Here is a 144179-nt window from a genome sequence, read left to right on the forward strand (position 1 = left end):
TGTTACACATCGCTTCTCCTAAAAAAAATTAATGCACAAAATCCCAGCTTTCTTTTCAGATGGTAGGGAAGGCTAAAAAAGCCGGAGGTCTGGATTTTGGAAAAAAAACCTTATCAAAATAGTATTCAATTGCTTCATTAAGTCCTAAAATTTATGTTAGCGTAGGACTTCTTGTGAGCCAAGCCTACATCCACAAATCCATTCATGTGGGTATGATGTCTAAATGCTAATTTATGTAAAGAACCAAACCGGTGTGGCAGCGCTGGGTAAACAATTATTTTAATGCTGGTAAAACCAGAAAATGTTCTTCTTTCAACATAAGTCATGTTATCTGTCAAAGGCACACAGATATTTTAACACTTTTTCTCAGCAAGGAGTTGGTTCAAGTCCCATGAAGGATTCCACAATATGAAGTAATTTTGCAAGAATATATTGACAAAAAGTCCTTCCCTAAAGTAAGAACTGTCTGGGACTTTGTCATGGAGAGTTGCAATCTGTTGCTGGTACCAACCATTGCTATTAATCTCCATTGTTAGGTATAAGAACTTTTGATGCCATGAGAGCTATGTTGGTTGACAGTGAAGAGCACCTTACTTTTTATAAGAGCTGGAATTTTATGAAAAAAGGAAAGAAAGAAAGAAAGGAAAAAAAAAAACCAAACTAGTTAGGCTGCTTCTGTCTCTCCTTTTTCAGAGCAATAAGTTGCTCTTTTTAATCTGAAAATTACTTCTTTCCCAGTAGTCTTAAATCCTCAGCTTCAAAGAAAACCATTGCCGTGGGAGCAAGTCAGCCGTGCCCATGTGAAGGTTTTGTGTGATCTCTTTACAAGCCTACAGTGAAACAGAGCTCTTAAAATTCCTTCCACATCTCAGCATGTGGGAAGCACAGACTTACTTTTTGCTGTGGTTGTTGATGCCACAGAGCAGGCCAGCCAGGCTCCCAAGGCACAAACTGCTGCTGTTCTGGCTGTGCAAGGAAGACTCCATTCCCTCCCAAGGACATCCTACAGAATGTATGTGTGCACACCTGTCCGTGCATTTGCCTGTCTGAAATTAGCCCATAGCAAATTGGATGTACTGGTTAAAATAATTTCTGTATTGCACTGGACTTTTCCTTTCAAGGGATACTGCCAATACAATTAGCTTCTGACTAAAGCAAGTGCTAGCTAAGACCTCTGGAGAGAATTAAGGGAAGTAAATTTTCTAGCTTATTTACCTGATGGATGTGTCAGCACTTTGTGTATTGACAAATTCCCCTTTCACTTGTATGAATATTTCTCTCCACTTGTTAGCAAAATTAATTATTTTAAAATAATAGGATGTGCCTGTACAAGTGTTGCTGAGACAGATGGGAGGAGCTGCAGCACCAGAGCTATCCACATAACTAATGAGATACAAAATGAAATTAAAGGAAAGGTGCTGGGTACTCTTAGTTGCTTCAACTGCACAAAGCTTATTTATACGTGTGTATAGTCATTTTGAGTCAGTGGCTGAGTGAAAACAGGCAAGCCAGAGGTAAGATATTTATGGTAAATTTGATGTGCATTTGTACATGCAGTCTTAAAATTCCAGATGCTTTAGCAGGACCCTGCAGAAGCAAAGGACGTGCCATGCTAGTCCTACAGAGAAGTGATGGATGCAAGAGATCCTGATCCTTTCTCACATTTGGTGTATCTCTGCACTTGCTGAAAGATCAGCTGAAAGCACAAGTCCATTGGAGTTAAGTAATTGTTATTTTTTAACACAGTTGTTGGTATTGTAAATTGTTCTGTGCAAGTAATAACGGTACATATTATACAAAATATCTACTTTTGAAGGTAGCTTATTGGGTTTTTATTTCCTTTGTAGAAAAAAAGTTCATCTAAGCTTTTTTTTTTTTTTTTACATTCAGGATATGCCATTAGATAAATTATTCTTCCCTAGTTGGCTTTAAAAAAGTAATCCAAAGTATATTTAACAGAGAAGAAATAAATCTTTTTGTTCTGATGTAAAGAAGTTATAAAGCATTTCTGAATATTTCATGTTAACTGAAGTGGTCTTCCTGTGGTATTCCAGTCCTCATTCTGCAATGGGATTTTTATGAGGTAACCTAGATTTCATTGTCTGTTATCATGGATAAAATATTCTGTTAATGGTATGCTTTTTCCTGCACAACAAATGCTGGTCAGATTCCTGAAATCTGTCATATTGTGCTTTTGTTGCCAAGTGTTAAAGCCCTTTTTATTTCCTGCTGTTGGAGAATTAGCAGCAATAAATGTCAATTGTAGTGATACAGAGCTACTTAAGCAGGAATTGACTTGTGTCATCCAGAAACTTAGAGGCAAATTTAGAGGCAAAGCTTGGTAAAGCTTAAATATATATTCTGTATTTTATTACATGATAAATTTACAAGTCTAGTCACCTTTCCCCTAAAATTTATGAAAAAAGAGATATATTTAAGAAGTATAAGATACAGTGTATAATGTACAGAATTTTTAATAAGTGCCAATATCAATGTGCCATAAGCATCCTGAGGGGGTGACAGTGCAGGAAACCTCTGTGGGACTGTGCAATTGGGTATGAGGCCTTTGACACTGAGACACATTTTTTACAGTAGGAATTTAATTCATAAGAAGTCTGGTGTGCCTTACTTGAGTGCATAAAGAGAAAATGAAAGCACCTTTTTAATGCTCTTAGGCCCTAATTCTTCCTGGACATGCTGGGAAGTTGGTACGAATAGCAGTGTGTTCACTGAAGGCACTGAGGTTACTCAGTGTTAAGCAAATACCAATTTTACAGAATGAGCGGGTGGTATTTCATATAGTATAGGATCTTTGTGTTTGTTTTTAATTTCCTGTACCTTTAGTATTTCTTTCTGGTATGTTTTGAGGACCTCTGCATTTTTAATAGTTGGACCTTTTCAAAACTAAATATGATGCCTTTACCCGGTGCTGATCTATTTTCTGTTTGGTCTTAGAAATCAAACTCCTTACATGAGTTGAAGGATTTCAGTGCATAGACATGCAGACATGCATTACAAAGAACTGTATGTGTATATATATATATTTTTTTTTATTGTCAGTTGGACAAATTCTGTTGTTTTTCTATGTTTTCATGAGCCTTGTATGAGGTCAACTCCAGCTTCACCAAGTTTAATTGGAGTCAGAATATGAGGATTTGAATATTTAGGAGAGCTTTTTTCTTTCGTGGTACCAGGAAGCAAAGCATGGACTATGTGTTACATATCTTTAAAATCAATTATGTGTGAATCATTTGAAAAAAATTAGCATTCATATCCATCTTTTCTTTTTGTTTGTTTGTACATTTCAGTCATTGTTTCTGTATTGTATGCTGCTGAGTATTCAAAGTGTAGATAATACGATTATGATAAAATTTAAACTACAGATTTGTATTTCTTTGAAGTGCTCTACCAGAATGAAAAGTCTTGAATTTTTATGAATGTAAAATTGCTTGTATTTAAGAATATGGTGCTTTTCCCCCCACTTTACAACAGAATTGTTACCAGTGACATTTTTAGATACCTTAGTTCCAGATTTTAATGGAAATTGCATTGCTCCTCATTTACTGTAAAACAGACTTTGTGGGATAACAATAGTGCATATGTTCCATATTTTTAAATAAAGTTGAATATCACTTGTATGTCCTTCATACAGCAGCCTTAACTTTAACCACTACTATAATTTTAGTTAACACTAAAATAATATAGTAACTTAACATCATGAGTATGCCAGATATCTAATGCCATGACATTGCACAAATCATAGTACATTTAAAGAAATAACATGATAACATTGTATGCACTGCATAGAGGGAACAGAGAATAACAGCCTTTGATTTGGGCATTTTGTGTTACCCTGCCAAACCAGAGGTGATGTTAGGTTTGATTTCCAGAGGGGGTGAGTGGCCCTCAGCTTCATGCTCAACTTTCTGAAGCACCAAGCCTTGTCCTGGTATTCACCCAACCACAGAGCTGGATGAATAAATTCATTGTTGTTTCCTTGTTCCCTATTTGTCAAAAAAACCCAAAACAAATCAACTAACCACAACACTAACAACAACCCCACCCAAATCCCAATCCTAAAAAAACCCCTCCAAAACCCGAAAAGACCCCACACAAACCAATCCCAAAACCTTCCTCAATTTTAATAGTACTGTGAGTATAGCAAGAGAATAAAAGCATGTATCTAGGCAATGGATGACAATAGTCTGGACACAGAACCCTACAGACAGAGCAAGATTATCATCTGGCATTGTTTTCAAGGACATTTGAGTAGTGATCTTTGTTCACAGACTTAAAAGTGGCTATGACAGTATTTTTTCTGAGGTATATTCTTTATAAGGAATTATATAATAGTATTCAAATTATTAATAATCACCCTACTGTACATACAGATGTACTAAGACTGGTCTTGAAAATCTTGGTCCCATGAAGCAGTGGAATAGGGCCACTGATTTAAAGGACGGCAAGTCATCTGCAAGCATCTCATCACATTTAAAACATTACCTGAAAAATGTATTTAATCTATCAGCTTACTTATGTGGAAGACTGGGGTCCTCACATAAAGGTTTACATTAGTTTTTCTGATGGCTATAAGTGAAAATTCATGCATACCCTTTGTAAAGTAGGACATGTAAAATCCATAACTTTCTTCATTGTACACATTTTCATAGGAAAAAAGAATATGCCAGTTTAAATATGTCTTAATGCAGTCTGAGTGTTATTTCCATGTGCTATTACCATATTTTCCACAATACACTAATACTTGCAGCTCAGACACCATAAGATCATTGACCTACCCTGTGTGTGAAAGCAAAAGGGAAATTTCACTTAGGAAGGCAAATAAGGATTGCAACCAGTAGTTTTGCAGATGACAGGGAAAAAAACCCCCACTTGTTATTCTAATTGTTTCAAGGGGGAAACACTGTAGCAACAAATTTTTTTTTCTGAATTTGTTACAGGTAATGGATGACATGTTTATGATAACAGAATGAAAAAGCGATCATGAAATTTCATCAACCTACTCCACTCCTGGGCCCTACTGGTTTCCTTATACTAACCAGGCGCCCCAGGGTGAAGTCTCAGAGCAGGGTTCGGCAAGCAAGTCTCCAAACTCTGCATGTGTTTCTGTTTATGAGGGTGGGGGAACATTATGCATGGACCTTCTAACTTTTTTTTGTGTGGATACAGATGAAGTAAACCTTTAAGTAATCTGTAAATGCTCTGATATCTGCTGTAGCCCTGGAGCTGTGGTCAGGGACACAATTTATATTTATTTTTATTCATCTTGGACTGTGGTTGTGTCTACTACGGGGTCTGCCTTTGATCTCTGACAGTCATTATTTCCCCCCACCCCGTTCAAGTCCAACCTTGCCTTGCATCTACCTTTGTGGCCCCTCCAGTCATATTTTCCCTCCCTTCCTTTCCCAAGGAAACCCTCAAATTCCAAGGAATGGCTTTTTACAGCTCATTGTGAGCAGAACCACACACACGGCAGACATCAAGTTTACCATTTTCATCCCTTCGCTGACAGCATAGAGAGACCTGCGCCTTCCCAATGTGCTTCACCTGTGGCCAGAGAGAGACCGCCTCTCTTTTCCACAGTGAGGTAACTTTCGGTGTGGCAGGCTGGTACAAGTGCAACAGTCTGACGTAAAAATATGTTTTTGCTGTCTCAGGCCTGCACCGTTCAGTGCCCTAGTGCAGCCCCGGGTCACCTGCGGTACCGCCCGTGCTCCGCTCTGCCCAGCCGGCTGTGGGTCCCAGGGCAGCCGCAAACAGCCGGACCTGTGCAGAGCCTCGTAGGGCGACGGGCAGCTGGCACCGAGGAGCTGCTTCGAGAACAGCCCTCCCCCGGTGTCCCCGAACGTCCTACGGCTGCAGCCCCGCTCCGCACACCGGCTTCCCAGCGAGGAATGGAGTGTAGCGGTGGGAGCGGCCCGGCCCCGGCCCCTCCCCGCCGAGGCGCCCCGGGGCCGCCCCGCGCCGCGCCCGCCCCGCCGCCGCCGCGCCCGGGCCGCTCCCGCCATGCGGCTCTGGGTGCTCCTCGGCGTGCTGCTGCTGCTGCAGGGAGCGCTGCCACACGGTGAGCCGCCGCCCGACGGGTCCCCCCGCTTTGCGAGGCGCTGCCGGCTTCCCTTTCCCCAGCCGTACCCGCCGGCCCGACCGTCTCGGGGACGGGAGCGGGAGCCATCACGGGAGGGGCGGCGGCGGGGCTCCCGTCCCGCTGGGCAGTAGGCGGAGGGAAGCCGGGTTGCTCGCGTCGTGTGAGGCCAGCAGGTCCCCGAAGCTTCAGGCGAAAATGTGGGTTTGAGAATGGGGAGAGGCGTTGGCAGCAGCCCCGGCTGCTCCTGCCGCCCGCTGTCTTTGGGGTAGAACGTCTCAATCCGCGTCCTGTTCCCTGTGGCGCCTGAGGAGGGGACACAGCTGGACGTGGGACAGCGTTGGGTGTGATGCTTGGATTTAAAAAACAACCAAAAAAAATTTGGCTTCTTGCATCGTTGTTCGATTGAGAGCATCGAACTTCACTCATAACTTGAATATTATGAGAAACGTTCTCATAACTTTTTTCTCACAGCCGCTTCAGGCTGTGAGAAAGTCTTGGTAGGGAAGCGACATCCGTAACTAATTTTTGATTTAGGTAGACTTTAGTTAGCAAAAGGAAGACTCTTTCCCCCTTGCAAAATGTAAATGAACTTATCAATACTTATTCGGAAGAAACAACAAAAAAGTTATTCCATTGTTTTTCAGTGTGGAAGGGTTTGGGGATCAAGGCCTGCATAACGCATGGAAGGGTTTGTAGTGAATAGGAGGCAGGCTCTTAGGTGCGTGGTGAAAGGCAAGTACCACAAGTACTTTAGTAGGTCATAAGGAAAACATTCTTATAAGAACATAAAAAATCCTCCACCCTAAGATAAACATAGAGAGAATTTGTCAGAGAAGGCTGTAGAGTCTCCAGCCTCTGGGAAAGTCAGAGCTCAACTGGGCATCGCTCAGAGCAGCTGAACAGAGATGGGAAGGGAATTCCAGAAGCCTTTTCCAGCCTAGTTTTTCTCATGCCTACATGCAGAGGAATTCCACTGTGGATCAGATTGATGCAGGAGAGGATTTCTGCTGAAAGATCTTGTCTGTGTATACCACATCAAGAAAAGCGGTTTCTGTTTGAGAAGTAGACAATAAAAACAGAATAAATTGTAACTTGGGTTTCAGAAAGATTTCCCAAGCCTCTGTTCTTGTCAGTTTCTTATGTTTATGCTGTAGTGTGACTGGGTGCTCCCCCCTCTGCTATCCAGAAGCTTAGCAATGGAAGAAAGTAACCAAGTATATTTAATAAGAATTTCTTGTCTAAAGCTAAATGTAGAAGTCCTAATGTAGGAATTGCAATTTCAGAATACTCTTCCTAATTTATCTCATATTAATTTATGAACTAATGAAACATGCCCCTCCAGATTGGCACTGTTTGCATGATTAACTTTTTGTTTGAAGTATCACAAATTATATGTGTCCAGCTTGTTCTGTTACATTACTTGTAATCACAAAGACTCTTTCCTCATATAGTAATCCTGCTGGTTAATTATACTTCATGGTAATCTCACACTTAATTTATATTTTAAAATTTACTTTTAAAATATGACCTCACGATTAATTTATTTTCACTTCAAGGAGGAATTAATCAGTGTAAGTGAGAGAGTTCTCAGTCTCTGATGGTGCCAAGATGTGGCATGGGACCTGCCTTGTGGGGTGGCTATGTCTGGTGGACAGTGAAGGTGACTCTCTTGTACTTGTGGGAGACCAGGCTCACACACTGCTCCTCGTTCTCTGGGCTGGCACTTGAAGATCAGGGGCCTTCTTGAGTTATAACCTGTTCATCTGTGAGACTAGTGGAATGTGCGTGTGGATGTAGGAGATGGCTCAAAAAACAAATGCTTTTTAGGATTGTATAACTAACACCCATTTTGATATTGTTGTGTGGGTAACATTTGTGAGAACGAGGGGCAGACATTAAAGAATAGGGTAAGACAAATACTGTCAACCAGGAGCAAAGGTGCTGCATGATACATTTCTTGGTGGCATATGGATGCATAGTCTCCTACTTTGGCATGATCAGTTATTTGGGATCCCAAATGTACTGTTGTAGCTGAAAATTAGTACAGTGCCTCTTTAGAACCAACTTCAGGAGCTGATCAGTGGTAGAAATGAGGCATTTTCTCAATTAATATTTTTTCTAATTCTTAATTTTATTATATTTTATTATATAATAAGGAATGCTGTTGCACTAAAGCAGTGCAACATTAGGCAGTGCAATGTTATTGAAACAGTGAGGGCTCAGTGCATACCTCTGGTGAAAGAGTGAAATATCCCAAACGTGGCATATTCATGTGCTTGCATAAATGGGCTGCTTGACTTTGTTCCCTTTCTTGGGAAAATCTTGCAGATTGCATAAGGAATTGGAGGATTCTTGGTGATGGTTTCTGTGTCCCTGGAGGGATTTTATTGTGTATCCTCTTTACCTTGGGTAATACTGTAGCAGTTAATTTTGTTACCTGGCATAAAAAGACTTAATTCAGGTAAAACAGAAGACCGGATTGTGAGGTGCAAAAGAGGTGCTAGAAGTGGTGCTAGAAGTGGTCAGTAGATATCTGGAAAGACAAGGGAGTGTTGGGGAGGAGCATGGCCGCAGCTTGCTTGGAAACTCACCCCTTTGGGAGGTGCAACAGAGGCAGAACCAGGTTTTCTGTGTAGGAAGGTAAGAGCTCATCTGATGTGTTTCCTGAAATGCCCCTGCTGTCACCTGCAGGGAAGCACAAGGTCAGGCAGACAAGGCTCTCACTGAGCGGCTGGGAGTGTGGTGTAGGAGGAGAGTGTGAACTCGCTGAACTGCAGAAACATGAAACAGAGGGAGCTTGTGTGGAGAGGAAAAACTTAATCTTGGGAAAATCAAAACCAGGCTTCTGGCACTTCAAATTGGAAAGCTTTCATAGGGGAGTCTTTAACAGTTTCTTAAAGGCAGAGTCTCAGGTGTGGCAGAGCACACAGTATGGGATCAAGCATTTCCTAGGGATGAGGTTGCAGGGTCCATGTGCCTTAGAAATAATGTCAGGATCGAGGCTGGCAAAAAGGAGTGGAAATGTCAAAGAGTAGTTTGAACAAATTTCAGTAGGGTTTGATGGGGAGGGGGAAGAAAAAGGATGGCTGAGCCAAAGCTTGTGTGCTGCTACAGAGTCATCTGGAAAGTTCAACAAGGAACTGGAATGGCCGATTTGAAATGGGAATGCTTATGCAAAAGGCTTGTGGGGCCTGTCAGTGGAACCTCCCACTACTAATGCACAGTAGTGGGATGGAATTTCACTAAGATGGAACAGCTTACCCAAGGGAGAAGTGGCAGTATGTGTTGAAGAAAACTTTTGTGTTAAATCTGTTTCCTGGTGGGTTTTGGTGGTAAAAGTCACCGGGGCTGAAATGCCAGCCCTGTGGAGAGGAACCAACCTGGTAACTGACCACGCAATGTGTAGTGACTGCTCTGCTAAGGAAAACCAGAGGGGCAGCAAGGACTGGATAGAAAAGCAAAAGGAAGGATAACTTCGCCTCACATGGGCTGGGTCACACACGTCGAGGTGTGGTGCACAATGCAATTGTTTAGATGGCCACAAATAATGACTTACAGCAGCTATTCAGAGAGCCCCTCAGAAGAGCAGCAATTCTTGACTTGCTCTGGAGCAGTACTCAAGTAATTGGATTCAGATGTTGTTGTGGAAAGGCCTGACTGTAGTTCTAATATTCTTTCAGGAATAATAAAAGACAAAGAAACCACTGATGTGTTTAATTTTGGAAGGGGTAATTACATAAGAGGAGGAGGCTCCTTAACTCACATGTGGGTTAAATATAAAAACCAGAATAAAGCAGACCAAAAGAGCTTGAGAAACAGCTTACAAAAGGATAAAATCAGCCATAAATACTTTTTCTTCTTCTGATGTACCATGATGGGGCAGGGAGACATGGCTGCAGAATTTTTATGACTGGTAGGAATGGGGGATAAGAAAGAGCATCTATAGAAAGTGAAATTTAAAAATTTATCTGTGTACACCCATGTTCCCTATGGAGCTGCTTAGAGAGGTTTTAATGGCAAATGGTGACATGATAAATGTAGAAGAAACTTAGAGTGCAGTATCCTATGAAGCACTGTAAGAGCAGGTTCTGAAATATAATTTTTCTCTATGAGGAGAATCATTAGAGCACATCTCATTAACATGCCAAAAGAATCAGTTATCAGATAGAGAAAATTAGCAACATTAATTAAGTGCCAAGATATTATGATATACACCTGAGTTGTAAAAGAAATTTGAATCTGAAATTGGTGAAGCCTTAGCCCAGATGCTTGTCATTACTTGTCTTTTTCCAGAGAAGGCCAGTGAAGCTGGTGAAGGGTCTAGAGGGTAAGTTCTGTGAGGAGTGGCTGAGGGAGCTGGGGTTGCTTAGCCTGGAGAAAAGGAGGCTCAGTGATGACTTCATAACTCTCTACAGCTACCTGAAAGAAGGTGGTAGCAAGGTGGGGTTTGGCCTGCTCTCCCAGGCAGCAAGTGACAGGATGAGAGTACAGAGCCTCAGGCTGGGCCAAGGGAGGTTGGGTTGGACATTAGGAGGAATTTCTTCACAGTAGGCGTGATTGGACATTGGGATGAGCTGCCAGTGGAGGTGGTGGAATCACTGTCCCTGAAGGTGTTTAAGGGAAGACTGGATGGCCATGGCCTAATTGACATTGTGGATTTTGATCAGAGGTTGGGCTCGATGATCTCAGAGCTCTTTTCCAACTGAATTGATTGTGTTATCACTGCAATCACTATATCACATCAAAGAACTGTAGCTTTCCAGTGAAGTGGAATATCCCAGTATTTTACAATATTTGGAGGAGGTAGAGGCACAAAGCCAGATGTCTGTATTCTGTAAACTGAACTAATGAATTGCTGTTATGTCAGTATGGCTTTGGCATGACTACCTTTTTCTTCTTTTTTTTTTTTGTTTGTTTGGTTTGGTTGTTTGTTTGTTTTTTTTGGTTTTTTTTTTCATTTAGAAGTTTTGTTCTTTGGATCTGCTGAGGTTCTGTAAGGACTTTTTGTAAGAGTGTGGCCATGGATGAGTTGGTTGATGTAGTTGGATTCCCAAAAGCTTTTATTGTAAGCCTGTTGTAAAAGATTCCTTGGGAACCAGTGTGCTGTGAGACAAGGGAAGACTTCTCATGGAATCATAACTAATAGGAAATCAAGATTAGGAATTAGTCTTTTTGCCATATGGATAGAATTGCTTTTATCCAGCTCAATTTAACCGGGATCTTGTCAGGCACATGCTTTTCAGCATGTTTAAGTATCTGTTAAAAGAAAAGAAAACTGTCAGTAAAGAGTTGTAGAATGATCTCTCAGTTTTGAAGAACTGGGCAGGGAAAATAGGACTTCACATTTCATGTTGGTGGATGCTAAATAACGCAAACTGTTCTAACTTCATGTATGCCTTGATGGGTTTCTACTTATGAATTTTTAACCAATATTTCGTACGTAGGAAAGTGGTCTTGGAATTACACTTGATTATTTAAACAAAAAGTCACTTCCTAATATTGCTATCTTGAAAAGTAATGAGCTGTTTAGACAGGAAAGAAGAAACCATTGATATGTACAACTAGATCTGAGCATACCTTGAACCCAGTGTACAGTCTGCTATTGTGTTCTTGCCATTAGCCAAATGTGGTGAAACTGAACTGTTGTAAGATGCATTTTCTTTACAGGAACAATTGGAGTAGGACTTGTCAGTCTGGAAAGAAAATCAGTCAAAAACCCTGAAGTTCTCTAAAAGTATTTGTGTTGGAGAGAATGTTATTGGAGAAACATGAATATTTATTTATTTAATACAAAAACTAGAAGGCATCTGGTATTTATGTGAAATTTTTGTAATTTTCAAAATTGACCAGACAAATCAATAAAGGAAAACAACCAAGGACAATATAATTTAAAAAAATACAAGAAAACCCCCAAACCCAAAACCAGCCAAGCACGATAAAATCATGACAACTGTGGTTCACAGACCCCTTGAGCTGAAGGTTGTTGGAAGCTCAGGAGAGTAGTATCAAAGGAGCAGAGTGGTTGCCCTGTTCCCGGATTGGCATCTGATACTAGGTGGTGCCAGCGCAAATAATATTGACCTGACCCACTGTAGCCTTTCTAATGTAATGCAAAGAAAAAAGGCTACAGTGGGTCAGGCCCTCCCTACAAACTCCTGGCTTTTACATTTGTGCTCACAAGGCACTTTGTTGTTTAAAAGAAATGTGTTGTGCATCAGCCTGGACTTGGAGAAGTCGAAGCTGACTCAGTGCAAGGTGTCCAGCTGGGGTTTGAGGAGTGTCACAGGAGCCATCAGTGGCAGCAATCTGGAAGTCCTGCTGTTCATACTGGCAGCCTGTACCAGTTGTAATTATGCTGAGTATGTGAGTATGCTGAGTTTTTCATTCCAGAGGGAGCCTGTTGGTTGATTTGTACAATGAAATACCTCAGTGTTTCCATGTGGAAAACAAGAATTAGCTGTCAGGTGCAGTTAGTGGTGTTTCTGGTGTCTGGCAAAAGCAGTTTTAGGCTTGTCTCACAGAAGAACTGTGCTTCCTGATGTCAATTAAAGTTAGAATATTTTGTTTGTTTTTATTTTTAAATATTTGAGACACCTCACTTTTTCTTTCTGTTTCCTTTGTTAAGGCAACTGGGCATCCTTGTTGTCTCTAGGAGATAATGAAATCTCTAATTATTTCTCTCTAAATAAGATTCTGTCTTTATCTGGACTGTCAAAATAAATGGCTCTTATGGAGAAGTGACAACTTAAGTAAGTCACCTTCAAGTGACTGAAGTATCACTTGCATTTCAGTAATTACTGTAAACTAGGAAACCTGCATCACTATTAGTATTTTATAAATTGCCATGAAGTTCTACACTTGTGAGTTCTTCGTGTGTCCCTTGTGGAAGTGTGGTGTGTGAAGAGGCCATGCAGAAGTGATGGGCACGTGACACAAACATGGAGAGCTGGTGTAGCATTGAGCACTGCATGGCAACGCCAGGAGGTGGAAATGACAAAAGTGGCTGCAGATAGAAGTGTTGTACTTCTTTCTCTTACCATTTGTAAAGTTTTCATACCTTGCATATTTCTCTGTTTATGTAAGTGTAGATTTTCCACATGTTCTTGAAAGCTCTCTTCTTTTTTTTCCTTTTTCCCCAGGAAAATGGGTCATGGCAGACTTCAAAAACTTAAGGAAATTAACTCTTACTAAGTTCTATGTATCTTTTCTAGGAAGAACAAAACTTCAGTTATTCTCTGGGATAATAAAGAAGATTTTTTTTTCCCAAAGGACTATATAAACTTTTTTCTAATCAGTAACATTGCCTTCTTTTCTTTATTTTACCAGTTATTGGACAGCCTGCGAAGAGTAAGCGTCCCAAAGAACCTGGAGAAAACAAAATTAGGCCTGTTAACAAGAAAGTAAAACCCAAGAATGCCAAAATGAAGGAGAGAGAGTCTGTGGACTCCTCTTTGAAGTCGCAGTCCATACTGACACAGGTGATGGATAAAGGTCATTTCCAGAAACTAGCTGCCACCTTAAGCCTGGCTGCAGGACAAAGCATAGAGCTGCGATGTAAGGGGAGTAATGTCACTTGGAGCTATCCTTCTTATTTAGACACCTTTAAAGACTCCAGACTCAGGTAAGCTATTTTTCATTTTTTGCAGGAAAAATCCAGAACATTTTTTCTCTTACTGTGTTCAGCACCACTGGTGTTTTAGTTTGTTTGTGTGTTCATCTACATTTTTACGGTCGTGATGTTCTATTTTATAGTTTTTAGTGTCCACAAAAAGGATGAGCAATTTTTAGTCATCACCATTTGCACTGTGAGGTAGTCTTACAGCATGTGAATTCTGTTTCCTTCAGATGAATTTAAAATGAAGATGTTGTTCACCATTTGATCCAGCCACAAACAGGGAACCATGTTAGGGTTGGTCCAAAGTAAAACTCTCAAAATGTGTGTGTGGGTGTCAGGTGCTCACTACCAGCTCTGTTGCTCTGCAGAGATCTGCTCGTGTTGGGCTGTACTGGTTGCTAACGTGGCTACCAGGTAAGGTAGTAAGGTTAATTTCCTGAAGAGACTCAAACCCACATCTCTTAACTAGCAAAAAATACACCAGCCTTCATGCTAAGGAGCACGTGAGAGTAGTGGTTCAGTCAGAGTTGCCTTTGCATGCAAGTGAAATTGCAGGGCTTGTGTTGCATCTGAGTTTAATGCTGAGGGTTATTACTTTAAAGTGAGGAAAGCTTTTTCTTTCATCTTGTGACATCATAATGAAAACCACAGAAAGATTTGTTAGAGCAGGAAGAGGAACTGACTGCCCCACCATCTGAGTGTCCTGTTGCTCTGAGTATCTTTTCTGAGACTCTCCATACATTACCTTCCTGGTTTTTTCAGGGTAGTACGCGTAGCTAAATGTAGATTAAATGTAGTCATTTAGTTCTGGTTTAGAAAGAGGAGGGGCATATAAGGAGCTTAAGGATGTCTTGCACAGGCATTTTATTGCTCTGAGAAGTGTTTGTTTTCAGTGGCTGCTTTATGGAGACTGTGAAGCACTGTGAGTGATACCCAAAGAAAGAACAGTTAGGAGCTTTTCTTGGATTATTAGGTGAGAGGGACACAGAGGTATGAATCAAGATGTCAGCTGCTCTTGTCCTGTTGTTCCTAAATGAAGTACAAGTGAGTGTGCTCTCACTAAGTCACTCAGGTTATCTGAATCTCAGTGTTCATTACCAGTACATTATTTACAGGTGTGATGTTACCTTAAAGTCACTCCCAGTTAATTAGTTTTTCAGGTATATACTACTTCTTTCCACTTCTGTTTCCCAAGGGCAGTGTTGATGAATGGCAGTTACCCACTGTGATCTCTAGCACATCCTCCTGTAATTCATGAGCCAGTTCTCTGTGCCATTGTGTGCTTGTCCCTTGCTGGCTGAGGTGCTCAAGGACTGCCCTGGCTGAGTGCAAGGCTTCTGCCACAGTAAGTTACAGCAGCAGGCTGGTTCCTGCTGTGGGCTTATCACAGCAGTATCTGTCCAAAGGCCTCTTTAACCTGCTACTGCTTGTTCTTTTGCAAGGAATACTGTTCTATCCCGGATTCTTTCAGCAGGTGGCGTTTATTAGCTGCAGTACAGGCCTGCCCTCCAGCAAGCAGGGCTGGGTGAGCAAACCAGCAGGGAGTGTGCATGTAGCGGTGGCGGCGTCGTTCTTAATGCTTTGTGCATTTGCACATAGGTTGCTGGCGTGGTTTGGTCCTGTAGACCTCCAGGCTATGCCATCTGTGTGTCAGAATCTGGCATTGAAGAAGGCAGGGTGAGTATTCAGGGTTTCTGGAGAGGAATCTGAATGCTTCCTAATTAGTTATTTGATTGTGTATTCTTCTCATGCAAAATTAAGTGTTCTCTGTGATGCAAGAAATTGAGATAGTTTGGGAAAACAGAAAAAAGATATTTATGTCATGATTGTGTAATTTTCTGGTTTTCAGTTTGAAGTAATTTGGGATCCTTCAGCAATTTACATTTTTGTACTCAGTCAAGTTAACAGTGGTAGTTTAACCATGCAACAAAAGTTAGTTGCACCACATAAAATAAGTGCTGTAAAACATTTTGATAGGGGAGATGTAACTTGCCTAAGTATTTCTTTTCTTTTAGAAGTATGTAAGGCATGTACTTAAGGATCTGTATTGAAATATAATGGTCATTGCTTTTGAAATAAGTTGTTAAAGCAGTGAGGCTGTGTTTGACTAAATAATCACTTTTGAATACAAGCAGAAGATCCTAAAATTAACTAGAAAAATTGAAAGCATAGATTAGAAGCAGATTTCAGAGTCACAGAATAGTAATAATTTATGGAGACAGTGACCACAGAATCCTGTGCAATGTCTCCATTGTTACATTTTGATCACATTTTTAGCATGGCTTTGCTAATTATCTCAAGGTCTTTGCTGTAATAGGTGCCTGTGAAACAAAGTCTGCTCTACAGAATGTGAAATTAGAAATTTATGTTCTGTGGTTTCAGAAAGGTTTGATGGATTTTGACTGGAAGTACCATAAAGGTACCATGTTACTCAGCTCAGCTGGCAGTGTTCGTAAGTGAGCTGGCAATAGAAAAGGTCAGTAAAGCTATGACCTTTCCAGAGGAGCTCAGATCTTCCTCATGGAATATGCACACCATGCACCAAGCATCAACTGCAGTAGGCAATTTAAAAAGTTTTATTAATACATTACCTTCATTATTTTAAAACAAAATCATGAATATAGGGCTGAGGGGGGAGATTCAGAAAACTTATTAGCAATTAATAACCTACAGCAGAAATTGCTTAATGATCTAGGTAGATATATGTCCAGTATCTTCTAACATTTTTGAGTACTTAAAGATCAAGTATAAGATAATCCCCTCATTAGCAGTTAGTGAGGTGTGGGGCAAAACCCAAGCTAATTAACTGGGCTGGGCCTTTTTTACCTCAGATTTCCATGTGGGTCTTGCTGGACTTGGGGCACTGGTGCAAACCAGAATTGATGGCAGCAGCAGGGGGATGTGGTGGGGCCAAAAGGAGGTAATGGAAAATGAAGAAGGAGTGGGTTGGTGTGCCAGAGGAAAAGTGAAAAGGAGGAGAGACACTGGTGATGAGATCCCTGCAGTTGCTGGGGACTGATGACTACAGCTCTTCTGTTCATAGCAACAGATGCTCAGCCCTCCAGTCACTACTTTCCCCTTAAATAATAGAAGGTATGTACAAATTCAACTACTGTGGCATTTTAGCTTGCAACTAGTTAAATTTAGCATCAATGTAATGTATTTTCTATGGGAGGTTGCAAAAAGAAGTAGGGATAAAACTCAGATGTTTTGCCTCCATTCTATGGTTACCACATTTTAAAGTCACCCATATGGTAAGGAGAGTACAGCAATCTGGGGAACAATATGCCTTTTCTAAAAAGGAAGATTTTCATTAGAAAAGCCATTTCTGTAGTATTAGTGGCTATGCTTTCATTGAACTTGTTCTTGTAGGCGTACTCTACAACCTGGTAAATAAAATATTTTACTTACTGTACTAGAGAGTCTCAGGTTTTAATGGGTCTGGAGCTGTTACATGTGCTATAATTATCATATCTGAGGGAGTGAGAGATGCTGAGTGGAAAGGAGGAGGAGGACTCTTTGGCTGCTTCTTGCTGAGATTGAGCAGAAATTCAGCCTTTCCACTGCTCTAACTGGAGTACACAACAGTACACACTGAGACAATTTACTCAGCTTTAGAGACTGTAGTGTGCCATACAGCTCTTGAGAGAAAGCTTGAATCATGCAGACATGGTTCCCAGCTTAAGGACACACATAAGCTTGCTGCAGAACTTCAGCATTATCTGTAATGCTCTCTTGCTTTGTGCAGCACTTAAATACTTTTTGTCTGAAAACTTTGGGTGCTGGCTGAACTGGCCAAAAACATTGGTGGTGTTAACAGTCAGAGGCTGCTCTTGCACCCCTAGCATGGAAAGGCTGGAATGCTGTTTTGTAAGACTGTGAATAACAAATTAATGACTGGAGGCTCACCCAGAAACTGGATCTACAACATAAGAGAGGGATAAAAATAAGGGCAGGCGGATTTTCCCTTTACTAAAGCTTTATAGCAGAAAGCTGCTCTGACTTCACACAGTCTCTGTGCTGCCTGGCTGGAGCCTGGGTCTCCTCTGCTGAAGGCAAGCTGCTTTTGACTTTGTCTGATAAGTAAACTGACACAAAATGGAGCTGCTCTGATGGAAGAAGCTGGAGCAAACAGCTGGATGTGCATCACATGTACATTCCTGTGAGAGGAGATGTCTGGACAGGAGCACTACCACAAATATTGAGGAAACTGGGTGTGGTGGGGGCAGAATTAGACTGAAATTAGACTGCTTTCACTGAATGCATCCCACAGGCTTAGTGGGATGTCACTTGTGCTCATGTGTATAACTGAATTTGATTTTGCTGCTTGTGCTTTGAAGTTTTAAAGCTAAGGATTTTTTTCTTGTGTAAAACAGCAAGGTGTTATGTTCCTGTCCTAGTGAGTGTGTGTTTGAGATAAGCTCTCTTTTGTCGGTATGAATGCAGCTACTTGAGAGTAGTTGGGTAGATGCTCTTTGAGTGATGCTATGTACACTGTCTTTGTAGAGATTTTTACATGAATATATGTTTTAGCTTCTAAATGTGGCACAGTTTTCTCACAAAAAGTCTTCTGAATTTTATTTAAAGTTTGATAAGATGAATGTATGGAATAAGATTTTGGGCTATGTTTCTAGTATCTTTAAACAGTCTGGTAATGTTTGTATATACAACATTTTTGCTTTGTGACATCTGCAATGCAGCAAGGTTTTGGCTTCTGGGTCACATTTCCCAGCATCTAAAATACTAATGAAATACTAATAAAATGATAATTCACCTTGGAAATATTGATTAGCTGCAGAATTTACCATTTATACTTTATTTTATATGGCCTGTTTTGTCTGCTTAGTATGGTCATGTCTCAAGTTTCAACACCTGTACTCTCAGATGCCAGACTTTGTTATTGCATGTTTGAGGATGACTGCCTTGCTAGGTTATTACTGAATAGCTTGTTCACAGTTAAGAAGAACACACTGTACAATAATTAATTAAGTCTGACCTTATTTTGCTATCTGTTGGGATTTCAAGCTATAGCTCAGTGTCTGCATTAATGATTGGAGGCAGAAGAGTTCTGGCATAATGGTTGCCCTGTATTGTAGACATTTATTACTTGATCTTTGGAGAACATTTTATTCTGAGGTTGTCATATAGCCTGTGAAATGTGAACTGTGAAACTAAACAGTAATAATACAGACTAGGACATGTTTTGGGTTTATCTTTTCTTCCTTTTGGGTATGATACACAGCATGTTCTCTTGCAGATAGGAATCTCTCAAAAGTTACCCAAAAACTGAAGATAGTTTATAGTGTGAGGTAGTGCATATATTAAAAATGGAAAGGCTAATGCACCATAGTAACATGATTCTAAAAAACAGAATCAGACATGGTTGGGTAGAGCAAGTGCTTTAGTGGATAGGAATTGTGATTTGTCTGTTTATTGAGGCAGGCCTCAAAACTGCCCTGTGGTGGATCCATGTGTGTCTGTGTTGGTGTGGATCTAATGGTGTCTGAGGGCTTACTGGAAAAGGCAGCTCTCAGTTATCTGTGTTTGAGGTGTGTATTTGGTGTATTTTAATCTCTGAGCTGCTGGCCTGGCTGAAGGCTGAGATTTGGGTTATGTGCACTGCTGCTTGTGATCGCTGCTAATTGTGCAAACTGCTGGCAGAGCACCTGGGGAACCAGAACTCCTGGGAAGCACATGCAGCTGAAGTGGTGGCCTCTGTTTGAACAGTTATTCTGCCTGCAATGGACAGTTAAACAAAACTCTTAAAAAAGAATAACATTTTCTTCAAAGATGCTAATCCTGGAAAGAAATTATTCAGTCAGGTATCTGCCTTACAGAAAAACTACCACAATAGTAAGGATTAGGAGGGCAATAAATATTCAAAAAAACCCACAGTTGAATGAGTATGAGAGCTGTTCAGACTTAATGCAAGGTGTATATTTGTCCAAATCCCTTTTAAAACACTAAAAAGAAGTTCATTATCAAATACCTATATTGGAAAAAATCATTCCTGACTTGATTAGAAAGAAATTACCTTGTAACTCAACGTCTTGCAAAGGAAAGAGGGAACCCTTCATGACCTAGATCCACTACCATGAGAGGCAGCTGGTTGAAAATAATATTTTTAAGGGTTGGAGCAGCAGCAGAGTGCATCAGTACTGCCACGAGGCTGTGCTGACAGCATTCCCTGAGAACTGGTACTTTTGGGCCATTGCTTTTGCAATCCATCTAAAGTCAACCCAGTAGACTGCCAACCACACCACCATCTGTCTGCCAGAAAGAGCCAGGAAGGTAAACTTTAAAATATATTAAAAAATAACAAGGTGAGACTGTAGCTGCTGTATTTCATAACATAGGACCTTTGCCTTTTAGAATAATTGTCAGTATCTATGTAAATGTCTGCATATTTATAAATATTTGCACATTTGCAAATGTCAATCCACTGAGAGATGTGCCTGGAGAAGGAAAAAAAAAAAGCAAATCAAGTCTGAAATAATCACACAGGCTGAATTTTGTGTAGTTACGTGATGGCACTGCCAGTTCACTTCCAGCTGTTCTCAGGGTCATGCTCTAAAATAGCCAAGGGATGTGGAGGAAACTCCAGTGAGGTGGCTTAGACCACAGGAGTAGGTCTTGCAAAATGACTTAATTTGCAGGACAAATCCAGGCTGAGGTAGCAGCTCTTTGCAAGTGGAAACTTGGACTGGTATGTTAAAAATTGGAAAAACATACACACTGAAAGCAGGCAGAAATTATTAAACAAACTGCAAACTGTCAGTAGAGTACCTGCTACTAGCTACTTGTCAGTCATCTTTGTTAGGTTTTATTGAAGCAGTGTTACAGTATTGAAAAAGGACTGAGGTCCATGTGGGTTGATGTGTAGAATGAAGGAACAGGCTATACATGGACAAACTAGGCCAAAACATAGATGGACATATGGCCTAGAACAGTCACAGCCCAGTTTCAAAGTGGAGACTTGAAGGAATCCAAAAATTAACTGTACAAGACTTTTGCAAGTTCTTGTATGTAGTTAAAATCAATAAAACTGCTCATGTAAGCAATCTCTGCTGGACCAAAAGGGGAAGTGGCAACGGAGCTCTGAAAGTGAAAAGTGCTCAGTTGCAGAGAAGGAATAAAAAAAATCAAAAGTGGAAATGAGCTGACAGAAACATACAAGGAAATACATCTGTGCTTGTCTTTGCCTTTTGTTTTTATTTTTCCGCAGCATAAAGCAGCTTGACAGGCACAGTCAGCTGATCCTTGCAAACTCCACTGCAGCAGATACAGGTGAATACAGCTGCTGGCTTCAGCTGTGCAATGGTAACAAATGCAGGAAGGATGAGACTAAAACAGGGTCAACATACATCTTTTTCACAGGTAATTAACTCACTGGGGGATTATTAATGGAAATATATTTGCTGGTAAGGCAGGAATAATGCTATATCAGTGATTTCATTGTCAAGATTTTACTGCCACAGTTTTCATCTATTTTTAGTGGATGTTAATGAAGACTCTGTTGGTGGGCAGAAAATTACTTGCTTAGTGTGATTTTTTTTTTTTTTGAGTCCATTTTCCCTCAGATTATGCAAAATACCCAAAGTAATGGATAATGCAATGAAAAGCACATACTTTATAACAGACTTTCTGAGGATTTTCTACAAAACTAGTAAAAATGTTATAATTCTTGAAAATGTGTCTTGATAAAGAAAATAAATCTGTGCAGAAGATTCATTTTGTCATGGCATTCAGATGACCCCATGCACTCTCTCCCACTGTCACTTCATTCCAGTTACTTGCAGTGCCTTAAAAAACTCAGTAAGGCCACAATTTCTCTGAGGAATCCTTATAGCATGTTGAGAGGCAAAACACTCTTCAAGTGCTCATGATGTCCCCCAGAGCCTGTGCACAGTTTGCAGCTGCTTGGTACAACAGAGCTGAAATCAAATGGTTCATTTTTTCTTCTGGAAAGTGTTCCGAATAGTAAAACAACCTTTGATGCCTCATTAGAGCTAAAGTATTTGTGCCTAGAAAATGTTTTAGTACAAAATGGTAAGATAGGGTTGTTTGCAATACATTTTGGAGTTAAATTGGACCATGAGAAAGAAGAGCTTAATGTTTTTAGGATACATTCCTTAGAAGGGCTGGAATAAACTTTTCCGTCAAATTATTGTATAAATGCTTGTGCTAGAAAGAGGAATTTCAGATTTAGGTTTCCAAGAAGCATGCCAATTACAGAAATACTGCTCAACTGTGATTCTGAGGGCACTAAATATTTCCTCTACTTAGTACAGTAAATCAAACATTTTGACTAAAAGCATAGGTATAAAAAGTTGTAGCTTCAAAAAGTATATTTTTCTAATAGTCCTTATCTTACCAGTGGTGATTTGATCCAGATAAGTTTTTGGAAGCTTACTAAAAGACACTCCAAACTTTTCTTAGGATTAAAAAAATACTTCATTTTTATTTTCAATTTAATGTTTCTTTAATGCAAGCAATGCTCTTTTTTCTTTTGTGGGTGCATATTAAAATTAAGCCAAAGCTTTTTGTTTTAAATGTTGCTCACAGCTATTTTCTCTTGTCAAATGTACTTTTCTTTCTGTTTAACCAAGATGTAATTATTTCTGTAATTATCTTATCTCTTCTGCACAGACAAAGAGGAGCTTTTTGTACCTACTCCCAGTTATTTTGAGATTGTCTACCTGAACCCAGACAAACCTGCAGTCATCCCATGCCGTGTTACTACTCCTTCAGCAAAAGTGACTCTTCACAGGGAATTTCCAGCAGAAGAAATTGAAACAGATGGAACTGATATTTTTTATGATGCAAAGAAGGGTTTTGTCTTCCAGCACCCTTCTTCTGATCATAAAGGTATTGTCTACTGCAAAGCAGAGTCACAGGGAGCACCTCAGATTTCCATCAAATATCACCTACTATATGTGGAAGGTAAAGTGCAGTTTTCTCTGTGCTTAAATTGACTCTTCTGCTGACACTAAGAAAATAATTTTTAGAAAGTAAAATAAGTAATGTGAGTTTTAAAATCTTGATCAAAATATATGTGATAAAACATTTATCAAGTTTAAATTCCAGCAAGTTTCCCAGTTGAAAGGGGAAAGTTGCAGGTCTAAAACACCTGTTGCATTAAGCAGACTGATTCAAAACTGACTCTCAATTTTATCAGTGTGTTTAACTTTAGCAGCTGATTTTTTGTTTCTGAACACTGTCTCAGTTCCCAAGGGCCCACCCTCAACCACCATCGCGGTGTCATCGGGTAGAGCTGCACTCGGTGACGGAGTTCGTGTCGTCTGCACCGTCCTTGGGGAGCCAGATGTGGATGTGAGCTTCAGGTGGCAGTATCCAGGGCAAGAGGTAAGAGGTGTATGCCCTGCCTGAAAGGGTTTGTTCGTCACAAAGGCAGCATTTTGAATGCTTTTGCCAGTTCAGGCATGCTGGCAGGAGGAGGCAGCATATCCCCTTTCAACTTCAGCCTGTCTTTCCCTGAGAGTCTCCCTGAGAAGTCACACAGGGATGAGGCTGGAGAGCCCTGTTAGTAAAAATCAAATTCAGCAAAGCTCACTCCTCTGTCAGATTTCCATTCCAAAGATACTTTTCCTCTGGCAGGATTTCCTCAGACAGGGTCAAAGCCAAGCAGCATCAGGAGGCTGTTCTAGGGCAAGGCACAAGGCCCACCGCTGCCTCTGTGTTTGATATCCCTTCTTTCTCCATGGCTTGGGTGCATGAATTATCCCAGCACAGAATTTTTAAGCTTGCCGATATCCTGAAGCTGAATCTGCTTCTGCCCAGCCTCACCTGAAAGAATCCACAGGAAACACAATGTGAATCTGTGGTCTCTTTTCTTGCACAAAGTAAGATGTATCTGACTAGCATTACTGAAGGTCCCTTCTCTTTTCCCTCTAACCACCCTCACCTGTTACAGTAGGAGCTCATTTCTTAATCACTCTAGACCCAGCTTGGCCTTCCAAAACTCTGTATCTCATTAGTGTCCACCCTAGTTTTGCATCTTTCCCAGCCTGGTTTGCTGGCTGTTACTGGCCCAGCTGTTCCCAGTGGTTTTACTGCACCTGATGCATGCTGGCATGTGCATGTTTACACCTCTCTAGCACTGATAGAACATAAACAGCTAAAGCATGCAGGTTATCTCCCTTGTTTGCTGTGGATACCAGAGCTGCAGTGCAGGGCACATGGGCTATCAACAGAGGACTACACCCTCCCACTGCTCCCACCTACGGGGTGAGAGAGGCTTTGGCCTCTGGCCTGCCTCTGTGCTTATCCACTAGGGTAACCTATCCCAGCTCCAGCTGTGCCTGGGGATAGGGAGGGGAGAGTTGTGTTTGGGTTTCTGCCCCAACAGAAGGATCAAGTAAATGTCAGAGTACAGGCACTGCATACTTGTTGAAGACTTAACATTCATTGAGAGTGTTTACATACTGCAAAGAAAAAAGGTGGGGTGTAAGGAGAAGAGACAAGGACCATCAGTGATGCTGGTCATATAGACCTTTTATACAAGAAAAAGGACTGACATTGTTCTAAGATTCACTGGATGTTTCCATTCATGCTGCTGCTTTCAGTGCTGGGAGCTCAGGGGTGGTTTTGTCCCAGCCCACACCACCCAGCAGCTGGGCTCTCACCTACTGCCTGATTCCTGAGCAGAAGCAGCACATCAATCCCTGCTTGTCCCTAGGTATGGTGCATTGTGGAGACCCTCCTTTTACCTCTATAGTCAGTAACCTCTCCTGGTTTTTTTCCACTCAGTTGGTTTTTTTTTCTTGTTTCCCCTTTGCCACTCCCTGACAATTGCTGTGAATGCATACAGATCCACCCTTAATCTGATTCCATGCAACAGGCTTCAAAGCAGGCAGTTAGTTTGAGGAAAAATGGACTAGCAAGAGCCTAACCAGGTAAATAGGGTCCACCTTGCACAGTCTTTACCTTCACTTTCAGCAGGGTTAAGGACGTTCCACTTGCTATATTTAAGAAGTAACTTAAACTTGAATTAAGTGTGCAGTATTACTTGATTGTAGATAGCACTTAATTTTCAGGCTTGGAAAGGAGGTAGACCTTTGCTAAGTGGCTTAATTACTTTTAAAGGTTTAAGAATTTTTATTACATTTACAACTGCCAAGAGTTTTTATGAGGTTTTTTTTTTCTGAAGCTGGTAATGCCTGCCACTTCCTAGGCATTCACTGACTGCAATGTGACTCTTCCCTAAGTTTCAGGAAGACTGAGAGCTGCCTTTGTACTGGTCATTTTGCAAGTGTGAGATTGTAGCTTTGATTCTGTTTAAGTGTCTAACTTAACCTATTGCTACATCTAGCTTAAGCCTTGTAGTATTCATGTTGGTAAGTGGTTAATCCATCTATGTCATGAGGCAAGGGAGGATGGTTTCCACACAGAAATCTCTCTTGCATTTTTATCCCAGCTATTGGTATAGCAGAAGCCAGTGTGCTTAAAGCTGCTGACTAGCAGCTGCTGGATTTTGGAAGAAAAGAGACTGCCTCTGTCTGTCATTGGGCCAATTTCTCTTATCCAGCATTTTGTGACCTCCTGAGGTGCCAGGCAGTGTGACCTCATAACCAGTCCATTAGAGAACTCCTTTATAGAATTTGAAAAAAAAGTACCTTTTATTTAATAACAAAAAACCTCCAAACCAAACCAAAACCAAAAAAACCCAAAAAACCAAAACAACACCAACCATGAAAAGACATTATTTTATATAAAGGGGTTGGGGGGGGCAGGGGTTGTACTTTTGGCTTTGAAGTTACATATACATTTTGGAAAGCAGAATGTGAAGATTAACTCAGAAGTATTTGAGACTTATTACTGTTTGTTTCTATGTTATCTGATGTAGTGTTTTCTAAAACTAGAGGAGGAATTAGTTTTCAACATGTGACCTACAGCTATTCACTGTGCTAAAAGAGAATGAAAGCTCAGCTACCTCATGCCACTGCTGCCTTCTTTTTGAGACATGCTTGAAGTCTGAAAGTGAGCTCACACATCTATCTTGACACCTCCCCCAGGACACCCCACCTATTTGATCAGGTATCTAAATGCAACTTTAGTTAAGTGGCCCAAAACTGAGCTCACGCACAGGCTGCAGGCAGAGCTTTGGCAGGCCCAATTCCTGTGCTCGGAGTGGGAGAGCCATTGCATTATCCTCACCTGGCATAGCTTATTGGTACATCAATATTTAATGCAGCAATGTTGCTGCCACTGCCAGACACCTTCAGTTCCCTCACTTAGGGCTGACTTTTGGATTTAGGCTCGAACTCTCCAGCCTCCTGCTTCAAGGTGCTGGGGTGGTATCACTAAATACACTGTGAAATCACCTGTTTTACGTGGGTGGGTTGTTTTTGTTTTGTTTTGTTAACAGTCTGGGAGGCCTGTGATTATTCAAAACTTCTGGAGATTGATAAACAGAGGAATTGGCCATACTACAAGAATCTCAAGGAGTGTTCTTCTTGTGGAGGATTTTGAAGACACAGATGTGGGAAACTATGTCTGTATAGCTCAGAACCTACAAGGAGAAACAACAGTAGCTACCAAAGTTGAACTGAAGTGATAGAAAAGACTTCTGATTGTGGACTGACCTGTATGTTATTTGACATTATAGCCATTAATTTTCTTTGTTAATGTTTAAATGTAACTTCTCTCTCACTATTTCTTTTATATGTCAGTGCATTTCATGTTGACTAGCTTGACAGGCCACGACAGAGTTGACTCTGTCCAGCAGTAGTGAGTAGTGAGCTAATGAAACTACAGTGAAGCAGTAAAGTGTAAGTCTGAACATGCCTAGGGTGTGTGCATGTTTGCAAACAGGTGCTCTTTGGGCTTTCCTTTGCATATGGCCTTTCCCTCAGACTCTTGCAGGAGGTCAGCCCGCTGTGTGGAATGTGCAATTTTAATATTAAGAGTACTGTACACATTTAAAACAACAACAAAAAAGCAAACTAAAAAAACCTTGTAACAAAGTTAGCCAATAGCAGTTGTTTATTTTGCAAGAATAATTAAATTTCTGAACATTATGAAAACATAAATCTGTGTGTACTCATTTTCATATGTGTGTAAAGACAGACACAAAATTTTCTCTCCAGGTGAAGATGAATACCCTCTAGGACCTTAATATATATTTAATATCTCAAGAGACTTGTAAGTAGTTGGGTATGCTCGATTTTCCTCATGTTGCTGCATTCTTACACCCTTACAACATGAAGCTTACTTAATAGTTCACTTCTCTTTAGATGTCTGGTGTTTAGTAAATTATGTAGCAAATTATGGTTGCTAAAGGTAAAACTTGCATTTATTTATATATTAGCATTTACAGAACAAAAAAAAGGCAAAAAAAGCAAACATTAGAATAATGTTCAGTTTTACAGGAGAATTTCCTCTTAGGTTAATAGCAAGTTCAACTTCATTGTATTAATTTACTTAGGAGAAAAGGAAAGATATTTTCATTTACACAGAACTATACCTGGATAAATAAGCCACTGTCTTTCTCACCCTGGGTTCAGTTACCAGTACAAAGAAAGAGCTTGCCAGAGGAGAAGAACTTGATAACAACATTGTTGGACATTTTGGCAATGTTTGGTTTTTTTTCTCAGTCTCAAGCACCATCTTTATGTGGGCTAGAACTTTAAATACAAACCCACTCCTTAGTAGTGAAATGACAAAAAATATTTAATGCAAGCCATGTTACTTACAAGGCAAGTGAAAACCAGCTTATTCTGAACAGACAAGGAAGCAAAGCAGGAACTGGTCCCTTGGTCACACACTTCCCTCTGTTTCAGCCTGAGTTTGGAATTCCTGAAACTTTCTTCTACTGAAGGCCTGAGGTAGCCCTGTGCTCCAGCTAATTCAGACCTTTGAGCAGATGTGTGCAGCACTGTTTGGAACAGTGGCAGCTCTAAGTGCTAATGTAGAAATGGCAGCTTCCCAATAAAATCAATGATCTGATTAGTAGAGTAGCTAATGAAAACATTAGACAAGTTTGCTGAATGCCTTTTCTTCAGCATGCAGGAACCTAAACCAGTTTAACTGTTAAGAGAAATACCCCCATGGTAAAGACTGAAATGGTTCCATGCAGATCTCATGTAATAGCCTACATGGGGAACATCCCCCAGGAACTTTTTTTTATCTCTGGCCTCTGAAAATAAGATAGCTTAAAAAAAAATTAAAGCAGCATGCAATAGAACTGACTTTGAAGGTGTAAGAGGTGAGGTTAATCTGTTAAAATGTGTCAAGAACATTACACTGTAATCCAAAAGACTAAGTAGGTTATACAATTTCATAGTAATACCTATAAAGGGTCTTGTACTATTTTTTTTAGGGAAAAATGTCCTTTTATCAGGTGTTTTTTTTAATTCTGACCAAATTAACAATCTTTGACCTTCTAGATGAGGCTGTGCAATGTGTTAATTCCTTTTTAGCATTTTCATTCCTCAGAACAATGTCTTTCCCTTTGAACTAAAGGAGTTGTGCCAGCTTTTTGAATTTCAAAGTGAATTTGAGCCTATAATTCAACAATTTATTTCCTTCTCAAAGTATCTGGGAAGTGGGAGATCATGTCACCTGCCCACCCTTGTTCAACAGCACAGTGGAGGCATCACTTCCTTGGTGACAGTTTGGCTGGAAAAGACGGTGGAATTCCATTGCTTGAGTAGTGCCCTGGGGTGTAATGGTTATGCCTAACCATCATGTGCAGGTCTCAAGACTGATACAGAAGCAGAGCCTCTAAGGAAGAGTTTTGGTGGGTGTTACATCCTTTCTGTCCTTGTCCTCCCACCAAGAATGAGAATAATTCTTGTAATTGAAAACTATGAGAATTCTTTTACTATGTATTTTACACACTTTTTATTTTACCAAATGCCTCTTGGGCAGAGCTGATGGTACATTGATCAGTTTATTGCACATTTCCACCTAAATGAACAGTGACAGGGGAAGAGAATGAGGCCTGGAAAATAAAATGTGACTTGTCAAAGTTACAAGCCTAAAGCTGCTGCTGCTGTTATTTCCATTTCCATACCTGTGTCACTGCTCTTCTAAGGCAAGGCAGCAGCAGTGGTCAGAAGGTATTTTTTTCTTCAGGGTTCAGTGGTTATCCCAACTTTATGGTGACCTTTTTAGCTGCAGCTCAGCCCTAAATGATTTCCTGGCTGTCAGACAAGATCAGTGGTTGGTTACTGTCTAGAAGGAATTTCATGCATGAATTGCATGACACCAGTGTACATGGAAGTGTCTTTGGTCTTAGCAATGAGAAACATCAAGACTTAGCTCAAGGAAATGATTCACTTCAACTTTTATAAAAAATACAGTACAACTCATACAATAACCTTCAGAGAAAAGCATTGAAGGTGAACCATACTATGAATACTTTGAATGGTAACAAACTATGTGGTAGAGCTGTTAAATGTCACCATAGCTTCCTCTGAAACCCATCATTAGAGCTGGAACTGTGAAGTTGGAGAGTGAAGTTGGATATCTGAAGAAAATCACTTGTTCAATTGCTTGACCTTTGGCTTATGATGATGAGCAGGTTTCTAGCTTTTCCTGAAGAAACCTTATGCTAAAAATCCCAAATATGTAAAAGTTACCGGATTGAACAGTCTTTACTAACACATGGTACTTAAGTTAAACTTGAAATACTAATACTCAAACAGAGAAAAACATTGAAACAGTATTTACAGATTAGCAGAATTATTTAATTCTTTGAGACCAACAGGACAAACGCTAAACAGGTATTTCTGTTATCTGATTTCTACACATAAGCAGCCTTCATTTCTTCATAAAAGCATTAAAGAGTCTACTTGCAAGCAGTTTAGACATGAAGAGTCACCTGTACTGTGGAGGTAAATTATCAACAAATTAACAGTCTTTGTATTATCCACTATACCATACTTACTTTTCTTGTAGGGCAGCCTGGAAAAGCTTTCCCTGCTCTTGGTACAGGAAAGGCTATGCCATATTTAACCTTCAAATATCTTTGTGCAATCTGCTTGCATGTTTTATTTGAGGCATTACACTGCAACTGAAGTAATAAAGTTCTTACTGGTGGCTGGGTAAGTGTCCTTGTGACAGGACCTGTTACACTGCTGACCTCTAACTGGGGCTTTTCTCACCTACAGAATGTTCTGAAGAATCACAAGCAACCTCCATAGATCTCCTACCTACCCACAGCTAGGCAGGTACCTACCCTACCCATATATCTTCTACCCATACATCTAAGTGGAGGAACAAGGGGAAATTTTCTAAGGATAGCTGAGTAATTTGTGCCATGAAGCTTCACCATTGCGGTTCTGCTGTGCAGAGCAGATAGCAAGAGTTTTTAGTAAATGGAAAAATGTTCCTCCTTAGATTAAAGATCCTTTGACTAACATAAGCAGAAGAAAAATCCTTCAGTTGGTAGAAAATATTGTAAAGCATTCAGCTGAAATACATGCAATCAAATCTCTTTGACCGTAGAAAGAATGTTCTGAGACATACTTAAAGCCAAGTTGTAGCCAACATAGGATTTTCATAGTCAAATTTGAACCTCCTAGTAAACATTTTAAGTACTGACACCACTAATGAGTGGTATGTACAGTGCCCTAGAAAGGTTTAAAAGAAAGCATAATGTTCCCTAGGAATGGCACCCTTAACTTGTACATTATGAGAGGTTTAAGTAAATTTAATGGTGAAAGAGTCAATCACAAGTTTAAATATATTACAAATTTACTTACTGTATGAGCACTGTTAACAGTGTTGTTTCTATGTCTGTGCTCCTCATTATTAGCCAAGATTTTGCAAGTCTTAGGTAAAATACTTTGAAGTGGTTCTCCAGTTGAGTTCCCTAAATGCTTTCCCATGCCCTTGATTCCTGTCCCCAAGCTACTGAAAAAGTCAGGGAAACTCAGCCAGCTAGCAGCATTAGGTAACCAGCAGTGTAACAATGTCGTGGCCCTGCTGTGAAGCCCAAGCTACTCTAAGCATCAGTAGTATTTTCTAAGACTAATCTGAAGCTGAACCTGTTTTAGTAGGTACGGAGCAGTCATCTTAAACAGGTCTGATCTAGGGTGGAGCAAGCTATCCAATTACCCTGCTGAAGCCGAAACTCAGCATGTGGTATTTCCAGAAATGCTGACACTCTCATCCTCCAGTTCCAGCAGCCAGGACAACTTTTTCCCCTACTCTACAGAATCTCTTGAACAGGATTTTTCACCTGATGAACTGTCAAAACACCAATATCCTGCAGTCTAAGAGGGAAAGTATGGCAGAATTAGCAAGGTAAACTACACAGATCCCACCTCATCCTCAGGTGAATTTAGCCAACCCTGAGGAAAGTTAATACAAATGCTAACGCTTAAAAAGGCAAGGTGTGTCACCAGCTACATTGGAATTCACAAATTACTTAATCTTCTTGAGAACTGAATTAAGAGTGCACCTAGTTACAATTACTACATTTCTCTTTGGCTTTCAAATCTACATCTTGTTTATCCTCAGGAACAGACATACTATTTTGGGGAAATCAGTGCCTCCTTTTCAGCAGGTAAGATGCCAGGTCTAGGCTTCTAAACTTGCCACTCAGCTAAGAACTTCTGACCTTTAGGGGTTACTGTGGTTCTGACTACAACCCTGTTGACTTCAAATCCAAAATCCATTGCACTCTGCAGAAAAAGTCCTCATAAATGGCAGAGTTGTGCATGGACATGAAACCAAGAACCCACGCAAAATATGGCCGCAATTCATTTTGTTTTTAAAATGAATTCAAAGTTGCATACTCGGGTTGGCCAAGACTAATAAGTCAGTTGACAGAGGTCTTCATGGCATTTTTTTACCAGCCAGAATGATGAAGGAAATTACCTTGCAGTACCAGTGGCAGTTTCTCCTCATTCCCAGGCAAGGGTACTCTGTTAAGCATGCATACTGAGAGCAGTACCAAGGAAGTACATGTCAATGTATAGGCTTCAGCTTTTATCCTTTATTACGTACACAGCAAAGAAGGCAGCATTAGACACACGCACAGTGTGTTACACCCACTCCATCCACGGCACACACACACGCACACACACAGCCTTAAAAAAGTGTCGGTGATAAGGAACATATTATAAAGGTTGTGATCTTTATCTCTAAGCCCCTGAGCTTCTTCTTATGGTTAGGTGAGAAGGCAACAAACAAGTCTTTCCTTGCTCTATAAGTGCTTTGTGCAACGATGTCCATAGAGGTCATAAGTCTTTTTGGGAGGAGTGAATGTCTTACTCCCATATTCACAGTCTCCTATCGCTGTTTTTGCAACACATAGTTTCCAGTTATGTTCAGTTGTCATAGGCTGCTAATATAGCTCTTGCTCCTGTGATTAAAAGTTAGGAAAGGTTCTGCAGATCAGAAATGAAATGCAGGCCCCTCTTTCTCTCAAGAGATGTCATCTTGGTGACACTGCAGGACTAGAGAAGTTACCAGAATTTCGTGGGGACTGAAGAGGCACAGATGAAGAACTGGGAGATAGCTTTCTTGGGCTGCATAGATCACCATTGTGCAACTTCCACAAAAGTTCTTCATTTTCCATTGACAGGCGTTTGTTTACTTTTGATTCTTTCTCTAGTGACTCCTGTAAAACAGCTTGCTCTGTAGAAAGTTGCCTGCAAATGGAAGATTTACATCAGAACATATAATCCAACTTAGAGGCTGCAGTATTAAAACTTAAAGAAAGGTTTGAAAGTGCATAAGCCTTTGCTTGGCTCACAACTGAATTCCAGCTTTAACTGGAGGACTGAGCATGTTCTCATTCTAGCTATATTTAAACTGGTAGCTTGCAGAAAGCAGGAGAAAGTCCCAGTAAGAAACATCCATAAGGACCAGAAAAAGCATCAGAAAAGTGAGGCTTTAAACAACACATGCTTTTAAACAGCTGGGCTGGAGCCTTTGGGTCTTGTTGCAGGCTCAGCTCAACATGGAAGCTCCAGATTTCTTCACACCAGAAGAGTCTGGCCATCCATTTAAGCAACCGCTAGGAGGAGCTCAGACCTGTTTTATTCATGTTAAATATTACTGTTACTGCTAAATAAACCACACTGATCTAAACTGGGGACAGATCACTCACTGAAGTGGTTATAAGTATGACCTAAGTCTAGCTTACAAGCCAGTAGTACTTAAAAAGGTCAATCTTTGTATGATGGTATTTCTGAGTTGCTTTTTCTTCCTTAAAATACTGGAGTACTAAGAACATACTAAACCTTTATCCCCTTTCAAAATGTTCCTGCTTGTTAACTGTAGAAAGGAATGCACATTTGTAGAGATACAAGTGGGGAAGAAATGGATGTGTTCTTTCACAGAGTACTAAAAAACTGTATTCACCAATACTTCAAGAGAATTTTCTTTCTTGTCACAGGAACCCCTTCCCCCTGATTAAAGGCATCTAAATGCCCACAGATATTTTTCACCTTGAAAGCTCCATATGTTTGTCCATCCGAGCTTTTAATTCTTCATTTTCTTGCTGAACCTTCTTTAATTTATCCATTAAGATTGTGTTGTTCTCCACCTTGGAAAGAAGGTCACAGTTTGAAATAAAACCCATACGTGCACTCATCAAGCTTCTGACTGAGCTATCAGAGATGTTGGCAATCTGTAGTTTGCAGAGCTTGTTACAGTACACACAGAAACATCCTACTTAGCTTATCCCTGCATAACACTGGCGCTTGGCCACTAGTGCTGATGAGATGCCAACAAGGAGGATTGCTGTTAACCAGCACATTCCAGTAATTTCTGCCAGTGATGGGCAGTTTTAGACACTGTAGTACCTTTCTAGACAGAAGACTGTCTAGAAATAACATGACAAATTCAAGAGTTCCCCTGAAAAACAGATTTCCCTATTGCTCTTCTGATTCCGCATCACTGCTGGAGGACGTTATAAAAAATAAAAGGAAAAACTGATTAAGTGGTTGCATGGTCCAAGGCCTTTCACACTGAGGCCAGTGTCTGTTGGAAAAGATGAAGGTTTGCTAGCAATTTGCCAGTAATTGCAGACTAGAGTAACATACACTGCTGCACAATACTGAACAACTGACATCAATGTGTTCCTTTGTGTCCAAACCTCTTTCTATACTTCCTCATTAAAGTCTTGCTTAAGCAAGTATTACAACAGTGTTCAAAGGCCCCACCCAGGAGAAGGACTCTGTCCTGTCACAAATAACAGCATGCTAAGGGATTACAAGTCCTGCCTCTGAAATTGAATTTTCATGTGGAATTACACACAGGTCAAAGAGACAGTCACACAGCTAAACAAACAGCTTAACAGGTAAAATGATTGGCCTAAGCTAATCAAGACTTACTCCATTTAATATTTGATCCCTTCTTGTTAAATTAGGATCATTTCCTTCCTAATGTATTCCTGACACTGCAATCTATCTTCCATACCACTTGAGCAACGTAGCAGGTAAGGATTCTGTTCTTTAGGGGAAGAGGCTCCCAGATAACTGTACTAACATAGCAATAGTTATGCAAACCAGTAGTTGTCTTAAGACATTAAAAGGTCATTTAGAGCATCGGGTCATTTTTTTGTTTGCCTCTTGATATATATCCCAAAACTGTACCTGCAACGTGAGCATGTCCCATCATGAATTCCTGTTTCCTTTTAAACAAAAACTATTAATTCTTGCATGTAAGTCTGTCCAGCCCAAGTTCATTATAGGAACACAAGTCAGAGACACAGCCCCAGCATGCCAGACCCAAGGAATGCTCACCAGCTTTTCCATCTTCATTAGCTTTATGTCCTGCTGATGGAGTTTCTCATTCTTGATCTCCAGCACTGCTTTCAAACTTTCCAGCTCCTGTTCCAGGTACATAATCTGTGGGTTTTTCTGAAAGATTGCCAGAGAGTTTGCTTAGTATCCTGAATTTCAGGAATAATTTAGATGTTTCTCTGCTATTCTGAAAAAACAAGGAAATAATTAAGGTAACGAGTTACTTGTTCTAAGTGAAATCAAGTCAAACACTAGAATAAATAACAAGATCTGATATCACTTTCTCCTTGTTTTTTGTTTGTCCTTCAGGGTAGGTGGACAGTTGCAGTTGCTTCATCAGAAGTTGTTCAGAAAACACTTAATGCACAGACATGAAAAACTCTTGTGAGTCAAAGGAAGGCATGAATGCTGTCACAGCAAAACTTGTTTCACAGGAGTGTCCAAAGGCCTTAAGGCTAGGAGTTCCAAAATCTATTTCATATTACTCATAACCCATCCCAAGAGATAATTAGAGTAAACATTTGAAGAGTTTTCAGGCACTGGAATACTTCAAAAAAGCACCAGAAGTTTAAGTTCTGAACTTGACTGTAGCTTATGTTCCCTGGTTTGAGTCTGAAAGTAGCTTTCATAAGCAGAAATTGAAAGTTTTCAGCTTTACCTTCTTCTGAAGCCTGAAAATGCAACTATACATAAAAATTTTGCCTTGGTACACATCCATAACTTATCTACAATATAGCAAGTTAGGACTTTTTTAGTTTTCCTTTTTGTATTGTTTTCTGGGAGGTGGAAGGGAGATCAGGAGGAGGCCGCAGCAGGGTAAGATGTGGCTGCCTCAAGGACCTGTTTTCCAGAGTAAGAAACCATTCAAACACTGCAGAGTAAAACAGATTGCATTTCAAGGCAGTCACAGCCAAAAAAAGGGAAAATAGAGCAAGTCTGAGTCCACTTCCAGATAGTGAGAACGGAACATGAGCTGAACTCAATCAATGATTAATCATGTTGTGTAACTAAGTTTATCTTCAAAATCAAACAAAACTTGTTTCAGTGCATTTGGGTAAGAACACAGGTGCACTGCACTGAGTGACAGCTTCACTGCCACACCACAAACCTCAGACAGGAGGGCAGTGCCTGCAGCCTTGTGGGGTGTGGGCCCACAAGCACAGGGCCAGCACAGGTCACAAGTAATAGGGGCTCCATCACCTAGGTCATTCTCCTGCTTGTTTTTAAGGCCTGTTGCAGTAGTGGTTCTTGTTTAACTTTTGAGAAGTCAGTGTGAGGGTGAAGCATGCTGTGTGAGGGTGAAGCATGCTGTGCTGCCTCAGTGAAGACAGCAGACAATCTGTTCCTGTTTTGTGACTTTGACATGGAATCTAGGAGCTAACAAGGAAAGCAATCCTGAAAAGCTGAAATGTTACAGTATGTTCAATATTCACTTTATTTTCTTTCTCTCAAGTCCAGGGGTCTTAAAATGTGTTTTTAAAGTCAAGTGTGAGCCTCCACATTAGCTGCTCAGAGGAGAACACACAGGCAAATAAAAAGAGTGAAAGGCCTACATCTTTTAGCAAAAACCTGGGAATATCAAGTGACACTACCTAAATGATACCAGAGAGGTGGAAATACATCTCTCTCTTCAAAGGGCTATTGGGAATTCCAATACTGCAGAATTAGTGCTTAGTACAGAAGAGTATGCTGAGTCAAACTGGTGCTTTTCCAAAGACAAGTCTCAAGCTTATCAAGCATCTTATGCTGCCAGGAAAGCACAAAGCACATTTGCAGTGTAAAGGCACTTGACTATTGCTCCTTTAATTTAGGCAACATCTGAGCGTGCCTGTGGAATTACAGCTCAAACTCCCACTGCCACAGCAACATACTGTGGTTTCAGATCTTGTGGCAGCTATGTCCTGCTACTAGAATAAGCAATAAGAGAAAACAATACAGAACAAATTCCAGTGAAAACTAGGGCAACTTCCACTAGAGGCATCCTAAGTGAGGCTTTAAGCATGGAATTTGTCTTTGTGGAATAAACAATACTACTGGTATTCCACTTACTTCTGAGTAACCAGAAAGATAAGCATGTTTGTGTCTAAGCCCCACCACCCAGTGCATTAAAAAACTTTCTCTCAGAACACATTTCTCTCCCAGGAAAGAAGCAATATCAGAGGCAATAGCAGCCTTGGGAGGAAAGGCAGGACAAAATAAAAGTTTCTTTGAAGGATATATCGGCAAAAAGTAAGAATCAACATTTGAATAAATGCATTAGAAATGAGCTTTGCAGTAGTGATGCAAGCCCACACTGATCATAGCACTGGTAGAGCAGTTACTGACTGTGCACAAAAATGCTGTGGTACAACTCCTGTACACACACGGGTCTTCAGTTCAGCTTAGGTAGGCTATTATTTACACCTCTGACTTTGACACTCAACAGCTTTATAGAATTATAATGGTAAAGTTAATACACAGCATCACAGTGCTTGTGAAAAATGTCTGGCTGATGAGCCATTTACAAAAAAGTATTACTAAGTATGGGACCCCTATCAGGCTTCACTGCAAATTTTTTGCATTATGCAATAAAATAAACCCAGGCAAGATCTGTTCATCCACATTACTGTGGAAGATCAAGACTTACGAGATTGGCTTTTTCTTTGGCTATTTGTTTTTGTTCTTCTAATTTCAGCTTCTCACTCAGAGAGTTGTTTTCACTTTTTAGTTCATCGATTTTCTTCTGAAATGTAAATATATTGTATCATTAGGCCAAGAATTCAGTGCATATATCCAAACTGCTTTTCAAGTTTTAAATTGTTGCAATGCACCCAGCCCTTAACAAACCTCCAGCAACTCCTGCTTCTCTTTGAAGGAATCTTCAAGCGACTTCCTTTCAGATTCATGGGTACTCTTGAGCTCTAAAACAAATTATTTTTGCAGATTTTTAATATCACATAAGGCATGAAAGAAAATTCTTTTTGAAAATAAACAGCTTGAAGAGCCAGCCTACAAATATATGCATAGATACAGTTGATGGCAACACGGAACATTTATCATTAACTGATGCAAAGCATTTATGAAGTATCAGATTTATTCCTACTTCAGATTTGCTGATTGTCCTCTCACATATCCATTTCATTAGCAAACAGCCTGTCAGTTTTGGGAACATTTATCTGCATGCAACAAATGGGTTTACTAAGCACTGGTCACATCTGACACAAGTTGAGTTTATGGAAGAAAACAAAGCAAAAATTGAAATTGTTGAAATTGAAACTTCTAAAAAAACGTTTATTTTCCTACTTTGGATGCCATGCAAAGGAGTTTGCTCTTTGAAAGCAATAAAAGCATGACCAGTCTTCAAGACAAAAAAGTATCACTGAAAACTCAGCTCTCAAGTGGAGTGGAAGGAGTATGGAAATCATCATCCCTTAAATCAATGAGACACAATATCATTTAAACCTGAGCACGTCACCACCCCCTCCCTGAAAAACACCTCTGCCACAGTGTACAGTACACAGTGTAGGATATTTCTTAGCATATCCATGTCATTATGGAAATCACACCACCCTACTCATCCTCATTTTTAGTTCTGAGGTGCTCCTTACAGAACCAGGGGATGGGAGGAATTATTCAGTCACTTGAGATTTTTGAGGGCAATTCAGGCGTCTTTTACTGCAAGAAAAAGTCACTTTCACTTAAAGTGTTTATAAAGTTTCATTCAACTACAACGGCATCATGGTTTTTGCTGTATGTAAAATAAGACTTGTCAGTGCCAACAGAAGGAATTCAGCCAATGTTTTTAAAAATTAAACAAAGAACAGCAAAGTGGACACAATGATCAAAACACCTGAATACTTTTGTTTGTGACTAGCAGTACTATAGCATACGTACTTAAATACAAAATACTTGCCTGAAAAAGAGGATTCATACTCCTTTTTCAGCTCCTCTACTTTTTCTGAGTGCCTGTTTTCAAGTTCCAGCTTAAAGCTTTCATGTGTGGTATTTAAATTGTCCACCTGCAATATGACAACATGATTTCTCTCCCCTTACATGTATCAACTTAACCCTTGTTTAAAGCATTGTTTCAATGGCTTTACGCACTATGTCAAGTACATTTAAAATGGTCTAGCAGGATTCAAAAGAAGCTAAGCCATGTACAAGGCTTAATAAATGAGAATGATGCCTTACAGTTTACCACTACCAGAGTAAAACGTGTCCATCTCTCACAAGCATTGAGTTGCAAAGCAACGTCAGAGGGCAGATGTGTTTCTAGAAATCTTAAAACTCAAGCTGACCCAAATAGCCCATGGAGCTCTAGAAATAACTTAAGCTGGCAGAACACAACCAATCTCCACCACATTTAAACATAAGCCCAAGATCTGCACAGCTTAGTGTGGTAGTATTTTTTATTGCTGCAATGAAGTGGAATTTCACATTAAATAACTGTTATTAGCAAAACCCAGGATTCTCTGAAGACTCATTTGTAGCAGAAAGCAGTTGCTAGAGAACTTTTCTACTTTGAGTGATACAAACCTGCTCCTGGAGTTGGGCTTTATACTTTTCAGCTTCCTCAATGCAGATACTTCGGAGTTTCTCACATTCTGCAGTGTAAAACTGTTTAAGCTTCTCCTCCACCTCAGCTAAGTCATCATTATGTTTCTGGTTTAACTTCTGCAAATACCCTTCATAAGCAATTTGCAGTTCATTCCTGTCTCTTTCCAATTTCTCACAAGCTGCAGAAGTGGTTACTGAAGATGTCAAAAGAAAAAAAAAAAGAAAGGAATTGGATCAAGTTCAATACAAAAGTCACATCTTCATTTACAGGTATTAAAAACGGTGAACACATTACACAGCAACATGGTTATATACAAAGACAAAGATGATTTATCCATTAAATGTGTGCCTCCAAGGACACATGAACAGATCTTCACAAAACTATCAAATTCCATGTTTCTTAGGCTGAGAATGAATTGAACCCAGCTAAGCCAGGAGCCCACATAAAAAGCACTGTTGTGTGGCAGATTGACATGACATGGAAGGAGGAATGTCTCATGAGGGACACTGAAGAGCTCCAATAAAAAAATTAATTGTATTTGCTACTTTACCTTATTTGATCCCATTCAGTAGAATATTTGTCAGAGTACTTCACTTTTTGACATAGAAACCACTTAGCTAAATTTGAAAGTCCTGATTTCCTGAAAACTGTAAGTTTAATGACACCCATACTCAGACATACAGCAAAGAAGCAATTCTAGCTTGACATGGACCTGATACAGATCTGCCAATCTGAAAGATACCTTCTTGTGTTTATGCATGAGATATTTAAATATGCAAGACAGAAAATGGTTTTGGGCAAAAAGTGCAGAGTATTAAGAAAAGATAAATGCTCTGCAACTCTCTTTACATCTGCATTAACACAGGTCTGCTAAGAAGGCTGCCTAAGTTTGTCTCCCCATATTTGCAGCTGCTTGCTTGAAAGGCAAAACAGAAGTTAGCAACTTTAATTTTTGAGTTTGAAATATAGCATGTCCAAGTCCAGCCAGCCAGGCCGGAATGGGAGGAGTCATCCTCCTACTGTTAATATGACTGCAGCAAATGCCTGATGCAGTTCCAGCTGCACCCAAAGCCTGGAAGCAAGGTGAAACAGCATCTCTAACCCAAGTGTGTGGTCACTGACCTTGTGCAAAACAGGTTCTATACAGACTCTATAGTGCCATGGTTTAAAATAAATTAGTCAGAGGAGTGGCTGTTTAGGAGAAAAATCAACTAAAATGTTAACTTGATCCTCAAAGGCAGAAATCATGCATGCATGCACTTCACAGCAGACTGGCACACTGCCCAAACAGTGAAAATATAAACTCTATGTAAAAGTATGGGAAAAGGCAAGGATTTCTGTACAGGCAGTACAGGAAATTCTCATCACAAGAGTGCTTGAGCCTTAAGATAAATAAATTACAGTATCCTCAGGGACTGATTCCCAAAGTAGTAATGGGTCAGCTGAAGGGAAAGCAGCCTGCCCCAGCAGAGTGCCTCAAGTTACATGTGTCTTACTCTTCTTTGCTACAGCTCATTAAAAGCATGTGAATAACCTGATGGATGATACTCTTTTAAAGGAACTGAAAATAATCTTGGCCCTGCTACCATCACTTGGAACCTACAGTGGAACTAGAAAGTGTTAAGAGAGTGAGCTGTACTGCATGGAAATCAATCTACATGTGTGCCTACCTGAATTAGGCTTAGCAGCAAGCTCAGCTATGCTGGGTCTGTGCAAAGGATGTGCTGATCTGGACAGATTTAGGCCAAGCTCTTCATTCTCTGATTGGCAACGATGCAACAGAGGCTCAACTGAAACCTACCACAACATTCTCTGCAACCCAAGCAGATTTCACAGTTTTTGCTACCTTCTGCAGCAGCACCAAAATAAATTTTTGCTCCCCTATCTTTATTCGTTTCAGAAACTTCTCTTACAACTGCTCCCTTAGGGAAAGGGAAAAAAAAAAATAGCTTTCACACTACTACCACATTGCAATGGCACAAAGTTATTGAATATATATACTCTGCATTGCCACATTTTTGGAGAAGAGGTAACACCACTGTTAGGAGACACTGTATTACAATGCCAAGAACCAGGCAGCAAGCCAAATGGAGATGTTACACAGCCAACCACGTGCAGATGGAGCTGACCTTCTACAGCAGGGTAAGGGCATAGCTGAGAGGCAGGCAACTTGCATGGCTCAGTTGAGGTAACTGCAGCAAAACGCTTCAAATGACCCACTTCATTTATAACCAACAGAGGAAGAAGCATCAAATTCCTTATTTGCAAGGCCAGAGCTATTCATTTGCCTCCAGTTAGCCAGAGGAATTTGCTGCCTATCATTGCCTTATCTTTAAATGTCAGCACGCAGAGCTTCAGATGATGCAAAGCACTTCAGAAAAAAAGCAAATAGCAAACCACACCTTTGTCAAAGAAAACAGACACATCAGTTCCCCTTCAGGCAGTTTGCAATTCAGATTTATGAGAGGACTAATGTTACAAAGGCAAACAAAAGACTTTTGAAACTTGCACTAGCAGTTCAAAGTTGTTACCGTAAAGGTAACTTGGCCTCCACAAAGCTGGAGGCTGCAACGCTTCCTTGCACATCACAAGCCTGACTTATATCCCTGCCATCCAAACAAGAAGCAGAACTCCTACACAACCAGGGAGCTCCCAGTATCATGGTGGTGCAAGAAACTGGCCGTGGTTTTTCTTGATTTCAGGAAAAACACCAACTAAAGAATTGTTAATTTGAAATTATGAGATGTCCCATAAACCAAAGCTTATCTAAATACTTGAGATTGAAATGGGTGCAGCAAGTATTTTGCACAGTCCTGTCCCTCTGCAGACTGAATAATGTATTTTATGACTGCTCTGCTTTTTTTTAAGAAAGTTGCCTTTTTCATGATTTGTCCCAAATTCCTTAATTTGGCCATTTAGCCACTGGCTAACCAAAGCTGATTGCTGCTCAACTGAAGAGTAATCTCACTGAACTCATGCCAAATTTGAAAAAAAATTTTGTAACTGGAACATGTGTTTTTCTAGTAGCAAACACACAAATCTATTTCAACTTCTTGTCCACTTCAGAGATACCTGAAGTGCATACCTCAGAGTTTTTGTACAGTACTACTGTGTTTCCTTTCCCTTCTTGAAGTGATTTTCTCCACAATTCCACATCTTTAGAACACAAACCTTGAGCAAAAAAAAAAAAAACCCAAGAGGAAACAAACGGTCCAACAGCATTTCAGGAAAAATCAAGCCAGAGAGATTAATAGATGCACTATTTGTTTGTCTGTGAAGTTTGCTCCCTTTTACCTGCAACACTAAACAGTTTTAAGGATAGTGTATATGGAATGCTATACTTGGCAGCCAGAAGCAATCTTTTCACTTTATTCATATAGCATAGCCATTAATTCATTTTTCCCCCTCCAAATATTAATATTTTTTCCTCCACTTGGTTGTCCCAGCCTCTCTTCCCAATCATACAACTGTCTGTCCCTGTATCAGTACAGCAGGGAGCAAGATTAATCTGTGGTTTTAGGCTTCTTAACACCTCTAATTATAAATGAAGAGCCCCATTCTTTTCCATTCAACCATGACCTTTAGAAATCATGAAAAGTTTCTGAGATTTGGTAACAGCAAATCTTCAGAGCAGAAATGCTGGTTTTGACATATAAAATAACCCTTTATTTGTAGTAGTTAACATCAGCCACTTGCATCTTGGGTATTTCACTACAAAGCTTTTTAAATGCCAAAATCATAAAACAAATGCTTGCAAGAGCAGCATGAAGAACCAGGCACATGGCAACTCCCTGCACAGTGCAACAGCAGCACATCCAAACCACAGCAACAGTGGCTGCAGCTGAAGGAGAGGACTACAAAAATTGTCTTTCTATCTCCAAGAAAGCTATTTTGTATTTTCACTAAAAGTAGCCAAGAGATAAGACCTTACAAATGTGCATCCCCTTTCACTTTTTTTTCTTGCTCTAATTATAAAACCATCATCCAATACAGCCCTTATGGCTAAACTGCTTAGCTTAAACATGTTTCAATTTACATTCCCCTAAAGCTACCATAACCATAGCTCTAAGATAAAATACAATGGATTTTTTGAACCCTGAATTAAATGGTTTGCAAACAGCAGTTATCTTCATAAAATTGTCCAAGTCACTCACTGGCCTAGTTATGATTTATGAAAAGGCATTAGACTGTCTGAAATTCTAAACCACAGTTCACTAGGACAGTAAACTGACAGCATTTTAATAGATGTGGGAGATGTGAAATGGGGATAATTACCACAAAAAAAGCCCAAGTATTTAGTACTACGTGATATTACACTGCACTAACATTTAATTGCTCAAACCTTGTATTTCACACTGCAAGCTGTATGTTCTCTTGACCAGTAAATCTGCTATAGACAGGCTCATTTCCTTCTCTTTACAATATATATATATTTATATCTATATAGTAATTAATTTATGGTATTGGCAGATTCTCAATATTGAAAATTCTTCTTCCCAAAAATGCTTTCAAGTTTATGACCAGGTTTCTCTTCATTCTCTTTCTGGTGTTACTTCCATAATGAGACTAATTATAGAGGACATTAAACCACATTGCATATTTTTGTTCTTGGGCAAGTTAGACAAGGCAGGTAGCCAAAGAAGCCTGCTTTAAGCAACATTTAAGCAGGTATGATTGAATAAATAACGTGAAGCACTCAATTCTCTGCTGGGAAGTAAATTCACATCCCATGTGCTGCGAACGCTACAAGTGACAGAATGTTCAAGCAGGCAAACAGGCAAGTCTGTGAGGTGTGGCAAGTCAGGCCCTGTCTCAAATAAGTGAAAGAAGCATCTACCTATTATTAAATATTGTTACAGATCACCTTAACCTGAAAACCGAATCACATTCACTGTAAAACACAACTGTCTCTTCTATCTGAACTTCCAAAGCATCTTGAAGATAATTTAGTAACAAAAAAGAACACAAAGGTATTCGGAAGGAAATACATTTAGCAATTGCCACACAGCAGCTGGAGGTGAGAGAGAGGGGTTTGGCATTTGGCTGTCTGTCCAGGGTACACACAGGCCTCTCCAGGCCACGCAGAAACGCTCACCAATGGAAATGTTCAAAGGGCCAAGGTTGGCGCCAGCTGAGTCAACTTTGCACCTGCTATCTTGTAGCAGGACTCAGCTGGACCACATCCAGCATGGCTGCAAGGAGGCTCTGACACAATGTGGAGTGCAATTGATTTAGAGGAATAGTTTCATACCTCTCAAGAAATATGCAGCCCTTGCAATTTCTACTTACATAATTAAACGAGTAATTAGAAGTTTACGTACTAGCTTGCATCTTAAGAGAAACAGTTAACAAGCAGGACATCCTTAGCTGCTCCAGGCTCCCAGAACTACTGCGCTTTCATTTAAGCCAGTATCAGTAAACCAGTAGCTGGAGATTTTAATGAAGTCCAAGTTCAGAACCCAACTGTTACTGATTTTGAACTCCCTTTGGAAAAGCCCATCCCCAAACACCTATCACTGCTAATCCTTGCACATGTTTCCTGCTACTGAGAGCAGAAAGCACTGTCTGGTAACCATCACCTGGCTGGCACAGTCACATTCTGGGACAGGAATGCCTATTTAAACCATTTAACAAAAAGGTAGAAATGGTCATACACAATAACCCTGCAAAACAGACCATTTGACAGCAAGTAAATTTGGTCTTGCAAGGTAAATCAAGGAGCTTGGGAACATGCACCATTAAACTTCAAAGTAAGAAACTGAGAAGTCTAAACTGCACAAGCTTCAGGATACCCTCAAACTCAGCAGCATTGCAGAGAACAGGCTCCTCCTCTCCTACAGAGAACACTGGGCTGTGCAGACCCGGCTCCTTCTCAAGAGTGTCTGTCCCCAGACTGCAAACCAACAGTCATTAAAAACATGGCAACTGGAACTCCACAAAACATCTACATGGCCAAACTAAGACTCAAACAGCACTTATCTTTCTCAGCAAACGTATGCTTAGATTGTACTGTGAATGAAAATCCACAGTACTTACGTCAAAACAGTCTATGGAAATCTTAAGTTCAGCTGAATCCATTTAACAGTGTCAATAGAAAGCTGATTAGCAGGTATGTATTTAAGCAGATTATTTTCAGATAAAGCTACTGTTTTAAGAATGCCTTTCTCACACCTTGTCAACAAATTATTAATTTAACTTCAAAAAAAACCCCAAACCAAGTTCTTTTTGAAGGTAGACAGAATTGAAGACCTGGATAGTTTTTCATTTCTATAATTAAATCCACTCCCTTTACATGCTCAGGAGAGCAGTACAGACAGGCTAGACATGTGACGTGGTTAAAACAAAGGAACTGCATGAAGATAAATAAATGCTTCATGAAACCATGGTCTGGAAACCTTACAAAGGAAGTGAGCCCCAGGCTGCCATTCAGATGCTCCTGCAGAACTGACCCAGGAAGCTCAGCTCTGTGAGGGGAACAGCTGACAATGGCATCCAGCAGCACATCAGCCAGCATCCCTGTCTGAGAGCTCGGGGCACTCGGGTGTCACAGATCCATCAGGCACAGTTGCATTTGAAGTTTTTTCTAGTTATCAACCTACTGAATGGCACATGCTTGCAATGGGAGTCTCATTTTATGAGCTCATCAGGCTGCTGATCAAAGCAGGAAGATAACAAGTTTATGGAAAGCTCATTTAAGCATGAGGCATCCTTACAAAGAGCTAAGCATTCAAAAAAAACCTGAACTCCACCAAAACCCTCAAATGTGGTAATGGCAAAAGTGTTGGCCAGCTTTTTGGTCTACCCATCTAAGCAGAATTTTCCCTTTCTAGGTAAGTGATAAACATAGTACCTAGGTTGATAAAGGAAAAATAAATGTTGAAGATGGAAGCCTAGAGAACGAAAGAGACTTTTTTACTCTGATAGCAATCCTTCTGAAGTCATTTCCTTGAGGTAAACAAATAGGGTTGCTCAGAGAATCACATCAAGTACATAAATAGAAAGAAATCTGGTTTATAAAGTTTATAACACAACTTTTTAGTGATCCAAGAAGGCCTTTTCCACATTAAAACCCTAGTCCTGTTGTCACTTTAGGGCGATAGAAACATCAGTTGCAGCTGACGGGGAACACAACCCTGCACCCCGCTACTCATTCCTTTTCTCTGCTCCACTCCCAGCATTCCTTCAGTCACATACTGAAGTCAGGGCAGGCAGCTTTGGCAAAACAGCACTACCAGGCAATAGTCTCAGCTGCCTTAGGTCCCCAGGCAGCTCACTGCATCAGTGGGGGCATGGCTGCCCCTGCAGCAATGCTGCCACAAGGAGAACAGAGGGATGCAAAGGCAGGGGAAGGCCAGGCTCTTTCAAAGCCAGCCCCTACTGAGACCGGCCTGTAACATCTGCTAAGTTCAAATACGTTACATGGAGCTACCTCTTAATGCATTTAAATCAAGCTTCAAAGTTGGCAAAACCAGCCCCTGCACATAATAGCTCAATTTCATGTTATAGCCATCCACTAGGATGAGTTCAAAGATTTAATCTCATCAGCCTGAAAGCATTTCCTTCTGTTAATTTTATGCTCATTCACCTACAGGTCACTAAGGCAAAAATGCAGATTTTGCACAGTATGTTTCACGGGTTTATGAATTTTTTGCTAGCAAATCTCTAGAAGACAGCATACAAATGAGTTAAGGATCAAACAGAAGTATATATGCTGTCAGCCATCCTCCCATTTTTTAGAAGTGAGTGCTGTGGTCATCAGACACATGTTTTGCAAGGAGGCCCTGCAAGGCGCAGTGAGATCAGTGCCAGGAATTCGGTGAACCTGGGGTCACGCTGTCAGGGCTGCGCAGCACTGAAAGCATCTGAGCGGAATCCAGTCAGGGAATTAAATGACTGCCATTACAGTAGCAGGGCATCTGCCTTCTGCAGATCTGCTGCATTTCTGCTTCACGATGAATGCAAAAATAAATTCTTACCTAGTTCTCCTCGAAGGTTAAGCAGCTCTTGAGATAACGCTTTCCGCTGCTTCAGTGCTTCTTCCCTCTGCAGAGAAAAAAACAAAAAACCCCAAATGTTTGGTTACTAGTGGTCTGAGCAGGGTACCTTCCAGTAATTAACTTCCATGTGTTCTGTAGGAAAAACAAGAGCAAGAAGCCAAGATATGACTCATTTAGGATAACAGTTCAGCTGTTACAATATACACAGATGTTCTTCTGTTGTTAAGGAAGTTATACTTTAAAACAAAGAACCGCTTTTTCCAGGACATCTCTGCAATTAAAATCCTACTTTGCAGCAATTAATTATATATTTTATGGTGGGTGTAGCAACATAAGCCTCCAGAACAAATCAAGTGGTAGATGTCAAGGGCACAGAAGTATAGTGTATATGTGAAAGAGGCATGCATTAAATATTTATCTTAAGCTTACTCAAACAGAAAACCATCAACTTTGCTAAATGCTTAGTCTTCCATGAAGAAAAGGCACAGCCCTGTTCAAAGTTGAATACAACCCACCCTGCCGCTCACAGCTCCTAACGTTAAGATAGATGGTGTTTCTCATAGGGAGACAATCACGCAGCACGTGTGAACAGACCATACCACAGCAGAAGCCCCCATCTACCTCCCTGCTTTCCAGGAGCTGTGCCCCGGCCAGGAGGCCAGGCCCAGTGCCGCGGACCCGCAGCCCGGGGGCGGCGCAGGCACGGCCGGGCAGAGCCGCTCCGCGGCCCGCGGTCACCGCCTCACGCCACGCGCGGGGTGCCAAGGTCCGCACGCCCGCCTGGCAGGGCGCTCCACCGCCGGCTCCCTGCGAAACAAGCACTCATTACCCTTGCTGCAGCGCACTGAGAATAGAGGCACAGCTTGCTGCTAGAGCAGCCCATCTTCCAGCGCCGGCAGCCCCCCGCTCGGCCCCCCGGCCCTCATCGGCGACGCGCGGGCGGCGGCGGCACCACCGAGGCGGGCAGGTCCGGCCGGGGCCGGGCGGCAAGGCTGGACCTTGCCTCCGCAGGTTATCCTGCGTCCGCGCCCAGCGCTCCGACAGCGGCAGATACTGCAGCTCCTGCAATTGGCACAAGCAGCCAGCGATTACTTAAAGCCACAGCCCTTCTTTTATGCAAGGCGAGCCCAGACATTAGATCGATCGATCTCCACTTGCTCCGACGGCAGCCGGGATCACCGAGGGAACGCTGCCCTTCTCTGCACATAACCGAGCTTATTTTTAGCTGTTTCGAGCTTGTTGTACGCTGCTTTCACACCTAATTTGTTGATGCAAAAATAAACCATAGGAGGCCTAAACTCAATGGGAGAGCCACAGACACAGCAGCTTTGCTGCTGTCAATGCCCAGGCTTATGTTCAATAGTCCCGATGCATGCAAATAGCTTTAAATTTCGCATGCTTTTCCTTTAGCGAGGATACATGAGAGAAAAGGAAAAGAAAAGCACTGGCCCAAAAATCCTCACACTTGTCCACAACTGAGCACTGATGAATTTGCAGACTGGTCAAGCCACACCTACAGCTGGTTCTCCCCAGGGAAAACCTCATCTTTACAGCAAACTCCCCCTTTGCCCTTGGTCACTCTCACTGCAGCCTGACCACAGGCTGCCTCTTAAGAGCACCCCATCCTGGAGGCAGGGAAAACTCACTGCATGCCTGCAGAACAAATAAAGCAGTAAAATACTCCGTTCTTAAAAAAAAACTAGAAAGAATAAGCACCCAAAACCCAGTCATGTATTAAGGTCTGACACAAGGCTAATCAAAATGAGTAATTTTTATGCTATGCACTCATTTGCAAGTTTTAGGAAATTATTATGCAGCTGTAAAGGCTGGTTAGAAGAAACTGCCAGCCCTTTACTAGAAATATTTGAATTTTTGACATTGTATGAGAAATATTCCCCTTTAATCACTCAATTTAAGCAGTCTTAACAATTCTTTGGACCCTTTAGACTTTGGTAGGGCTATTAAGCAGCTGTGCTGCAGTTTTATATTAAGCTCTTAGAGGCTTTTTACAGTGTCAGTGGGCTAAGATTGACAACCACGCCTCACCTCCACAGTAAATTCTCAGGAGAGCAGAGAGCTCAGTTATTGAAAGGACTTGCCCTGCTCTTCCCTGCTTCCTATGCTCAGAAGGAGAGATGAGTCATCTCACTCCAGTTCAGCACGAGTGCTCCCACTATGGACACAGCATCTGATGATGAAAATGGAAATGCTACAGTGAGTTATTTGAGCTGCATCCTTGCACACTGGGACACAACCTGCTTTTTTCTGGCCCACTTTGTCAGTAAAAGATCTCAAATTCTCCCTGGTGGTTCTACCACGCTCCAGACCCTTTGGACATGCTAACCTTTTTGTTTAGTGTTTCCAAATGAGCTTCTTTGTGGTCTACACATTTTGTATTTGTTTTCAGTTAAAGAAATTTGATGCAACAAGGGCATTTACAATCAGCATATGCTAAGGACTAACGAGAGGCTAAGCCTAAAAATCCAAAACAAAATCAAATAACACTGCCTATGTAATCTTCATGGTTCTTGCTGCTCCTAAGCCCTGTTGCTTTTTATTGGTGTTGTTTATTTAACCTGTTGCCTCAGTCCAGCTTGCCCATTCATAGTTTAACATATCCAAGTAATCCAGATGGATTTGTATCATCACCTCCTGCTCACGAACACCTTCAGAAAAAACCTGCCAGCATAAAACAAGAAGACCAAGTTGCTCATATGGATAAGCAGCCACCTAAAGTAGTCAGACTGACTAGCAGAACTTAGTACACTTTTATCTGAGTTCTGAGAGAACTGAAGCTGCAGGTATGGGGGCTTCCCCAATAAAATGTTACAGTTTCCAAAATCTGAAATCTATATGCAGCAAAATACCAAAAGCACTTGTATAATGCAGAAAGAGCTTCTCTTCAGTATTCAAAGACAGGTATGCATATGCTTTGCGCTGGAATATCCAGCAACCTTCTTGTTTATGCTTAACAAGATTCTAGTTGAAAAATCAGTACCAGAAATTGGGAGAGCAGAACCAAGCTGGAGCATACAGGATCGAGCAATTTTGGCATTGTTATCCAGATAAATCCAGCAATAAGGATCATCCTCATTTGGCTGTCAGAGACTCATGAAGGATCTTCATACCCCTTTACAATTTCTTCTGGCACAATTTATGAATTTATATAAAGATCAGGTAGATTATTTGGGACCTATTTTTTTCTTTTTTACAAATAACCTATTGTAGGTTACACTTAAACCAAAATATTCCCCAGCCATAAACATGGAAGCTTCAGAAAAGAACAAGAACAGAGTTTAGGGATAAAAGATTTGCCACAGGAAATACTAGAGCAGTGCACCTCTGCCACTGAATGCTACAAAAAAGTTCCCAGCATAATGAGGGAGACCTGGACACTTCTTGCTCTGAGGAAAATTAGCCAGTTAAAAAATCCTTCACATTTTAAAAACTTGACAAGTTCAGGTAGACATATGCCCCACAGCAAAGACACTTGAGAAGGTGAGGCCCAAGGTAGAAGGTTAAAGAACACCACAGTTTCAAGATGGCAAAAACTACCAAGTCAGGAATGGAATAAATTACGAAGTTTGTCATTCATGTTTGTTTTGTTGGCAGTTATGCAGCCCAATTACAGGCTTAAGAGTATTTTTCCTGGCAACTAGCTGGTTTTGCTACAGCTTGAGATTCAAACAGACCAGCCTAGGGTCATTTTAGATACAAACAAGGGTGAGGACATATCACTGTCTGAACAGTTTCCATTGCTCTGCTTTGAAAGCAGGAAGCTCTACAAAAGTCCACATTCCAGAATGAGCAAGAAGGATATTTGTACCAAGCACACAAACAGCCTTCCTGCCTGCATACCCATACCAAATCTTCACGTGAGACAGACCCAAGTTACCTCCAAGACATCAGGTTCTGAGCAGTTCTCAAGCTAGAATAGGTGGGCATTCCTCGAGTATGCCACAGCAACTTTGCAGACAACAAATATAAGAGCATGAAGTTTTACAGTAAACTGGAAACTTTCTATTTCCTTGAGAGAATGTGCAACTAGCCAGAGTAACCATTCCAGGTTTCCCAGCACACTCCTGTTCCTGGCCAGGTGGGGTGATGCTGGTGTGGGGGCCCCATGTTCTGCCTGCAAATCAAGGCTTTGAGAGACACAGATAGGCTGTGCCTAGTCAAAAAGTCCTAATCACCTTTTCTAAGTTTTTCCTCCATGTTAAGAGCTGCAAATCCATCAACAGTTATTCAATATAAAAAAGCAAATCACAACAGAAACCAGGTTTCGAGGATGTGTGTCCAAATAAGCTAACATTGCCCAATCTGGTAGTAATTATCCAAACATCACAGTTCACATTTTAAACTAGCACATTCCTTTGGGAAACAAAATATGTTTGGAGCTCTTTTGGAGCTGTATTAAAGAAAGAAAAATTCACAAGAACCAATAATGAAAAGTTCCCATTTGCATACCAAAATACAGTAATTGTTGCTTTTTCAATTTCAAGCAGCTATATCACACTGAAGATAAGGCACCTGCCACAGCTGCCTAGTCTACCCCAGTAGCAGATTCAGAAGAAGCATTATAGATCACTGCAACCAAAAACTGCAAAGCACTGGTACATTGTGAAGAAAGAGACACAACTCACTTTGAGGCCATGAAATACCCCAGGGAATCAGGCTGTGTTGTGGCAATTTTCCCATGGCACAAGTGGAGCAGCCATGCTGGAATGTTCATCTCAGTGCTGGGATGCAAGGTGGTCCCTGCCCAGCGAAGGTGGAGAAGGGCTCTGACAATGCCAGTACCAAGCCCTCTGCAGTGTGCAGACAGGACAGGCAGATCCAGGTCTCAGGAAAATTGCAGCAACTCAACCTCTCACTGGTGTAACTGGCAGGTGGGAACACCTCTGACTGGCCAGGCTGTCATCAGCCTTCTGGTTTCCATCAGCAATACACTTCACAAACAACAATTTCAAGACTCAGAACTTAAAGGAGTAGAAAATTAAGTGTTAAATATAAAAGCATCACAATGCTCTTTTCAAAAAGCATTTTATTATAACAGACTAAATAAAATTTGTTCAGACTGCATAAAGCAAATTCATCAATGCAAAGAACGGAAGCACTTAAATATGTCTTACTATCATACACAGGGCCAAATTAATTCTATTCTTGGAAAGAAGAGTCTGGCTTTTGTAAGCCATTTACTATCAAACCAAACCACAAGCACTTACTCCTAAAATTAAACTTAGAGAGAAATGCTGAGCATTTAAAAAACTTAATAAATTAGTAAATTTGCAAGCACTTCTGTAATGTGTATGGTTACACCCTACTGGAGATGTGCTGAGGTTGTATGGAAAAAAACATCATAATTTAAATATTTTTTAATACTGGTACAGTCCAAGTTGTCAACAGGATGTCTTTCTCATCTAAGGAGATATTCCTCTTGGGTATGAAGCATTAGAAATTTATGTCTACTCCATTCTTGTGCTGCTCCAGTAATAAAAACATGATCACCATCATTGGCTGTAGTGTAGAAATTGAGTCACATCTTTGCATAAACTCCAGTCACTCATGTGTCATCAGCTACAGCCTGGAGGTAATTAGGAAGGGACAACAAAAGGGCCATTCATATCCGCTTTGCAGTATGACATTTGACTTGAGGATTTTGGTCCTTACACCACAGTATTTCTATCTGTCCCTGTTCCTTCTTTCCTAGCAAAATCCAGTCCTCTAAGACTTCTCATTAGATATTAGCAGTTTTAGAAATTGATTTCTTATAAACTCCCCTACTCCATACCTCATTTAACACCCCCTTGCAGTGTCAGTTCCTCTGCATCACCCAATGCAAAAGTAAGCTAAAGACATGAGCCAAGGAAGCAGCACAACAAACAGGATTTACACTCTCTGCTCCATGCATATTTTTGAAAGGAGCAGACTATTACTGTGATAAAATATAAACGTCATGAGCCCTCTCAAATCAATAAATATACAGTGAAATGAATACTTCTCATTTACTCTTGGCTTCATTTGTGTTAGGCACTGTCTTCTTACCACATGAAATATGCCATCAGTTTTCACCTTAACCTACTTCAAGCAGAATTAAGACTCAGAATGCAGCATTTACGATTAGCTGATAGAGAGAGATTTATTGCAATTTCTATTATTTTACTTCTTTTATCTACTAGATGCATCTATGGAGAATCAGATGTTTTTTCCCTGATGTTTAGTGTATGAAACACTACAGCAGAAAACACTAAAGCAGAGAACCAGCCAAGCAGGATTCCTATGAGTCACCATGTATTTAACACATTTACTTGCAGGCTCTTTATGCTTTTGCAAGCTTTACACAGGCTCTTAGGCTTGCAGGGATCTTTGTTTTCCAATTTAGAAGTTGGGCCCACCTGCAATAGCAATAGCCTTGCAAAGATAGGTCTAGATGTAATAATATGGGCTATTTAATTTTACTTCTCTATAACAGCCTGTTTGCTACTTTACAGTCTCTGAATGCTAACATTAGTTCTTGCTTCTCACACAGAATGACTCCTTCCTTCCCTGTAGAAACTCCAATCTCATAAAAACTAAGTTTACCTCACCTAAGTGATCACTTATTTCTCACTATTTTGTTAAAGCTTTTTGTCTCAGTCCACTTCATTTGAATGACACAGATACTTTATAACTCTGACAAGTTATACTGTCACTATTTTTCTCACATCTATAAAACTATTATTACCATTATAAAGTTATTCAAAATGTTGTAATAAGAGCCTATGCTGGAGCATAATATGCACTATTAATTTCATTTTTAAGACTGTTTAGAATTTCACATGAAAAGGTAGTACAAATCAAGAAGGAAACAAGATTGAAACAAGTTGCTTTCTTTCTTCTACTAACTGCTCCCTTAAATTTTGCAATAGATACCTCTATTTTGCTCCTGTCATTAATTTTTCAGCTTCTTGAAAAAAAAATAATTACAAGAAATAACAAGGTAATAATGAAAATCAGGATCTTTATGGAAAGCAGCACTGGTTGCCTGAAACATCAAGTTTGTCTCAGTCAAGGAGTAGCTATAGGACAGGACTCCCAATTCCCTTCAGCTGTAACCCATTCTGAACACCCAGGTGTACCATTTAATTTGCTTAACTGACGCATCTTCTAAAAGGTTATTTCCATCAGAGCCTAGTTTCAGAGTAATTAATGGATTAAAATGTTTTTCTGGATGTTAGAGCTCACAAATTTTCAATCTGTTGCCAAAACATTCTTGTTCATTCATACTAGTTTTATAGAGACATTGAGAATCACCTGAAACTTCCTTGCTTTCCAACTGCTACTCATCAGACACAGGCTTCCAGAGCCTAGGTCTTCTCTGCAGGGGGAAACTACTGTGCTATTGCTCAAATACTCTCTGTAACAAAACGGAAAATATTTGTATTCCTCAAAATCAGGATATTACATTTTGATTTCTAACTGATTTTTCTTTTTTTTTTTTAAATAAGCACAAAATTTATCTCAATTACATATCCTTATTCTCTCTCACAAAAAGTTTTGTCCATATTTTGGGAAGCCAGATACACCTGGTATGAAAATTCTAAGGAAAAGTGGCCAAGTTTGATGTTAAGTTCTAGAAATTCAAAACTAAAAGTTTTCCTCAGAGACAGCTGCTCTAAACAACAGGACATGTAGGTCAAAAGATGTGACTGTTCCAAAACTCTTGGGGTCTAGTGATGCAATGTGTACTTCTGCCCCTTAACCTAGATATGCACTTCTCATTTGTAAATATAAACATTTTCTGCTGAACTTCCACAAAGGCCAGGACAAACATTTCTGATAGATGTGCTCATGTATTCCAAAATGGAAAAAAACCCCATTTTAAACTGCTAAGTTCCCAAGGAAACTAGCATCTTGACTCTTACAGTCATGCACATGTCAGGAAATGCCAGTTACAACAGATCATACACTAATGGTTAATTTCTATTTCCACCTAGAAATGCTGAAGCCTGCTCAGTCACACCATTTCTAGCATATTCCTCATGTTGTTTCCTGTGTCACATCCACAATTAGTGCTACCCACTGTCAAGGCTCTATACCCTCTCAAATGGCCTTTTCCTTGATTAAGGAAACTTATTAAAGATGGCACCACAACATTCCAAAGTAAGGTCTGACCAGTAAATAGCAGCACTCCCATGACCATACCAAGAAAAGCACAACAGTATAACTGAGCTTTTTTCATCTCTATAGTACCCTGTTTCACAGATACAAATTTGAAGACTATTTCCATATCAGAATCTACAGAGAATTACTGAGATGCCTAATTTGGATTAATTTATTAAACTAGAAAAATAAAAATCGATATTCATAACAAAATATTTTACCATTTAACTTTTTTTAAACAGTTTATGTAGTAGTTCTGAATGTAGCAGTTTATGCACTAAAATGAGAAGATGAAATATCTATCAATTCACACTTTGAACAGTTACAAAGCCATTCTAATTACACATTACCCTTTCCTTTGACAGCTAAATCTGCCTTAGACAGACAAATTTGAAACTAGATTTAAAACCAAGCTAGTACCACACTGCTAAAACAATCACCCTGCACTCCCAAAGATGTAAGAGTTTATACCCAGCAGTGAGCTGGAGGTTAGAACAGCCCAGCTGCAGGGCTCACACAGCCTCAGGGACAGCCCTGGGGCAGGGGAAGGGGCTGAACCCTCTCAGGAGGCAGGAACCCTCTCAGCAGGCCTCAGCAGCTGGTGATGTACTGGGGGTTTTTTGCCTCCCAAGGGAGCAGCTGGCTCCCAGCCACAGCTGCAGACCTCTCAGGCACACATTCCCACCCCACCCCAGCACTGGCAGTTCTTCACTTCCACTCCTTCCCCCTGTGAACCACTGCATGGGGACATACCCAAAACACCTTCAACATGGACAGACCTGTAAAACTAGACCCATAGTAATTTTTTTTACTGGCTTTCCAAAGAAGCCCAAGCCTACACAAAGGCTAGGGAAGAGAGGGGAGAGCTGCAAGAGAGGCATCCCCAACCTGACTTATCACAGACATGCTAACCACGTATTTAAAGCATCTGTGAACATATCTCTTACTGAAGGGACAATACATTCAGAATTAATACTAGTGGAAGTTAAAAGATCAACTCAAATGCAGTAGCGCAAATTTCAGAGCTCAGTGCAGTTGAAAGTTAATGGACAACTGCTTTCCTTGGCACTTCATGCACTCATTGTAAATGGCCAATTTCACCATTTCCTCTGTACTGCCACTTTTCTGTCACTTAAAAAACAGGAAAGTAGTCATGAAGTAACAGGAATTACCAGGGGATCAGGGGAAGCACAGTACTCTAGAAAGCCTCAACTTGCTTTCGTGATCAGTGTGCAGTTTAACATGTGCTCCTATCACTGCCAGCACACACACAGCTGTCCAACAATGGAAAAACTCCGTGTTCTCATCAGCCCCACTGCTCATTGCCATCAAATATTCTGGATGCCAAGAGGTTTTCCATCTAGCATTAACCCAGTGCAACAACAGCTCCTGTGAGGTAGAAATCAGACTTTTAGGATTTTTTAACTCAGAAGAGTCTTGGTAAAGGTAGCTGAGCATAGACACCCTCCCCACCCTCCCTAAAGAAACACCAACAGATCAAGTGGGAAGGTTTTATCAGAAGCAGCTGTTACTATTGACAGCTCCAAGGTAACTCTTGCAACAAACAGGTTTGAGCTCAGGGTTTTTTGAGAGATTCCTGCTCAGCTAGAAACATCAGAGCAGCATTGCTCAATCCCATTTAACCCTTTGACAGCAGCCTCTCCACCTCACTCCAATGGGCTAGTTGCGATTTTGGCAGAAGCCACTGCCAGCAAGTCCTGATTTTGTTCTCAGCTATATTCCACTTCAAATGAGCTCATAAGAAATAACTTTAATCTTTTGTGCAGAAATATATTGGGAACTCTTGGGGAAGAAAAGAAAAAAACCACATGACAGTAAAACCAAACAAATCTAACAGCAAATCGTATCCCAGTTGCCTCAGCTTTGGAGATAAAGCAGGAGAGGCTGCAGCAGATTTTGCCAAGAGGCTCAGGCTGGGCTGCCCAGCCTGGAAGCAACCCAAGTGCTCACTACAGTACTTCACTCCATTTGGCCAGGCAGCCTGTCCTTCACCCCATCTCACCCTCACACTGGCTCTGACAATCCACGTCAGCACCTGGCAAAGAAATGCTCCTTGGCTGGTTTAGCTTTCTGGTAGTGGTGGGCTGAACTGGCTTTCTCCAGGGACACAGCAGCACCCGAGGAGTCCAGAGCAGGTCCTCTCTCTGCTTCCAGCAAGCTGTTTCTTAGGCTGCATCATGTCACTCCACACTTGCTCCAGTGGGAAGAATGGAAGCACAGCTTTGTTCCTAGTGTAATCAGCTAAGTATGTTGTTTTATTTTACGACAGAGAAGCTGAGGCTACTTTCAGTTGGCTATGCAGTAGTTAACCTATGAAAACCTACCTCATGAGTTAAAGCCTAACTTAAGTTTTTCCCTCAGTTTATCCAGAGTTTGAAAACTACATCAAAGAGTTCCCCATGTGATACTTCAGAGAAATAATTATATGGGCAGCTAAGACTGTTAGCTATACCAGACTCCACCCCTCACCATAAAGGAAAAAACTCAAACAAGCAAACAAAATTAAAACTACTCTTCACAGTGTTCCCTTGAAACAGTGAAATCCTTCAGGATGTTTGCCACAGCTATCTAAGAAATAGTGCTTAAGTATTCCTTACAGCACCATGGCAGAAGGGTCCTTCTCATCCCTGTGGTACTTGCACAAGTGTAGGGCAATGAGTATTTGTCTTACCCCAGGAAAGGAGAGAGCAATCTCAAAATCAATAACTGGTATGAAAATACATCAGTGTATTATTGTAATATCTAGCTCAATTTCATGTGCTTAAGCTTAATTGTCCAAGATTACTAATTTTATATAATTTGACAGAGATATTTTTTCTTTCCATCTGCAAAAGACTAACAAAGAGGAATAAGGAGAAAAATCACTAGCTTCTTCTATGCAGTTCTCTCTTCCCTCCTTCAAAATCACTTTTTCCTTAAACCCCTGAATATTCTTTAAAAAAAGCACACATTTAGGCTAGAGGAAACTGTAAAATAGCCTAGAAAAAGCAAATTAGTATGATGGCCTTCTTCTTACTAAACATGACATTTATAAAGTATTTGCGAGTTTTAAAATGTTGCAATAAAAATAATGGAGAGAAGAAACTAGGCCAAGACATTTAATTGTAAAAGTTACCGAAAAAATCATTGTGCTTCTTCTGCTGTAATTAGAAGACTGCGCAGAAGTTTAGCAGGGAGAATTTCACTTAAAATTTCACAATATCGTGTTGGATGACAGGCATCCAAAAATCCTGTATCAAATTGCTTTGAAGATCTCAAACTAGTTCCTTAGGCAGAGAAAGGTGTTTCAACCAAGAGTTTAAAAAAACCCAACCAAACCAATCCCAGAAAACTGGCTAAGAGCCACTGCTCTTAGAGTTGAAGGAGACTAGGAGATAAATGCAGTATTTTTAGATTAAATGAAAACAAGCAGATATTATCCCATGAGAATGTTACATTTTTGCCAGAATACTAAGACAATTTAGTGCTTTTTTGTAAACAGACTCTAAAATCACCACATAGCAGAAAAGCTGAAATGAAATTGATATCAATCTTAGAACATTAGTTATAAATGCAAGAGTAATGGCTATTAAAGACTGCATCAGCTGTGCAGTATAAACACATAACTGTTATAATTTTCTTGACTTCACATTTTCCTTTTCTCAAAAGTTTTCAAAGCAGACCAACAGTTCCTAGTGTAGTATCAAACTATTAAGTCATTACATATTTCAAATAGATTAGAAAAATTAAGATTAAGCCACATCCGATTCATTCCACTCTATAATTCCAGATGCATTTCTGTATTTTTATTAGTAATTTTAAGACCACCATCAACAATGCAGGATTCAATAAATAAAACTGTAACAACTCAGACTTTATTCTGAGTCGCTCAAAAACATATCCACCCCTTAAATACTCTTCTATACAATGTCAGATAACAAAGCAAGGGCATGTAGATTATCTGTTGAAACTAGTCTTTCCTACAAGGGCAGAACTTGAAGGACATACTTGGAAAGCTACTCAGCCCTGAAAGACTCTCTGACTACAAACATTTAAAAACTCTTTTAAAGAGCACATGAAGCATGCAGAGGCCACAAAGCCCAGTGTTGTGGGTTTGATTCTTTTTCTAGCTAACTAATGCTAGAAGTAAAACCTCCACAGGAAAACAGAAACCACTGGAATGGAAACACAAAATTTATTATCAGTATATTAATATTTTCTGAAGCCCTTGCTGAGACGAGAACAATTGTTTAATTGTTCAAACAATTAAAGCCAAAATTGATGAGCTGTGAGTTTTTACCTCAGACTGCAGGTGCTGGATGACAACTGTTAATGCTTCAAACTTTTGGTTACTGGATGTCAGGAATTTTTTCAGCTGCAGGATGATTCCACTTTGGGTCTCACATTTTGTTTTGTACTGTGTCAACTCGGCTGCTTTAGTGCCAGGTGAACGTGCATCTGTCGAAGCCTGAGTCCGTATGCATGAGCTCTTGGCACTCCGCTGCTTGCCCTTGTCAACTAAGGGAACAACAACAATAACGAATCAATATGCATTTCATGCTGAAATCTCACCACAATGTAAAGGACAGGTGCAAAAGAAAGCAGTTATAAATTCCTACAAACACTTGCTGAAACGCTTACTAGGAGAAAGGGTTATTTCAGTAGCATTGCAGAGCAGGTACTATCAATTTGTTAATTCCTAACACCACAACCTTGGATACTATGTTCTGTACTTCATCCTCACCATCATGTGTTCTGTGGCATACTTTTCAGCATACTCTTCACAGTGGGCTTTGCAAAAATACTTTCATAAAATGAAAGATATCTGTCCTCCTATCTGTTCAGTAACTTATTTCTAAAATAAGAGTTGTCCTCTTTTGTGTGCAACACAGAATTCATACTTCCTGCACTCTAAAGTACTGCTGAATACGAAACCATTTTCTCTACATTTCCTTTGTTATTTTTCTTCCTGTCAAAATTTTAATTGTAAAAACTCCCCTCTCTGTAGCTGAGGCCTGAGCTTTATTAACTAGAGGTCTTGCAGCATTTCTTAAACGTAGCAGTTTTCAGTCACAAGGATAAGACTTTAGGAAAGCTCTAAAATGTAATATATTTCAATATATTTTCACAGTCCTGAAATTACATTATTGATTTAATACTCTTAGTTTTGTGGCAACCTCAATGCTTTCACAGTACACAATCATCTCATATCAGAGGAAACCAGATGACATAAATCAGCACTTGACTCAAACACTGTATTTTCAGGTTTCTCTGCTGCCTTCAGACTGGAAAGGGAGTACAGAACTGGTGTGCAGATAGGGCCAGTCTTCCCCCCTTGATCACAAAGGGAATGAGCAAACAATTTTGCAATAAAAGGCTGATGCAATAGACAAATATCCCTTGGCAATTTAATGAAGACATCTAAGCAGATTACTTTGTACAGTTTCAACTTAACAAGATTTCTTCACGATAGAGTGAAAAAACCTGAGAGGTGAGATCTGGATAAAAGAAAGATTTGAACAATCGAAAAAAAATAAGGGGACAAACTAAGCAACAAGAGTCAATCTTTTCTGAATCCCAAGCACCTGGTTTGAAGGTTGTCAAATGACCCTAGAATTATCCCAGCAGGGTAAAGTTCAATCTCACAACTGGAGAAAGTATTAAGAACAAAAGCTTTAATTTTCAGTTAATGTTAGTCTGACTGACACATCAGCATTGTATTAATATATCAGTCTTCCACAGCCTACATTTTTTTTAGTCTTTGAAAATAGTTTTCCTGTTCAAAATACTAACATCCTCTAAGCCTTCCTTACTGAGCCTAGTATAAAGTGCCTCTTGAGCCTATTAATTTTCCAGATAAATCTGCTCTGGGCAAGAATTTCTGCCAGTTGGAGAATTGTCATCATATTGTGCTTTATAATGTTCAAATGCCCTTGTATTCTTGGAGATCTCCATATGCTTCTGCTCAGAGATGCAGACTGTTAAAGATTGTTAACATTAGAAACATACCATTGTGCAGCTTAATATTAGAGCTATTAAAAGGTGTATCAACCCAAATCAAAATACAAATGTGTAGGCCAAAAGCATCAAGGTTGGCTGCCACTTCCAGGTATTTTTACCACTATTTAACTAACATGACCACTTCTTCTCTCACTGTGTAACATCTTTGAAGTAGACACTTTTACACAAATGCCAGTTCACATCTGAGAGCAACCGTGCCAAATTTTCAGCAATCTTATGGACAATACTGTGTGAAGGAAACTACTGGTTACCTTCTGAAGCTCCTTCAAAAATCACAACAAATAATAATCGAGAAGGAGAGGGGTGGGGGAAGAAAAGGGATTAGAGAATAAACATGTAGAGTCAGTTCTTCCCTTCCCTACTGCCTTACATACTCCTACTCTCTCATATATTCCACCTCCCTTCCTGAATGCTCCACTTATAACAAATAGAGAACAAGAGCTTTATTCTTGATGTAGGACTATTGGGTAAATTCACTGATACAGATGCTAGTTTCATAATTTAATTAAATATTTGAAATTAGTTTTACAACCATCACGCTGACAGAGCTGTGTTAAACCTGAACAACTGCAGACAATTTCTACGCTGGGGAAAAATTACATCACACAGTTAATTACCTAATGAAAAAGTTTCATTTAAATACAGTGATACAATAGCTAAGGACAAATGACAAAAGGCTCCAAATATTCATTGTTTCTGTAGTTCAGCCAGTCCTTATAATTTTGTCAGTTTCATGCCACTGTTTTTCTCCTGCTGCCCAGACCACCAAGTATTTTTCAAGAAGCTCATTCAAGCATCCAACCAAGCCAGCCCTTGATACTATACTAAAAAAAGCTGAACAAAAAACATGCATGAAGTGAAACTCAGTGACATTCCTGTTGGCAATTTTATCATAGACATGTGCTATACACAGCCACTTCAAATGCTGAAAAGCATGAGCCCTCTGTAGCATGAACTGCCTCTACAGATTAACACCACTGACACGACGATGTTTATTTATGGCCTACGTACCTCTGGGCAATGACAGATCGTTTCCAGATTTGTACAGAAGGCATGCTGTGGTGTCAAAACAAAAGCCATGCTTTCATTAAGACAAAAGCATCATGAGTCTGATTAATGATACCACCACATCAATGACAGAGACTAATTTAAAGATGCTATTGGTTAACAGCCCAAGCCCTTCTCACTTGGGCCAGTTCACCTGCCACCTCTATATAGTCAGACTTGTAACACAGAGCAATTTCCACATTTAAATCAGGTTCTGGACTCCTCTCCAGCAGGCTCAAAACCCCTTTACCCAATAGAAAGCTTGGTAAGTTGTAAGGTGGAAAGCTTGGTAAGGTGGAAGACAGAAAATCAGATTTTCTAGTACTGCATGTAGTACAGTAACTGGACAGAATCACCATCCTATCCTTCACACCAGTAAAGAAGAAAAATAGCAGTGATTTTGCAAAGACTAAGCCTTTTGATGATTGAATCATTCACAGAAGATTTGATTTGGATCTTGGAAAAGGTTCACAAATCCTCTCACTTCCCCCACAGCCATTATATGGATGGCACAGCAGTCTTCAGTTCACTGGGGAGAGCATTAGACCCACTCCAAGCTTCTCTGTGAAGCAAACTGTTTCTCATGCATAGCTGTTCAGAGGCAAGAAATACACAGCAGTCAGTACATAGGGTGTGTTCCACAAAGCTACATTTAGGTTCTGGGGTTCTGCCCAGTGCTTGACACAGTATTTGTCTGGCTGGCTACCTCAGAGCTTGCATTGTGCTACTGGTTTCCTGAGCCTCCCTATCTTGTGCATTGTTGTTGGGTTACCAGAAAAATCTCTTAACACACTTTGTTTGGATTGAAGAGCCAAATCAAAGCCTTCCTTTGCATATCATGTACTAGGAAGTTATGTGTAGTAGTATCTACACTAACTACAAATTATTTTAGGCAAGAGATTCAATTTTAAAAACAATGAAATTTTTTAAAAGCATTCAAAATAGACTAAACAAGTTTCTCGACAAGCACAAATAGAAACAACTTCACTTCTCTCCCCACAACTACAGTCACAACTGTCTTACCCCCAAGCACAGTCTTTTCACATTCATCATCCAAACTGTTAGCTTCCACAGGTCTTTCAAAACCCACGGGCGTCGGGTGTAAGCATTTTTCAAAGAAAAATTCTTGCTCAACATTTTCTCTCATGGGAAGATGCAGGCTGGTAAAAACTTTCTGCCTCTCCTCCATTTTCTGGAAAGCCTTGTCTACACATGTTAAATTGGTGCTCACTTCTTTGATCAGTAGCACCAGATCAGCCTGAGTATTTAATCGAGCTTCCATTTCTTCTCTTACTCTCTGGATTTCCTCAAGCACAGTTCTTATATCCAAGTGACTGGACTTCACCTCTGCTTTGAGATCTTCTTTCACCTGTTGCTGGCTCCTCTGCAGTGCTAACACCGTTCTGATTTCCTTCTGAGATGTTTCCACATCATGCTTTAGTGCCTTCTGCCCAGCCTGCATTGCCTCCTGGCTGGCTTTCACTTCTGCCAACAGAGCAGCGATGCACTCCATCCCGATCCCACGGGAGTTTCAGGACCTCTTCCAGTGTCACAGCTTCCACACAGTCAGGGACATCTGTGAGCCAGTATCAGATTTCCCCTGATGGCAAGCCAGCTAGCACACAGCCTTGGGATGGTATCCTACCACAATTTGCAGCACCCTGCAGTGAAGGCACTCGGTAAAAGTCTTGTACAAGGCGAGCCAAAGGCACTACATGAAAGACTTCAACAGGCAGGGCTGTAGTCAGAGCTCCTTCTCAGGATTCAGCCAGAGCACTAATCAGTTTAATTGGCCACACCTGAATTTTTTAAAATCTTTTGCTGACATCACTGTACGTGGGACGTCACCCCAAAAGCCACTCCCAACAGCCACTTGATCTGTGCATCAATCAAAATATGCCTGGGCATCAGTAACCAGGTTTGTTGCAACGCAGCCAAACACTGCGAGAACACACTGCCCCTTCCTGTATGACACAAAGGCTCAAAGGAACCCTGAATTGCCTGCAGGAGCTGAAAGCCAAACAGTTCAACAGCGTGTAGTTATTTCAATTGTGTATTCAACAAGGTGATTATGCACCTGTCCTGCTAATATGAGGTTCAGGTGTACATCTGTGGACATGTTTGATAATGCCCCACTCTCACTGAGTGCTCTCTTTATTCACACAGCAGCAACACCCTTCTGGCAATTTCTGGAAGAACACAGTTCCTGAGGAAACTCTCTAATCCACAAACAATAACACAGCAATATGGGGAAAATTACTAATGAGATATTTTTGCCATGTTAAGGAGGCCAAGCCTTTTAGCTACAAGGTCTGAGTGTTAACTTTTCTCTGGAAAGGCTAAGGCTTCTTATTTTTAAGCACAAAACTCTTAAAAGGTCTAGGCTCCATGTGAAAACAGGTGGATTAATGGCACCGGGCTGCTGGCTGTTGTGTTATACAGCAGTTTAATTACACAGTCACTGGATTCAATTTGAAAAAAATTACCAATACCATGTAGACCTTGGTCTACAGAAGGTGTCAGTCTCTCCTTTCAAAGAGATGAGCACATACTCAGCATGGCACCCAGCAGAACAAGGAGTCAGACCACACAACCTGCAACTCAGGAGAACTTATACACCACACCTTTGGCCCTGTCATGACTCCAGGATGCTTTAAGAGGCAGTGATGATCCCAGAGAAAAAAACCCATGCTATCCATCAATAACTGCAGTAACTCCCCTCAGCATTGTTTTGGGCTGGGAAGCATCACTAGGAATGCCAACAGCCCATGCATGCAAGATTCAGGATTTCCAAATCACCACAGTGCTGCTGGCCAAAAGGCCAACCTGGGGGCTCTTGCCTTCAGTGAAAGTTTACTGCTGGTTTGCCAGTGCTCCTCCTACACTAGTCCAGGCACACTAATGGGACCAGGAAGGTTTCAGAGATGCGCCCTCCACATAGAGCACCTCACGGCTTGCAGGTATTCCCCAACTCTTTTGCTATCACAGCCCCTGATAAACACAAAGTCAATGCTGCAGGTTTTTTCCAAGTCACTGCATCACCTGTCACAAGGCCAGACATGGATTTTCGGATGGGATTTCCCAGCAGAGGCCACAGACATAGATTCCTCCCCTTTTGGCTCCTTGCACCATTCCTAGCTACCTCAAGAGCTCCTAAGCATTATTATTCACACAGTCACCACTAAAGACTAGCACATGGGTTGCAGAAGGCCAAACTGAAGTCTGAATGCAGGTAACATGTTTGACAGAAGATTTAGGTAGGTGAAGAGAGCCAGGTAAGAGCAGTAGCAGTACTTCTGCATCCCTTGACCATCAGTTGCAGTAATTCAGCTGAGAAGTGTAAATTTTCATTCCACTCTTCACCATACCTTAGTGGTTACTAAAAATCTCACTTGGTGAACCATATGCGAAGACCTTGTCAGAAGCAAAATCCATCTGAAATTCATTCCACTGTTTCTGTTGTGATAAAGCTGGAAAACAGGTGAAAGGGAGGGTATTTCCAGACTCATGCATGTAACCTCCAAGATCTAAATATTCCTAGAAACTTTAGGCAGCTAACATGAATCCTGTGTTTATAGTAAGATAAACAGCTCAAGTGCTATCCTGCATAATTTTACTTTCTGATGATTTTAAAGGTATGGTTACACAAAGAGTGAGACCAAAACCAAATCAAAATACCTGCACCATTAAAAATGTTTGGGGACAAAAAAAAGTCTCCAATTGATACCCCTTAGTCCCTCTGTAGTGGAACAGGTTCCTGCAGATATTGACTTAGAGCAGAATTCTAACTACAACATCAATAAGTGCTTGAAGGAAGCCTTTCTCTACATACGCTACATTGAAAGCCTGGCTGACAAAGCTCAGGTGATTAAATTAGGTACTGGAGTTGTCTTTCCTGTCCAGCATCACCAAATCCAAAAGCTGCAGCCTCCTTTCTACAAGTGTGAGCACCCACCCTAATTGCCAAGAGTTCTCTGCTATAATGTAATACACTGAAGAAAACCTGTCCTTGGAAGCTGGATTCTTGCTCTATATGAATACATTAATTCCATCCAGAATGCAGTCAATGTGTTTGGTACCCTCCTCACTCAAACTAAGATGGGCTGATTGATCATAAGGAATCCTGTCAATTTGTAAAGACCACCTTCTTGACATAGATTTCAGACAGATTTCCTTTACTTTTCCCCACTCAGAAAGACACTCTTTAAAACCTTACCTAAAATTAAATTTATAGGTTAATATTACAAAACAAATTGCAAGTCCACAGAAGCTGCTGCTACTCTGAATTTTACAACACGTCTCTCAACTGGAATACTTGACAGCCAACAACAGATGGAGAACATTCCATCAATGTACAAGTTTCAGAACCTAGAATTCACTGTCTCAGAATTACTCATTTCACCTGTAGCACATCAGCTTCTGCTCCAGCTGAGATGTCTCTATCCTTGATGCATCTCAAGTGTGTTAAAAGTTTTTCCTGTTCAGGAAAAAAACTCCTGATTTCATAGAGTAACATGGATCAACCACTGTTGAAGATTTCCTCTCAATTGTACATTAAGAATTAGGGCAGAACAAAAAAGGATTTATTTTACTTAAATAAAATCTGGTCTGTTTTGTGTGAGATACGTTTGAGGTTTTTTTGTGGCTGTCTTTTGTTTTGTTTTTAAGGGTTTTTTTTTTGCATTACAGAGACACAAAAATCTTCTAGACAATTGCCAACCAGCAAACACAAAGCACCCCTATTTCTACAGCTCTAATTATGCCTTCCCCCCATTACAAGGTGTAGCAGCTATTTGAGCAATGCAACAGGAAGACTGATTTGCCACTTAATCTCATGGCTGTAATTTTAAAGCTTGCCTTGTGACAAGCTATGCCCATTAGGAGAGGACACCTTAAGAACACCCATGCAAATAAGGAAGCTGCTGGGTTTAGTTTGCAGCAGTATATACACTATGTTTGAGAGGACCTGGAAATTCAGCTAGCTGTAAATTACCACCTTAAATTCTTCCAAAACTCCTGCTCTGGGCTATAATATAAGCCAAGTCGGAGAAACACACAGGGATAGCAGTCACAAAACTAAATTAATGGTGTCTGCAGACAGCCTGGCAAGGCTGGACTTGGATGGAAGTCTTCAAACCCCCCCCAGGCCTTCCACAGCTTCGTCAACTGTAATTTTTGCCCGCATCCATCTTGGCAAGTGGTGAATACACCTTCCTCCTGTGCCTCTCACAGTCCTGGCTGGTGATTGTACAAACACAGACTCCTGAAGAAGTGATGTTTTTTTTCTAAGCTCTGCCTCAGGCCTGTCTGTGTAAGCCGGTGCAGACAGTCCCAACTTGCTCTGTTCACACTTCAAACATGCCAGTCAGGAGCCAGTTCTAGTTTGCAGCAAGAGACTTCATTCTTCAGAGTTGTACCTGGATCATCTGCTCAACTGAAACGCTTAAAATGCTGTACCTCAGAAGCTTCTTTATCTGTGGTCTTAGCTCAAAGCAAATGGGTGACGAGAAACAGCACTTCTCATCTTGCATCTGCCCTGCATCAACATGGTGTGAAGCCCAAGAAGACAACTAAATGCTTCCTCAAGCAGTACAGCAGCTCTCCCTTTCCTCTACTCTTACTGTAACCTCTTGAGTTTCCCTTCTTTAATGTCTAGTACTAGCCCATGTCCAGGAACACCAGCTTATTTCAGCTGTCATCAAATCTGTTCCAAGCTGTTCTGAAGAAACCAATAAACCACCACAGAAGCTTTTAAGAAAGATGCAAGAACTGAACAAAATTTAACTGCAGGTAGGGAAATTTGACCTAGATGCTTCAACTGACTCAGCAGGACTAATAAACACAGCAGAAATCTCTCTGCATTGTTTTTTTTCAGGGGTACAAAGGTTCTTCAGTATGTATTTTTTAAATGCAGTACAGCCTGGAGGGGGAGTGCAGAGTCATCACATATTATTCCAGGCATTCAGTTTGAAGTACTTTTCCTGAAGTCTCTGTCTATCCTCACCCACCGACTTTATTACAGCACTGACTTGTAGCCTCAGTGCAACATTTTAAATCCATCCCTTTTCATTCCTCATTTTCAGCCAGAACTCAATATTATCTTTATACACACAATAATGAAAAGAGAAATCTCAGAAGTATTTACGTTATTCTAAAATCTCACTATGGTTCCCATCACATCTTTTACTTTATGTACCACAGGTGTGTTTTACAGAAACAGTAGTTGGGCTTTGAACATCTACTATACAAAGTGATTTTGCCTCTGCATTCACAGTGTATTTTGTCAAGTTAACAGGAACTGTAATATGTAGAACTGAATTAAGTCTTCATAGCCCAGCTGGTTAGAGCATGATAGGGTTGTGGGTTCAATCCCTCTAAGGCCATTCACTTAGGAGCTGCACTCACTGACTCTTGTGGGTCCTTTCCACCTCAGAATATTCTGCATGATTGTGTGTGATCTAGCTAGTAAATAGCAAGCATGAATATGAGACACATGTCTACTACAAAGACAAAAACATTAATAAGCTCACCATACATTCAGAGATGACCACAAACAAACAAATTTGGAATGCAATGCAATTTACAGAAAACAACTCCAACATTCACCAGATAGGCTACCAGTGCATCAGGGCTATCCTGGTTATTTTCCAAACAACCAAGGGTGATAGTGATGTTTGATTTTTTTAAAATATTTTTAGCTTGTTCTGAACTAGGACAAAGCCTAACACATGTTAGTGCTACATACCACTGTCTTGGGGGGGGGGGGGGAAGGAAGATGGCAGAATTAGTTTATTGTACTAGAAAGCCTAGAGCATGGGTATTTTGATATGAGAGGGATTGACCATATCTACATTAATAAAACTACTTCATCCACCTTAAAAAAACCCCACTGTCATCCATTTTTAATGGAAAAGATGACAACAAGATGGAAAGTAATTGCATGAGATTATTACAGTGCGCTGATGCTTTGGCCTGTGAGGACTGAATGAAAGACTAAACTACATCTCAATGTATTATCCTCAGTTTAGGTATCTGAACTCTGCTACATCAGTTCATTATATACATTACAGGCAACCTTAAATCTTTGAATTTCCTAGCTTTAAAACATACAATATACTGGAAGCTATACTTATTTTACATAAGGGGTTTGTGTTTCAGTAAGTTTCTAGTTCAAGTATTTCTCTGATTAGGCAAAGAAATATGTGAACCAGTTCTCCTTTTTCTTATAGTTGCAGCTTTGCCTTGTCATCCATAAAGTACACAACTTCCCAAAAAACCAAGCCCAAGCATGGAGTGATGTTGAAGACAGGTGTCTCTCCCTTCTGCTCCTATTTCCTCTGAGTGTGTTCTCTCCCCAACTCCTGTACAAAAAGTTGCTCCTTACTGTCTGGTGCCCTCTAATGCTTCATTGCAAGTACAGGATATGGCACATTTTTGCCCTTCATTCTGCAGCCTCTGTCCACAAAACTAGAACCCAGAGTCATTGGGGACAGGGGTCTCACCATGATTAGTTCATACTGTTGGCAAACCTTCCTAGATCCAATGAATTGTCCCCCCAGTACAAATCCTGATCCCTTTGTTTCGCCATATCCTCCCTGGATCCACTCAGAGAGTATGTGTGTTACAGGCATGTGTAGAAAACCCTCACACAAGACCCGAGAGCAGAATGATGCCAATACAGGCTCTTCCTGTTCGAGCCTTTGTGAAATCCCAGCCCCCACATGTTACCATGGGTGAAATGGCTGAAACACAGCCAGAAAGGAGGAAGCCATTAAACTGCAACATTTGAATGTATTCCTTCTTTAATACTACAGTCCACACCACCTTGCTCAACATCAAGAACACGGGGCTGGAAAAAGCCTCCTGAAACCATTTACATCACTCCTTGCTGAAGCAAGGTAAACACTACCTAGACACAAAAGGCATTTCACCAGACGGCTCTATTGTTTTACCTCAAAAAGTTTTTTACTGCTCAGAAGTTTTACCTCAAACGTTATCATAAAGAAGGTAAGACTTGCTCCATTTTTTTCATTGTATGTTTTTTTCCATATGAAACCCAACCTGATTTCACATAGATGAAATCACTGACGTGAGTTTTTTCTTCATGCCACATTTCACACAGATACTAAAAGGCTACCTGAGTTTTCTCTTCTGCTCTCACGCACGCAGAGCAGTCTCCTATGTTCTGGAAAGTCAGATGTGAGAACAGCTTAATTGTTTTTCAACTATTTAACATGCTTCCTTCTGAAAGAGCTGGCAAGCATTATAATTTATGCTAGGGATAAACATAAGCTGACTGGGAGAGACGCTTACTTACAAATCCAAGTAAGAGAAGAAAACAGAATTAATTTTTTGCATCATAAATTAAATCTATATCTACATACAAAACTTGGCTTCAAGAACCCAAGAAAGGACTCGGAAGAAATCCAAACAGGACTCTGATAGCATATACAACTCAGATTTTAAATTTGCAAACTGCTTTCTGCTGATGTGCTATAGAGGTCTACTTTGTTGCAGTAAAAGCAAAGAAAACCAACAAACCAATCAAACCGGAACGAATTTGGAATTTTGACTGAATCACTAAACTTCATTTTGTCAATTGTGCCTGCTTCTAATTCAGTATTGTAATTCTTTCTTCACAACTAACACATTAGCTGACAGTCAAAACATGTATTAGCTCAGACTAATGTTAGATTCAAGAACTTGATTTTTTTTCCTCAGCAATTCGAAGTCCTTCAGAGAAGAGCATGTGTAAGGCTCAGTAATTTGCAAAGAATCAATCTTCCCTTGAAAACAACTGTACAAAGAAGAGACTTGAAAAATACATTTTTGACCACAAGACTAGTACATTAATATGCAGCATTTTTCCTTGTGCAGTATCTGCAGCTATCTTGAATAGTGAGGACAGAATGGCTTTTAGTTTGAACTCAGAAGCTATTTATCTAATCATACTAGTGTGAGCTGATGTTATATGACTCTAACAAATGTCACTGACTTAACTATGGCACTGAAATCCTGCCTAAAGGATATTATGGAAGAAAAAGTAGGGCAGACAGTGGGAATTTAGAGAGCCTCCAAAGCCTTGCCTGCATTATTGCCTTTGTACCAATAGTGTTTCTGAAGCTGAAACACATCTTCTTGTATTCATGAAACCATTCAAAAGCAAAAAATAATCTGCTGATAATGCAGATTTGATTTTTAATCTGAATTTGCTTTTTAAAAAAATGTTCTTTAAAAAGGAAGGTGACAGCATTTCTAAGCATGTAGGAAGCACTATAATCAGGGCTAAGTTATCCAATATAATCATACTTTATCTACCAAAAGATCACTAAGTGGTTAAATTCTAACATTTTCCTCAAAAAATTGCTGGCTACAGATTGCAATATCAAGTTACAAAACTAACAGTTAGCATCCAAATTCTCTTTTTTGGTACATAAAGATTCACTTTGTAAGAGAAGTCACAAATTCCTGAGTATAAAATAGAGTACAACCCAATTCAGAGACAAAGCTAGTACATGAATTTTTTCCAAGGATTAAAAAAAAAATAATTCAGTGATGATATAGGCATGATTAAGCTTATAGGCTGGAAATTAACTAAGAAAAGTAAAGTTGACAACAACTGATCAAATTCCCAAATCCCTTCAAGAATCAGTCCTAGCACTCTTAGGGGCTATGCATAAAACACTGATGCAGTGGTTTCAACATTGTTGACTATGGCATCAATCAGTGACCTGGCCCCAGTCATTACTGATTGGATTTAATCACAGCCCAAAATGGTAACCCAGCAGGCTACTCTTCCCCAGCTGCACTGACTTCGTTTGACAAGTTCAGGATCAGTCCCAGATTTAGTGTTTTCCCAAGACCAAAAAATAACCAAGCAATTACTCTACAAGAAGTGTTAATTTGTACTGTCATTTCCACACAACAGGGCAGAGACATACCAATATCCTCTTGGCAGATGACTAGCATGGCAAGATCACATAAGGGAAGTTGCAATAAACTTTTCTGTGTCTAAGTAAAGGATTATCTATTTCTACCTTGTTTCACAGCTCAGTTAAGCCTCTGAGTTACTACAGATCAGTACTGATTTTCTAAAGCACTAAAAATATTTCTTGCACATGATCACCTCCACTGGGCTGGTTCACACAAGTGAAAGCTGTTTTTCTAATCTGAAATTTAAGCACTTGTGCTTTTCATCCTTTTGATTACATATCTCAGAACAATTAACATTAAGTCCCTGAAGAAGAAAAGAAAATTTAAACTATCAAAATTAAACTCACAACCTTAGGAAAATGTATTTAAGGAGACAGGAGCATAGCATGTTTTAAGGAATACCAAGGTAGATGAATATGTGTCTAAAACTAAACTTGAAATGCTAAACTTGAAACTTCAAAGTAAACTACCCTAGCACTGAAAAACCATTTGCTGGTCAACAGAATAGAACAGCATCTTAATAGAAGCACTTCAGTTGCTCCTGGTTAAAATCATTCATGTGAACTCAATCTTCCATGCTTCACTGCAAGTTCAATATAGAAAATATCACATCTCAAGTGCCTCATACCAGCTCTAAGCGCTGCTGGAAATCCACGTTTTCAAAAGATACACAAAATGTGCTTATATAGATCTTGGCAGTCACACATCAAGGACCTATTTGTGTCTTTCCTGTCATGTTAAGCAGGTTTCCTTCTATTAAACAGCAAAGATATCCCCCCAGGGACGTGCCTGGGACATTGCACACCATTGTTTCAGGAACGCCCTTAGTGCAATATTTCGGAGCCTATTTGAAAAACATCTTGCCAAGCTGAAAACAAAACAGAGAACAGGGCAGCATCCACCATTTTCATCAGCTAAAAATATGTCTCCACCCTTTGAGAGGCACAAAGTCCTTCTGCTGCTTGCTAGGTAGTTAAGGAACTCTTTCCAGCCACTCCTAACCAAGTTGCACAACTGAAGACCATTCTGGCAAATGTTGCCTGACAGCTACCAGTGCTTCCATCAAGGAGGGACTGCTTGCCATGCTTACTGTGGAGACCAAGCAGTTCCTGTAGAGAAGGTTTAAAACATTCAACATATCATTCCTTGCACTTTATGTGCCCCTGAGTCTCTTCTGTTCAAGCTAACAAACTACAAAGATGGCAGACAGATTTTGGCTTAACTGGGTGGTGGGCTGGGAGGGAGGAAGAGCAAGAAGACAACAGAAATCTTGAGGAGTTGACACCTGAGGTAAGTGTGGTGTCCACTGGGGCATACCCATAACATATCACAAGGACCCAAATCCATGTGTGAGGTCAATCCTCAAGGAAAATCTCCAAATATGAGCACCTTTACTTGTGCCACTAACAAAGGCAGCAAGATAAATATTCACTGCACATTACACACACATCTTGCTTTCCTTTACATTAAATCCTAATTGAGGTCCCTGGTGAAATACAGGTTTAATAGGTTATGCTACTCATTTCATATCAGGACCTTTAATCTTTTTAACTGGCAAAATGTCTTAACTTGATAGGTGAGTTAAGCAGATGGCAGACTGTACAGTAATATTTGTGGAAATAAGCAAGCCTTATTATATTTGTTACACAACATAGCCATGTTTAAGGCCAAGAAAAGCAAATTTTTTTCTAGTCTTCTGTTTTAAGTAGAATAATTGCAACTGGCTTTCTAAGAAAGTTCACTTATTCTTTTGCAGAAAACATTTCCAATAATCCTGTTTTATGACTTAAAATAGCTGACAAGGCTTAGGACAGTCTATTCATGTAATAAATACAAACAGAACATTTTTAATAACTTAGATGCTTCTCATATAAGGAATATCTGAAAGTGTAAAATTATTCTTACAGAAGTTAAGCAATAAATGAGTATCATTTGTAATACTGTGACTTTTCTACTGAAGGACTGTTAGTTCTCTTTGAGAAAAGGATGAGCTTTCATTAAAAGAATTTCACCACAGATGTTCCCAGCCGTTTCCTGCCTAACTAGAAGTATTTCCATAACATCACATACAAACAGTTTAGACAAGGATCCTGAGGAAGATCTTTTACTTGCTATAAGTGTACAAGCAGCACACTATCATGACAAGAAGTAGCAAATATAAATTTAACCAGGAGTTGAACACAGGACTCCAGGTTATTTAATGCCCTAGCTACAATTACTACACATCAGTAAAGATGATACCAATGAAAGGTTTGTAAATAGCAACTGTAAAGCAACATCATGTGCAGATACAACTCAGGTTATTTAAGGTGAGTTATTTTCACATTTGAGTATCTGGACAGAAAAATTAAATGGGATGTTAGTTTTGGGGGGCTTTTTTACACTATTTTAAGACATAAGTAACACTGCCAATACATTCATTTTTCACCAGATCAAATGCTATTTTGTTGTCCCTGTAGGAAAAAGAACAGAAACAATACTCCATGACCTGTTGGTGGACATGGTTAGAAAGGTGCTGGTGATAGTGCTAACGTTTTTAGTTGTTACAGCAACAGCTTTTAACTTGTTACTGTTTAACTGTAACAACACTATTCCAGCTAGACTGCTTGACCAGTGCAGCCTTCACAGATTTTTTTTTCTAAAAGACAAGCCAGGAGAGATAGGGTCTGCTTGCAAATAATTTTCCAAATAAGTTATATTTTGGCATGATATTGGGCAAAACAGTCAAGAGCTGTTTGGAACAACACAACTTCCCTGAAGACATCAAATCCATTACCTTTGGATCCAGGTTATTTCTATGCATTGCAATACTGAGAGATTACAATTTTTTTTAAATAAGAAAAACCTTAGCAATGCTGCTTCACTACCTGATACTAAATTAATAGCAAATATCTATAAACAGAAATCATTATTTCTTGCCATTCGTGGCAGTAAGAGTGGTAACTGTGGTCCCAATTTACATATTATTTAACATAAAATGAAATTAACTAGAAATGGAAGAAACTCTATTCTCCTTCACACACCAGTTTTCAGTGGCAGCAAAGAAAGAAGGGTAACACAAGACAGTGAGACAGTTGGCTGACACTCAAAACATTTCATTCTCCCACTGATATCTCATGGTATGTTCCACAAAAGAAAGCTATTGATGTATGTTTCAGGAAGTTCAGATTAGAAGGGCTGAATAAGTAGTAATACTTCATTTATCTGAATGCTGCAAGCCATTTCTACTATGGTAACAGATTCATCTGCACAAACTGCAAAACTGGGAGAGGCAGATTTAGAAGTATAAGCCTTGCTTTATCACACTGGAAATACCCTAAAGTAATTTAAAAGCTATTCAAGTTTTTAAGTGTAAGTGTAGCTGCCTGTTATTTTCAAACCCTAACCTACTTCACAGCAATAGAACTTGCAGCCAGACCCTTTTCACCTATTAGGTATGCCAAGTGGGAAAAATGCACACTTAGAATATGCAGCGGTACTAGTAGAGATTATTTGTTATGTCTTTTATATTTACTCTCCAACTTACTCCACCAATTTACTCTCCAATTTTCTTTTGTGAGGTTGAGCTTGAAGCAACAATTCCACTTACTTCCTACTGGCAAATACTTGGGGCATCCTTCACATATAATTATCTATTTAAGTGAAGGTAGAACAAAATCCAGCATCACTTGCTACAGTGGAGTAGAACACAAGTTGCCATGCATCTGTTTTTCAGTAGCACACCAGTTATTCTTTTTCCAATTTTTTGGGGCAAAGCTCCCCATTTCAATTCTTTTTCATACTTTATTAAATATATGCACAGGTTCAATGTTAACATCACATATAAGTTACCCTGTTTTGACTCTGGCATGTTTTTTGTTGGGTTGGGAGTTTCTTTAGTTGTTTTGGGAGCAGGGTTTTGGATGAGCTTGGAAGATCCTTTCTGCTACTGAGACTACCTTTGAAATTCCTAGTGCTACCTTTATTTTATAGCTATTGTAAACACATCCATTGGATGAGAGTTGCATAGAGTACAAATTGTACTTACAAACACAGAAACACCTGGAAATAAGAATCTCCATTCAGTTTTCATGTACATGCCTACTGAAGCTATGACCTACTAAGACTGAAATCAGGCACATCAGGCAGGTCATTTAGTACCCAGTCTTGAATAGATTAAGTCAGGAGCAGAATGTCATTGACTTAAACAGGAACATGATTAAATTTAAAATCCCCCATGACGAATGGTTTCCAGCTATTCAACTTCTCTTGCTCAGAACAGATAAGCTGGCTTTACTTCTGAACTATTTTTCTCCTTGGTGGGTGACACAAACACTTAACATACTTGTCCTGTATAAAATTTCTCCAGCAGACTTCTGGATTTAGAATATTTAGTAGGATTCAGTGTGTTTGGTATCTTTCTGTGGTGCTGTATTAAACTGCAGTGTCAGACATTTAACCAGTACTTCACTTATTCTTCAGGGGGATGGGAAAAAAGTGATATGAACAGTTAAGCAACCCATAACATCTCAGGCTTTTAGAATCCTTTTTTAAGAGCCCTGCTTTGCGACACACAGAAGTAATTTTATAGCTCCCAATGTGATCAAAGAACAACTCTGGGAAGAAGTCATTGAAAAAGGATGTCAGCTGCCCAAGTAAACACATTTATGATGTTTGCTTGTTATTAGCCAGGGAGCTTCTAAAACTGGTATGGCTGAAAAGACATGTTTAATAAGCAATGGAAATCACCAGCAAGACAAGAGCACCAAGTACAGTTTGCTTAAGGGAAGGAAAGAAAGAGGAAAAGCAGCAAGAGGGGCTGGATGAAAACATTTTGAGACAAAACAATACAGAAACATTGACAAATTCTCAACAAAAAGCACAAGAGCTTTGACCTCCATTTGCAAAGCTAGTTTATCGTCTGGACTTTCATCTTTATATAAGAGAAAACATAAGCAATTCAAAACTAGTATTCTGAATCATTCATAAGAGAATGTCTTTCTCTCAGAGTTTATACAGAACTGATGATCTACACAGAGATGATGATTTTCTCTGTCACACCACTGAAGCATGAAGAACATAAGAGCACTTTAGTCACTCTGGTAAAAATCCTAAAGGGCTCGATAAAGGAAGCAAATATAATATTTCATCACTGAAAGACAGTGGTTCCCACTCTCCTCTGCCATGTTTATGCAGTTCTGAAGTGTTTAGATTTTTGCAGTTGCTACAACAAAGTTTTATAAGTCACAGGATGGGAAAATAAATTATTTCCTTAAGGTATCAGGATTCTATTTTGCTGAAGAGGGCACTCATTATATACAGCTAACAATGCAGGTGTAGTATACTTCCAGTTGCTGAGAAAAATGATACTTTGATGTCTGCCTGCATTTAAGGAGAGAGAAGAAAATTCTGGATATCTTGACCTTGAAGCAGTGCAAAGCACAGTCATGGAAGTTAGACACAAGGCAACAAGCTGAAACACCTTAAAAACGTGTTAAATATTACATTAAATTTCACCTGGAATTATTCCCTTCCTATGGGAAAAACATCTGATTTTATTTGGCTTCCCCTGAACAGACTGCATGGTTATGCTGCAACATATCTGAATTACTCTAGGTACTCGGACACCTCCACTTGAATGACAATACAAGTAGTGCAAAGATATCCAGCCCAAGGATCCATTTAATGCTAAAGTGCAATGACTAACGTAGAATAACCCAACACCTGTGTAAACAACTCTGTGTCCCCCATTGCTCCATGTGAAGAAATTTCATCAGACTGCTGCAAACTACCCTCAGGTCATACTGAAAACCCAAGAACAAGTTCCATCCTCTTCCTCCCAAAAGTGCTTACATCCTAACCTCACCAAGTCACCGCACTGCAATTGTCAAGCACAATATGACAACAGAAGAATCCAACCTGACCTGTGCTCTAGATTACTTCAAAATTCTACACTTCAACAATTGCTGTAAGTATCTTAAGGGTGGTCTATAGTAATAAAGGCAGTCAAGATCTATGCTATGGTCAAAGAGAGCAAAGAATGAAATTCATGATAAAGCTTCTTAGAAGTGCAATCTACATCAAAACTGGAACTCAGTGCTGTTTACATAACACTCATACATATTCATGTTCCTAGATGGACTCTGAAATTCCATCTGGCAGTTACCCCTTCCCTTATTTATTGACACACTCTCTACTGCTTAGTGCGCCTACTGCCCATGTGACCTTGGAAAGAAGCCGCACATCATTTTAATCAAATTAAACCACTACAAGCAAAGACAGTCATATTGGTGCTGCAAAACTAAATATGGCTCCTCCTGGCATTTAACAACAACAGAAAATAACCTTTTAGGCTTGTGATATACACAATCATTGCCCCATGTACTGTTGCTGAGTTCTATGAGCCTGAAATAATCACTAACAAGCTTCGATGCATTCTGCTGTTCCAAACCCGCAGTATTATCTATACATACTTGCATTCTCCACTACAGACTATGACCTGGTTTTCACATGCCCTACTTTTTTGGTATACTCAGCTCCAACTAACCACTGGTAGTCTTTCTGCTAACATACTAACTTCCTACAAGACACAAGGACAGCAAAGCAGAAGGGGGAAAGCAGGCAAAAACCTCTGTGGCTTCAGTGCTGTGCTACTAGTCTACATACTGTACATAGAGAAAACACACAAAAGGTCTATTCAGCACTACTTATTTAATGTAGTGCTGCTCAACTAGAACACAGGGCTTGCAAGCTATTTTACATGTTGTATTCCACAGACACCTTCAGGCAGAGTTTGCTTTCACATCTACTCAAAATAAATGAAATCAAAAGCTGATTCTTATAATTGCAAAATTCTCTTAATACATGCACTGACATTTATCTTTCCAAAATTACACAAATTAGAGTAGCACTTAATGAACATCTGGAAGACTGAACATTATCTCCCCTTATCTTCTCCTTTAGGATTTTTGGTCCTGGAGTATGTGTTATGTAGAAATTTCACATTATTTATATAGTCATATGCACAAAGACACCCTTTACATAAGAGTTTTTGGCATCAAGGTATTTAAATCCTAGTTTAAAGCCAACACAAGCAACCTGCAAACAGAAGCCTGTATTGTACAGTTGGCCTGTATTATGTTCATAAATGCATTTATCATCCCAGAAGAATTTTGAAGCTGGATTTACTTTGGCAAGGATAAGAAATGACAAGGCAAATGGTTTAAGCTGCCGTGTGAAAAGACAGGACAGTAAGGAAAGCTGACTGGTAGCATTCAACTCCAAGGAAATAAAAGCAGAAAGGGTGGTATTCCAGTGAGAGAGGAAATTCTTGAAGAACTTCTGCAAAAGTAGCTTATGCAGCTGCTTCCTCCCTCTAAGTAAAAGGAAAGAAAACTGTAAATAGTACAGTGGAGAAAAATACTTATATAAGATGCTCTCGGGTATCTCTAGATGTCACACAGCTCAGCTGAAACAAAAAAACAACTTCCACCCCTCACCCCCAAAATGACATATATATCCTGGAATAAAGCCCACCTTCCATAAACTTGCTTTATTTGCTTCGCCTGACATTGCAAATAAAAATCAGGTCAGATGCAGCTGAGAATTTTGTAATTATTTTTTGTTTGTTGTGTTCTCTGTGTGTGTTGAATTAAACACACACGCTTGTCTCCAGTGTCTCAAAACGTTGTACCTTTTACGTTTCTCTTGAAAGAAGAGGCACAAAAGTTTCTTTGTTCCACTTGCAAGTAAGATGTATTTAGCACAACTGTGATAACAGCTACCTACAGGTAAGTATTCAAATATTTCCCACAGACAGAAAGCCACACCATGACAGCCTGTATTCATTCCCTCCCTTCTTCCCCTCTTGCACCCAAATAAGATACAGAAAAGACAGTGCTCCCAGCAGATAACCATTTAAATTATTAGATAAATATTTAATAGCACAGACTTCCTGATACTATTTTTGGATTTGTGCAAGGAAAGAACAAATCCCAATTTGCATTTCACAAACAGAATAACTATCTTCCAAACAAGCAGCTCAGCACACATGCAAAGGCTTAGAATATGAAACTACTTTGCTTGAAAGTCAGATTCTGTCTGAAATTCAAAAACTTTAATGCCCAGTACAATTCTTACTTGCTAAAAATAAGATGCTGTTAAAGTAAACAAGATACTCAGTGCATGCTCTAATCATCACATTAAAAATACACAAACCTGTATGAAATATAACAGTGCTTTTCTTGTAGCCAGAAGGCAGACGGATGTTTCGGAGCAATCCCTTTGCTGTCAGCCTTATGCGCATGTTGGATAAGGAAAATTTCGGGGACCATAACATGTCTTCAGTGCAGTTGGAAGACAAACAAGCAAGAAACAGCCTCCATGTACCGTCACATCCTATGTTTTTAAATCACTACTGGCAGAAATGAGCAATTCTTGCTAAAGAAAACAGGCTTGAAGAAATAATCAGGTCTCCATTCCTTTGCTGTTACTCCTTATGCACAGACAAGCAAAAAATCAGTAAAAGCAGATATCCACAATGTAAATGCTGCTGGCAGCTTCTCCCCACCAGATGTTCTGGAAACAAAGCTTGTCCTCAGAATAAAACCGACTTAGTGATTTTGAAAACCAGCAGCCTCTGAATTGCATCACAGTACCGATGCTCAATCTGCTGTGGGACTCCGTGAGCTGGGAACTGGAAAAGGAGAAATGGGAGGAGGAGGATGAGGAGAGAGGAGGAGGAAGTGGGTGGTCTCACCAGCTGAATATATCATCCGGCAATGTCACAGTCCATGTAATTTTTCTTTGGAAACTGTAAGGAACATTATTTGAATATTCCTGGAGGCATAGTTCAGCTTTGCTCTCCAAAAATCTTCTCAGGGTGCACTTTTTAAAACTGTTTCTTTCAATCAAATATTATGTCCACATTTAAAGTACTAACAAATCCAAAGACACATCTATTCTCTAAGAACAATTCACTATTTGAGAGCTGCTTAAGGGAAATTCTGCTTAGCTTGGCAGCTCAACACTGCAGATGCTTCTATTTAGCATCAGAGGAGAAGGACTCGGGCATTAATTCACATTAAAACAGTTCTCTGCCAGCTGGGTTTTGAAGGCACCCAAACACTGAGGCAAATAAGCACTGTTGGAGGAATTCTTACAGAATATATGTACTCCCTATATTTGAGTAGCCCTCCTATAAAAAGTTTCCTCTTACTATTTAACAAGCTGAAAAGTTTTGCATATACTTTGTTGAAGTCCACTGCCATTAGCAAAAATTAATTTTAAAAAAATTATAAAATAAAGGAGTAACTGTTTTACATATTAAAAAGTGTCACATTTTTTACCTGTGACCATGACTAGACATATATGCACTGGCCACGTTCCTGTGCAAAAAGAAACATTTCACTACTTTTCCTGAGGTCAGCAGCTGCCTTACCAGGCAGCCACTGCAGCAGAGACCACCCAAGTACTCTCAGCCAATGCTGGAGACAAGACAGTGGCAGCTCATACTTCTTTGGCGTTGTTTGAAGAGCTGGCCTCCACAGACTTTGTCACTCTTTAGAGACAACAAAATTAGGTACTTTTCCACTGATTCTGCACTTCTACCATTTCAGCAAATCCCAGCCAATATTCTCAATCATCTATACCTTTGAACAGTTTTTCCACTTCCAGAAACAATTAACTCAACTTAGTCTGAAGCAGCTATAAGCCAAATTTAATGTCACAGTGACAGCTCTCATTTCAGCAGTGCCTTACCTGTCCTCTCTTTACCTCCCTACCTTAAAAATCTAACTTTCATATTTTAATAGCATGTCTTACTTGCTCAAGATGCACTTTAAATTTATAGAGCTTATTTTCCACATCAGCTAGAACTAAAAATAGCATGTTGCTGCTGTATCTGGGTATCTCTGAGATCACGCAGAGCCCGGTGCAGTGACAGTGAAGCAGATGCTCACTGTATGTAGAGCAGAAGAGCTGCAGCACAGCACCCAGACAGACCCACCAAGGCAACCTCTACAGCAGACTGTGTGAGAATGCACCAGCATGTTTTCAAAGCAGGTACCAAAATATTTATTTCCCAGCACACTGATGAAACACCAACTCTGAAGTACTATAATACATCTTCAGTCCACACAAAACCATTCAAAATAAGTACAAAGACAGTAAATTAGGTTTTTTTGTTAGGTTCCCAGGGCAGCCTCTGCACACAGCAGGGCATGCATGTCATTACTGCTATAAAACCTCATCTATTCCTTCTAGTCTGAAGAGCTTTGGAACAGTAATGTGTGTTCATCTATCTTTCCAAGAGCCTGCAGTTCCAGACTCTTTCCTAATCCAATACTATTATCAAAGACATTGCCCCTTTCTGGGCTGCATTATTGTGATGCTTGAAAACCACACTGAGCAGTAAACCAGAAGGCTTGTTCCAGCACAGTTCAGTAGACTTGTGCATTCATACATGCACAGTTTCATTAGCACATCTCATCAAATATTAGATTGTTATTGTTAAATCCTTTCTTAATTAAGGCATTTTGAGATGTTTGCTGGGCATACCGTCTTCAGACATCATTTAGCACCCAGCTGCATCAAGTTTTACCCTTTTGCCAGGGCACCCCCAGAAGAACTCCCTTTTATTTCCCTCCTATTCCCACATTTCTCCAAGGGAGAAGCTGCCCCATGTAGTAAATATTTTCTCACCTTCCCAATCTGATGCTCTCAAAGGTGGAAACAATCCAACCAGGCTAAAAAAAAAACCCAAACCACTGCAAACCAACAAAACACATCCAAAAAACAACCCACCACTTCTCCCCATCCTTGCATCAGTGCTTAGGAGAAAGGTAAAGAACTCCTCATTGGCTGTAAAACCAGAGAAGATGGAACACCCCGTTGAAACCTCCTAGGAATCGGAGCTAGAACAAAGAATCTCTACAGGAAAAACATGATGTAATGAACTAGTTTGGAAACTGCAGAAGGAATGAATCACCATACAAAATATGAGCAGACCAAAGCTCTATATGAACATCAAAATCCTTTTAGGAAAGACCAAAACTGCTTCTACCAAGATACACAAATAATACTTTTACTGCCTCTTCTTTCCTGCTCTTTGTTTGGGTGAAAATAGGCCATGAAGAAACAGATACATCATATTATTTGTAAAAAACATTCTAGTCTGACAAAAATGCCTTTCCAGCCTCTAGAGTTTTAATTCTATTAAACCCCAGAAACTTGAAACAAGTCTGTGTTATTAAGAAGCAGACCTGACAGCACAAATAAAGAGCAATGGATGCATGTCTCATCTAGTGCCATCTAGTACCCAGTGCTCTGAGTGCTCTGACAGCAGCCACCAAGAGCACTGCCCATACCAGTCTGAACAGCTCCCAGGCAAGATTCAACTTGCAGAGAGGCTTCTCCAATAATCCTTCTAGAGCTCAGTGTCACACCACAGCACAGCTCCACTGTGGTGGCCGTGCATGTGCCAGCATGGTTTCCTTGGCTCAGGAAAACAGCACCTTCCACTCCTGTCTGCAGTCCCACGATAGTCATCTAGGGCCTCGTGCTGCCAGACTACAAAGCCAGGGCGTAATCCAGGGGAATCTTAACAGAGCACGCCAGGAGCATGCACTGTCTGCAATTCATGCATAACATGAGGATCACAGACAGGTCTTTTTCTTTCTTGATATTAGAGAAAGATGACAGAAAAGAGCACCAGAAAAGAGCAGAATGAAATAGGAAGCAATATACAAAGGACAGAAGGACAAGACAGATTTTATTTACTAGCATCTTACTGCTGGCTTCCCTCTGACTCCAAAGCCAGAACTTGTGATTAACATGGAAAAAGGGGCTCTATCCTGTTATGACCATGTAATTCAGTCTGGGTTGCTAAATGCATCAGTACCTGATGACACCATCAGATTTATGGAGGGGCCACACCTATTTTAACCCCAGCAGATTTAGTATATCTGCCATTCCTGGGAACATCAGCAATATGAAAAAAAAGAAGCAAAGCACACTGGCATGTATAGGCTCTCAATTCAGCCTCATGAGGCCTAATCCACAGTGTCTGCGTTTCTGCTGTCCCTTCCCCTCTCTCCTCACCCAACAATCTCTAAAAATGCCATTGGAACACAGTTAAGTGTCTCACTGTATAAAGGTATAAATCAGGAGCTAGATATTTAGATCCAAGAAGTCCATGTAAAGGACACTTGGCTCCATGTCACAAGACAGCAAGAGCAGTGCAGAGCAGATGGACTGGCATGCTTTACTTCATGAAGAACTGAAGGGTAATTGCTTATGCAAAGAGAGATGCAAAAAACAGGAACCTGCTAAGAGCCAAAGGGTCATCTGTGTCCTCATTTTTATTTCTGGAAAATGACTGCTCCCACTCCACTCTCCTGTGATCTGCTTGCTCTAGCCAGTGCTCCACTTTGAAAAGCTAATCGTCCTGTAGGCAACAGTACTTGCTGCCACAGTGAATGCAAACTGCAGCTTCAAGACTAATTTTAAGCTCAAATCCTCTCCTGAAAAAAAAAAAAAGAGGAAACATCTCCCTTCCTCAGAGCAGGAACTAAAATCCTAAATAATTTATGTTTCTTCTTTCTGTACACAGAAGCTTTTAATCATTATAAATTCAGCAGCCTGTCAAACTGAAGGTGATGCTGTAGTGGATTCCCAGGCAAACTGATTCAGGAATCAGGCTGATCTGTGTCTCCCACATGCAAGAGTGGTATTTACATTATCTTCACTCTTTTATAAGTGAGAATAGCCACAAAACACTACAAGAATAATTTCATTTTTAACTTCTGATTTAAGGGAAGTGCATTTGCAGGATGTCCCTTTCAAAATGGCATTTTGGTAAGACTTCCTCAGTCAAGATCCTACAGAGCTACTACTCTACAATACTGTACAATATCAATAATGTTAGAGTAAAATGCCCTAAAATTTGAAATAAAATGCCCTTCAATGATCTGGCCAGATGTGAAAAAGACTCACAACCACCTCTTTGCTGCCATTCAGAAACAGGGTAGGTGTATGCTTTAGTTCTTGTGAGCTCAAACCTCATGCAACAAAGGAAAAAAAATGCTTTAACTAGACCCACAGCCTAAATTAATTATTTATTTACACAATACTGATTTACATTCCCCATGCACATGTATTTCATCCATGGCCCCACAACAATACCCAGAGAGCCTCTAAGAAAGAGCAATATTGTAAACAAAGTCAATTTGGCAAGTTTATGCCCTATGACATGACAGCGGTTTATCTGGACAGCACAAAGGACATTCAAGATAACTCACTGACTTTTGCCTACCTGTGTGGGCTTTGCACACCCTCCCTCACTGCAGACATGCAGAAAAAAAGGCAGATGCACAAGTTGTTTAACCATCTTTGACACAAGGCCATGAGTTTCACACTTCTGTGACAGCTCAATGATCTCTCAAGTATTATGTCCACTTAAGCCCCTAACAGGGTCCAATGAACTCCAGTTCCCAACATGGGAATTTTCTCTATCTATCACTTGGACTGAGCTGATGCGGTCTGTAGATATCCCTTTCAGCTGCCCTCTCTACTCACACAGAAGCTGGCCTACCCAATATTTAGACAAGTGTGAGAAAACCAAAGCTCTGTGCTGCTCTCCTGTGTGGCTTGTTATTGTGAAACATCAAAATAAATACCAGGGAAGAGAACCACAGACATTCCTCCCCACAACAGAATAAATACCACAGAAATAAACTACAAACATTCCTGCTGTAGAAAGCCTGCATACTTCTGCATCACCACTTGTTTGGAGTATGGATGTGTGGAGCCGGAGAGCGTTCTCACAGAAGTCTGGAACTAAATAATAACCAAGAACTCTGAAATATCTAACCTGTAATCCAGTAAACAGGTGCTTGCTTAAAGGCATTAACAGAAGAAACAGACCTTGTAGTGTGAAAACCATTTTGGTTGGGCTACAAAAGGCCTTAACGAATGATTGTCTGTCATGACAGCAAAACTGATAAAATCCCTACCAAGTCCTCATTGCTGGAATTTTAAATATAATCCCAACATTTTCAGTCCATCAATCTGACAAACTGCCCACACAATACTACTACCACTTAAATTAGATGGCTCATATGTTACTCCATAGCAAGCCTTGAGGTTTTGGAATTCCTTGGTTTTTTGCAAAAATATCTGTTGAAGGCACAGGGAACACTGCTGTTAGCACCCAACAACAGACAAACTTCCCAAATGCCTAACTTTCAGAAGATCAAGTTTGAGAAGAACACAAGGAACATGAATGCAAATACACTGATAGACTTAGCTGAAGGGACCAAATCTAATATATGTTAATATAGTGTTGTCATGTACCTCTGGCTTTTTTGCATCTTGTTGCCTATTGTAACAAACACACTATATCAGAAAAACACCATTTGTTTAAATATAAACAGTCAAACAAAAAAAAGTCACTCAAAATAGATTACTTCAGAGTTTAGAGTGGCATTCTCTGATTATCAAAACCAGCCATTCCACTTTGAAGACTTCTGGAGCATTCTGGTTCTCACCCAAGAAATTAAATCCTTCGATCCAGTTGTTGTACTATACTTTATTTAGTAACAGTGTAAAAATCTGGCCAAGAAGGTAACACTATTGTGTTTCAAAGATTATTTCAGGTTTACAGACATTCCTTTAACTCTTCAAAATAAATATCATTATATGTCCCCAATGAATACGATCATTAAGAAATTCCAATTAATACATTTAGATTATACGTATTTATTTATATAGAAATGGCAAAACAAATGCCAGCCTTCATAGCTAGTTCACATGCAGTAGCTACTCTACTTAGCTTTGCTGTCTGTTTATAAGAGCATTAGCCTGAAGGTATTCTAAGGTTGGATCACGAGACAATTGAGTCATTCAGATAGTCCTCATAGTTCACATGAATGAAAAAAAATCTAAAAAAAGACTATAGCCAGCTTTCTATTGCAGCTAGAAAGGCAACAAAATTGTCCAGCCTTTTTACCTTCCTACAGTAAAAAATCTGCAAAAAGAGGTTTAAGTCTGATGTCTGTTGCTTTTCAAGGGATAAAGGGAAAGTATTAATTTACATTGTTCAACTCCCAGAATTTCCAGTGTATAAAACATTAACTGTTTTAAATGAATACAGAATCACCCCAAAACATACAAAACTGTTCCAAGTTCTTCTTCTGGATTTCCTGACTTTTCTTGTGGAGACAGGGACAGAGGCAGAAAAACTGATGAACCCAACTTATTTACAAATGCTGAAACTCTTAACACCAGAGACTGAGAATCCAGAGTATCCAATGCTTCTGTATTTAAATTCCCAGTTAGAGCTAGTCAGAAGTCCCATTTCTGCAATGTGGAAGACCTGCACCTCTTGGCTGTCAGGGCATGTATGTTCACATACTTATCAAGGCCTTTTCAAGTCTCCAAGCAACACCACTGCCTGCACAGATTCTTCTACACTTGCAAAAACTCTAACAAGCAAATACACACCACTCTCCAATCAATAACAATTCCCTAAAGATCTTCTAATCAGATATAAAAGGAGAAACAGAGCCCTAATGAGTTACTTGAGCAGTTATTCCTCATCTTTTGGGGTAATTTGCCATACATTGCTGAATGCCAGTCAACAGGAGACCTAAGTATCTGACACTCAAAACAATATGCATCACATCTCAGAATATTCTTCCCAGCTTTTAAGAAAAATACACTTTGACACAGTATAACATCTAATTTTAAAATATTAAGTCTTGTTTGTTGTTGACAAAGCACAATCAGAGTGTGATAAACATCAATCCTTGTTTTTCAGACCTGGAAAGTGCAAGTATTTTGAGAGTAACCTTTTCTATCACAGAATCTACAATATAAGAACTGCTTCCTCTCAAGTTTCAACAGGGATGACTAAGAGCATGAAACAAAGGGGTGTAAACTGAACCTTAAAGTATGCCTCCAACTTGTGTCTGAACCAGAGAATTTTGTTAGCAAAAGCATCTTATCCCAGTATAAAGGTTTGAGTGAAGAGTCAGACCCCACCTTTAACAACCTGTTCCAAGGGAAAACTTCTTAGACTGTTATATTTATACTTTATTTTTCCATTTGAGCTTGATCAGCACTATTACTCACTGCTGCAATAAGCCCCCTGACTTAATTTCTTCCCTCTCTGCGTTATATTTTCTCACAAACAGCTGAACTAAAACAAACATCCTTTCTTTAAGATACTAAGAAAACAGAACACCATGGTGGAGCATGTACCCTTTTTTCATAAAGCTTCTTTGATTGTCATGGCTTCTACAGCCTTTAGTAACCAATTCTATGCTGCATACTCTATCCCAGTGCTAAAAGATACAACATAAATCACACTGTTCATATTGAATAACACTTTACAGGTGTATCCATCAGTTGTCCTTGCTGTTATCCTGACAATGGTCCTATGCAGCACATGTAAGTCTAACTTGTTATTCATAATACACCACAGATCCCTTTCAGGGTCATGGAAAAACAGGATAAGCCAAATATTCACATGCTTTATTCCCAAAGTGATTGCTTTACCTTTGGAACTGCCAAACAGGATATTTGCTTTTGCTTGACTTACATGGGTTCAGAGATTACTGTGCTGTAACTTAATGTTTGGCCAGTAACAGAGACCTGAGGTGTGAATACCCACTGCCTCCACCCACCCTGCACTGTAATATACTACAGAGGCATTAGACACAGCCAGCTTTTTCTACAGGGAAGCTGAAGTAAAAAGGAAACAGCACTTGCATTTTTAGAGACAGTTTTGCATATAGTTCAAAATTCCATCTCATAAGAGGCAACATTTTAATTCATATTTACATTAAGATATTACAGCAAGTGCACATAAACATCATTACTTGCAGTTAGAAAGTTAAGAAGTATAATAAAACATGCCCAAGAACTTAATTCTGCCTTAGCTTTAAAGCCAGTGCTGAAGAAATACACCATAGAACTTGCAGAATTTATCTAATGCACTGAGCATCACCCATGAAAAATACAGAATTCAGAAAAAGAAGCCTTGTGAATGTTTTAACACAAACAAGAAACAAACTGTTGCAAACAGGCAAGTCTGTCCAGTTTTACAGGCACACTAACAGTATGTTGCGGCCTGCTTCATCAAGCAGATTCTGGCTGTGCATCATTGCTGTAAATGAACGGAAAATGGAGAAACAGCACTAACATTAAGGGAACAGAAGTGTACCTAGAAAAACCTGCTATTTTCTCATCCTTGAAGAAATGTGAAAGGCAGGATGAACAACCGAGCTAGACACTTAGTTATACCTTAATATCAGAATTCTGATATTAGGAGTTAAAATATTAACTCTTAGTTAAGAGTTAATAAATTACCAGAGCTCTGCTGTAACAAATTAGTCCTGGGCACATGGGTGGGAAAGAGAAGTGAGGCTGGAACTTCTGACTGGATAAAGCTAAAAACTGTAGACTTTAATACGGCACTGAAATAAAAGAACAAAAGCTTTATACTAGCTGTAGTCATTAGAACAAAGCTTCACTGTAATATCAAAGCCAAAAGAAAAAAAAAAAAAAGAAGATACTGGGCCTCATTCTACATGGTACTGGCTGGCATTATTTCAGTTCATTTCAAAAAAGATCATTTGTCTTTTCTTAAAATGTAAGACATTGTACTGCAGAATATCCAAGCAGTCACACAGTATTTTTATTCTGTAAGAACTATCTGCAACTGTAAGGATGGAAAAAAGATTCTTAAAACTGCAAAACACTCCACCAGACAGCTCTGCATTCATAAATGGGATATTATACTAATTCTCTCTTAGAAATGTATTAAGTTGAATGTCTAACATCTCCAGTTTTGGAAACTGACTCAGTACAGTAGGCAGTTCAGGTTTGTCAAAACAAACTGAAATATAGCCATTTTATAGGCATAAGTATGAGTAAAGAGCATTTATTAAAATATTGCTAAATATTACAGTCAATTTGGAGTTTGGCTGTGTTTTTCAAATCCAACACTTCAAAGTTATGTAGCTACACTCTTCTTTAGGTCAGAAAAGATGAATCATAAGCAAAAGTCGACTAAACCAGTAAAAAGGGGAGGGAACACTTTCTGGAAAGTAGAGAGAAAGTACACACTGAATTTTGAGGGAAATAAAGTTATATTTTGAGACTACTGTAAGCAAGCATAAGAGAAATTTACTTTTCTAGTTTCTAGTCCAGACATGGATTTTATTGCTTATTAGGAGTTTCCTCAATTGAACTGATCAATGTTGCTAGCTGAATCATGCCCTACTAAAGCATATTGTATATGCTTATACAATAGACTAGGTTTGAGCATCGGAGCTCTTGAAACTCAGTGTCAGGCTTTACCTAAACTAACATTAGTTCAGTCCAATAACATTAAAAGCAACAAACAGAGCCAACTTTGGGCAAAGTCTGACAGAAGCCCTGACTCTTAACAGAAGATATCGAAGTACTCAGCCACAATTAATATGAATATATTTGACATCCAAGAGAGGAAAAGACAAAAGTATTAAATGCATGTTATGACTACAGGAAATGTAAAAAATACTGCCACAGTTCCAGAGTTACAGGTCAGAACTGATTTGCCCAGTAATTTCAGACTCAAACTTACAACATCTGCTTGGCTACAGCCCCTCTTTCAGAAAGACATCTGCTATTCACTCAGGGGACACAGGGCTTTCCGGTGATCTTCAGTATCTTTCAAAAAGGGCTTTTCAATGAGTAATTAATTACAAGTAGCTTTTAATTCAACAAACACACACTGATTCTCGGGAAACTAATTTAGACTGCCAATTCTCTTGAAAAGACCTGGAAACTGCTGCAAGTAGAAGCAGCATCTGAAGACTTTTCAGTCTCTTGGCAGACAGAAATTGGCACCAGGTGTCCTGACTGGCACGAACACCAAAAACAAACCCAATGTGAAGTCCTTAAAACTCTGCCAGATTCTGAAACGCCATCTGCCACTTAATCAGCTGAGATTTCTCCCTCTGCCACATGAGCAGACACTCACATCAACATGCTCTGATAACTTCAACTTCTTACACAAACATAGTCCACAGTGATACACAAAGGCAGCTCACACTGACAGGTGATCTACATGAACGTACCAGAAAAGGAAGGTTATGTGGGATTCTTCTATTTGTTTGGTTTTGGGGTATTTTTTAATGCTGCAACACACAAATTCATTCATTACTTACTTTGGCTAAAAAGTAAAAAATACATCCAAATTCAATGTCCTTTTTTTTTTTTTTTTTTGCATACTGTTTAAACCTCGTTAGGTTTCACTGGAAACAGAAGAACAGACCAGACTGTGTAGCCTAAGCTGGGTAGTCAGAAAACAGGAAGGAGACAAAACCCAGGAAAATAGGTTTTTCCATATTCCTTGACATTAGAGTCCGTGATAGTTTACAGAATTATCCATTATGCATCTGTTCTTCCCAGAAAAGAACCAACACACTAATATAATATATAAACTTAATTTGAGTTGCACCACAGAAAATATAAAATGCACTCAGAAAACTCACCAGGACTCAAACAAGATAGGCTTTGGTGTACATTTCTTCCAGGAGTACCTTCAGAAAGGAAACAAACAAAAAATTACACTTCAAGCCAGTAAGGGGCAGTACGGCTGCCTTTTTTTAAGATTCAAGATTCTTTCCACATAAGCTCCTCCAGCTTTCCAATTTCAGCTTCTTTCTACTGATGGCATGATCTACAGCAAGATTTGGCATTATAAGAAACTATTTGGGAAATGCAGGATGCATTCCCAATTACAACTGTATTATTACAATTACTATATTTCTTTTAAGTCAGGTAGCACTGTTTCACTTTACTCATTCAAAGAGGACACAGAAAATGAAAAACTATCATCTATACTGGTATAATAGCATTTTTTTTCCTTCTCTATGCTACAGTTATGTTATTTGCATAGAGCAGCAATAAACTACCAACATTCTCAAATGTGCTAACAATCAAGTTAGATATAAATGACAGCACTGAGAAAGTTACCCCATCCTTACTGTATTACTTAAAAGTTACATGAAAATTGACCTGTAAATTTTATTATTTTGAAGAATATTGAATGAAAGCAATCTTTTGGACTGCTGAATGTAAGTGCAAAAGTCATGTGCAGAAGTTCATAAAAGGTCTTTTCACAACACCCTTCTGCAGGCTTTAGGAATAGTGTGGATCCTATGGCACAGGTTTCCTCAGGAAACAAGCTGCTTTGTACCACCACTGCACTTGCTTCCCTCTACCTCAGCCTTTCAAATAGAGCTTTGCTCCCAAACTGAAAATTTGGTCTTACAAACCCTATCCTAAGGTTTGTGTCTGTTCTTTTGATTCACTCTAGGAGAAATAACTCATTTTAATTCAAAGTTAAAGGTAAAAAAAAATCTGATACAGAAACAAAGTGGAGTAAACATCCTCAGCAGCCAGGGCTGATCAGCATGCTCTCACAAGAATCTTGCTTAAATTAAACACAAACTTGGCAAAATCCAGCCTACACTGTGTCTTGCAAGCATGCAACCTCATAATCAGGTGACAGAACATCATTTAACAGAGAGATTAATTATGCTGCATATTTAGTCCTTATGGGATGCAAATTTCAAGCAGACAGTAGTAGACAATGAATATCCCTAAAGCAAACAGGTAAGGAACAGAACCTTGCAGAGCCAGTGTCCAGTCTGGCAAACTGCAAAGAAAATGAGTCAACTATCCCAATTATTCTAAAATCATAAAACATAGCTGCTCCTTCTCAAGCCAGAGAGATCCAAGAAAAAGTGAAAAATTGACTACCCAACAGCTGATTACCTCTAGTCTCACCAACTTTCCTTGCTAAGTGTAGAGGCCCAGATGATTTTGGTGTGCACTGGTTCAGCGAAGCAGACCTGGTCTTGGCTCCTAAAAGTAAAAGCTTAGATTAACTTTAAAGTAGAACTATTTAAAGTTTTAAAGTAATTAAAGATATATCTTACATTTTCACATTTAAGTACAAGATCCACAAATCTATTCAAACACAAAAAGAGAAACTTAGAATGTTTAAGCTGTATTAAAACTTAGCTCTGCTTTGCCAGAACTCACGTTGGAAGAAATATAAAGATAATTTAAAAAGCCTTCTAAGCAGGAGAAAACATTAGTAAGGATTTCCTTTTAGCACTAAGATCAAGTTATTGAAGTCTCAAAACAGCAGCAAATAAAACGCAGCTAAGGAAACACTGGCTGCAAGAGACCTCCAGAGGGCAGACAGCAGCACTCCCATGCAGAGCAGGGTCGCGATTAAGACGAGATCAGCTGACCATGCTTTTGTCTAGATGGGCCCTGCAAACCTCCAGGAAGGGTGGTTCTATGGCACCACTGGGCAAGGATGCATCTCCCACTCTACAATTTGCAAGCATTTCTGATTGCTGCATGATCTGGTGCTACTGAGAAGAGTTTGGTAGCATGACCTTTATAGCTGTCCTTTTCAAGTTACTGACTGCACAGGCTCAACTCCCTCAACCTCTTCTCACTGGACAGAGACCCCACCCATCTTCTTAAGCCTCCACTGCGTCTGGGAAGATCCCAAAACACAACACCAGATCCAGATCTGAAGGGGAATGCCAGCTTCCTTTGGCCACACTGCTCCTGCAGGTGCTCAAGGCACACTGCCAGGTCACTGAAGACAATGAGCTATGCATAGCTGGGCTGCATGTGCTGGACCCCAACAGAAAGCATCAGCCTGTCAGAAAGCCATATGATTCCTGTTTGCTTCAAAGTGACTTATAATTTGTGGCCAATTCTGTTTCTTTTCACTGTTTACTCTTTTAAAGCATGTCATTACAGTGAAACATTTGGCAGGCATCTCTTATTTATTCTCCATTATGTCAGATACCAGCTTAAATTTTAAGTCTAATGCAGGAGTACAGCATTTAATTAGGTTTTATCCAATTACAATAACGAGTTCACCACAAAGATGGTCAGAAACAAGCTGATTACAGCTAGGACTTAGGAAAGAGACACAGCAAGCTTATTTATCCGCTCCCATTATGTCTTTAATTTTGGTCAGAGAATGACTTGTCAGCTGCTGCTTGTGGCCTCAGTGGAAGTTGCACTGTTGGCCAATCAAGAGTTGCTAGCTCGAACCAAAATAGGAACCTGAACAATGCTTAATACAAAGTCAGGAAGTACATTTAATGTTTCTTTGAGCACAAGATGATAAAACACAATTAATTGTCTCATCTCCTTTAAATCTTCTAATTCAGCCCAAGAATATCAAGAAAAAGCAACATTAACATCTAAGTTTCTGTGACTCTTCCCTTCGAAAGATGGGACAGTGCCACTGATCTACAGAAGATACATTTTAACAATATCTTATTCAAAAATATATCTCCATTCCCCAAGACCCTGACGGTCCTGAAAAGGGTGAAGATAATACAAAGTCTGCATAAAGACAAGAACAACCACACACTCAGTATAAATTCAGGTATATCTGTTCTGCAGATCACCATCAGTGGTACACAGTAAACTGTAAAACAACACAAACCCCATGCAATGACACCTGCCATGTAGCAAGGGGCGTTTAATCCCTGCACCGTGCAAACCTGAGCTGTACCGTGGTGTAGACCTCTTCATTTCCCTGAAATACCTCCGTCAATTATGGCAATACAAAATGTTTCAGCCTTCCTATGAAGTCTTACAACACTTGAAGCACCTGTGATGGGATTTTACCTCCTCTGTCTACAAACAGGCTCATATACCTTTTGGAGTTGACCTCAACGAGTGCAATCTAGGTCTTGGTAGTGCTTTCAAAGGGACAGACCCTGAAGTGCCATTCTGGCAGGCTGGTTTTGAAAGCCATTCTCCATTCCTGATGACTGTGGCACTTGCAGCTGCAAAACAGAATCACAAAGGAATTTGCTCTAGGCATTTATAGTTTATAGAAAGTTAAATCATAAGACAAGTCAGTTTTACCAGAGACTAAACAACCTTGAAAGAGGTTTGAGTTTATGGTCACAAGAAAAATTTTTCCTTGAAAAACAAAAAACTGAAATTTTGGGAAACATTGTTTCTGTTGTCAGAAAAAAAAAAAGGAAATATTTCTAAAGTAAGTACAGATTGAGTAGACTTTGGTTTGGACACTAAAAAATTATGTATATTAACATGTTAAAGAGTAAGAATTCACATGGCATTTACTAGTGACAAGAAAAAATTAAGTCACTATGGAATTGTTTGTCACAGCAATGCTTTTCTCTCTAGTCACTCAAAAACAAAAGGGTGGGGGAGGGGGAAGCTTTTATCATATATTACCAGGTTTGCCTCAGAGAAGTGTTTTAATGAGACTGGTTTTTCTTAAAGGCAATGTGAGCTACATGTCTAATATTGTTCATCAAAAGATGGAGCATTCAATCTTGAGATTATTTTATTAGCTTTAAACAGACTAGTATAAACCATGTAAGTTAACTACTTCAAAAAGATGCTTTTGGCCACTAAATATTTTCTACCACAGAAAGAGGATTTCCCTTTAACAAACACATGCAACTGAAGCCGTCATCTTTTTTAAAAAAAAGGAAGTTGGAGCCTCTCTAAAAACACAAAAGCTAAATATTTGCCAAAAAATCTATACTTGAGGAGCAATTGGCATAACACATCAGCAACACAGTTATTGTGTGGGCATCTGACCCTGATCAACATTATATAATTAAACCAAATTTGTTTTAGTAAAGCACAAGGCGTGAAGCAGTCCTTAACTTTTTTTGTGAATTACTAAATTAAAGATGTTTGCTCAGAGTTCACTGCAAACAGTTAACAACTGCCTGCAAACTAGTGAGCTACTTCCTCTAAATCAGCAGCACACCATGGTAGCAATGCTTTGGGTGCGTGAGCAGCCTTCTGGTGCAGGACTAGTTAGGGGACTGTTCTGTCCTGTTAAAGCTCCAGAGTCAGCTACCCAGGCTGTGTGCAGGAATTTAAAAAAAACCAAAATGATCCCACGAAAACCTCCCAGGTTTACAGAGTTTGATCACTTTTGTATTCAAATTTGGTGCAGCTATTGCAATATTGAATAAAGATGGACAGGTATGAAATTATCTCAGCCCAGTAAAGACCTGAAAACTCAACTCATTAAAAGAATTTTAATGATGTATTGGCTGCACAAAAATGCAGATGCAGGTCAGCTGCTAGGATCAGCTTTTTAACTTTTGAAACACTATTTACTATATATACAATTATTCTAATGCAATTAAAATCTGCAATATTTTTTCTTAACCTCAGAGTTAAATATTTTGTCTGTCCAAAGGATAGACATTTTCAGCTCAGCACTAAACTAAAATTACTGTTAAAAAAAGTCTGGTTTTTAATGCTCAAACTGACTGCATACAAAATATGCTTTTATTAACAACAGGATTTCAAAACATGTGATTTTTGAGCTTCTCAAATAAGAAGTCATTTTAGAGAAAAGAATCATAAAGTTCAAGTGCTCATTACACAAAAAAAACCCAAGGCTAATGCTGCCACACAGAATTACCAATCCAAGGACATCCCATAACAAAGGGCTGAGCTGACAAAGCAGCAGCTTGCCATTTTTTTCTCTGCTAACAGAAGACAAACTCCAAACAAGCCAAGCATGTTTTTGATTTAATATTGTTGACAGGACCGCAGTAGATTGTCATACATTTCATGAAACACACAGCATAAACCTCCCATTCTGATCTTTGTGTGTCCCACCAATCTAATAAAAAGACTTAAGCTTCAATTTTTTTTTTCTGAAATTGTTACATAGTAGACTAAATGCAGGAATAAAAAACAAAAACAGCCCTGTACTTAGCATTTGAATACAAAGAAAATTCCTTAGCTCTTTCCAATTTGATTAAAAGTCAAATTTCATTAACATATGAATTACACATAATCTTAAGTTATTATACTCACAAAACCTTACTATTAGATACAAATAATTCTCATCAAGTGTAAAAAATTCCCTAAAGAAAAATAATATCACAGAAATCAGCAGATCAAAACATTGCATATATTTACCAACCTCCACAAAACAAAATACATGATTTAGAATAGAAATAAAAGGAATACAACCTACTTCTTTTCCCAGTAAACGTGGCTAACAAAGGAACAATACAAAAGCTGTAAGACCCCACTACCAGCAGTGTCAGTAAGGTAATATCATAGTGGCTTCCTGAGTCAGTCGGTGGTGTTAGTGTAGAATTGAAGAAAATAACAGGAGAAAAATTAGTTTCTGTGCAACTGCGGAGTCCTCCTGGTACAGTCATTTAAAAAAGATCTAAGCGAGCTTAAAGTCTATGAGACTGCAGCCATGTTCAGCCTCTCACATTGCTCTTGCTTGGTCTTCGTGAATCGGAGTGGAAGAAATTGTAAGCTTGAAGGCAGTGGACAAAACAGATTACAGCAGCCAGCAAATCAGGCTAAATAAGGAGTCATCTGTTTGGATACTTAATCTGAATACACTCCTTTGTTATGAAGCGCTGACCCCTTCCTTTGTTACATGAGGGAGCAAAACTAAGAGAGGACAAAGCTGCTTAGCAACTCCAGATACAGTTCTAAACCTGAACAGCAAAAGTCAACATGGCTGTCACAGTATCAGAACTGATCCCATTACAGAGCAAGATGCACATGCGTATTTTATTACACATATTCTTATTCATTAGAGGAATATGTGAGGTTTAGTTTAATGAAGGCAGTATGAGGTGGGGGGGGAGGGGGGAGAAGAATAGGAGAAAATGTTGTTATATGTGCATGCATATGCGCATATATAAACCACAGACGTGTGTTAAACCACAGCTCTCTTTTTCAGTCAATTGAAGACAGATTTAAATGACATCTGGCACAAATAAAAGGTCTTTGTCTAGTCTTCAAGATATAACAGGTGATACAATAGTAGCAGAATATTTGAATGTATTTATTTAAATATGCATAGCTGGGAATACTAATATGTTTGATAGTCAGTTGTATGTTAGTTTCTTAATATTTTTCCCCCTCAGAACTCCTAAGAAGTGCTGTAGACCTTCAAATCAAAGCAAATCCTGGTATTATTCTCACTAATTTTAATCAAGATTGATTTGGTTAGGTCATACACCAATGTTTACAGCTATCTTAGAAATTACCGAAGTCTACCCACACAAAGGTTCATCTTCTAAAAAAAGTTTCACTTCTGTGCCTGAAATTTGATCTACATATTTTGTCCTAAAATGCTGAAAGCAGATATAAACTGGTTCAAGAAAACATTTAGCATCAGAAAACCTGTAACACACTGTTCCAAATATTTTGACAAGTAAACCATTCTGTTCAGACATATCATACTACATGTAAACACTAGGAGCTTAAAAAGACATGCTGATTATGTAGTGTTTCAGGATGGAAGAGAAGTTGTACTAAAATCTCTACTCATCAAACCAAAATCCAGGGCTCAAAGCTCTTTCCGACAGTATGTCTCAAAAAGGAAAGTTTTAAGTAAAGAGGCAAAAAGAGTAAGACCTAGAAGTAATAAGCAGTACCATCAGAATTAACTCAGGTACTTGTCAGACAGGACTCCCTTCCAAGAGAATTTTTACCATTTACTATTGATGTTGGTTATCAATCAGTTAAAACCCATAACCCTCACATATACTTACAATTAGTGCTGAAAAGACTTTGCTCGCTCTGAGCACTGCTGACTGATGAGAGGCTAGGTGTTCTCTCAAGCATTGATCTTTTGACAGGCACTTTGGATTTGGCAAGGGAATTTTTCACTGAGGCATGCCTCTCTCCTGGCAGAGATCCTACACCTGTTAATTAGGGGGGAAAGAGGAAGGAGAAATAAGAACAAAAGAAGTAGGAAAGAAACTTAAATGATCGCTTCTTTTAAGTGTATGCCTACAAATAAAAATATTTACACAGTAAAAATCCATATAAAATGGCTTAATCTACTTCCTATTGACATGGTAAAAAGTGCTGTAAATACATAAAAATAGTTCCAAGGCTTTTTTCCAATAGAAAGCCTTAGAAACAAGTCAGGAGCTTAATAGATTTGCCTTCAGTGCAGACATCTGCACATATTAAAAAATGTGTTCTCCTTTTTCCCACCTCACATTATGGTTTGCTGTACTGGCAATCCCACAAAAATATAACTTCCATTTCAAAGACAATCTCAGAAAGGATTCTTCTGTTTGTTCCTCCCCAAAATAGATCCACAACCCCACTCCCCTTGGCCAGAACACTCTAAAAGATAGTATCCTTTCAAGGAATTAGACAGCATGAGAGTATGAAATTGCTTTGTACTCATATAATACATATCCTGAAAACTGAGTAGTTCTACAGAACTTGTTTAACAGCACTTCCAAAAACAAGTTGTTAATGCCAGTTGGTGCAGAAACATTTTTGCATTAAGTCCAGTTTTCATTTGAGCTTGTTGAACACCAGCACCCAACAGCTAAGTTAATCAAACAGGAAAAGCACCTACACAAGAGATAGGTGTAGGAGCTCACTCTTGCATTACTAACAAAGCAAATACACTTTCCACAAGAAAATCTGAATTTAGACAAATTAAGCTTCCAGTTTATTTCCTGAGAAGTGGGCACCCAGATTAAAATTTCAATGGCCCAGAGAAGATATACACACACAGATTTCTCTTGCCAGCTCTGAGTTTATTCCTCCCAGCCCCCAGTACCAAGATCTTAGTATCAGCTTTCTGAATATGGATAAGAGGTTTTCATTTTTGTGCAAAAACAGAGAAGACAGACTTAGTTTTTCTTATAACAAAATATTTTCTAAAAAATATATCTAAAATACCTTGATTTCTTATGCCACTGCCATTTTCAAAGCTGAGAGTTTATCTTAAAGGAAAAGAAGCAACTACAGCGTCTAAGAATTTACATAGACCAATCAAATTTCTATTTAAAGGGAATACCCTTCATTAATTCTTGCCAATAAACAACATTTCAACTTTGCTTAAAAGCTAGAAGACTGCTGAAATATGACAAAATTAGCTATTAATTTCACTTTAAGCAACACTAGTTCTACTACACGATTTCTACTCCTAAATACTAATGACCAAGAAACCTGCAATTTGCACTAAACCCAGGAAATCATGACATTAAGGGGATTGCATTAAATTTTAGAAAATAAAAACATGCCCATGTCTGTCTTTCAACAGTAGGTGGTGTGACAGGATTAGGTAACTTGCCTCAAAACATCCTGTATCAAGTAGACAAAACCAGGAACAGGATTGGTAAATGAAGGTATGTCCAAGCTACTTCCCTCAGTTCAGATCAATTCAGAAACAAAAGAGAAGCCTCATAACATATACTAAACCTGCATTAGCCTATTACATAGTACTGGTCACAGAATATAACACACAAACTTCAATGAGCAATTAAACAAGCTCTTCATCAGATGTCTCTTCACAGGAACACTGTTACTACCTGTCACTAATCATGCAGAACTCTGATTCTGTACATAGCTTTACTGTAGCCTGGTATTAAACCTCTGAGACAAAATTATCAGCCATATTTTAGAATTTTTTGAAAGTTATTGAAAGGGACAATTGAATATATGGAACATGCTAAAGAGCATACAAGCTTTGTTGTGCTATGAGAACACTATAAATTCACGCTTTTTAAAAACACCTCTGAAACTGCACTCCAGACAACATAACAGAAACAAATGTATGTGTTTGACCAAAAAACTTTCTGCCCCATTTGCATGTCATAGAACAAACCTGACAGCTTTATAAAGCTTACCACAATGTTTTCTAAAATTTTTTTTCATTAATGGGTCAACATACCAGGAAAATAACTAATCCAAACCAGTCAGAATTCCTTTTGTAAATACCCTCCCAGCAAAACAAGGTACAAACCCAAACAACTCCCCCAAAAAACAAACAGAAAGAAGTGTCACTGTGCAAACACTGTGTTTAAAGTTTGTGTGACTTAGTGAGTTAATGTTCTACATTACAAAAGGGAGCTAGAGGAACAAATGCATTTGATCAGCTGTATTTGATTACTTAAAGGTGAAGGTAATATGTTTGATAGCCATTGTGCTGGACTCATTCATCCGTTCCAAAACATACCGGAACAAAATCCTGTTTTCTTCACAGTGATTTTCACTCAAGAGGGATCAAAATAAGCATGTGAAAATCTGAGTCTTGTCTAGTACAGCATGTTCTCTATACACGATCTGCAGCAAGCCCAACCTCTCTGCAGAGGCCGCAGTGTGGCAGTGCTCTGAACTCAAACCTATCCAGTGAGCACAGCAATCTCTAGCATGTCCAGTTTCAAAAGCATGTCAAACCTTTCCTAAGCAGATCACCTTTTCTCTTAGTTTTTCTGCTGCTTGGTACTTTCCTATAATGCTTCTAAATTACTCAAGCACTCAAATGCATTTTTCAAAAGCCCAGCTTGAGGGAGAATTTAAGTAATGACAAAAGATGATTAAGAAACTACTCTAGGTATTACTTCAACTAATGGTTTTAGAAGTTTTTTAATAAGTACCATTCCCTAAGAAAGGAGTTACACAGAATTAAATGCAAAGGTTTTGAAGACAGAAGCAGGAAGATATGGAATACAAACAAAAGTATTGGAAATGAGCATAAAAGCAGGATATTTAGTCAACCATTATTATAAACAAAACAAGCAGTAGCATCAAAGTAACAGGCTTTCATCAGTTATTTAATCTAGTCACTGAAGTGGGATACCAGCAATACTGCATTCCTCTACAGTGAACTAATGAGTTGGCAATTCTTTAGAAAAAAAGTCTCCATGCAACAACCATGTTACTTGAACTATGTTAAAGTCTCTCTTGTATTGGAATGGAAATAAGCAAAGAACAAAGCTCATTCTTCAGGAAGCTCTGAAGTCAGCTTTCATATCCTTACTCAAATAATCATCCTTTCATATCAATCCATCATAGGTGGTTATTGTCAAGAAAAAGTTAAGGCTTCCTTTAAACAGCACTGGAGCCTAAAAAACCACACAATGACAGAATGTTGACATGAGGCAGACTGTAAAGCCAAATACATATTCACAAATTCTGAAATTTCATGTCCACTATTTTAAAACACATCAACACGTTTTACATCTAGAGCTGAACACTGAGCAACTGGAATTCACTGAGCTACATGGCATCTGGAAATGAGTGGTTGGAAGCCTTTTCCAAACACAAATTTTGAGCATACTAAGTGCAAAAGGAGTTTTTTGAAGGATACTGTTTGTTGTTGCTGCTTTTGTTTAAACCTAAAGCTAACACTAATAGTTGTTTCGGCCCTTCAATGCCTAACCTCTTGAAAATGTTGAATTTTGGATTTTTGCTTAATGCATTTCTGATTTTCTCTGTGAGTTTAAAAATTCAAAGGGCTCTGTTTTAAAAATGTTCAACTTCTTAACTGGCAAAAAGTCCTGTCTAAGCCTACAGTACAAGGTCTTGATAAAGCACGATGGAGTAAACCTCCAAGAAAACAAGCGTTTTTTGGTATCTACTGAAAAGTGCAAGTAAGTAATGGAAAAACAAACTGGACTTTGGTATTATTTCCAGCAGATCGATCTTGACATACATGTAAGAGTGCCTATGGTTGCCATTTTAAACAGTGTGAAGCAGCAGCAATACCAACAGTTTTCTGATGGCTGCAAGCTCCCCAGTTTGCCTGATTAGCCACTCAGCATTATTAACTATACTATCCATTATGCTATACATATATCAGTGATCCTTCAAGGAAGGAAGACTGGTTACAGTATGTTTTGTAATTCTGAGGTAATGTCTTTCTAATTATGTCTCCCTTTTAAAGCTTCAAATTACTACCAAAATTACCAAAAAGGCAGGACACAGTTACATTATGTTGCTATGAATGCTCAAATGTTCAACATAAACATGGACAAAACCAGGGAATTTCAAGTTACCCCTGGCTCTTGAAATATTTATAGGAGAGACATTTACTAGTTTAGCAGGTAACAGCTGGTCAGAGAATGGTGTATATACTATGGCAAGATGCAATTCTCCATTGCTACAGACTTGGACAGCATTCTTCCCTTTCCCCTACAACCCTCAGACAGGTAGCAAGGAACCAGCAGTAAGCTAGTGCCAAAAGTCTAACTAGGGTGTCAGCAGCCATGCAGGTGGCTGTTCACATGTTCTTCCCCTCTCAGCTAAACATTCTTGGACTAAAACTGGAGAATGGATCATCACTACTACAGAGCATTTATAAGCAGTTACCAACAACCAAAACAACCCTTTTTCTTCCCTCAAATGATTCTACCATCAGAAGAGTGACTGGGGTGCTTTCAGTTAGAGGAAGAGAGAGGAAGAGTAATGTCTCATGTATGCCTACTGTTCAATTTCACTTTTGCCCCTTCCTAGGTGCAGTTTTGAAATGCGGCAGATTTCCTCCCAGTTAAACCCTTCCACAATCAGAGACTTCTCCCTTCCTCATCTTCCTTTCAACCCCTTGCATTATAACCTCTCCAGCACCGAGAAACAGCCCTTCTCTACCCTGGCTCCAAGTTTGAGTTCACACCCGCTCTCACCTCCTGTCTGCCCACAATGACGTCTGCTGGATTTAGTCCATCTTAAGTTTTTCCTTTTGAAGACTGAACTAGAGCAGCCCCATGAGGGGCCAGGCAGTCTGCACAGTCATGCTACCAACCTCCTATGAGCCCAAGCAAAGCCCATCTCTGGACAGCAGATAGTTTTACACCGGCTTCCCAGGCACAGTAGTGCTCACAAAGCTTGCCCCCTCCGGTTTTGCCAGGAGACTCTCGTAGGCTGCATGCTGACTTGAACAATCCAATCCCAACCACTAGCTTTAACACAGCTAAGGTAAAGCTCAGTCTATTTAGGAGTACTGGGCAGAAGAAGTCAAATCAATGCACTGCAAGGTAAGCTGAGGCAGAAGCACACCACCAGGTTGGTGGATGGGGTTCATCCAATCATGCTTTTCATTACTGTACAACTCTCCATACCACACAGCCTTTATGTCTGGCACTGAATTTTGTTTGACTTAGAGTGCAGCTTTAAAACTCATGTTATCTACAAATCTTAAGTTCTCTGTTGCGGGACTTCATGTGTTTCTTGAATGAAAGAGGAAGCTTGCTGCAGCCAAACAAATACAAATTTCTTCTGGAAGACAATTATGCGTACTTCTCTCCTCCTTTACGCCTACCCTGAGAGAATTCAGAACTAAGCAGCACAGGTAAAGTTATTGAAGACACACCAGCATGCCCTAGCAAGTAAATGACTAGGCACCAAGAAATTCCCCTGCAGGGAAGTAGTGCACACCTCTCTCCTAAAGGAGAATATTCTTATAGATACATTCACACTTCTGACAGCGCCAATATGCTGACTGTTAGAATCAGTCTCTGCAAGTATGATCACGCTTCTTGGTACAGGTACAACATACTAAAACTTCAATGGGGCTAGTCACAAAATTGCCTGTAAAAAGTCTGGGAACATATGGGAAAAATTTATTTCCTGAACTATGGTCACTGATGGCACCTTAAGCAACACTGACAGAATGAAATGCCCCCTTTTGAAAGCCATATTATCTGAATTACCCATAAACTCAAATATTTCCAACTCCCTCTCTCTCTTCTCTCCCATCCCCTCAAAACTCAGATAACCCCATCCAAATTATACAGAGATAAATAACCCAGTTTATTTGAAGTCATTCACAGAAACAGATCCCATACTACCTCACAAGCAAAACCCTTTCACTTTTACTTGTTTTTCATGGTTAACTTGACTTCCAAAGCTAAACAGGAAGTATTTTATTCCAAAATATGTTTTTTTTAAGAACCCTATGAAAGGCTTGCAGAAACACAAGCTGAATCTATCCCACAGGAAGAGTTCCTTGTTAATGAAAAGTAACAAAAGAAAATAGGTGTCAAAATTATGTTAAGCTTTCCTGATAGTGTATGTAGTCCAGGCCAAAAGCAAACTGACAAAGCTTCCATTCAGATTACATCATTTTATGGCTCCTTTCTGGCTTCAAATTGTGACTTGACCATTTTGTAGCTGAATGATCAACATCTGGGGCAGGAATTTAACAGTCAGTACTTGGCACAAGTAAATATACTGCTCCAGGCAGCTTCTAGCAAACCATTCTTGTTGAGGATGTCCAGGAAGTAAGGGCAAAGTAGACTGGAAACATTACCAGGCGAGTCCAACTCAACTGACTGGAGAAACAGTGAACAGCAAGGCTCTCAGGCCCTCACAATTAACACTGTTTTCTGAACTCTCACAAACTCATCAACTGGACAAAAGTCCTTCTGGATACACAGTGTAATTCTTTGCCAGTTTAGAGAACTGGTTACGAGATACAGAATCACTATGCAGAGGAGATGTCTGGATTATGACGACCAAAGAAGGAGTATGACACAAGCTTTGTGTCATGTTTTAGTTTCCTCCTTCCTATACCTCTGAAGGGAAACATGCAAGTTTTAAGTTCACTTTTAACACAGGCTTTAATTAGTACAGATATATTAAAGAAAATGAGACTGAAACTCACTAATCTGGACTAAGAAAGACAAATAATCATCCTGGGTAAGCTAGTTTATGAAGAACCTGCTTTTAGGATCCACAAAAGAAACTGGCTGCTCTGCAAAAGAAAAGCATAAAAATACTGGCTGAAATGAAAATTTAAGACTTATTTTTAGACCCTGGTGCATTCCAGACCTGTTTGTGAGAAAATATATGAACACCTTTACAAGTGACTGTCTACTCTAGCATTTTGATTAAAGTCATGACTGTTTCAATCCAGAGAACCTGGAAGTTATATTTGTCTTTTAAAATATTTTGTTTCCTCTTGGCAGCATGTCAATCAGGCTTTAAAGAGTCACATGGTAGATAAAAGGAATGATATAAGCTGAAAAACTGTTTTCAGTAACTACATTTGGGTTGGCTCCTAGATCAGTATCCGAACAAAGACTCAAGGACTGTGAGAATGCTTAGTGGAACTAAATTGTTTTGGTCCTGCTTCACTAGTATTGTGAAAGGCTGTACCAAGAAGTCCTGAATTATCAAGTTTATATATGTCTCCAGCTGTATGAAAACTGACTGAAATAATTTGGTTTGAATTTTCCATCTGAGAAGCCTTTCTTTATGCAATAAAAAGCAATAACACTCACTAAAAAACTGAGTCTTAATCTGTCACTGCCTGTTCTGTTTAACTATGGAAGCTTCTCTCAATCACACATTTAATGTATGATCAAGCCAAAATTCAGCTGCAGGAATTCAGCAATTATGAACTACAAAGAAAATCAGTATTTCCAAGTATCACTAATCCTGCATACTCATTTTCTATACCATCTGGGGAATTATTTTTCCCATGCTTCTGGTAGTCGCAGAACACAGGAAAAGTTCTTCAGTATGATCAACTTGTCATCAGGGAAAGGACTCACTTGTTCAAAAAATATCTTTAAGGAAACACAGAATTCACACTTTAAAGCTTCTGTATCCAAGCTTTCAGTGGTCTTGTTAAATGCTACAAAAATACCCCCAAGAGAAAAAGGGAGTGACCACTGGACTAGATTAATGGAAATTAGAAGTAAAGCACAGAGCGGCTATTACTGCTGAAGGAATATCAGTGACTTAAATCAGAGACAAAAGGGTACCCGAAATGTCAAAAAAAACCCCACCAGACACTAAGAGACATTTTTGTTACACAGATGATTTACGTCGTTTCCATTTATTTCTGCAAGTCTTTTAACAGTAAGCAGAGGAATAGTATTACTACTTTCAACTTTAGATTCCCAAAGAGTTTCAATTACATAGAAAGCATCTTGACAGAGCTAAGACATCCAAAAGAATGTGAAGTTTCTTACAATGAGAAATAATTTAAACCAGTAGTGTAATTTTAAGGCAGAACTGAAGGCGAAGTTATAGCATATCAGAAGTCTTACTTGCAGGTAAAGCTCCTCTCCTTTACATAATTTCAGGTAGTTTGTCCCAGTCCTTGCTAGTCCACAAAAGATGGTAAAAAAGGCATTGGTGGGCATATACATTTTTAGATTTACTGTAAATCATTTAGTTTCCCATTTGATGCTGTTTAAATAATATTCTGTGGCTCAAACTGTCACAGTGCTTTTGTTCAACTGCACAGGAGGTAATATCCAGTTGCTGGGGCAGGTATGATAGCAGAAAATCAAGGAGTGATGTTTCATGGGAACACCAAAGCTCCTTGGCTTCTCCAATCCCCTTCAACTCCTCCCTTCAGGTGAGGCAAAGACATGACTCTTCCCAAACCATAACACCTCAACTATTATCAGACTATTACTCCTCCACACTGGCTATGACACATCCAAATCAGAAGGCTCTGTGTATTTCATGGGAACAGAAACAACAGTTGCTTTGATTTTGAAACTAGTTCAAAGTCGTCTACCAAGGCTCCAAAATTATATATCCCTTCCAGTAAAAATGGCTAAGTCAAAAATGTTATTCTGTGTTTTAAATTCTAATAAATGTTTTCATTGACAGAAAACAAACACAGCAAATGACATACAGCCTGCCATCCAGTACTACAGAAACCTACACACCACCCCATGGAAAAGTTATCTGTAGAGAATTCAGATTTTTGTCTTCGAGTGCGTGTGTCACCCCCTCTTATGAAGAAAAGAAATAAACAAACAGTTACAGAAATATTTTTGAAGCATCTAGCTTGCAGCAAATCTGATCACAGTTGCAGAAATGGGGCTTCATCATTTCCCAAATCACTTTGGTACACTGGATCAAGGTAAGCTTATCTTTTTGAGAACCTATTTCTAATTCAGCAAAAACTTCAAGTTCCAGCTAAAATACACCAATACTGGTGAACAATGCTCAGCAACCATTTTGAAATAAATAAACCCAGTTATTTCTAGCCAAATATGCTCTGTAAATAACCTCACAAAAATACAGTGTTTGGGATATGAGTTCTTCTCTCCTGCTGTTCAGGTGAGAATCAGGAAATTTCCTGAGAAGAAATTCTTTCTATTGGATTAGTATGTTACCACTGAGTACTTACGTTTTCCAAGTGGTAAAAAAAATTACCAAAATCTTAAGTCCTGACAAGTTCCAAGGATCTTGGATATATGGCATTTAATTAATATATGGCATTTTTTTCTTTCATTTCTTGAACAGCCATTATATGAAGACAGCCCTCACAAGCTCTTGATTATTCTAGGAATAATACACACACTAGTGCATTTTGGACAGATGCACCACTTCTGTCCCTCACCACACACGTGTGAGAGTTGACATAGAGCTATACTATTACTTGTCTTGTTCAGAGTATTTAATGAATTCAACTACATAAACTTCTCTTGTTGCCCAATGATCCAAATACTATCAGTAACTGGATAAGAAATAGCTGCACATATTTTAGTACCTCAGGAAGAAACAAGTTCATTAGGATTTGGACATTTTTAAAACTCAACAAACAACTGAACAACCTAGTCTGAATTCAGCAATGACCCAGTTACAGGCAGCAGGGGCTGGACTAGGCGACCTTCAGAAGTCCTTTCCTTTCTGGATTTAGCTGGTCTGTCTGTAGTCTGACAAAATCCTGACAGCAAACAACTGTACAGCTACTGAATGATTTATCTGGAGGCTGAAGTTGAATACCAAAGTGTTCAAATGACTCCACTGGAAAAAACAGCTATCCCCCTTCACGAATGCTTTAGCCTAAAGAAGTAACTGGGTTTGGTTTACAAACTGCCACTTTGTCACAAAAAGTGTATGTATAGTTTTACTTCAAAAATGTTAAAAACAGAAGGGGTAAGCAGCAGTAAGTATGGTTTTACCTGAAAGGTGTGGTCACATAATACTGTGGGGGTTTAGCAGCAATTCTAAATAACTCCTACTTTGCCCCATATCCCACCCCATAATCCTATCCTATGATTTGCATCAGTACAAGGTTTGCAAGGAGCAAGGACACATTTTTATAAACTCCCTTTGTAAGGGATGGGGAAGTTAATCTGATACAGTTGAATGCATCAAACCCTACTTTGTAGCACAAAAACACTGCACAAGGAAGATGAAGGGTAATATCTGCTAGGACCAGTAAACCAGGAACACAGAACTGGAGAAAGGGCATGGAGAAAAAAAATTTCTTCTCATGTGCAGCATTAAAGTTCCAGTCTTACCAGATCATACCACAAGTTTGAAATGTGCAAGTGCTACTTTTTGCTTTTAGTTTAAGCAGCCTTTTTCCAGTAGGAAAAATTTGGAAAACATTCTACTGACTACCATAATTTCAATGCACATCAACTGCCTAAGGAGTGACAGGTTTATTTAAAAAAAAAAAATCTGGGGAGTAAATGTTTTTATTTTCAACAGCAAATTACTTCTGTTTCTTCTGAAAGTAATTTTTTTTTCTGAAGGGAAGAAGTTAGTCTTATAACTCACCTGAGCTTATATTTGTTTCTAGTGACAGTATCATAAATCCTATCTGGATTAATAACCTAAAGGAAAACTGTATATCTATATCCATCTCTCCTCTTCTAAGGCCATAATTACAGACAGGAAAGGTTTAGGCTGGTATTTAGAGGGCTGATGAGTTCTCCAAGAAACTGGCAGCCTACAGGCTGGTGCCTGGTTCACTGAGCAAGTGCCTCACACGAGCAAGCCTCAAGTGGGAGAATAGTCTATACTCACTTTCTTTGAGGGACTCATCCCATAAAGGCATACATACATACACAGATTTTATCACACTTCACCACCTGTATATAATTAAGAGGACTTTTTTTTACTGTTTTATAATCTTAGATTGAGTAGCTTAAAAAATAAAAAAAAAGAACAGGTTTTACTGGGTATAGCTGGGTGTGTACTCTCCAAATTACAGTGCATTGTAGTGTAGTCATTCATAGACAGGCTACCTTTGCAGCTAGTTAGATTGCCACACTTGGTTAAAAAAACCCAGCACATAATCTACCAGAGCACATCTGAATCCCTATAATACAGTTACAGAATGTAGTTTCTAGTCATGAGATTTGAGCAGCAGCCTACAGACTAGATGAGAGATTCATCCCTGCCCTTGCTACTAATCAGTCTGAGTTTAATTAGCAGCTCAAGCAGTAGTCTCACCTTCAATTATGTCCTCCCCTTTCTAGAAACCACAGAGTTGTGCTAAAATTAGGTTGAACAAAATATGTTATGTCCTGAAATAAGGACTCATTCCCATTGGGGTAGCATGCAGTTGCTTATCACAAGAGCATTGTACCTGAGCACTCTATTTTTCCCTCTTTCAAGTAATTTTAGTTGTAATTTCACAAAATCCTATAATAGAACCAAATATAAGTAATATTTAATATTGATTTTCATAATAGCACCACATCCTGTATTAGCAATTTACAATTTAGACAGCATTGTATTTAACACTGACATATAGCTCTGTACTACCCTAAAAGTTGTGTCAGAAAGTACCTTAAGTATGATACCTTAATTTTAAGAAACTAGTTAAGTGGTAATATTGCAGTGAAAAATTCTCTTACCAGAGTTTGATGACATAACAGCTTCTTTGTGAGAAGGTGTTTTAATAGTGCTGATAGTTTTATTTTCACATCCTTTCTTCAAGGTCGACACAGATGGCACCATTTTAACCTTGGGAGTTAATACACTTCGTAGTGTGATTTGATCTTTCTTTGGTATGTTTTTCCCTTGTGCTGTTCCATCTTTCACAGAAGGCATCTGTTTTAAGAAAAAACAGAAAGCAAAAAGCCAACGACAATTCAACCCACACACCACCACTGTGAGAAACTAAAGATCTCCCTCTGCAGCATCTGCAATGAAATACTGACCACCCAAGTAGGAAACATGCTTAGTCTTTATGCCACTGTCAACATCTGCAGTTCAGAACCTCAAGAACAATCTCCTGAATGGCCTTCAGCAATGCAAACCCATTAGTCTGAAGCTAATCACTAGTAATGACCAACACACTAAAAGGAGGTTACAGAGGTCATCAGAATTTCTTCCTCCCCAAACTCTAATTAAACCACTCAATTACATGACTACACCCACTCCCAAGACCTTAACCGACGAACTACACACGTTCACGGCCCTGAAAATTTAGTTGTCCTGTACTACCTGAAATGTCACAGTCCTTGTAATTAGCTTCCTGATCTAGGTCTTATGTCACAGCAGCTTAAAATCCTTCACATTGAGGTGCCATAGACAAAACATAAGTGCAGGAGTAGATCCAGGACAGTATAAAATAACTGGTTTATATGTGTGAAACTGGTTTATATATGTTTCACACAGAATTCTTGCTCCAGTTTATACAACCTTTAGTTCACAGCCACTCCTGTCAAGCCTATAAAGACACACTTGACAGTTCAGCTCTTCATGTGCTTTTCTGTGACTCAAGCTGACTGCAGCAGTTCGGTCAGAGTACCAAATTTTTAATTTTCAATGACAATCCTCATGTTCATTTTCAGATGTTAATTTGTACTTTTCCACTTAAGAAGACCATTCTTAAATTTAATCCAGCTGATATGTCTACTGTGCATTTTATAGAAATTTCTCTATTGCTTCTCCAGGTACAAGCAGAACAATTAAAATCACAAAGTTTTCCTTTTTGGCAAGGGAATGAATTAAAAGCACTCTCTCCAACTCTTCACACCAAAAGTAAGGACTGACAAAGAATGCAAACTCTTAAAGACTGTAGAATTAAAATAGACCATCCTTGCTTTCATGCTTACTTAGGTTTTCAAGTTAAATTATTAGCCAAATAATAGTACTTTTTACTTTCTTGTGCAATGTTTCAAAAATGTTCTAAGCAGCTTCTCCCATATACTGAGCTTCACTGAAATTTTTCTGGCAAATTAGTAAGGCCTGTCAAAAATTCAGACAACAGTTTTACCAGTAATAGCTGCTGCCTCCATTTCACCAATTTAACGTAAGCTATTGAATCCACAAGCCAGTAACAAGAGAGACTCCAAAAAGCACCCAGACTGTGTTCCTACTACACCTCCTGAAATCCTCGTCAACCCAATTCGGACAGTCTTCCCTCCTTTCCCCTTCTCCTTGCCTTTTAACCTTCTTCCAGTGCATCTGAAAGCAGCATGTTTCTCCTGACAGGCAGCTGACTCATCCCAAAATATTTCCCAACCAACCAGCACATGCATACCTCCCGGCCAGGAAGTTTGCACCTTCCAGCTGGCTGACTGCCTAAAACCAGGTATATGCCCTCTGCATGAGAAATATTTCCTGACTACTCCCAACTATTCTAATGAGTCCCAGCTCTACTTCAAACAAATAAACTCCTAAATTATACAAAGGAGACAGTGAAATTAAGTTGTTAAAAATAAAATGTTTCACCAACTTATTGGTCTTTGGGTTTTGTGTGACTTAATGTTACTGTTCATATAAGCACAACATTTACACGACTAATTTTTAAAAGTCTACTTTAGGTCTAAAGCACATTTTGAAAGAAAATTTCCAAACCAGCACTTTATCTCTACTGTCTATTTGAAGTTACAGCACCACTAGAACAATCTTGAAGAAATGTACATTAAAAGCTGTATTTAGAAAACCTCACCAAGTTATGCTAGGCAATTTTACAAGATGGACTAAACTAAGACTTGTTTGCTTTTATTAGACTTCTTACAAACTGTATTGTCTTAAAAAAAGGCTTTACTAAAAAAAATTGTGTTATGGAACAAGATGAAGGTGGAGACACTAAACTGCAGTTGAAGCCAACTGCAACTAATCTGTAAAACAATACTTCTTCAGTGCCTTTACTAGGGAGAGACTCCATGTAGAAATCAACACTACAGCTACATTTGCAGACACCAAACCCACCCCATAATTTTCACACTGTGCAATACTGAATTTCCTTTTCTGCAAATGTACAAAACATACAAGTAAGCATGAAAGCAAAAAAACTTACCAAAGGAACAGAGTGCACTTCAAATGTTTTGTTTGCTGCATCTTTTACCCATGTGTCTTCCAGAAGCACTCCCATGTTGCTGCTTTGTTCTTCTTCACCTTTGGTCAGGTCAATGTTTTGAGAACAAGGTGTCATTAAGGAGTTGGAACTTTCCATTTTATCATTTAACATCTCTTTTGAGCTCTCTGTAGGTGCTGGAAGCGCAGCAGAAGCCAAGGAGCACACCGGATGGGTAGCACTTGCTTTGTCAATGTCTTGCAGACTTAACTTTAATGCAGGTGTTTTTGAAACCTTGTGGGAAGCATTTCTGGGATCTGCTGTGGCATGATCGACTTGGCTAGTGAAAAGGTGTTTGTTAACATGTAGCTTATGGGGCTTATTTACAGGCAATTCCACCTTAGCATCTTTAGCTGGATCTACTGTTTTTTTCAGCCCTTTTATAGAGGAGGACAATTGCCTTGGGGAACCAACCCTTGAAGGTGAGGAGACAGATGATAGTTGACGGGACTGGGGAGACTGTTTTAATGCTGCACTGTCTCTTGGCTGTGGCACAGATCTAGACACAACCTTTGGCTTAACATTTTTAAAATTAGGTTTGGGAAAACTAACTATCTCTGATTTCCTTGCTTTGGTTATTGTTGATGCAATAGGAGACCTGCCCATTGATTTTCTTGCAGTTTGATCTGAAGTAGCTTTGAGCCCAGGCCTGCTACACCCTCCTACAAATGCTTCACTTTGTCTTAGTCTAGAAGACTTGTCTCCAAGTTCTTCCAAAGCTGAAACAGAAAAAGTCCTATTTTTTGATTGTTCTTTAGGAGTTGAAGTACATAGAGATGAATTGCTTTTATCAGCTGTTGGACTGAAGACTAAAAAAGTTGCTTCGCATTTCAGCTCAGGCATAACTGTCTTCTTTAATTTTGGAACACTGCAAGATACAGAAGGAATGTTGTGCATATTCTGAAGAGCAGCATTTCCAGAGATACTTTGTTCTTTGGTTAAAGGGTCACTAGTTTTGTTTGATACTTGTTCCCCATCCATTTGATCTACTGGGAGAAGGTGCACACTATTTACAACAATATCCATGCATGTTTCAGCACTGGAATTCCCAGTTTTTTCATGGAAAGGAGAAATCTGCAAGGATTTCACTTGGTCATCCTCATTAATATTAATGCATGGTGATAATGCATCTAGCTTATAAGGATCTATACATCCAGCAGGTAGTTCTATAGCCTGCGCTTCTGTTTCCTGTGATTCATTATCATTTTTGATAGCGTTTTTTTGATAGTGTTCAAGACCTGCAGAGGTGAAGTCAGACGTTCTTTCTGAGCTGGTTCTATCAAATTTCTCTGAGATAGATACTTCAGAAGAGACCAATGTTTCCCCCAGATGCATGTCATCTTTTTGATCAGTTCTCAGATTTTCACCTGTAACATTAGTCACATCCAATGTGCTCAGCTGGCAGCATGCCCTGTCATTTTCCAGGGACTGCATGTTCTCCTCTGAAGCAGGAAGAGTTAGTACAGACTTAGAGTCAGTCTGACTGTAAGGCACTGAGTGTTTGATACTCTGATTTTGCATTTTTGCCATAGCAAAATCATCTTTCACTAAGCTTGTTGTTGCTTCCAAGCCACAGTTCAAAGAACACATACAAGTCTGCTCAGTCCCAGAAGACTTGTGTGCAGCATCTGTATCTCCCGATGGAGCTCCTGTGCAGCTGTGTTTACCAGGTGTGTTCTGCAGATCAAATACTTCAACACACTGCTGTTTTAAAAGACTTCTGAAGTCGCCCTTATTTTCAAAAATGGTATCACCCTCATGCTCAGCCCCTATATTTTGGGCAGTTGAATTACCATGTATCTTGGTGGCACAATTCTCTGAGGAAGGTGTACCTCTGTCACATGCATAGCTATTTCCATTTTCATCCCTTATAAGTAAGGAAGACTTCAACCCATTCTTTGCTTTGTCATTGCATGTTTGTTTCCCAACATTCATTTTGAAAGAAATTTTAAACCGTTTTCATTTTAGAATTCTTTAAAATCTCAGAGAATGCAGATACTTCTGAACTTTGCAGGAAAAAAAAAAAAACAACTTCTTTTCCCTGGAATGTGTCAATTGTCCTAAAAGATATTTAAAAAGCAGTTCTTTGTTTTCACGTTTCCCAAGAAGATTCAAATGTTCTGGAATCAAAAAGAAATTTTTAAAAGTTAGCCAAACCAGGATTTTAAGACAGTAAGCATTCTCAAGTTCCTAGTCTTCAGACATCAGAGCAGCAACATAGAAGCAACATTCAGAATCCCAGCAAAGAAAAACTTCAGTCTTCACCCCTTGATGCAGAGCACCTAGAGACTGTGCTCTGCACTGAAGGCCTTTTTCCTGACCTTCATGGCAGGAATGCATAGCAGAGGCAGCTGAAGATTTTGGAAGAGTTACTTAAGACATTTGAGTTGAAACAGAGAAGAGAGGGAGGTTTGTGATCAGTTCTGGGGCTACAGCAGTACACTGCCCCATGCTGGTGGGGCAGTCAAGTGTAGATGCACAGAGGACCCCTTCAGAGTCACTGGAAAGCAATTCCATATCAGTTAACTGCCTCCATCTTCTATAAAGATGAGCCGAGATTAGCCAAATGACAAAACAATTCCAATGTCCTCTCCAGCAGAGCAGAGCCATATACCCTCACCCAAAACCCAATGGAAAGGTAAAGGGGTGGGACTGACATGGACAGATGATGGAAAACAACTGACCACACATGGAGTGGAGATTCATGTACAAAAAACAGCACAGAGCCCTTGCAACATACAGTGACAAGCTCCTAACAAGCACTAAGACTGCACCTGAGTACCAAAACCACAAAGATGTGAATGAGAGAGAAGATCAAACTGTCCAAAGCAGCTGGATGACCTCTGTAGCACTCCATATGAAAGGCTCCTAGTAGCAGAAATGAGACCAGAGGCAGGAAGAACCTCAGATTTATAACATATGGTTGCAGTGGATGGGGAATCTGCCAGAAGGAGGCTTTCAGAGCAATTAAAACCTGAATGGGTGGGAAGACGTTCAATGGATCTGACAAGGCAGTCTGGCTGAAGATGCATTCATGGACAAAGGTCAGCTTTCCAACTGAAGAAAATGAACACCTTGAACACTTTCACCTGCCTGGAACGACAGACTATATTCTCCAACCAAAGAGCAGGAAGGAGGACACTTGTCATCAAAAACAATGAGCAAACAGGTCTCTGGTGTTTAAACAAAAATGCAGACTGATATCAGAGTGTGGTGTCCTCAAACAAGGACACTGATCTAATGACATATTTGAAATTTGGTGCAGCAGTACATGTGCATCAGGATTAAGTATGGACGGTGGGCAGAATAACTGATAATTCACATAAGAATTATATTAAAGTCCAAAATTATTTCACTGTTTCAACTATGGTGACAATACTGGATGCAATACAAGACAGTTGCAACAAAATCAGAAAATATTATAATAATACTGATAATACTAATATTAGATTTCTGGTATAGCAATGTTGATTAGGAACATTGAAGAATAATTCTGTAATCATATTTTCATAGAGACTTCTTTGGGAAACAAGTTTGTTCTGAGAAGCAACTCTTGATTTGTTCTTTAAGAAGTATGTTTGAATCCTCACAGAAACCATATAAGCCATTCTGGAAACCACAGCAGGGGAAAGAAAACAAACTCTCATGCACAAATACTTCGGAAAGTGTAAAATGAAGCCAGCACACTAAGTAGGGAACGGTAAGTGATTTCTTGCATTATTCAAAATGCAAGAATTTTTTTTTAAAATTCTTGCAAAAAATTTTTCTTTAAAACTTTCTTTGTTCAGCTGGAAACACAGCTTGAGTGACTACATTCAAAATAAAGCCTTTATCACACTAATGAGAAGTATAAAGCTGCAGGGTCCATAAATAGTTTTGAGAACAAAACAGCAACATCCAAATTAAGACTACTACAGAACTTGAAGAATTTGTCTGCTCACTATGAACCAAACACAGAGTGAATTCTGGTCAATAACCCATTTTCTTTACATGGTACTTTGAACATCTGACTCAGATTGAAGGTAAAAAGACCATGAAACAAGAAAAAATAAAAAGCTACTGAGATCAGACAGCACACCTTGCTCTGCCCCCCCTCCCATCCCCAAGATGAAAAGACTTGTCTAGTTAAAACATCTCCTGCTTCTAGGCTGATCTAGATCTTTTCCTTACTGACTATTATACAATCCCTAAAGAAACATAAACAACTGTAGTACCCTCACTTTCACCTTTAATTAGGAAACTTAAGGCAGATTGAAGAGTTCTTTAAAAAGTCTTCCCTGAAGGCAGGGCAAGAATCTGTTCTGAATAATTTTCCATTAGTTTAAGTCAATCACAGAATCAAGTGCTGAAAAATATTTGCAAACTTTGCTTTCACTGTTGTTTTGACACATTGAAACTTGTTTCTGCTTGTCTGGATACTAGCCCTTAACTCAGCTTGCTCACCTAGTCATGCAACAAAAGTTAAGATTCCATTTTGTTTCAGCAGTAGCTCAGATCAAACCAGAAGTCTCACCTCTTTCAAGAGTTTTCATTCTGAAGAAAATAGGCAATTTCAAGACTTAGCAAGAATAAAATCCCAAGAATTTACAGAATGTTGCATTACCTTACAGTACATGGTAGTAAACAATGCCAAAATTTGAAACAACACAGGTACTTAAGTAAAGCTTGATTCAACTGATGCTGAAGAAACTCCAAAAAGTAAAAGCAGATTTGATACTGAGTAGAGAAATGTGGAAGCACAATAAAGTTGCACATACCAAGGTGGACATATACACATGTAGGTCTGTTACTCAGTGCTCTGGACTTTCACATAGCCAGAGCACATGTAGAAATCAATTACTAATTCAACTATTTTTAAAGCAAGCCTTCACTACATTAATCAATACTTTCATGAACAAGTAGACCGGCTTCACATCCACATTTAGAGGCCTGAAAGCATCCTACATAAAAAGAGAGACATTCCTAAGGATCAGCTATGGTATTTAAAAATCTGATGAACATTACTCCTTAAAGAACTGACATTCTGTAACTTTCATATAACAAAGAAATTCATTAGTTTTAGATCTGCCATATAAGACTGAATGAAAAATTACCCTCAGCCCAGCATCTCCTCCATGGTGGGGAGTCAGTAGCAGAAACACAGACATAACAAGTTGCCCTCGCCGAGAACACACTGTTCCTGGCAACTAGTCACTGGAGGAATTCTCTAAACTAAATACTAATAAATTTGCTTTGACTTGGTCTTACATCAAGCATTATGAATGCCTGGCCTCCACAACACACTACAGTGCAGTGCAAAACAATTCAGTCTGGTTTTGCCTTCAGTAAAGCTCAGCTTACCAAATTTCAGTTGTGTACCTCCAGTGCTTACACACAGCAGAAAAAGTCTTCAGTACCTGAGCTCAAAGTTTTCCCCTTCCTCAACTGAAATAAGAGCTTGGGGTAACAGCAGGACCACTTGGAAAACAAAAACAAAAAACCCAAACCAAAACAAAACCAAAAACAAACTAAAACAACAAAAAAACCACAACAAAAGAAGCTTGGCAAGTAGGTTCTCCTAAAAAGAGGAGGGATTGGCTGCCAAGTGCCCCAGATCCAGGAGAAATACACTAAATACACCACAACATACAGAACTGGGCTCAGAGCAAGATCTTGTCACTTCTACTAACCAACAAAAGGCGTCCAGGGGTGTGCTGTTAAAGGGCAGGGGAATAGTCACTTGTTCAGGGTGAGGTAAACAGGAATCAAAACCAAATAATTACAATACATAATTGGACTCACAGGTTGACAAATTACTACAAGAACTCAAGTTAGTTTGTGTTAGTGTCACAATGCAGACGTTAATAATTTTTCACTTTTCCCGGTACTCCATCTGGAACTTGATTCTTTCAAGAAAATCATCACAGAGCATTTACTCAAACCCATCAGCTGTTTGTGAAGCCTGCACGAAGGGGGGACGTGGGGTGGGGAATAAATCTGAAAGGAGAGGGCATGCCCAGACATGCAGGGAGGCTGTCCAGAGTGCTCTAATTAACTGAACATGCTTTGATACCCTGCAAAATGCAGCATCAGCATTACCTCACCAAACCATATTATATGGTCATGACTACCTGAAATTAAAAACCATTCAAAGCATTTCATATGTTAATGCATTACACTACAACCAGCTTACTTGCTCATGTCCTGGAACACAACACAAAAACAGAAGTATGACTTTTCAGCACATACACCTGAAGTCAGAGATGGCATCACCCACAGCAACCAGGCATCCCTCCCAACGTGCTGTTCAGTGTTGCTTGAATATGCCCCATAAGAAAGCACTGGGAAAACACAAAATGGTTCAGGCAATGTTGCATTTACACAGAATTGCAAATTTCAGAGCTCTCTCTGCTGCCTCAGTAATGTCACATTCTAATGTAAACTAGCCTATTGCCAAGCTAATTCAAACTATTCTAGAGAGGATTAAGTTAAGCTCCGATAACAACTTCACACAAACATTTATAACATTACAAGTACAATCTACTCCTAAAAGTGGATTACATTAAGTTCTCATATACTCATGGCATTGCTTGCTTCAGAAGTCACACAGTATCATCAGTGAGTTTACTGAGAAGATGTTTATAAAAGAACAAAAAACCCCAACAAACTATCAAACCAAAGACAAACCCACCCCACAGGGTAGCTAAGCAATATCTGTACACTTCAGTAAACAACATTTTAGAAGTCAGAAACCATGTTAGACACTTGATACAGTAAGCAGAAATAATGCACAAGCTATGTTTGCAAGCAATCATGCAGGCATTTTTGATTGAAGGAGTTCTATCACTTCCAAAGGCATAAACCATCAGGTTTGGCCTTCTACTGGGCTATTTGCTAGTCTGTTTCAAGAGTGAAGCAGCAGCATAATATAAAAGTTACAGTAATCAAGGAGCATTAATTTTAATCAGTTCCATCTTGGCTCTAAGATATGGAAGAAGTAAAGTAGAAAAGCAGTTCCACTTTGCTAAGATGAAAAGTCCTTATCTACTTAATTACTTATAAACTCTGGCCATCCTTGTTGTCCTGTTTTTTAGATTATTGTACTGTTCTCTGCACCTTCAACTTCAGACTATTTGTAGGCACATAACACACAGAGATACTTCAACAGATTTATACAGTGTCTTGATAACACCGTTCTTCCTTTACTAATTGACAATTTTTGAATTTTATTGTTAGGTAAGTTTTAGGAGAACTCTGTATTCAGTAGTGGAACACTAGTGCAGTAATTTTTTTAAAAGAATAAAGCCCATCTTTTACTTAGATAACCAAGATACTTAGTAACATTGTCTAGAAATGTCATCCAGCATTCTAGCGATCTGGAGGTACATGCAACCTCCTGGACCAGAGTGCTCTGCAAATGCAAATATCTTTTCCCCCACTCTGTTTTACAGCAACTGCCAGGATAAAATTCACATAAGTAAGAGTTCAGCAAACACCAGGTACTAACACACTGCAAGTAAGGAAGTGTACTTTATTATCTGAGATTAGGTGCATGATCAAACAAAACCAAAGGTACCCATCTCAATGTGGAAGAGCAATAAGTCCCTCACTTGAACAGTCCAGCACACTCTCATAAGTAAATCAGGCTCATTTGTAGCTTCATTAAGACAGCATTCATTGGCTACAAGTGTCACACTACTCACAAGGTTTTCAACATGGTCAGTTATACACTCAATTATAAATTGTTTATCTATCCATTGCCACCATGAACAAAGCCTGTGCATGGTTTTCCATGAGATCAATGTCTGTTCCTCTTTAGGAACTTGCAAGAATGCCATTAGGCTCTTTCTTAATGGTAAATTAGACATTATCTTTTCAGAAAGAGACTTTGGGGATTTTTTTTTTTTTTTTTTGCTATTTTATCACAACTAAAATATTTAGCAAGAGCATATGTTATTATACAAGGAGGGATAAGCTTTCAGGTCAAAATGAAAATAAGGAGCTGGCACTTGAAAAAAACAAACAGTACATTTATTATGGCACTTCCTTGCAAGGTCAAGGTTCAGGTACTTCTTTTTGAAAGATTTGATTGAATAAGTAAATACAAACAAGCCTGAGACTGTCACAGCTCAGTGTTCAACAATCCTCATCAGTCTTCAAGCTATTTGACTAGATAGGGATTACAAATCAGATCACCTTCTCTGTTTCCTGGAATTCTGCTAAACTGGTTTTGTCCACTGCTACCATTTAAAGGGTACATTCATACATTTTGATATTTTGAAGCTATGAAACAGTAAGCCAGGATTATTCACAGAAATTTCCCCTCTGATTGAAATATTAATCCCTACTGATGGAAATACTATCAGTATAGGAAGAAAGGCAGTAATGTATTATGCAGAACAAAAATACTTTGTCAGCTCCTGCTAGGTCTGCTATCTGCTCACAGACCAAATAAGGTTTGTGCTCTTCAAGAGTGCTCTTAAGTTTCAAGCTAGTCTTCAGACATTCAGCAATTTTCCTGACACCTCTCATCATACATTCTTGATCATAATTTCTCATTCTCTGACAAAATTCCATCCATCAGCACCCTTGCTGCCCATTTTCCTTTAAATCAACTTCAAACAGAAGCTGTTCCAAACTAACAGGTCGTTCCTTCCACCAGCCTTTTTATCCTGCATTGTTTCTCTTCTTTTACAGACTTGTCAATCCTCTTAAGCTGCCCCATGTTCTTCTGTTCTCATCCTAGCTAAGTCAAACCTAGTAGAGAAGCAGGTACACAGAGAAGCAGTAATAGTCATAACACCTTGAATTCTTAAAACAAATGGCAAAGTGTTTTTGCTGCTGGCTTTATGGTGGTTTGGTTTTGGCTGGTTTTTTTCTTTGTTTGCATGTGATTTTAACATTTGGGTTTTAAATATCCTGATTATTTAATAATATTTAAGTGAAGACTGTCTGCTGCTAATCTCTTGTCTGACAAGTACAAAGCTTTCAGAAACGCAAAAATACTCTGCAGAAGCAGCACAACATTGCAAGAGTAGTGGCTAAAATGCCAGTTGTAACCTTTGGAGGAAGAAAAAAAAAAGGTGGTTGTTTTCTAAAAATGAGCCCCAGCTTGGCAGGTGAGAGTAGAAATAGCTTTAACCATTACCACAATGTGCCAGGCAGCATACACTGAGAGTTCTTAAGGTTATGTGCTAACTTGAAGCTTTTCATGCTCCGAACTTTTTACAAAGCATCAGTGCCCTCGTGTGAGTGCTCCAACTTGGAGCTGACATTAGCAGCACTCTCTGCATGGACTCTATCAATGGAATCAGACTGTTAAAGACAAAGATTCAGCTGCTCCCATGCATTGCATGTCCTTCAGATCTTCACCTACAACTGAGAAGCCTTTCAGCATTTGGCTATATTTAACAGAGACATATGATATGAACTGGTTTACAGAGCATTTGGAGTACTCTCAACCTGTAGTGAAGACACTCTAAGTACAGCAGTATTATTTACTTCTAGTGGAGTATTCTGTGCAAGGCATCTATAGCTTGATTAATTTCTATGAAAAAGCAGACCAAATAATAACTAATGACTGAAAGAGTAGCACCTTTGCCATGATACTGCTTTGCAGTAGAAATTGAAGAATTAATCAATATGCTTAGGATTTCTCACATTAACCAAGTCAGAAATTTCACCAGCTTGCTGTTTTTGCAGACTCAAAAGTTGTTTGCTGTGCAGAAGTAGTCATTTACTCAGTAAAGACTACAGCCAGCCAAGAACAGTTTCCACTGACACATCAAGAAGTTCTACCACTGAGTTAGGACTGCACTTTTGCACAGCAACATCATCACAGCAGAATTTAATTCTGAAGATGCTGCATTTGCCAATTAAAAAACTGTTTTTAGACTTTAAAAACTATGTAGGCTATTGATTCTACATAGTGGAAAAAAATTTAACAAACTGCAATAAACTGGTTACAGGAAATAATATTTTGGTAGCCAAATAGGAATCAGCATCAACCCAATGATTAGAAGTCCTAAAGGCATAATGGTTTTTGAGGATTTTCAGTAAGTATTGCTGGAGAGTTGTTTAAATACCAACAGTTTTCCCAATATTTCACCTTCAGTGTTGCACAACTGGGATCGGGAGCAAGGGGGCAATTCACAACCATTGTTTCAAATGTTGTAGTCTCAGGCAAAAATAACCCAAATAAAACACATTTGGTTTACATTCAAAAGAAAATCTTGTTATTTTTCCTTCAAAGGAAACTGTTTCTCACTGTGAGATCGGTCCTGATACAAGAGTTGTATACCTTCTACAGTTTTTGGTTGTTTTCCTTTGGACCCAGGAGATAAAAGTCCCCAAATCCAAGAGGGACCAGCTCTGCAAAAGCTACACACAGCACGGCACCTCTGAAACAGACAAATGGCAAAAAATATGCTGTGGCAGTTTTGCAGAGCTGGTTTAAAAAAAAAAGGCAACAGCTTGATTTATGCAATGCTATTGGGTAGCAGGCTGCAGTCAATGCTCTCTGGAAAGCACGAGCTCACAGTGCTGCTTCACACAGCTGACAGGCTGCTCTCAGCTCCACCAGGGCTGAAATTCCACCAGGACCTGGAGGGTGAAGCACTGGAGAGAAGGGCAAGCTGGGCACATGTTGCTTGAAAGGCTGCCAGGGCAAGGTCACCCAAGGGACCCCCTGAGAAGGATGCAGACATGCAGGCTCGCTGGCTGTGCCCTGCAGTTTCTCCTTGGCTCTTGGGACAGGGCTCCACTTGAGCCCTGAGTAGCAGCACTCCCAGAGAGGGAGTGCATCTGCAGGGCAACAGCAGGACTCAGCCTCTGTACAGAAATCATCCTGCCACTCCATCTGAGATCCCACACGAATGCTGTAGATTAGCAAATAATTACAAATTTGTTCCTTGAAACTCAAGTGGTACAAATTAGTTTTAAAATATTTTTCCTTTAATCAATTTGCTTGAAGTCAAGCATAAAATCCAAATGCTGCTTGTTATAGACTACATATTGTTTTACACTATAGCCAAGCCTCTTCCAAAACTTTCTTCAGAGAGCTGGATGTTATAGCTTCAAATGTAAACTCCTCAAAAAGTTCTCCCCATTCAACTAATAGTTGACTTGACAACATCCTACAAGAGTGAAGTGTATATACATCATCACATCATTGCAGATACCCTGGAACTACAGTTATATGGGAACATTAGCTTTGATTTCAACTCAAAACTGACTAAAGTAAATGCCACAGGCACTGACAGAAGTGTTACACACCCAGTGCCACATCCATACTTGATATTCCCCAGTGAGTTTCAGCTTCTGTCCAAACTTCCATTACATGAGAGATATACACAGCTAGAGGACATTGCATGCTCTGGCACTGTCTCTGTACTAACAAGTGAAAAAGCAACCCTCTGATTTTACAATAAATTAGATCATAACCCTTGAATAACTGACAAACTAATTGAGTCTCATGATTAACAAGCAAGAACTGCCTCTCTCTTGCTCTGGCTGGTTTTTTCAAAGTCAGCTTTGTCTTTTTTGCAAGGACTGATCACACATTAACTTATGCCATAAAGTACCCTCAGTCAGGCAATTTACTTATATACATGGATTGGTCCTCTGCAGTCTTTAGGACTTGCTCACCCCACATTTAACCCTTTTGGCTTTCACTTCACTGGCTTTATAAGCCTGATGGAGTGAAATTGCATACAGGCAGTGACAGCAGCATGATGATTTAAAAGTCATCACTCTGATCCAGTACACTTTCAAACAGTAATTCTACAACCAGACATTCACTCTTCTTAGCAGCAACCTACAGAATACTATTTATTTGACTAAAACACATTTAAGACATTAAAATCTGGAGCAGTAAATATCTGGAAGAACACAGATAAAGGAGCTTCTCACCAGTACTATCCAAAAAATTTCTTAGGAGGAAAAAAATTACTGCAGCTTCTATAGACTCTGCACAGGGACAGGCAGAGATCCTATTTAAATGATACCTTTATATTCGTACACTCAAAATTCAAAGCTTCCCCAGCTCAAAACTGTAGAGAGCACCAGGGTTCAAAACAGGTGCACAAGCTGTGCTGTGCAGGCTGTTCATCCAAGGACATAATACATATCCATCATTAACTGAGACAGAATATTACTTCTTGGATTTACGTGGGTCACAGGCCTTCATTATTTAGTTCTGCTAAGCACCAGCACCAAAAGGCAGCTTCTGGGTCAGTCACTTAACAGTACAGAAATCTATGGAACTACCATCCATACCAAAGGCAAGTCAGAAACACTGATAAGGCAAGTATTTCACCACCCTGCAGTGCAGGTGGAAAGCTCCTACACAGGGCTAACACAGAGCATACTTGAGTAACTTCATACAGCTGACATTAGTTTGGAACTCAGATAAGGAACTCCTGCATTTCAGCTTAAAGAAGGAATAAAACAATTCTCACACACAGCCATGTATTTGGGCTGCACATTGCATGGGGGGGGGGGGGGGGGCATTAGGGAACGAGGAAGAAAAACTTTGAAAAAAATAACCACAAAACTGATAAACTGATGCTCAGATACCTAGTAAGAGTTAATTAACCTTGCACACAACCAAATGCTGTCCTGTGAAGGGTAACCAACTTCCTTTTGAAAGCAATCTCAGTTCCTTTAAGTTTGCATGACAGAATTACTTCCTCTACCAGCAGCAAGTTCAACAAAGTTTGTCAACAATGCTGCAGTTTCTAAATTTTCATCCAGAAACCCACCAATTCACAGGGCACAAACAAAGATCCTCATGTCCTGCTCAATCAGGACTCTGCATGCACAGTTTGTTGATACAACTCTGGTAAATGAAATCCCAGAATGCTGGAGCAGGCTGAATATAGAAGGGTTGCGCAGGGGGAAAGAAAAAAAACCCAACAAAATAAAAAAAACCCAAACCACAACACACACCCAGTGCTGAGTAATCTTAGAAAATAAATAGGGGGAAAAGTCATTAAGCTTCTCCTGCTAAGAAAATACATAACCCCAACTGCCAAAAGCTGAGGAAGAAAAGGTTGAGCTGAGCAGAGATCCACTGGATCTCTCATTTCTGTTTCTCTAATTTTAGAGACTATTTAAGACTACTTTCTTCCTCCTTCATCAGGTATTGCAGGATATTCCTGGAAGAGGAAGCTGTTTCTACCTTGATGCTTTTCCTTCAAATTCACCACTGGGGTGTTGCTCTCTCTGTGCCAAATTAAACATACCAGAGGTGTTTTCACAAGCCATTTGGGTAGTATACTGCTCACAAACGTCAACTACAAGCCATTAATCCTGCATTAGGAACTTTCTTCAGAGGAAATTGCCTTACAAGAACCAGGAGTGGAAAAGATTGGCACCTGGAAACCACTTGCTTTCATCCTCTGAAAAGTCGAGCTACAGAAAAGCCTTCAGGATTGCAAAGCAATATTTGGTGGTTAGACTTCAAACTGCTCATAAATTTGCTGAAAGAAGTAACAAGGAACAGTAGTCTGCAAAACAGTTCTACGAAGAGGATGGTGACAATAAAGTTCCTTGGACTGAAATTTTCCCATCTACAAGGAAGTTCCTAATCAAAATGAGGTATGCCAGAAGTCAGAAGGAAGGACAGCACCCAGGAACTGGAACGATTATCATGCAGGAGAGGCCAAGGTTCAATCTGTGAGCAAGTACTAAGTGCTCAAGTTAGTCCTGCTCTTCATGACAGTTTTACTGGTGCACTGAGTACTTAATTTCTGACCACTGATAAGAGTTTAAGAAAAATAAGATTTTTTTTTAATTAAAAAGGAGAAAAATGTGTATTCTTAAATGATCCCATGACAGGTAAACAACCTCAACTAAGGCATACATACTGGTCTCAAAGTCAAGTTCTGTCAGTCAAGCCTTCCATGGCAGAAGTTGATAGACTGAGTCCATTGACTGTTTTCTTCACAAATCATTGCAATACAGAGAATGGCAGGTGTGAAAGGTAGCAAAAGCAACTGTTTTCATAATAGTAAACTGTACTAAAGTCTTCTGAACTGTTTCACAAAATCTTCCTCTCCCCATCCAAGGCAGAAACGAGAGCAACTGCCTGCTTAAACTTCCAGTTTCTACAAGTTTTAAGTTTTACCAGTTTACCGCCTGCCTCTAAGTCACACCAAAACTGGTGTGTGTTTCTCCCCATCACATCCTTGAATTCCAAGTTTGCATAACAAGATTGACAAATTTGGGTTTTCAATTATTGTCATGTACTTTTCAAATTAAAAGTTAGCTACTAACACATTTAAATGCTGCAGATAACCTGTGTTCATTCCTAAAAAATATTTAGGTATTCAAACCTGCAATTCCATGTACTATAAAGAAACTGTAATTCCATGTAGCAGATGGTAATACAAACTAAATCCAAGCCAATCACATGCTATAGCAGAGATGCTGGAAGCTCTATGAGAATGCTTTTTATATCCAATATACTTGAGGGATTCCCACAGACTCCACTCAAAGAGCCTTACACAGAGAGAATAAACTGGCATTCACACACTAACAAGCCAGAGAGAATATTGTGGCTTAAGCAGAGTAATCTTTACAAACACAAGAACACTGCTGCCATCAGTGCCTTCTCTTGTTCAGTTCTGTGCTCCAGCCTAGCAGCCAATTTTTACATCTTCATCCTCTCACATGGTTCAGTTATTTTGCATTGAATGGACAGAACACAACAAACACCACTATTACACTGTGCTTACTTCAATAAGCTTGCTCAGCATTAGATTCCACATGCAGAAATAAAATGAAATAAACTTCAGTAGTCTCGTTTTTTGTATGTCAGTACCTGTATGTTTCTTTATATGGCCAATGGAAAAATCCATTTTAAAACCTATTTGACAACGCAAGCACAAGTCTTATCACAAACACTGATTCAGTGCAATAATACACTGGAGCTTGCAGCTAGGTTAACTTGACGAATCAAATGCCTATCTCTCCCTTACACTTTGATATGAAGAGTAACTCCTTTATAGTGTACAAGGACAAAATACAATTCTAGGATTTAACTATAAAATGCTCACTCACAATACAAAATATATTTCCTAAGATCCCTGTTGAATTTTCAACATCAAATATATATTTAAACCAACGGTTAGATCAGCAAATAATTTGGATTCCAAACCAACCACAGGTGAATTGATTCTATTCTGAACCCAAACTATGTAATAAAGCCAAATTCAGGCTCTGCTAACTGAAATTACAGCACCAGAACCACGAGCAGAAGCTGGCATTTGCATAGGCTCACCCCATGGCCTGGACAGATCCATCTTGCATGTACCTAGGTCACTACATTCAAAGCGTTAACTATGGAAGGAGAAACCAAGTATCATCTTCGAGAACATTCCTGTGGTCTCAGCACCAGACTTCTTTCAAATTGAGGCTGCCAAATTTCATGTCTCTCGTATTACACGAACTACACGAGTCTGACAGCCCTGGCATGACATCCCACCTCTTTGCCAAGATGCACAGAGCCAGCTGAGGTCCAGGAAAGCTGAAAGCTTCTCCAACACAAGCAGAACCACCGAGGCACATTTAACAACCAAGCAGATGCAGCTGCAGCAATCACAACTGCTCTCACTTGAAGAGTAACAACTACAAAGAGTATCATCAGGACAATGGGACACCCCAATACCAGACTCTCCCGACTGTAAGCTGCTGCATCTTCCCCACAATCAGAATAAACTCCAACAAGTTCACACACCCCAGATGCCTGGGTAAAAAAAACAAAAGTTCTAGTCAAAGTAGGAAGGAAAGTAAAGACCCCTTTTGGAAAAGGGTGTCTGAATAAAAGTCTCCACTCAGACCAGAATGGCAAAGCTGGCTTTCAGACTACTGACTTGGGTGGAGGGGGGGGAAGAGTTAAAGGTGAGTCAGAGTCACAAGAACACATTTTGCTTAATAATCTACCATATTCAGAAAGAAGCAAGATGCCAGTACTGCCATGCTTACTTAGAAAGAATATATACAGAGAAATATCAGGCACTAGCTGCTTCTGACAGAAGGTACTTGCACACTTTCAGGTATTGGTTAAGTGTTCTAATAGCAATAGTGTATTTCTTACACAGAACAAATTCAGCCACTATACTTACACAAATACAAATCACCTGCTTTCACTAACTAAAGCCTCATGGGTAAATCAGAGTCAAGTTGAAAGCTGAATTCAAGAGGCTTCACTTACAAGGCAGGTGAGCACATCTTCTTTATAAGCACATGAATGAGTTGTCACAGCCTCATCTACAGCTGAGTGACCAGGAACAGGACAAGACGTACAAGAATCGGTACTGTGCAATACCCTCAGATCCCACGCTCCCTCAGATCACAGTAAGGGAAACAAAATTCATGGACCCCACCACTGTCTCCACAGCCTGCACTCCCCTTCACTCCATCTGCTGAGGAAATGATCAGTTTTGGAGAGAAATTAAAAACTGCATGTTAGTGAACTGTGACAATGGTTTCCCTTTCTCAGTTTGAAAAACATATCTGTGCTTACACACAGAATGGGATACAGATCAGAGTCCACAGTGGTTTTGTTAAACATTTAAGCAGACTCAACTTAATGCACTTTTCCAGATCTTTTGGCAGGAGATGTTAACCCACTGTGCTACAGGTGAAATCTGCCTGGCTGTGAAGGACACCTTGATACCAAGCACCAGCTTTCACTTTGAATGCTTAAGTGTTTAAGACACTGTTCCTCACATGCACACATTCTTTTGCAAGCACTCTTCACCTATCAGCATCAATAAGATAAAGACATTTTATTAAGAAAAATCTTGAGCTTTTTGGAAAAAACATTGCTACCAGTTGTACTCGATGAAAACAGAAAGCCACAGGTGAAGATGTCAGGTACAGAAATGTAGGCACACAACTTATTCCTTCTCTACCATTTCAGGATTAGAATGTTAGAATGGGAGAATGCTGAAAATGGATACTATTCTCAAAATATTGGTTAAATAACCTAAAAAAGAGAATCTTAAATTTAAGCTATTGTCACTGCGGTACAATCCTTCAAAAGCTACTTCCAGGATTTCTTCAGAAATAATTACTACTTTCATCTAACAGAGACCCATATGCAGACTGCTGCATCCAGCATTTCCTCCTGCAGAGTTTGGGGTATTTTACCTTTCTTCCTGAAACAACCACAGTGAAGCTAAAAGTTAAGGTGAAGCTGTGGCCACTTGCTTGTTTAGAAAAACCCCTGAATCACCAAAAGATTGAGGCAGCAAGAGGCAGCCAGCCCACTATCACTCAAATTATGAATTTTTACACAGTCACTGATTTGCTTACCCCTGGTGTTGAACTCTGTGCTTGAGCATGGGATTGTGCTTTTTTGTAGGTCAAATTACTCCTGACTACAGAGTACTTATCACAACTCAATAATACATTCAAATTTGCTGAATATATTTTGCAATAGTAATTTCCTCTTTTTTTTCCCCCCCATTCTAGTTTTAGTCTTCCCCTCTTCCATAAAGAAAAACAAATTACACTTCCTTTATCACCTTTTAAGGTTTGGTTGATATTTCCTTTTAATTTTGTAATCAAATACTGGCAGATACTGTTGCCGTATTTTAGCTTAACTAAAGATAGCAGGACCAGAAAAGATCAGACACAGAAAAGCAGTACCTTAGCATGCAAAGATCAATGACTAAAGACCACTTCAAATACTGAGAATAGGAAAAAGACCCACTAAGTAGAGGCCCTTTATCATCCCCAACTCTCCATTTTAAGAGCTGGAACTTGACAGTCCTTTCTAAACTTCTAATAGAAAATAGCATATTACAGTAGTTTTGCCAACACATCAACCAGCCTTCCAGGAAATAGTGTGTCAGCAACATATGGAAACTACGTGAAGGGAGTTTTTGGCATTTGTCTCTCAGCCTGGTATGTCTTTAACCTTAACTGTGGAAGCCACTAACAGTTCTGTTTTAGCTGTAAAATTTAAAACAGGGAACATGATATCAATGACAGTACATGTTTATCATTCAGTACAAGCCACCAAACCTCAATCACAAGTACTACTACATTCTATGTAATTTTTACAACAAAAATATTTACTTCCACTTTTAAGCAAACAGCTTGAGAAAATGCTAATAATCTTTTCAACCTCTAAGCAGTAAAGAATAAACTGGAAGTGTCACATATAAAAGCATGTTTCTATGTTTATGGAACAGACAACTTCAAGTAATAAATCTGGGAAGTTATTTGGTGTATAACAGCAACTTACACTAAGGCACAGTAGAAAGAAACATACCCCACAAACTACTTACTCAGTCAAAGCACAAGCCTTTGAAAAGAGACAAGTCAGGGCTGAGTTTGATCACTCATCAAAAGCTCTCCCCAGTGGCACACAGCAGAGTACAAGAAATCAGTGAGAGTAAGGGAAGAAGAACTGAAACAAAACCATTTAATCCAGATTAGAGAGTCCTCTCATAAGATTTCAACTTTCAAAGATCAGTTCAGCCAGGCAGCAATAAAAGACTCAGGCTAAGGAATTTTCCTTAGACGCTCTGCCAGCACTGCATCAAAAACTCCCTGCATGCTACCAACACATTCGGTAGGTCTGACAAGGGCTTCACAAATTTGACAAATGCTATTTGTAGAGAGGTCTTTTCTGTAACACTTTGGATCATGCTCCCACTGAGGGACAAAACCTGTAGCTAACAAAATAAGCACACCTTTGCCTGGCCAGGTCTGAAGTAGGAGGAGGACGGACTTAGTCAGCTCACTTTTTTTGCAACTGAGGAACTCAGAAGGCTTTAAAACCACAAACTACTGTTTTTGTAAAGCTGTGGGCTACCACAACTCCAATACAGTCAGGCTACAAAGTCACTTCAGAGCAATTACTGTGCCCAGGAGTTCCTGCAGCCCAGTGCCATTAGTGCTGTCAGCACAAGGCTCCACACGGCGCTGGGTGCTGAGAGCACACATGTGGGGCCATGGCAAAACACTGACCCTGTGCTCCAGGTCACAGAGAAACACACACACACAAGCAGGTGTTTCCCCCACTGTCCTTCACCTGTGCACGACAAATTACCACATACAGTTCCCTGGAAGAGAATTTTATACTGCAAAGTCTGCAGAGCAGCTTGGATAAATGTAATCTTAGCCCACCTTCAGAAAGCCTGAGAAAAGAACAGTTGTTTGGAAAAGTCATATTGCAACACATAAACAATTATTCACTTTTGCATTATGGAACTAACAGTTCTCCCTCACCTTTTATAAGTGACATAAACTGCAGTCTCTCAACTCCTGTCTGCTACAGGCAAGTAAAGGTGAAAATGGTGCTTCCAAAAAACTGAAGAGTTTCCTTTACTAAATTAATGTAACCACATCATAGAATTAATCTGGAAGTGTATAACTTGCTCCTAAACCTATTTACTCGAGGTTTCTAAATTAATTCACCATTGCAGGAAATGTGGAAAGAGAAAAAAAAGAAAACTAGAATATATTAGTTATGTGAAACAGTGTTAAACTTACTTTCATTCTCTGAAAATATTTCTTTCCTCAGGGTACAAAGGAGTTGTAATAAAAACAAACAACTTCATTTTAACAAAGTCAATTTAAATGTGGAATTATCATAGTTATATTAAACTTCACTCCAACACATTCCAAATTTAAATTACACCATTTGAGTGGTATTTGCTCATTGACACTTCTAAACACAGACAAACCACTACTTTTGGGTACACAGATTTAGAGTTGAAGAGTTAAACATTTCAGAGTAATTTCTGTTTTCCAATGAGAACCTTCTCTGCATTCATTTAATTTATTCAGTTCAATGTCTGAGTTTTCAAGATATAAAGAATAAAGGCAATTGAAATCTCTTAGAAGATCACAGAATTAAACACTTTTTTTAAAGCAACAACCTCCAATATTTCAGAAACAAAGTTATGAATCTTAGGTATCTAGTGGATAATGTGCATCTAGTTGGTGATACAGAAGTATTACAAGAAATCATGCAGTTATCTATAATTATAAGTGAGAATTGATAATGCATCATTATGGAAGAAGGCACAGAGCATCAACTCACTCTTTTGCCTTTAGAGAAACAGGTGACAACTGTTACATTACTAAGACATCCTTTAAGCAATAAATGCTAAATGAATAAAATGATTGCTCTTTGAAGAAGAAACAACTCTTTCAGCTATCCCATGTTCTTGGATGACAACCTCTCTATAAAAATGAGCTTTTTAGCATTTAAGTTCTTCAAGGAGTCAAACTAATTTGACAAATCCAAGTTTTTTTCTGCCTTGCAAAACTGAAATGGATGGCAACAAGCTTCATTCTCCATCTAACACACAGCACACTACAGCTCCATAGCATTACCAATGGAAGAATATGACACTGGAAGAGCCAAGATTTCAGCACTACACAGCTTGTCATTGAGATCCCACCTCCCAGCCTCAAATACTGACTACCAGTTCATTGCACTTACCATCAGAAAAACACTATGTCAGAAATTTAATAGAAAAGTAGAGAGTTGAAAACCTGCAGAATAGGAATAGTTGTCTCCAGGCTATAATCATCAAGGCTGAGAGAACTGGGATTATTCAGCCTAAAAAAGATACTTCAGGGTGACCTAATTGCAGCTTGCCATTACCTGAAGGGAGCCTACCAGAAATACGGAAACTATTTACAAGAGCATGTAGTGACAGGCTAAGGGGGAATGGTTACAAACTGAAAGACAGTAGGTTCAGATTAGACATTAGGAAGAAATTATTTACTGTGAGGGTGGTGATGCACTGGAACAGGTTGAACATAGATGTTGTGGATGCCTCATCCCTGGAAGTGTTTAAGGCCAGGTTGAGGTGAGGCTTTGAGCAACCTGATCTAATCAAACACATCCCTGCTCATGCCAAGGAGGTTAGAACTGGATGACCTTTAGGCCCCTTACAACCCAGGCCATTCCATGATTCTGTGACCTCCGAGAGAAAAACCAAAACAACACACAAAGATGCAGAAATCAGAAGGAACTAAAGCAATAAGTATATAGCTATTGGCTGGGAGGATACTCAGGCTGAAGAACCTCACCCTCTGCACCACAAGCATTCTGCATTCAGAATCACTGGGTGGTGAATCCTGCTGCTGCTCAGCTGGCACAAAGGGCAACGCAGGGTATGTCAACCACAGCCATCTAACAGACACGTGCAAACACCAGCCCCAAAATAAAAGAAACACCAGTGGAAGCTTGCACACACAGGCCCTTCCTCCCCTGCTGTGCCAGGCCTGCCTCATCTCATCATTACCTGACTTTCCTCGGTCCCTAGTTGAACTTGTTATGGCTTGATTATGCCTTTAAGGACTTCTTAAAAGCTGCTCTTTAAGGTTAGTCAATACTGAGCTCTGGACTTAAGTTTCTACTTCATTACTCCCCATTTTGCCCATAATAGTCTCTCTCATGGAGATTAACATACTTTCAATATATTTAAATACAGCGCAAATATCTCCCTGTAAAAAAAGTGATCACCAACCATCTGCCCTTCTTCTCTCCCCTTCAGAACAGATCCAAAATATCTTCTCTTTGACCCATACATTCATATTTTGCAGCTGATGAAATCTGAAATCTGAGTGCTTTCCTGAACAGGCTTTTCTGATTTCTTGCCTACCACTTTTGACTGCTAGATTCTTTACCTAAATGAAAAATTTCCCTAGACTAAGGATGCTAAAGAGTGCTGCAGGAGCAAGCTGACTACACATGGCAGCACCAGGCACAGATCACTGTAATCTTTTAAGAGTTAAGCTGACAATTTGAACATATTGTTCTCCTTCATCTCATTTAACACGCAAGGGGTAAAAAAGAGCACTTTCTGCAGAAGTAAGATTTGAAAATTTCATATTAAAAGCTCCTACTGCAAGTTTTCTAGCTGAGTTATTTAATGTGTTATTTCTTGAATGAAACACAGATTGTCTTTCTTTAGATCCATCTATAAAATGTTCAAAAGTAAAATTTTCTTTGTCTTGATCTTCCCTTTACCTCTGAACCACCAGCAGGAAGAGGCTGGTCTATGAAAAGCAGTCTGTCTGTCCTCCCTTCCTGAAATGGCCCACGAAACAGTCGTTTAAGTAGGAATTTCTTTTTCCTTTATAAGGAAATCACCAAATACATTAAACTGTGATAGAATTGTCTCCAACTACTGACATAGATGACGTAGAAGAATACGTAGTTCATACCAGTTTTAGAGTTGTAGCACTCATGTGGAGGATGCTTTTTGGTACTGTGCAGATTTCCTAATAATTCATGAGGGGACCTCCCTTTGGTTCACATAAATCACATCACAGTATGTGATGCAGAAATTCTGTGCTGGACATTTGCAGTATCATTCCTTTCTCTAGGATGCAAACATGAGCTCAAGCAAATACTGAACACTGGCCCAGACAATTTCACTTCTCTGCTGTAGTATAAATACCACACAATCAAGAGTTAAAAAAAATACCAGTTTGTCTGGGAAGTTGCTGCAACTCAAACTCAAATACTTCTTTAATAGGCTTGGAGTTATGGGATTTATAATTATTTTCATTAAGAGTTCTAAAGTGTGAGGTTTCACATCTATACATGAAAAATTCACATACTTGTTTAACTTGAACACGAGATTTGTACAAGAAAGCACAATGAGGAAAGAAAATTGTCTCCCCCACTCAGCCCAGCTTACCTTAGCATGCCTTGAACACTGCTTCATTCTCTCAACTACAGACAGTATGCAGTCACCAGTGCACAATGTGAAGAAAATGAGAAAATCTTTGGGATACTTGGCAGAAAACCTGGGTTTGCATCATTTGGCACGAGAGGCAGGAATAGTTCCCCTGAGTAGGATGCTTTTAGCAAAGTTCTTGGTAAACTTAAGGTCACAATCTGACTGGATTAGAGATGCAGTCTCAAGGCCAAAGCTCCCACCCCTCTTCCAGGCACTGGTAACCCTTTGGATTAAGGTAGACAGCCCTAGAGATGTGAAGAATGCCAGGTGCACTTGCTCTTGCCTTTCTTCTTTAACTTCTTCCATTTCAAGTTGTAAGTATCAAGACTCTCAAACTAAGCTTTATACTCATCAAACCTTTGTTTAACCCCTATGTTCCACCCCAAATAAAGAGAACTAAAAATAAAATTATCCAAATTAAGCAAGTTACTCAGTTTTCAACAAGTTTAAAATTATTTCATGCAGATCAGTAACCTACACTAGAACTGGTTTATACTGAACTTTGATCCACAGATAAGTGCCACCACTTAGCCTAAGAACTTCTGTAAAAAGTTCCAATAACATCCGTAAAAATTGCCTTCAACTAAATAGAAAAAATAAGACAGATATTCCTCCTTTGGGATAACCCTATTCAGGGTTAGGGTTAAACTATAATCTTTCAATTTACCAGATCACTGCACTATTGAGCAATTTATTTATTTTTTTGGCTACCCAGGGAACTGTTTGAGTTTCAGGTTAAGCACATTCTGTTCCACTTAAATGGCAACATGCCAAATCCATTTAAATATTTAAACATTAACCTCAAAGTCACTGGTTTGTAGAAAGGTAGACATTAGTCCAGAGGGATTAAATTTTTCTCTAGGCACTATCACTGAGTACAAAGGCCATTTGCCTCTTACTGAAAGCAATTTCTGGAAGAGCTGAAGAGAATGGAAAAGATACTACAGCATTCATAATCACTTCAATGACTTCTTCCCAAGAGTGGACAGGTGCCCGTTATTTGACATTTTCCCTTTTCAATACTACAGATTCATCTTCTGTGTTTAAAAATGCTACTTTTTTGCCCAATGGAAAAATACAGGGTTGCTACAGTTACACTTAATAGTTTTATATAGTAGGGTTATCCAGTTATTCAATGTTACTTTGAGGCACAAAGTAAGATGAATTTGCCATCCAAGACTTCTCTATAAAACAGAAAATAAAACATACATACTGAAAGGCTATTAACAGTTAAGAGATTCAAGGACCTGCCCAGCTGTACACTGTTCCAAGTGTTCACTCATAAGTAGAGATGGGATGTACATCAACAGTGCATTTCTAATTTTTTGGGGGGTTTAGGGGTTTTTTGTGGGTTTTTGCTGGGGTTTTTTTTGGGGGGGGGAGGGGGTTTGGGGGGGCAGGGGGGAAGACTGTCATTGCAGGAAGTTCAAGGAAGGAGCCAGCCCACCACTTTCCAACTGTGTTGTAAGCCACCTTCTGCTACCTGCAGATTATGATTAGTCCTGGAGATTGAGAAACTTAATTCTTTATAGCATCTAACTGTATTCACATTTGACAATCACAAACATACTTACATGAAGCCACTGGTTGGCAAAACAAAACCACCACCAACCAGCCATCAAGAACACACTGCAACTGATTTTTTTTTCCTAGAAACCACTTCCCTCACTTTTTTTTTAAGAACAAAATTCTAAGCTGCCCCTCTAGGGAAGCTTGCATTCTCTATGTTTATAAATAAGTAAGCAGTTTGTAACAGCAGCTTTATTCTGACACCAATCAGATAAAAACATGCACTAAATATAACTTACGTAAACACTATGGAATGACCTCTACAGAACCAGACATCTTTTATCAATGATATGCACCCCATTACAGATTAGAGAACAGAAATACTGATCTCAAGGTTTGCCAAACGGTTTCTACATGGCCTTCAATAAGAAAACTAAACAACTAGAAACATCTGAAAGCTTGTGATGGAGTAACCTTGTAGAACACAAAGCTCTCCTGCTTATTTTACACTGAAAATAGCCCATTGCAGGGGGAAAAAACCACCCCCAGCACACAGGCTTACTATATTTAGGTGACACCTTACCAACAGGGTAACCCCTAGGAGAGTAAAGGCTGGAGGCATGCCCACATGCCAAGCTACACCACTGAAGTGTCAAATGTTCTGCTGGGAGAGCTGCTCTAGCCACTGCGGTTTCTCACCTTCATTCTTCTCAGTTTTGAGTACATTACAGTCACTTCTTTCAAGGCTACACAGCTCTTATTTTGTCTAAAAAGTGCAATTTTAACAAATGTGTTCTTGTGACTAAATGTTGTTGTAGAGTAAGGCTTAAACACCAGCACAACAGTGCTGTGACCCGTGTGAGCACAGCAATTCAGCTTACTACAATAAAGATAGCTGGGAACCAAGGGGAAGAATTACAGTCCTGATTGCCACTAGGCTGGGACAAGTGGAAAAAGCTGAATGCTGAAAAACACCCAGAGACCCCAATTAACAGGGCATGCACCACCAGCTCTGCTTGAAGCACTTGGCCAACAGTCATCTGGGCAAGCAGGGAAGCCACTGGTCCAATACAACCACAACAACAAAAAACATGCTCAAGACTTTTCTTGTTGAAGTAATAGCTGAAGCTGCAATACATCTTTCAGTAGAGGCAGCTTTTAGCAAGACTTCAGAAGGTCTAATGATACAGCCTCTGCATGTAGGGAACTGAAGACAACTCCTATTCAATTATCACCTTGCAATTAGGGTATTAAATGAACTACCAGCTCAAGCTGGCTGAAATTTGGAGCCAGACTTACTAACTTCTTCAGTGTTGAGATGCAGCTTGATTAAAACAGAAAAGCATGAATAAATACTAGTTATTCCAAATAAAACTATTATGAAACCTATGAGAAATCTATAACATAGAAGACTGACTTTATGGTATTTGACTTTGGAGACCACTTGCTGAGCAGTAGGACACTTTATTACACAAAATATTTGGCACACAAACCCAAACACAAAAACAAGTTCAGGGCAAGGAAAGAAAGGTAAAGATGAATCCTAACCACATACAGAAACTGCTCAGATATCTTGATCTGTGTGCTTGTGCAATAAAGTAGAAGCAAGCTTTTACCACAAGCAGTATACATAATCAAGTGGATGTCCAAAAGCATGTCCAATCTCCTGAGAAAACTGCCAAGCTCACAAGGTTTGTATTATCTGCTATTAGAATATCAAGGATCTACAGAGCACAAAGAATCCTTAGGTGAAGCAGTGGTCTGCACAACTCCAAACCAGAAGCTATCCATTACATGAGAGCAGAGCAAGAATATTCATTCTGTTACTACACACTAAAGTAGGTGACCTTCCGAGCTGCTTGGCAAGCCTCTGCTGTCCTTGCAGGCAGATACTGAGAGTGCAAACACCTAAAGGCATCCAACTGCCCAAGGCCACCAACCTATGCTGACTGCAGAACCAGCCTTCATTATCTCCTGGCATCAAGGTTCTGGCTGATTATAATAATGTGTCAAGAGACAACACCCAGACAGTTCAGTTTCATAACACTCAACTATAACAATTCCTCAACAGGTCCTATGAATTGTTTATGACATTGGAACAAAGCAGAGGAAACACAGATGCAGTGTAGGGAACATCCGTAGCTCTGAGATGCTTCTATACTGAGACACAAGTAAGGACTCAAACAGCAAAATATCCAAGGAATTCCTTTCATTTCAGGAAAGCTTGCAAAGGAACAACTCCAGCAATCCACCTGCAGATACAAAAATTTAATTACCTGAAACTCAGGAACAAATAAAACTACTCACACAAATTCAAAAGAAGCATCAAATAAAGTACACAGTAAGTAAGTAATCTACTATGTGATACAAAAATAATTCTCAGACAATTCTGGCAACAAATTCATTAAATCAAGTCATATGTTATAATACATATGAACTACAAATCATACCAACACATTTTATTCCAGCACCTTCAGGCTGCTGATAGCAGCTGCTGCTAACAGAGACCTGAAAAGCATGAAATTTCACAGGCAATAAAGTTAATGTTCCTTCCACACTTCTTGAAAGATAAAGGAGTAAGAATAAAGTTCCATAAGTTTGGCTGGGAACACTAAATGAGGAGCAAATAAAGCATACAAAATAACATTCTCTTTGGTGGAAGCCTACAGCAGACTTCAGCTCCTGCAAACTTACACCTGAAGTATTACTGAGATGATACAGCACCATACAGGCTGCCCACTTAAAAGCATCTGGTAGAGAGCACACCTGAAGCAGGGAGTTGTTCAAATAGTACTAGCATAAAGAAACACCAAACTTCTGCAAATTTTTGTAGACACTTTCTAGATATCTACAATGTAATAAAATGGTCAAGTCAGCACTGAGGGTGTCTCGCAGAGGTGAAACTGGCAGACAAGCCATGCAATTAGGCAAGATTGCAACAGTGGAACAGCAATCAATAGGCTTCCCAAGATTAGACAGCAGCCAGCCACAGAGTAATGGTTTTAAGATCCTTGATGACTGATGGGAGAAAAGCAATAACCAGTGCACACATCAGATGAGAGCACACTGCAAGAGACAGAGCCTGCCAGGAACTGCTAGGCCAGTACATCCAGCAATGGTCTGCATCACACAGCCAGCAACCAGCAGCATCGAAGGTGAGCTGTCCTGCAACTCAACACAGACACAGGGGAGGCAGCACCAGTGCTTCACACGCTCAGACAGCATCAACAAAGAAGCCACATGACCATTAAGAGCTTCAGCCAGGAGTCAGAAATAATCCTGTACACAATAGAACTGAAAGATTAATGTCCAAAAGGTGGAACAGTTCAATACAAGCATTCCTTTTCTTCTTTTTTTTTCCCCTCCTCAAATGAATAACCAGAAAGAAGTGGGGAGTCAAAAAGAGACATACAATAATTAAGTAATGGTTTGAACGCCAGCACATTTGCAAAACCAAAAGATGTCAATCCTCTTAGAGGAAATCACAAAGTCCACATGCAATGATGGACAAAGCACCATCTTGTTTCAACCACCACTTTTACAGAAAAAAACTCAAACCAAAACAACAAAAAAGCAGGACAGGATCACCTGTAGCAAACTGCACTGAGCCTTACATGGAGAACCTGTACATGGCAGCAAAGACAACAGAGGAGGCTTTCTCAAGCACACTAAGTACAGCTGTCCAATCTCCACAGAAAATTTTCTGATGAGCCAGGGTATATGTCTGTGCTAAAAACCAGTATGAGAAGACCGTTTCAATGCTAATCTCAGAGAGGAGCTAAACAAGCTACTCTTTCAGTCCAAAATGTTGAGCAAAATATATCCTCCCAGGAATTAAGATAGATGATCACTAAAAGACGTTAGTTTTTACATTCCACAAAGTGACAACTCTAATACTGCATGCACCTTGCTAAAAGAATTAGTTCTTCAAATAACCCATCCTTTCACTCTGGTGGGTTTTGGGTTTATTTAAGCTTTAACAGGTTTAGTTGTCAGCTCCTTCACCAACAAACGCCAGCTTTCAGACAAATGTGGGCAGCAAATCAAGGTGCAACACTTCATTTTTTATTACATTTAGTTCTCCAGTTTCTGGGAAAGTTATACACTGATTTAATGATGGGACTGAATTCTTTGAAAACTATGACGTTTAAGTTTGCTAACCTCAAAGAGCACAATTTAAGTATGGACAAAACCAGTGCAAATCTGCAGAAGGTTTAACCAATGTTTAAATAAAGCCTAGTAATTAGGATGTTAGGGAAGTTCATGCTTCGGAAGAGGTAAAACTCCATCAATAGAATACCAGAAGAGTTTAATCTCCAGGTGACATCATTGCAGATGACATGACAGTCCAAAAAGCACTGCCTGTGGCAAAGAGGAGTGTTAAAAGCCTTTCAAACGAAATTTCAAGCTATTCTTCAGTTTCTTTCCTAAAAGAACATCACAAAGATTCAAGAGGACAGAATTCTGACACTATTAAAGCTTTATGTTGCTTTGTAAGTTAAATGGTGAATTAATATTGATATAAATAATCCTAATATTGGGATGCATGCTGCATATTTGTTTTCTGTATCAACCAGTATCTCCCAAAATGAACACCTACCCAGGTTACTTCCAAATGTTCATGGTGAATGACTTTGCCATAAGCTGTCATCCTAATTGAGCAACAAGGCCAAGATAGACAGAAGAAAACTACCCACATGAAACATGGCCACTACAGAGAAGTGACATTAAATAACACAGAATTCAAGACATCAAAAGCAGTAAGATAAGCAGGAGAAGAAAATAACAAAAGCAACTCAGACTGAAAAGCAGATTCAATTTTGACAATTTCCAATCAAACAACCCTTTATACATCTTTAAAACTGGACATCCAGTTTGAAAGTAACAGCTGTTTATTGTTGCTTTTGCTGCACAGAGTGGAAGTTGCACTGACCACTGCAGAGCACACATTACCAGAACTCCAAAACTTTTAAATAAAGCTTGCAAAGACAGACTTCCAGTTTTCCACACTGCATATATGTCACTTTTCTAGAGAACAATTTTTATCAAGCTATTACTTCTATCCACTAAGCAGTCTTTCAATTATGCAGCATTTACCAATAAACCACTAAAAATAGTCAAATTTCATGCTAATTTCACCCAGAAAACTTGGAGACTTTTTCCCCCCCTCAAACTAAAAGCAATGCTAAGGACATCTGATACATCAAAACTTCATACAACTGGGTGAAATGACAGGCTCACAGAGGAGCATATGAGAATTTCTTACAGCAACAGGCAGCATTCAGAAAACTGCAGAACTATAATCTTCTTGCAACTCAGAGCTGCAATAAAGAGCTATGGTGCTGCTCAGGGACAGCATTAATCACCTGATCAATGTCATTTCAGAGGAAAGGGCCACCAACAGCTCACCTTACATCAATTTCCTTGAAGGTCTCAGTGTTTCATCTGAAAGAGTTCAGTACCAAAACCAGGTACAATTGCCAACTAACTTCTATAACAACATTTGCCTATAATCCTGTAAATGGCTCACCATTCATCCTAGTTCAAGTTATTTCTTTGCTTAAATGATGTTATTTGCTAGATTACCCAAAACAGGTTACAGAACCTCCAGCTACAGACTTGCAAGATTCAGCTGCACCCTGCCATGTCTGACCTGATCTAGCTCAGGCTGTAGTCCTACCTCAGTGCGAAGGTTAGAAAAAGGCACTTCTCAGGCAAACTGTAATTCTGTAAAGTAAAGCATTTTTTAAAGAAAAATACAAACCTGAGGAAAATATTATGAAAGTACTTCCTGACTTCCCTTTTAAAGTCACATCACTGGTATTTCAAATACCTCTAATAATCATAGCAAAAAAAAAAAAATCGCTGCCACAAAAACATTTGAATCAGACACTAAGAGCAAGCAACTCAGACTCTGTCCAAGATGATTCTTGTAGACCGTGCACTAACAGGATGTGTGCTGTGCATAAGCCAGCAGCATCTTCCATTTATATCTCCAATTAAAAAATGGTCTCACACCATGGTCTTGAATCAGTCCAAGGATCTTACCTTTAGCATCTTCAGGTAAGAGTAATCATATTTGACTCACTAGAAGCATACAGGTAAAGCACCAAGGAAAATAGGAAAGGCAGATCCACGTTAATTAGGAGAATGGGCACACAAACCATATTTAATGGACAAGTCATGGTCTTTCTTGTTTAACAGTAGTTTATTCATCAGCCCATAGTCTTTACCACAATGCTCTCAGACTGCCCAATGGCATACAGATCCTTAGTTCCCAAACCCTCCTGAAATGATGCTGCAGCAAAATCCTCCTACTTTTAAAATTCTTCAATCAAGATTATTCAGTCTGCTGCAATTGAACACTAGAGTCATGACAAGGCAGCAGCCTCAGCTACAACTCCAACAGGGGATGAATGGAGGCAAAAAGCAGTCTCTAACACTTGCAGCACCAACTACTCACACTCATCCAAGAGTACAATCACACTCTTTCAGGAGCCCAGTGATGTTAATAATTTCTTTTTTGGCCAGTCCCATAGGTTTACAGTGATCTCGGAAAGAGAAAAGGAACACCGTTTCACAAATCACTCCACCCAGACCTCACTGGTGTCAGCTAATGCTATCACACTAAACTAACAAGCTCAGAATACACTATATGGATCTTATACATTGACAGGAGATCAGGGGAAATAAAAACATATAATGTATCTACAACCATATTTTTTATAGTAATGACAGTTCCTGCTTCAATACTCTGGTTTTGCTTGAAGAAGGCTTGTCCATTTCTTCACTGACATGAATGGAGCAAATACAGAGGAAACTGACTCGGGAAGAAAGCTTGTCCTGTTTCATCCTGCTAGACACAGTACAGAGAGTACGGAGTAAAAGATATTAGTGATACTAGGAACACCAGCCACTAGAATGAAGTGCTGGTACACACACACACACGCCAACTGTT

At 39.5% G+C, this 144179-nt stretch overlaps 2 protein-coding genes across 5 annotated transcripts; one reads left to right on the forward strand and one right to left on the reverse strand.

Annotated features, from left to right (window-relative positions):
* Nucleotides 1–6012: 6012 nt before the first annotated feature.
* Nucleotides 6013–26663, forward strand: PDGFRL (platelet derived growth factor receptor like). The gene is made up of 6 exons (XM_054295732.1): nt 6013–6082; nt 13430–13724; nt 20944–21095; nt 22368–22661; nt 22945–23084; nt 26107–26663. Exons 1-6 carry the CDS (start codon nt 6025–6027, stop codon nt 26293–26295), a joined length of 1128 nt encoding a protein of 375 aa, XP_054151707.1. The 5' UTR covers nt 6013–6024; the 3' UTR covers nt 26296–26663.
* A 168-nt stretch (nt 26664–26831) lies between these two features.
* MTUS1 (microtubule associated scaffold protein 1) lies at nt 26832–114941 on the reverse strand. Of its 4 annotated transcripts, XR_008484383.1 has the most exons (16): nt 112950–114941; nt 110554–110749; nt 98734–98886; nt 94855–94986; nt 92930–93019; nt 91642–91689; nt 59421–59638; nt 46958–47024; nt 38960–39174; nt 38337–38442; nt 37271–37344; nt 37071–37166; nt 34445–34561; nt 33146–33243; nt 31569–32344; nt 26832–29295 (listed from the first exon to the last, which is right to left on the reverse strand). XR_008484383.1 is itself a non-coding variant. In XM_054295542.1 (15 exons), the coding sequence occupies exons 1-15, from the start codon at nt 114939–114941 to the stop codon at nt 32128–32130; spliced, it is 3819 nt and encodes a 1272-aa protein (XP_054151517.1). In that variant the 3' UTR covers nt 26832–32127. The 4 variants fall into 4 exon arrangements, 3 of the variants coding, with proteins under 3 accessions (XP_054151517.1, XP_054151519.1, XP_054151518.1); XM_054295542.1 differs by having other exon boundaries at nt 26832–32344; XM_054295544.1 differs by lacking the exons at nt 91642–91689; nt 92930–93019; nt 94855–94986; ... (1 more) ...; nt 110554–110749; nt 112950–114941 and adding an exon at nt 80318–80780 and having other exon boundaries at nt 26832–32344.
* Nucleotides 114942–144179: the final 29238 nt, after the last annotated feature.

Source organism: Melozone crissalis, unplaced genomic scaffold (assembly GCF_028551555.1).
Source record: "Melozone crissalis strain CALT ecotype California unplaced genomic scaffold, PUWL_Pcris_2 ptg000006l_1, whole genome shotgun sequence".
NCBI classification, from domain to species: domain Eukaryota; kingdom Metazoa; phylum Chordata; class Aves; order Passeriformes; family Passerellidae; genus Melozone; species Melozone crissalis.

Bases quoted from the DNA above. Each gene is read 5' to 3' on its own strand.
- MTUS1 (XM_054295542.1), bottom strand. From the start codon at position 114,941: ATGAATGTTGGGAAACAAACATGCAATGACAAAGCAAAGAATGGGTTG. The intron at 110,750-112,949 runs GTAAGTTTTTTT...TTCTTAAAACAG, and splicing joins AAGTGCACTCTGTTCCTTTG to ATGCCTTCTGTGAAAGATGG. The intron at 91,690-92,929 runs GTAATCAGCTGT...TCCTTTCTGAAG, and splicing joins GAAAGTTGGTGAGACTAGAG to GTACTCCTGGAAGAAATGTA.
- PDGFRL (XM_054295732.1), top strand. From the start codon at position 6,025: ATGCGGCTCTGGGTGCTCCTCGGCGTGCTGCTGCTGCTGCAGGGAGCG. The intron at 21,096-22,367 runs GTAATTAACTCA...TCTTCTGCACAG, and splicing joins AACATACATCTTTTTCACAG to ACAAAGAGGAGCTTTTTGTA. The intron at 23,085-26,106 runs GTAAGAGGTGTA...TTTTGTTAACAG, and splicing joins GGCAGTATCCAGGGCAAGAG to TCTGGGAGGCCTGTGATTAT.